The sequence below is a fragment of the Gymnogyps californianus genome, chromosome 3, assembly GCF_018139145.2.
Source record: "Gymnogyps californianus isolate 813 chromosome 3, ASM1813914v2, whole genome shotgun sequence".
NCBI classification, from domain to species: Eukaryota; Metazoa; Chordata; class Aves; order Accipitriformes; family Cathartidae; genus Gymnogyps; species Gymnogyps californianus.
The window spans coordinates 46,541,887-46,667,417 of record NC_059473.1 but is presented as its reverse complement, the minus strand read 5'-3'; the positions used below and the strand labels follow the sequence as shown (position 1 = coordinate 46,667,417).

The 125,531-nt window shown below is 39.6% G+C and overlaps 1 protein-coding gene across 1 annotated transcript; it reads right to left on the bottom strand.

Annotated features, from left to right (window-relative positions):
• Positions 1-23,259: 23,259 nt before the first annotated feature.
• On the bottom strand, positions 23,260-124,200 carry GALNT2 (polypeptide N-acetylgalactosaminyltransferase 2). The gene is made up of 16 exons (XM_050893655.1): positions 124,069-124,200; positions 67,399-67,489; positions 61,244-61,397; positions 56,080-56,178; positions 55,439-55,506; positions 54,458-54,523; positions 51,006-51,127; positions 44,172-44,259; positions 40,245-40,332; positions 39,583-39,686; positions 35,265-35,391; positions 31,087-31,179; positions 30,808-30,891; positions 28,859-28,985; positions 25,081-25,200; positions 23,260-23,753 (listed from the first exon to the last, which is right to left on the bottom strand). Exons 1-16 carry the CDS (start codon positions 124,198-124,200, stop codon positions 23,598-23,600), a joined length of 1,719 nt encoding a protein of 572 aa, XP_050749612.1. The 3' UTR covers positions 23,260-23,597.
• Positions 124,201-125,531: the final 1,331 nt, after the last annotated feature.

Genomic DNA, 125,531 nt, shown 5'->3' with positions numbered 1-125,531 from the left:
CTCAGCAGTCCTAGGCGGGCATTACAGAAAACTCTATACCTGACTTGGAGTTACTCAATTCTGGGACAAGCAACGTAAGTCTCAACCATGGGCTGTGGCTGAGAGTGCCTGCCATCCTGTAAGGCATTGCTGCTGTCCTCCCAGTGTGCTAAACAAAGCAGTTCAGACACACGAACACTGAAGCAAGCGTATTGACAAACAAAACCTTCACAGGCAGGCAGCCAGGAACTGAGGACCAGTTAAGACTCTTTCTTTCTGTCTTTTTTTTTTTTTCCCTTTGTTTTTATTAGTGTAATGTAAGGCAATTTGATCCCAGTTAGAACGCAGCAAAATTGGGAGAAACAAAATACATTAGTGAATTTCAAATGGAAATACATTACATTGATTTTCTTTTTTAACCAGGATGAAACATTTTATATACAAACAAACAGTGAATAATACTGTAAGTATTAACAGTGAGTAAACCAGTAAATAATACTGCCTCACATCTTAACTGCCACGGTTAGTGTACAGGTGAGAAATCAGAGTATAACAATTATTTTTTTTTCTTGATTTCAACTGTATCTTAAAACTTGCTTAAAAATCTAATGTAATGGACTGTTAAGTTTTTAGGAACAACAATTTCTTTCTTTTCCTTTTGTAACTGTCAAGACTTTTTTGGTCCATTTTAGAACTTCATTTGGCACACAGTTGGCAGGAAAAAAATAAGTCACTGGTAGCAGTGTGTTTCCCATTATCACTGCAGGGTGTTCTGTAGTAATTCTTCTTGTTAGAATTCAGGGCTTGTCACAGTAGTTGTAATTAAGCAGTTTACATGTTTAGCAAAATAACATAGCATTGTGTTTTACAAAAAGAAAGAAGTCCAGTTGCAACCAGACTTTAAACCTCACTAAAACAGAGCAAGCCCAAAGAGTTCTCCTGTTCTTAGTAACACTGTAGAGGACAAGCATCGTCATGAGCTGGTGCCCAAGGCTGAAACGCCACGTTTTGATGCTGGTGGAATCTGAAGGCCGCTGAAGCTTTGGAAAACAACGCCAAGAGAGAGAGGTATGATTGAAGCAGGGGAGAATTGATACTGAGGTGAAATACTACCCTGCCCTCTACACATTATTGATTTCAGTCCACAACTCAATCAGCAAAAAACCTCTGTATTCTAAAGGTTAGCAGTGATGGACACAAACAGAATTGCATTAACTTACAGGGCAGAAACCATGTTGCTTAGAGGATGAACTGGTTTTAGGTCCCAAAGCCTGAAAAGTTTTACCGAAGAATGACTTGGGTTGATTCAACAGGAATGGAGTGATTGATTGATTGATTGATCAGTGTACACCTCACCAGGTTATATGTATCTATCTGGCAAGAAGCAATAGAGGGTAACCAACATGAATTTGAGAACTCCCCAGATTTCATCATTATGTGATGTGCAAATGCACAGCATGTAAATTGTAACAGAGGAAGAATCCAGCAGGGGTTAGTAAATTACTGACTAGCCCAAAGAGCATCCTTGCACTGACATCTTTCTATTATTTCCACCAAAGTCTTGGTTTTCTGGAGTAGACTTAGAGACAGATCTCGCCTGGCTGCAGGGAGAGTCAGTCCACGGTGGTTCTGCTTGCAGTACAGCCTGGAGACTGTCCCACACGTCCTGCTCTGCCTGCCAGCTGCACGATGTACAGCAGTGGGTTTCCTAAGCATCCCTTTTCACTTCTCCACAAGGTCTCCACAGTCCACAAGGTCTCCACCCAGGAAACGTGGGAGAAAGGACAAAACCTTGTGCACTGGGGCCTCCTAGCCTCAAAAGGAAGGAGAGGGTTTGTACCACTCTAGTCCTTGGCAATGCCAAGCTGCATAGGAGCCCAAGGATGAGTTCAAAACTTCTTGGCCCTGGAGAGAACTGAGACCACCCCTCTTCAGACTGAGTGTGTGTGGTAGCTGGTTCTTGTCAGTCTTGTAAGTATTCAAATGGGGAGAGGAGCTGGCATGAGGCATGAAAAACAAATGTTCAGCAATATAAGCCCACAGTTTTCTTTTTTTAGGGAATTCCACACAGGTACCTAAATGCAAATGTTCTTAATGCTCCCTGCTTCAGACAATGCCAGCCTATATTGCAACAGGAAGAGTAGCTACAAGTTTATTATGTCCTGTAAATTTCTACAGTAGTCAAAATTGGGGCAGTAAGGAAAGGTCTGGCTGGAACTTTGCTGATGGGACAGCTTGAATGAACAGTCGCTGCTGGGAGCCCAGCAGCTTCCTTGCGTTCCCCTGCAGTGCCAGAGCATTTGCAAGGCGCACGTGCCCCTAGCAGAGATGGGGAGGTTTGCAGGACCTCCTCGGAGCCACTTGGCACTTCTGAGGAGTAAGCACAGCACTCTCCAGCTATGTCATAGCCCCTTGAGATGATAGATCTGGAGCCCTTGGCCAATTGTTACATTACTATGTATGCTTAAAGGCTTGGATCTTAGGCCATCCCATACAGAAAATGCCTTTTCTTTTTCAGGTGACAGTAGGTCCAAGGCCTTGGAATGTTTAATTTTCCACTAATGTATGCTGTTAATTGTGTGGATTACTTGAGCTAAAATTGTGAGGTCCTAGCTTTTTGCCTCAGGGACTGGGTCCTGAGTAGTTTTCCCTAGAATAGGTGTTGACGGGGGATTACACAGTGGCTGACTATTACAGGGAAGATGCTTTAGTCTCCTTTGTAAAGGAGAAAAATGAAGACAAAATTATAGCTTTGCAATGAATTTCATTTTCTTAGCCTTAACCATCCCTCATCATTTTGAACTGGTGCCCTAAACATGCACAAACATTCCATAAGTAAGCAAAAATATTTATATATATTTATACGTACAAAATGCCTGAATTTTGGCTCTCGATGCCAACAAGCAAAAGCCACCAAAGCATAGTCTGTATCCACAGATGACCATTCCACCTCATCTTCTCCATTTATTGACTGGGAGTGGATAGGGTTGGGGAAAGTTAAGATTTCTCCTTGTTGAAAAAGCATCTTGCACTTTCTCTATGTTACTACATTGAGGCAAAGTAATTAAGGAAGAAATTGAATCATTTTTAAAAGGGAAAAGTTTGTTAACTGCAGCTCAGCTTCTGTAGCATTTCTTTTACTGCAGACTGGCTTACTCAGATTTGGTTCCCCACCTGCTTGTAAAATTAAAGCTTCTCCCTAGTTAAAGGGGGAAAAAAAAAAGGGGGGGGGTTAGTCTCAAAGTAGTGCAAGGATGCTAGTTATAGTGTGCGTGTGTGTGTTTGTTAATTGTGCAATGGCTTGTGAAATGATAGCAAGTTTGGGTTGTTCTGGGGGGATTTTTGTAGCCTTGAGACAATCTGGGTTAGAGATCTTAAAGCTCAGCAGTAGCTAAAATGCAGTGGAAATGCCAGCCAGGTCACAGAGGAACGTCTCTAAATTCTTCTAGGCAAAAGAAAAAAAAAGTTCGAAGCTGAAGTAGACAAGGGAGCAGCAAGGCTCATTTCTCTCCTGCTGAATTGAATTTTCATTCACATGTACTTCTGAAAACTGGAAATTACTTATTTATGGTATGCAAACTTTGTTTCAAAGAACTGAGACCCTCAGTAAGACATACTGACCACCACCTATGCACAGTACTTCTTTCAAGAAATGTCTGTCATGCCACAATCCATTCTTGGAAAACATTTCTTTTCCCAATGTGTAATATAACACTCACTAGAGCTTAGAAGCCACTGTGAAATGGTTTCCACTGCTGGTGTCTCAGTTGAAAAATTCTTCAAGGGCTTGCAGCAACTTTGCCGCTTTTTACTTCAGCCCATTTGTGCACTTGACACTAGGGCACAATTTAAAGAAATCTCATCTCTGTTTTCCATTTCTATTCTCTAGTGCCTACCCTTCTGCATTTACAAGGTAGTCCGAGAATCCCAATTTATAGAAGTCTCAGTGTCCCTAATGGGTACAACTTTGTTTTCTTCAGACAATTCCTAGAGAAAAATGAATTTAGCTGTTTCCATACTGACATTAAGGACAGCAACTCAAAACAGCATTCCCATTCTTTACCTCCAGCTACACTTCTGTGGCTTTGGGTTTTTTTGGCTGAAGAGGTTTTTCTCCTTCTAAAATTTATTTAGTAGTCTGTCTTGAGCTGGTGAGTAGTGAAAGAAGCCTCCAATATCTCAGTCTTACATGTCTTAGTCCCCTAGTCCTAGAGCTGAGTTTAGTGATGAGTGGGGGATTATACTGCACTGATAATTCTGCGCATCTGTGCTGCTTTCCATGCAAGGGTTGCAAAGTGCTTTAACAACCTCAGCACTCATGAGACATCATTCGCTCCTCAAATAGGAGCTTCCCCTTCCCTCATCAGACACCAAGGCACAGCACAGGTAAGGGGGTGATGAAACTGTGGAGTTCACACTCCTGCTGATTAAGTCCACGTTCTTGCATTTTCAGTGACTTGATTCTTGTTCAAATGCATTTTTCCAAATTAGAAATGCAAGCATGCCGAACATCAGTCCACCCTGAAGTAAAGGCTGTGGGACTTTGTCAGCACAGGTTCCTTACCCCATATAGGCCGGTATGAGTCAAAACCGAGTTGCACTGAAGGTAAGAGAAAACTGGATAAAACATAGCAGCCCAGCCTGCCTAGAGGAGCTTAGAGGAGATAAATGGAGACTCTGAAGCTCTGCTAAAGTCCAGTCATCAATGTGAAATTCAGACAAATAATTACTAAGACTGACTTGAGAAAAGTCACTGAGGCTTAGATGGAATATGAAGTCTTCCATCCATCTCTGTTGTGGAGTTTGCCACGGCACTTTCTTGTTGCTAGGACTGATGTAAGATTAGTTGTTTGTAAAACAAGAGCTCATCTCAGTCTGGTTGAGAACATTCAGGTGTCAAAGGACTGTTAGCAACATTTCATGAAGGCAAGGAACTCTGAGCTCAAAACATGTATATATTTGGCCTATCATTAGCTAGGATATTTTGCACAGACAGATCACGTCATCATCTGCTCAAATGCAAGCCTATCACCAGTGCTATTTGATACATAATTCCTTCTTGTAACAGTTCTTCCCAAACCTACCTGTGTTTCCAGAAGCATTATGAACTGGAACTGGAAAAGCCCCCAGTATCATCATCTCACTGTTGGGGAACAGTTGAGAATATCTGTGCTTTGTACAAAAAGGGTCTCTTCCTCTTCTTTTGAGAGACAGCTCTGTGTCTTCAGAAATCTAGCCCTGGAGAAGTTTCTTGCCCTACATTTTTCTTTGCTTCCCTCATTCCATGGATTTAGAGCACATCTGAATCATCCTGCAGGTTCTTGGTCAGTCTGGAAGAGATGGCAACACAGAGTTGGCCTTTCAGTTTACTTTTATAGTATTACTTTGCTGATCCTTTCTGCTATTTTGCAAATCTCAGATGAAACAGGGTATTGTTTCTGAAGCCTATATTAATTGCAATCACTGTGAAGGTGTTGCCTGCTTTGCCCCATTAGTGCTGCCCGTCAGGTTCATATGGACCCAAAACCGGTATCAGCATCACCACACCCACTGCGCCCACTGGAATGGCTGTAACATTCCTCAGCTCTGGATCGCTGTCAAAGAGGGGCCTTTGACATGGTCTGGGGAGTTTTTTGGTGGTTTGGATTTTTTTAAACCCTTCCAGTCTGATGGGTCTGGTGAACAGCTGTTAGGTATCACAAAAAGGCCTTAAGTGGTAAATCCCTTTTGTATCACTCTTCTGAAGTAATAATTGCTTGTATTAGATGTCAAGGTGGTCCACACAATGTGTAGTGCAAAAATCTTATCCATGAAAACGTCACCCTGCAAAAGTGCTCATTCGATGTAACTGCAACAACCCTTGAATGCATGGGGGACCTGGATGAAGAACCTAGTGGGAAAGGACTGCAACACCATCCTGTAGGGCCACGATGTGCAGGACCTGATCAGATAAACAAAGAGGGGAGAGATGAGTGCAATTTGGGATCCAAGCTCCTTGAACAAACAGGCTGAAGTCAAGCTAGTCTCATAAGTTTTACTAGGGAAGGGAAGATGCAGGGCCCATACAGTTTGCTCCTAGCCCTGGCAACTCTCTTTCTAAAATAAAGAAGCTGGCAAATGCTTTCACTCTTCAAGTATTTACAGCGTGCTCTGGACTTCAAACGGAGCATTTTGTCCTGTTTTCACTAGTTACCAAAAAAAGCCTAGAAACCAAAAAGCAAAGCCCAGTACACTAGGTTCATCTGTCCAGAACCCCACTTGGTGTCAAAGTAACTTTGTGGTCTTGTTCTCCAATTAATCTGTGTCAAGGTGTGTGCAAAACGTGACTGCTGAACAATTCGCACCTTTCTATGAAACAGTTACTCATTTGATGGAAAACAAATTGCAGGTCTCTTGGACTTACTTTTGCAACCTGGATTTTTCTTCTAGTTGTAAGCCAAATCTTTGCCTGGCATTTCAGTACTGAAATTAAAAATAGTTTGACCCCATGGTCTGGAGTGAGATTAGAGATAGCAAAACTCAGATTTAGGCCAGAGATTAATCTGATCCTGTATAGGTGAGGCCAATCAGCACAGTCTGATACAAGGAGGAGTTTAAGGTGAACAGCGGGTTTGAGGAGGCAGAAGAAAGTTCAGAGGTTGGGCACGCAGAGGGAGGAGCCAGGTGATCCCTTCTAACTCTCATCTTTCCAGCATGTGTACCCCCCTCCCCACTGCCTTTGAATTAAAAGGAAAAGGCTGATGTTTAACACAACCAGTCTGCACAGCTGCTTTAGTGACATAAACCCTGCTTTAGCTACATCGCTGGCCTCACTCCATGCCTTTCCTTATACTATACATGTTCAGTAGTCATCAGCCTTGGAGTCAAAGCACTGCTGCATGTCAGCACAGCATGGAAGCGACAGTCTGAGGAAGCGCCACAGTAGAAACAGGAACAATGGGGATTCTGGAAAAGGAATCTCCCCCTCTACGTTTCATTCTCATTTATTTTCAATATGTGCAACTTAGATTCCATCAAATGCAGTGACGGTACCAAATGCAAAGATGGGCCTTAGCTGGCCCAGTGCTTTCAAGGCAACTCCATTGGGCTGTGCTCACAACATCAGCAACTGCAGTTCTGTTGCAAAGTTCCATGTTCTATGTAATCTAAAGATTTCCATTGAAAGTGTAAATTCCAGAGGTAAAGCATACACTGCAATTGCTTCCCCCCCCACCCCCCTTTTTTTTTTAAACTTCTCAGAGCAATTTTGTAACAGCCAAGTCTTTCAGGAAATGCAGGTGTGTGACCTCCTCGTGGTAAGAGATACACAACTGTGTTTCTGCATGGGACAGGGAACTACTTTTGTGACACCGGTTTTGTTCTACACAAAGGCACGCTTGCAATAAATTTTTACAAGTTTTGTACACCATGAGCTAAATTCTGAGTTCCAAAAATGTGAAGTGTGGCAACAATAACAAAATGGATTTATAGTATCACTCTGATATCTTGTCATGTGATTTTATTTCTTCAACAAAGTTTGTTTACAATCAACAACTTTGAAATACAGTCAGATATATTACTGGTTGCTTTTCTGTCTCGTTCTTTTCTGGAATAGGTGGGGAAGGTGTTTGGTAGTCCTCTGCATGTGTAGGTGAAAGGACATGGAGAAAATACTGCTAGATAAATTACAGGTTCTCACTCTAAGACATTAGAGACAAAAGCCTGACATCTTTATCCAGCCATTGAGTACAAAGGCGTTTTCTTTAGAAAGAACTGAGTTTAAAAAGCCTTTCAATGTGGTCTGCACACAGGCATAGGAAAGGGGACTGCTGTCCCCCCCACACCCTCCCAACGCCCACAAACGATGCTTCCCAGCCACCTCACGGCAGGGAGAGGTGGACACAAGGACACAGGTGGCTGTCCCAGCCCTCAGAGATATCTGCTGAACGTCACCAGCCCTTTGTCCTTACTGCTCTGACTCTTCCTGGCAAGGTTTGTCTGTACCACCAATGGTACCCACCAAAACCATGACCCGCATGCCAAATATGTGGCATTTGCAGGCAAAACCAGACACGCGTCATCTGCGGATGACCGCTGTTTCACAGCTCCAAGTCGACAAGTTACTACGACCTGGTTTAAACCTTAATCCACAAAGGGAGCAGAAACCTGGCAGGAGGAAACCTAAGTGGGGTTACAGTGGGTCTTTGCCAACAACCACAATAAAGATGGCCCCCACGTCTTGGGCCTGCGTCCCTCGTTCCCCCGTGGCTGCAGAGCCGTCTGCCGGGGACCAGGCTGCAGAGCATCCTCCAGGTATGTGCTAGTGTGGCTCAACACTGACCTCGTGCTGTGATCTGTCAGGTGTCTGCCGTGTCTATTTCTTCATAGTAACTTGTGTTTTCCACAGGAAGAAATTTAGTTTGCATCTTAAGTTGTCGAAAGAAAAATCCAGATTTTCAGGGAAAATAAAACATTAACAGAAGCAACCAGCAGCGAGCCCCTTGACCTGTTTAATATCTCTATGGACCCAGTCTCCAAGAGGTGACTATTTATCTGAAGTTGCTCAGCTAGTATCAACAAAGAGGAGGGCAGGAGATTCTGGCATGTTCAGCACAGCCAAGCTCTCAGAAATCTTTTCAATGTATAGGCAGCTGAATTGACAACCCTTAATGTGCTGGTCTGAAAGACAGTCTGGACCCTTCACACAATCAGTTCCTCCAAGAAACAGGTTCCTTTTCTCCTTTGCCTTGTATTTTTTGCACCACAGGGGTCACTGCTGAGTAGCTGGGGAGGCACCCACAAGTTTCTACTTGGAGACATCACATCCGAGATCAAGCAGCGATCAAACCACAGTGCTTGCCTGCAGCACACAGCGGAGGCTGGCTCATCCCAAACGAGTGCCGAGGCTGGAAACACGTAGGTGCAGCATCAGGGCGATGGATTGGCACAAACACACCCTGGCTGGTGGCAGGCCTCCCTGAGATGTGAACAGCCATGCGGAGCACAGCGCCTGCACTCGCAGGTGGCTCCATGCATCACTCCATAGGCAGGAGGGACCTAAGGAGATGATTACAAGCCCCTGCGGTGAGACCAGCCACACGGCAGTCGAGATGTTCAGCTGTGTCATAAACCAAAGGAGAATTTCTCCGAGTTCACTGTCATGGTTGGAGAGTCACCCCCAGCAGCACATCGCTTTGCTCCCTGGTCCCTGGATGTGCTGTGACCAGAGCTAATGCTGTGTGTAATCAGGCTACATGGTCAGAGTTGCAAGAAGCAACGTGAATCATCTTTAACACACTAATTGAATAAAACAAGGAATTTAATTTGTGAAATTATGAAATCCAGGATCTGATTAACACCGAGAGACACACACACACGCATAACCTCAGCACTGTCATTTAAAACAATGCCATCCCTTCAGATCAGGCCAGGGCCTGCAGTAACTCAATCTCCCATGAAATTACTCTCGAGAGAATTTGCAATTGGTAATTCCAACAACATAGTCTTTCTTAATTAAGCCAAACTTAACGTTCCATTTTGCAGCGTTTTCTAATATCCTCTTCCACTTGCCCCTCCATCCCCAGAGAGGAGCAGAGAGGAAAAAAGTGCCAAGTCACAGACGCTGCAGAGAAGGATACCCCAGCCATCACTAAGTCAAAGCACAGGCACTCTTAAAGCACCTTCATCTGAGACTTGAAAAAGCACTTTACACGCGGTAATGAATGCCATCTCATCAGACCCCTGCAAAGCAAAGCCATCTCAACTCTTCAGAGACTGTCCACGATCCAGTTTCCTTAGATTACAGCACAGGTCAGAGGCACAGCCAGCCACAGTTTTGTCTTTGGGAATGAGAGTTTAAGAAAACAAAAGGAAAAAGGTGATGAGAATTGAGGAGCCAGAGACCTCTCTCCTACTGTTCCCACTTCTCCAGGCTTGGATGGGATTCCCCAGGAATGCCTGCACTGACATCACCAGAGATACCAGCACAGGATTCAGGTATTTTACCAGCCTTTATTCTGCCTTTCTCTGCAGAATTGTTTTCTGTTACAAGTTTTGCCTGGGAACCTGAAATCCTTCCTTCATCCAAGACGCAAGAGCAGCAGCAAAGCAGGTTCTCAGGCTCATGAGGAATTCGTGATCCACAAACCTGGATGAGAACAACCTCCCCTGAGCAGACAGGCTCACCTGCCGCCGCACGGTCCTCGCCCCGACCTGGAGGCAGCTGGTACCAATGGCAACGCGAACACGCCGAGGTGCAACAAGCGAAAATATGCTCCTTTTCATACTTCTGTGACCTGGGGCTGGATTTCAGCCTTGAAAGAAGGGTTAGATATTCCTTCTGCCAGATTCGGAGTTCCCAAGAACAACAAGGCAGGATTTAAAATTGCAGCATTGTCTGCAATTAAAATTGCATTTCCCCTTTGGGGAAACAGCAAAGCAAACCACTTCAATCTCTTCTGGACAGACACAAAATTTAAAAAAAAAGGAGAATCTTGTCCAGCTTCCAGCAGCTAGGTACAATGATGCCAAATAATAATCTACAAAAATGGAAAGTTGTGAGGGGAAGGAGGGGAGGGAAGAGACATTTCTTTAATTTGCTGTGAATAAGATTAGCATCTGCAGCCAGCCATGCCGGAATAAATTGCAAATCACTCTCAGGAATGGGAAAGGTTCACTGCCTACTGGTCTATCTGTATCCCAAAGCCTTTTATCTCCAACAGTGTTAAAGACAAATATATGAATTAATGTACATATGTATCTCTTGAACATTTGCACTGAAAAAGCTGGTCTCCAAACATAAGCAACTGTATCTCCACCCAGGCACAGAAGAAAGTCCCCATCCAACACTCGCAAAGAAAAATGTGATTCTGTACCTGTCAGCTTTCCTCCAGTTTGTGCATGCTGTTCCTCTTCTCATTGTCTGTCTGATTCATCTGTTTTCAGTCCTCTCCATTACTGTGCCCAACGACCCCCTACCACCCGGTACAGAGCTACTTCTGAGATTGGATGGAAGAGAGGCATCCCAACAACTAGCTTAGCATAACATTTTTGTGTTCAAATAATCACCTTTTTTTGTTCCTATCCAGTGATTAATGTAGAGCAGGTAGAGCACTGCTCTGTTCAGAAAAGCAATTTCAAAAGTGCCACTGCAGAGTTCCACAGTTTCTGTCTTTTCAGACACCAGATAATGTCAAATATTTACTAAACCGAACACAGATGTCGACCCACAGTCTGCAGCCAGACTGAGCAAACAATGCTATTAAATACTGCAAGTCATATTTAATAAACTTATAAAAATAGGAGAGATACTAGCACTTTTAATGAAGAAAATTTGTTACTTCAGCCAGGAGCTTGGTGTGTGTGACTCTGGACTAGAGAAGCTCTGATGTATCTGAAAGGTACTTCAGTAGGACCCAGACCAGCTGCTAAACATCTGTATTCCTTACAGGGGTCTTGGCCAATGCAATGAACAGACATTAGATAGTTTAAACAAATCATCCACATTCAGCAGCACTGTCTTACCTGGGATGACAGCAGCCAATTTCAAGGCATTGTGCACTACAGTGATTTTTAGAAGCTGCTTTTACATTGCATAAAATATACCTGCCTTCCCCCTGGCCTGGGGCAAGTATGGACACACCAAGCATAGACACTTGAGCGGGCTCACTGGGTGCCAGCAACAGCTTTCTATTGCTCATGCAATAAGCAAAAGAGATTCCTGAACTTTTGTTCCCACAGGCCACCATGAACGATCTGTTTCTCGGGATTTGTCCAATAACATCACCACCAAATTTCAATGGAAACATCTATAGAGGCAGGGTGGTTAAGCAGACCAGTTGCAAATCACGTATCATGAACAGCTTGCAAGGCACTGGGATGAATGTTTCTCCCATTACTTCCCAAAAGAGCAGCCTGCAGGAGTGATGATGGCACCCCCTGAGCAAGGGAGACCAGGTGCCTGACAAAACTGTGCTGCAAGGGAGCTACAGCCCGAACCTCAGCAGTGCTGGAAATCCTGTCCTGCAGCTATGTAGGTGGGGACCCAACCTCATGCCTGTGCATCAGGTTTAACCACCAGATATGCCAGACCAGCCAGACCCTATTCTTCTCTCCATGTGCTCGCCCTACCTGTTGTCTCCTCGGTTTTACAGCTGCTGGTCCTGACCGGCTCTGCTTTCGTGCTGCAAATAACCAAATCACTTTGACGCTACCCTAAAGGGAGAAAACTAGAACAGAAAGAGAGAAAGAAAGAATTTCATCTTACTGTTTCTTTTCAAACAACGAGGAGTTATTTATAACATGGTTAGGTTCATTGTTGCGAGACAGCAGTGCCCTTTCCCAGCTGACAGAGCCTCTCTAGCAATGACAGCCTCGCAGTAGCCTGCAGGATTTTATTGCCTGAGGTAGCTTAACCCAGTTTCTCATGCGGTTAATGAAAATCAGCAGTGGATGAGATTTGCTGTTGCTGCTGTTCTTCGGGACCCTATGCAAAGGCTGAAGCACCCAGGAACACATGAGCAGCTCTATCTTCTTAAGACAGATTTACTTAATATGGGTGGTTGCAAAGTCATCTTCCCTCACTGAAAACGAAGTGTAACATCTTATCCGGAGTCTAGGGGATTTACAATCCGGTTCAAAAGCTGCCCTTCCCTCCTGTCGGCACCTCAGGGCTGTGTGATTGAGGCACTCAGCGGAGAGCACACCACTCCCTAGGCAGGTGACCTAAATCCTGCTTTGCACATCGATGCTGCAGGGCACTGCAAGGGGTTTGTGTGCTGCCTTCCCTCCCCTCCCCATCAGTTAGATGCTCCGGGATGCTTTCACCCCCGGCAGTCACCATGGGACAACCCAGGGGTGTCCTCTCAGTTTGGAGCAACACAACCGCTCCACAGTCCCCACGGCTGAGGAGAAGTCTCCCCCGCAGACGGACAGCCTTCAGAGGCACCGGTAACGGGGCCAGCGTCACACGTGCCAGGCCCTTATCCACACGGGTGCACGTCAGCACAGTACGGCTGAAGGGCCCAACTCTGCCCTTCCCGGCTCCCCCCGCAGCGCTCTGCAAGTGCTTGCTTTGGCACATGTCCAGCGAGAGCATCTCTGGCCAAACCCACACGAGTGTCCTAAAGAAGTGACAAGAGCGGCAGATTTGTAGGTCTCTGAGCTGCTCAGAGCACTGGGGAGAAGATGGAGCAGGAGTGTTTTAGGAAAGGGTGATAAAGGGTCACTATCGTGGGACATTCTGGACCTTTGGCACTTTCATACAGGCCTTGAGTTTCACGGGATGCTCCCTGGATGGATCCGAGCCTCCCAAGTCGAGCTATGGCCAAAAAGCTTTGCTGTAATTTTGCAGCAGCGGTTGGAAAAAGATGCAGGACTTGTGTTTGGCGTGGCTGCCAAAAGTTAATTAAAACAACAAAAACAAACTAAGGAGAGGGCTGTGCATATGACAGGGTTCATCAGTCAAATCAGGTAGAGCTTGTGCTTATTACATGCGTCAGACCAAACTCCCCGCAGCGAGCGTTCTCTACCTTTCCACCTCCTCAGGGCTAATTTAAGAGCTGTTCTTTGCAGCCCATAATAATCACAAGAAAAAAATCAAATTCTGTTCTGCCAAAAGGAGGAAACTGGAACAAGGGAACCGGCAGGAAACTTGCCTTGCTGCCATCTCTGGCTTTCCTGAGGAAACTTGTGCTCCAGGGCATCCAGTCAAAGAAAACAGAGCTGCCAGCACGACGCGTGGCTTGAGCCCTCCCCATAACAGAAGCTGGGCAAGCAGGAGCTCGTCTGCTGGGAAAGGGAAGGCCACTTCCCACAGATAAAAAAAAGCAGTGGGCTGGTATGTGCAGGTGAACACAGAAATAACCATACTGTACAGAGCAGCAGACAGACAAGCATTTTCTCTGTGGACACCTTACGCTCAGCCAGCCTCTTTTGTACGTACAGTTCCCCCAAATCTTTCCTGCGAGGGGCAAGAGTGGTAGGCAAGACTGAAAGGCAGTCCCTGATAAAACAGAAAGCATCAGCTCGCTAAGAGAGCTCTTCACACAGTACAACCCCAGCTCAACAAAATGCTTAACACACATTTGTGGCTACTCTTGCTGCAGCCTTTGCAGACGCAGGGAGTGAGGCCGACGTGAATGCCACCTCCAATGCAAATATTCAGGCAAAGCCAGGCTAAAAGGTCACGTTCAACTCACGTGGATTTGGGCCCACCCTTTGCGTCCCCCATTAAATGAGCTTTTATTTGGCCAGGTCTAAATAATATATTCCTTTTCCTCTCAATGTTAAAGTGAATACTTTTTTTTTTTTTTTTTTTTAAATCTTTCCAGAAAGTCACTCGATGGTCCGTGCATCGAGGGCATTGCTCACTCCTGCCAGGCTCAGTTCACACAGGCTGGGCATGTCTTCAGCTTCATTGCCAGAAATTGTTATCATCCATATGAAATGGATCACAAAAGTATAGTACTGGGACTAACAAAAACGGCGGGGCTGGTTCCCACCAATCCCACAGGGCAGGAGTTCCCAGGTTGCAAAAGCCGATTCCCTTTTTTGTCATCATTTCTCTAGCAATGGAGCCCAGGGTGCCCCATACTGAATCGGGACCCCCTTTGTGCCAGCTGAGGATATTCAGAAGCTCACACAAGCCTTTCTCCAAGCACTGCTAATAAAGGTCTAAATTCAGATGCAGCACAAAGATCATTGCATCCAGGCTAATGGAAAATCCCATGGCATGTTTTCAGGATTCTACAAAAACTTGTTTTCTTCAGAAGCTCTCAAAGACCGTCCTTAGGGACTGTGCAAGGAAGAGACACCAGAACGTTAAAGACGCCATCTTCTACCTAAGAGGCTATTGAGAATGCCGATTCTTAAGAGTTTATATCTGTAGCAGTTTTGGATAGGAAGGAAATTCTTAAAATGGCATGTGGAATTTGATCCCTGAAGGCACTAGATTTCTGCTATGCACAATAAAATACAAAATTAATTTCCTGATCTTTTCTAGGCTCATTTTTTCATGTTTCCTCTTTCTAGGTGAAAGTCTGAAACTTAAAAACTTTCTGCGGCCATTTGCCATTATAATATCAAAATCAACCAAAAACCTTTTCACATTTTATGCAAGAGGTTAAGGAGACCACTTTGTAAGTAAGCTGTAGCAAAGACAGGCAATTTGAAACGAGAGCTGGAGACGGGATTCTCCACCTAGCATATTTAATATCAGCTGCTTGGTAGTTACCTCCGGGTGTGCTCAGTCAGCACCACTGCCTCGCACGTCCCTGGCGATGCACTGTTGCTTACCTCGCCTGCTGTTCTCCAAGATGCTCTGTGCATCCGTGTGTTTGTCCAGCCTCAGGTATGAGCTACCCAGGGCACTTCAGCTGGAAACTGGTAGCCAACACGGACGAAAGGACGAGATAACTCAGTAACCAAATGCCTAAGGAAAGATCAAAGGAATGAGATTAACACCGAGTAATATTTCCTCCACCTGCCCTTCAAGCTCCCATCAATCTCTAACTTAGAGACTTCCTGGTGCATGTTTTACATGTTCGCATGTTTTACAGCCCTTTTTTTCACTGAAAGGGCTTTCACATCCACAGAGTAATTTTCAACAGTGTGAAGTACTTTTGTCTTAAACTTGGCACCTGAAAACATCCTTTTTTGCCTTCCCATTCAGTTTGTAAAGAACAACCAAGAGTTAATTCCCTATCCGTATTCTCCTTACTGTTCATGATCTAACCTCTTCTTGTACAGTCACCGTGTCTTTCCAGCTCAAATCAGATAGAGCAAGACAATTCCTGCTCCTTGCTGATAAAGGACTTCAAATTAACAGGGAAAGAAAGTGGGCCATGGCATCCCCTCTGTGCCACTCAGCATGTAGTTGAGCTACGTCTGTCTCCCTTATTCCATTTTCCCCATGTCTCAAGATTTACCAGCATGCTGTGTGAATACTTTGATCTATTCCAGCACATAATCCTCTTCTGAAAAATGGGAACAACCCAGGTGGACAACCAATTTTTGGATGTTCCCTGAGCAAACTGACAGACCCTCAAGAGTATCAGTTCAGATCAGCAGCCTGCAAACACGGTTTGTGGACATCTAGCAGTGTTTCATTTTTTGTTTTCATCCAAAAACCCCCCCTGTCTTATCACCTACAGGCCCAACATTGATTTACCTTGCTACGCTGGATTTGCTGGAAGCCAAGGAAGATGCACCACCCCTCAGGATCGTTGACTCAGAGCCTCTCAGAGCACTGCCTAAAAGCTGGCTGTCTTTATTACAAAGCCCAAAGTACCAACGTGAGTGGTAAGCACCAGTGGGAATCTTACACAAGTAACAGCCGTAAAGGCCTCATCCTATTTTTACCGGAGTCGAGAGGCGGACCTTCATTCCTCAGCATCCCTCCATCTGCCCTGAGGACAGCTCAGGGAACAGCTGTAGCAACGGATGGTCTGGAAAACCGGCTTCTCAGCTAGTTTAAGAGGCTCAGTCTGTAAGAGGAAAAGTTATGAGATGACAGAATCAGACTCCAGAAGCTCTGATACAAAGAGGAGTATTTTGAAGAATGAAACTTAATTAGCAGACAAAATGGCTGGAATCTGAAGCTAGACATTCAGCCTGGAACCAATTACTCATTAAAACAAACTTATATTGGAACAGCTGACAAGAAAAGAATTAGATCAGCTGAAGAATAAGATTTCCTAAGTCTCAAATTCATTGGTTTCCCATGATGTTTAACTGCCTAAATTTTATTTTTTAAAAACTGACTGTCCTAAACACTTCTGAAAATTGTATCCAGTCTTTTACATCTGAGCTAAATGCTCGTCAGAAGTCACAAGCTGAGGACTTGGCACAGATATCACTGTCAAAGATGTTACAGACAGCTATTATATGAATTTACTGACTTTGAAATACATTCTAAGCTGCAGCTCTGCAGCTGCTTCTCCACACCCTCTCCCTTTGCACCTTTCTCTTCCACTTTGGTGTTTTTTTCATCTTTTCTACCAAGACATCAAGATACCAGTGTGTCATCTTCTTTTATAGCTCCTACTATGACAAAAGTCCTGACCCTCACCAGTGACCTAAAGATGCCACCCTCTCTCAAATAACTCGTTCAATAGGAAAAGTAAAAGCAACAGCAACGTCTTCGTACAATTCTGAAACCAGCTGGCAGAGAGCCTAACACCAGTATGGTTTGCACCATACCACACAAAACACAAACTGCATGTAAAATGGAGCATTTTCTTTCTCGGGATTGTCTAAACCAAAGCGTTATGTCCCTTCCAAGTAGGAAAGTCCCTACCAAACATTAGCTTGATGTTGAAACCAAGACCTTGATGCAAATTAAAAACTTTTTCTCCCTCTTGCTCCCTCTTCCTCCTCTCTTGCCACTACAGGCGCTGCTGGCTTAAGACTCAGATATCAGCAATAAGGCTGTTTTGGTATAAGTAATAATTATTATTATTAAAGGTGTCTCAGCTGGAAAGCAAAACAGAACATCCCTCAGCTCAGGCTCTCTCATGAAAACAAGAGGTTTGATTTTACGGTCTAATTAAGCCAAGCTCAAACTGCTTTCAGCTACTGAAAGTAACAACACTCACTCCATGGCGGGTTTTTTTTTTGCCAACCTTCCTTACATCCCACGCTGGCTCACCACGAGGCATTTCTAATGCTCCTTTTAACTGCTGCTAGCTCACAGATCAGCACAGGACAGTGACAAAACTGTACCCAAAGTCTCACAGTGACGAGCAGGGAGGAGCAGTACCTTAAGCAGATGCTGGGTCCCACTGCTCCACAGGATGGGCAAGCTGCTTTTATGTTTCACTGGTGCTGGAGGGAGGGGAAGTTCAACATCTTCCCCCCTCACTTGCTTCTGGTTATGAAACCCTGCCACTTTGTGCCAACTCCAGCTCTCTAGACCCTTCGAAAGGCCAACTCAACTCTTCAAGATAGAAAAAAACCCATAAAGTTAATCTTGTCCTGCTGCTTTATTCACTTAATTGTCTCATGGAACGGGCACCAACGCAAGCACAAGGGAGGAGAGGTAGGATCAGCATCCCTCCCCCCCTCAGCAGCAACAAACAGGCTGGCTCAGCTGAGCACGGAGCTGCCGCCTAGGAATCCACCTCAGGCCCACCTCAAAAACAACTTGCTGGACAGGAAGAAAGGTGGCACAAGAGTTAAGAGAAAAGCGTTTTGCAGAAGTGGCGCTCACCACGCAACCAGAGCACAACAGACTCCTGGCAGTCATTTTCTAACCTCTTTTTACCACAGTGCCCAGATTACCAAAGGTGACGTTTAATTAATATAGGTATGGCAGACAACATAGCTATTTGCTACTTCCAGATCCTTTCTAATAATAAAAAAAAAACACCAACCAAAAAATCCTTGGATTAAAGACATCTGCTGGGTAGAAATAGGGACTTGAAATCAAACAGGTCCCTCTTCCTGCATACAGAGCAACAACATGCTGCTGTGCTGCAAGAAATCAAATCAAATCAAAAGGGTATTTTGCACCCATTCAGACAACCTCTTGAAGGGCTGTACAGAGAGAACATCTGTGGACTGACTTTATTCCCAATTTTTAAGCTTGATTACTAGCAGATCTTAAAATAGCTACTGGATGTTAAGCTGTAAATAAAATGTGCAGTCTAACAAAAGATGCAACCCTGACATTTGTGCTGATTCTGTAATCATGGCTTATTATCCCAGACTATTTTTTTCAGTGGTTTCTATTCATTTGAAATCATTCTGTACAGGAACAAGCCTCTTGCTAGAGTGTTCTATAACAAGTTATTGCTCTGAAATTATTCATTGTATTTCAGGCTGAATGAGGACACAGGTGATGTATGCATGCAACTCAGGACCACATAAATTTTATAGAGTATCTACATTTAATATACATCTAAGTAAGGCAAAGTAGACATTGGTATTTGTATACAAAAATATAACATTTTAAAATAACTAAGGTTAGGGTAGTATCACCCCAGATAGGAACTGGACAATGCTCTGTAGGACCCACTTTAAACAAGACAACAGTCCTTACCTCAAGCAGATTACAGCCTTTTAATCTCTCCCAATATTCAGCTTCCTTTCCAAACGCACGCAGGCATCTTCTTGAAAATTCAGGATTTAAAATATGTTTTTGTTAATCCACAAAGAGGAAAGATTAAACATTCCCTTATAAAAGGGGTATAAATATATCTGGTTTTATGCACAGTGACAGGTGAGCAGAGTAAACCCATGCATAGAAACTGGCTAAAAAGCATGACCTGAAATTCCAGAAAATTAGTTACACTGAATGGGAAACCTTTTTCATATATATACTTGGGTATAAGGCAAAGGAAACAATGGAGTCCTGGTCAGAAGTAATGTGAAATTTGCTCGACAGTTCATTCAGTCCTGATACTTATACTAAGAAGTTTACTGAGAACAGTACGCACAGAAAATGTATAAGACTCTAGGCAGAGACATAAGAGACAGATGTCTACATTTAACATTGGATTAGATTAAAAGCTTTTACTGCCAGAAGCCTGTTGTAATTATCTTTTAGTATTACCTGTCAGCTCACAGGTGTCAAAGGGCATTTAAGATCGAGAATCCTCATTTGAGTTCTCAGATACAATCTGCAAATGCAAGGTTGTTTCTTTTGTTTACTGCAGTTTGACAGGGCCTTTTTATTTTTGCCAACCATAAATATTAAAGATCTGTTTGCTTGATGTAATTTAGACTTTTTGAAAGGTGCCGACTAGTCACTGACTTCTGGCGCAAAGGGAGACTAAGTTTGCACCCAAGAACTCTCCTTTCCTACAGCCCGATAGCTATAAATCTTCCTGTCAGTACAATTAAAAGAGTAGAAGTGTTTAAATCTTCCCTATAAATGCTTCTGCAGGTTATGCTAGCTGATCATGTTCTTGGGGCTAACTGAAAAGCTAAGCTTCTCAGACCAGGAGCAAAGATCCTAGTCCTATATGCCACAGACTGGGAATGAAGGATGTGCCCCGAGAACTGACTTGAGGCATCTCTGAAGCTGGACAAAACATCACAGATGAGATTTTTTACCTCATTCATTCTCCTGCTTCCCATTTACCTTCCCGGAGAGCATCGTACCGTCCCCTACCTGTTTGGCTTGCAGCCCACCTCTGCCAAGGTGATGCTATAATCGAGCACCATGCCCTGGCTGCAGCCCCACTTACTCTTACAGCAGTAGCAGAATCTCACACTTTCACAGCTGTCCATCACCTACCACGGAGGATTTGCTCCCTCCCCAACTGTGCCAGTGCAAGTTCATTTGGAAGCTCTCTAAACTAGACCTGTGAAGCGTCTGCCCCCCAAAATACCTTTCTTAAAAAAAAAAGTAGTCTTTTTTTGTTTTAAATATGGAGTATTTAAGATCTAGCTTCAAGTGCACCACAGACATCTGAATTACTACCCTGCACAATAGAGAGCAGAAAGACAACACGAGCAGATGAGGACAGGCACCCCAGTCAACTACGAGAGCTGCCGCCGCAATCATCCTGCAGGCTGCAGGAGGCCCTGTCATGCCTGGCATAGCGGTTTGGGCAGCAAAGAGAGGGACAGTGGAAGTCTCGAGAAGATTAGGGCTGATGGGGCAGGAAGGGGAGGGCCTTCACAGTATATTTTCAGGTGACTACAGTCAGTGTTAACTCACTCCTCAATGTAAAGCAGCTTCTAAAATAAGACAATTTCCTCAAAGTTATCATATTAATTTAAATACAAGCAAATTCTCTTTTCATAAATACAAATATACACCCACATATACACACTTTTAGAACAGGAACTTTATGAAACAACCAAGTGAACTGAAGCATTTGAAAACTTCTTCAATCTCCAAGCTCCAGGCAGACTTCTTGGTTTTACTCAGTTATATTAACCATCACACATTTATCTATAAAGCATTCTTCTTTATTTAAGTTAAACAATTTTTCAAGGATGGTTTCCATCTATAAAATGAACAAAGTACAAGCTCTGTACAGCAGACTTTTCAAACCAACTGAAAAAACAGTTTCCAAACTATGTTTTGAAAATCTGCAAAACAAACAATATCACCATTCTTGCTCTGAAGACGGTAAGAAAAGTTCTCAGGAGACTCCATCGCAATTTGCTTCAAGGGCTCTTAATTTATCTTTCAAATGGGCGAATTTCTTCAACATTAAAGACCTCCAAAATCACAGTAAGTAACTTTGGCACACTGTCATGTAAACATAACAAAAGGATACCACTTCTTGTCTGTTCTCTCAAAGAAAAGCAACATACAGCTCCTATATTAAAACCCCTATGCACAGCATCCATGGGGAATTAGGGAAAATATTCCTACTTTATATGATAGCAGTTGACATTAAAGACTTAAGAGGTGGAATACGGATTTTTTTTACTAGCAATTCTGATTCAGAGATAAGAGGCAGGTCAATATTCAGAGTTGCCACTGCTGATTTCAGTTAGTACTACCCTTACTATGATCAAAGTTGCAAATGGAAATACGTCCATGGTAGAAGCTGAGTGGTTGGGGTTTTTTCTTTTAAATTGTTTTTCAAAACCTCAAACAACTGACTTGCTGCTGAGCCCATATTTCAGCATTTATTTTTCCAGAATATGAAGAAATCTACTGCTATGTTTATGAATCACGTTCTTCAAGTTCTCAGCTAGGTTAAAAGGCTACAGATAGGGAGAGACTAAAAGCTGAAAAATAGTTTATCCACTCTATGGCCTCTAAAACAGGCAAGTTTTTGAGAAAGTGGATTGTGAAGAAGCAAAAAAAAAGTATTAATTATTCATTAAAGAAATCAGATGATGGACGGGAGAAACTGGATTTAATGCCTCCATCCAAAAGGTATGCAGGTACTTGCAAGTCATAACTTCAGACACACAAGGTATTTATGGGCACATTGACCGGCACAGTTAAAGCCATTTTGCCCAGAAGAGTACCACCTCTACACCTAATGTACAGATGCAGCCAAAAGGAAACTGAAAAAATTGGGAACTACTCTACTTCCAGGAACAAAGAAAGAGGGGAACTGTACCAGCATACTACAGTACAGCAGAAGTTTTTCATCTCCTTATGATCAACCCTTACATTTTTCCGAGATGCATCATCTTACCAAAACAACTTCCTGGCACTGCATGTCTGCACTAATTTTTGTCAATGCTGTCTCACTTATTAGTACTTATTTACCTTTCCTTTTCATTTTAAAAGCTCATTGAAGCATTTGCTTTTAATAAAAAAGTATATAGTCTATGCAAACATAAGAAAGGACAGGTCAAAGTTGGGGTTAACTTTGACAGTATTACTTTAATATAAAAATGACATCAGCTGGACTGAAGCTGCAAAACGCACGGGTTCTATGGTTAAAAACACATAGGATTTGCTGGTAGCAAGGCTGATTCCCAGAGCCAAGCCTGAATCCATTCAAAAAGCTCCATTTAAAGAAAAAAAACGGAAGAAAATTCCCCAGTAGTAGGTCTATAAATTAAGCAAGTGCAATTCAGAGATATTACATAGCTGCTCATCCTTGCAAATTAGAATTCAGATCTTTGCTGTCAACAGTGACGTTACTATTCTATCCTATTTCTACAACTCAAAAGGGGAGTTTGAGACAAAGAAATTTTTCTCATTAGGGCCCAGAATAAAACTGTGCTGAACCCATATGGCTGCATGAAAGATCTGCACTGTTTATGTAATTTTGTAACAAAGGCAGAAGTATTTTAAAGACAAAGTACTACAGAAATGATCAACACAAATATCAAGTACAAGTTTAACATTATCCAGAGCACATGTAATGAATTTCCAAGTTGGAATAAACAATCCGAGCAATCATCTGTGCAGATGCATTGGCTTATTCTGCTATTTTCTTTCTCCTCCTGAGTTTCATAATCTCCAGTGAGGGCGAAGTGTAAGAAGTAGATCCAGTTTGCAAAGCAAAAGCATCCAGTGTTAGCACGGACATCGTACTCAGCAGCACAAAATCCGCACCTTCATAAAGTTTCACTCTCCTAGCATTCCAATCCAGTTTCTGGTTATACATGTCAATCACTTCGTTGATAATTATAGGATGATGAAAACTGATATAAATTGTTGGGAGCTGACAATATATATACTTTTATATATTTATATTTAGAGTCCATCATAGAAAAGTTCATATTCAAATTACCAAGTACACACAGGAGAAAAAAAACCCTTCAAAATGACACTTCTGTTTCTGGAAACAACAAACCATGATTTCTATGCAAATGGAGTTTTCAAATGACCTTCTCCTAGTAATTTTTCCCACCCTCCCTCCCACACCCTGTTTCCCCACAGGTGTTTCTTCAGATCCTTTTTTATCATACATCAGTTGTTCCTAGAGTTAACTATCTGCTGTGCAAGTATGTAACTGAAGACAGAAAGGAACCGTTGAAGTCTTCACACCAAGAAGGAATTGTGCTGCAGTCATGTTCAGTGACATCTTTGCAGTGCTCCAAGTCCCCTGGATCCCTGGTGTCTGCTTCAGCACTCTCCTACTTTCAGATAAAGGTGGAATACTGAGGTATATAAGTTCCGTGGAAAGTTTTAAGAAATACATCAGTAATTCAATCAAAACTTTGCCCAACGTCTATGAATCAAAACAGCATTTTGCTTGTAAGTCCTTCTACTGCTGCAGATTAAGTGTGAATTTCCACTGTTGTGACAAAGAAGGACTGCAGATCTCAACGGTGAGACCACCATTTTTGGCATTTCGGCTGTCTAGACAGAGGTTGCTGCCAACGTGCCTCAGTTTAGAATTGCTTTCAATTTGTTCCCATTTCTGGAAGAGAAAATACAGTTATTGAGCTGGAAAAGCAGCAAAAGGATGAATTCTACATCTGTCCTTTGAAGTCTTCATAAGCTTCCCTGGCTCATGCTTGGGAAAGCTGTGAAAACTGCAATAATAGTATGCAGTTTAGATGATCCTTGAATAAGAGTGTATGAGTTACGGCAAGCCTTGCCAAAACAACCGTTCATTCAGCTAACACACCGCAATAGATACAGAATACACCAAATCATTTTCCTGTACTTCAGCACTTCTTAAATATGCTGTCACACCATGTTACCCGTGTGAAACCTTTGGTATGAAAAAAAAAATAAAAATCACAAAACCCATCCACATAACACTACAATTCTGAACACCGAGATGCAAGAAGCACAGTCACTAAAGACAACTTTACAGAAATCCAGAAATCTGTCAGACACCTTTCATTATACAGAAGACAACCAGTCAATCTGTGCTGTCAGAAGCTCTTTGCCCAAGGTGAGGCCAAGGATAGAATAAATACCAAATACAGGACGTTAAAAAAAAAAGTTTTTTCTGTTGTATTGCTAACATATTGTGCCTTTAAACCTTATCAAGAAAATCTTGCTTCCTTAGTTGCCTTTTCTGAAAAGTGGCAAGAATACTCCTCCTTCACCAAGGAAAAGCATTTCAGTTATCTGTCTGCAAAAATTGAGATACAGAAGCAAGGAAGCTGGCAGACGATCAGAACTGATGACTTAGCAGAAAGAGATGAATTGTTATATGACTAGACCAAAAGATGGTATGACTCTGCAAATGTGATTTTCCTCAGGCATGGGAAATAGATGAAGTTACAATACTGCATTAATAAAAATGAACTGAAGGAGTCTAGTGCTGTTATAAACAGGTCACATCTGAAAAGAAGAAAGGAAAGCCAAACCACACTCTTCTGAGAGACAGACTCAATCTGAAGACACAATCTTCAAACTTCACTGAATAAGGCCTTTCAAAAATACATTGTGGAATATATATTCTATTTCAGAAAACAGACATGGCAGTTGAAGACTGTCACACATCAATGCTGTTGGGTGAAACCTTTACATAAGGCCACTGTTGGGATAAAACCTCTATATGTTCATAAAAAATTGTCACCGGCCTATGAAAAGAAAAGCTCGGTACACAAGCTTATTCCTGCTGCTCTGCCCAGATGTCATGCATCCTAACTTTAAACACACAGACAAAAGCGGGACACAGTGAAGAGCAGAACGGATAGAAGATATGATTACCAGTGCATGTTCTCGCATTCTCATTCACAGCCCTTGTTTTCCTCACTGTTTGCAGGGTGCATTCACAACATACTAACCTGTCTGCTGTCGTTTTCCCTACAGCCCTGAAGTTTTATTAGTGAACCAGGTGCTCTGTCCACAACAGTAAGGCACAAATCCATATGTTTCACCGACTTGTCCTTTGTTAAGGCCCATTCCTAGAAAAAGGGAGGAAAAAAGTGTACAAAATTGTGTATACTAACACATGCACAAGGTGCACATGCTATCTCTGCATATATAGCACAGGTTAAAATCTGTAAAAAGCTGTGTATGAGCATTAGAACAGTTCATTGCTTCCCATAGAGCAGGAGAGGAAAAAAAGGTCCTTTTCAAACACAGTAATTCCAATTGCTTCAGTATCCCCAAGTCAGCTCAGGGCTGGGCTGGCTGTTTGCTCCCTCTGCTGGCTTTACACAAGTACAGCGGGCAGTCACACAGGTCCTCGGGTTTAAAATATATTTGTCCAAATATTTGTCCAGCTATATTTTTATCTGTGTGTGTATTACACACCTTCCACATCTTCTATGTAGGAGAGATTTATATATATGTAAAAAAAATATATATATATAATTATATATATAAAAGCCCTAAAAGCTTGGTCTGCAGCATCACTGGCCACCCTAGCCACACACTAAACAAAGCATATGTACAAAGTGAGGAAACAGTAGTTCTTAACATGACAGAGACCACCAGAAAGCAATACACAAGAGGGCCAAACTCAAGGGTAGAGGGAGAATGTTACTTCCTATCCAAGGCGTGACGTACAGCAGAATTTCCTTTAAATGCATTTAAATATGCAACTCTTAAATAGAGAGAGCAAAGAAAAGCCATTCTGTATGTACTGTTGCCCAGCTTGTTTGATCTCAGCATCCTTCTACGCAGGGCCTGATCTTGCACTGATGTTCAAACTCTCTCTCCATGCCTTTGTCCCCAGAGTTTGGTCTCCAGGATCCAGATTGGTCTTCATTTGTCTAATTATCCTTTGAGGAAAGAAGCTGATCTATCAACTAAAGCCACACTATTTATCCAAATCATGCTCGTCGCTACTTAAAATGGCACAATTAGCTTTTCTCCAGCAACTAAAGAGGACTCAGAGTTGTATAATACAAACCCCTAGATATACAGGGCCAAGCCTGGCTACATTTAAATGTTATTTTGCAAGCAATCAGTGTTTCAGAAAGAAAATCCCATTTTTTTTTCTTATTTTCTGATACCATAACTGAATTTTTGGCTTGCATAATCACTTTTATACTTAGCAGATTTAATAATGATTAAATTCCTTTGAGAACAGATGCTCAGGAAACAATCAGCACTTCTAACCCACGCGATGACAAGTAATCGCCATCGTACAGGTAGCTAGCCATTAGATGGGTACCATATTATGTAAGTGCTAGAATAATGACAACTATGCAGAATAAAGCAAAGGCAGGAGAACTCTGTGTATCCCTTTATTTGTCTCCCAAACCCTTAAGCTGAAAACTTTTCCTTTCACTCTCAATATGTTAATCTCAGATGACAGCAAAATTACTTGCCTTCTCAGTTCTGTCCAGTTTGTAAGATGTCATCAAGAATCATTAACAGCCACTTTTAACAACTTAAGGAATTAAGCAAGTTATTTTCAGAGCTTATCAGGAATCACAAATGCCCTGGAACAGATGGCCCCATTGTAAGATTTATACTGAATAGTGACAGTTGAAAATACTACCAGGGAAGTGGTAAAACTTGTGTTTGAGAACCCTGCAGTTAGAGAAAGTTAGAGCCTTGAAAATACTGCTTTATACATCTGCACCTTTCCATCAAAAGGCTGCAAGCGCCCCAGACACAATAGAATTCACGCTAGAAATTAACACATGTAAAAGCCAAAGGTACTACTTCACAAAAGCTCCAAGCTCTGCTGCTGGAGACATCTACATGATGGCCCTTCCTGGTACAAAATGCATTGTATAGATGCTTTCCTCCAGTGATCGGGAACTATGACTAGCTATAATGGAGATAAGATTAAGCAAGTTCCACTACACCAGAAGAGAAGAAAAACTGCAAGCAGTGTACGTGCCCAGGGCACAGGCTGGAAATAGGATAGCTCTATGTAACAATTTGAAAATCAGGACATCTGAAAAAACCTGTGTCATAAACCAGAAATATAAAGTTAGTAGAACACCACTAACCTGAAACCTTCCCCTTGCACCTAAGTGCATTTGGCTTTACCTTTAGTTCCTTATCATCACCCTACAGATTTGTACATAATCGTCAAATACACCACAATTTCTTCAGCCCTTTAGAGGTGCATATCTACCTTTTTAATCACTGAATTCTACCAGCCAGGGCAGGGAAGCTGGGTGTGGGTGTGTAAATCCCATTTTGACTTAAATTTTGCATTTTAAGCTGTGTTGAGCGTAAGCCAGTGTACACTCTTCAAATTATAGGAGAAGGTCTCCACAGGCTGTAATATCCGAGTACTTTTAATCCCAACCCAGCCCAAATCCTCGTGATAAGAACAGGTGCAAAACACATAGTACAGATTTAAAGACTCTGGTTTGTTCCCTATCCCTCTTCTCCCTTCCAAGGGAGGTTCATTCCCTCCAATCCAATACGAATTCTGCTTGGACATAAAACCTGTTTTTGACCCGTTCTGCCTCTTAATCTGTCTGATTGTCCTCTCACAGGGACCTGTTCAAAGCAAGTGTATATTGGTTTGTCCAGGTCAGCTTCACAGAAGAAACTACACAGAAAAGAGGGTCAGATTCAGGGGAGGGGAGTTTGAAAGAGGAAGATAACTTTGTGTATCTATAGAGAATACACAACATCACCAGAAACTCCCAAGATTTCTTCACCAAGGCAATTCTGACACATCCACCCTTTCTCTTAAGAAACACTGTGGTGTTCTGAAAAGATGAGTGTGCTTTCATAAAGGTAATAGAAAAAGCCGCCCCAGGTACATTCTCTTTAATGACAGGGAAAAGAGGCATATCTCAGATGCAAGATGGTAATGCTTTCAAATCAACATGATATATCTTCCAGGAAATAACTTCATTTTAGGCTTAGTCTGATTTTAGGGTTTTCCCCCTTCTAATTTAAATCAGAGCGAGCACAATTCTGATACTCATTCAACACTAGATTTGTAATTGGTCAGCCTTCTATTTTAACAGATGTACTTGAAGTATTAATCTTACATTTGATTTATAGTCAGGTTGATTCTGAAAAGAATTTAGTGACAAAGCAGCACACAAAACAGTGAGCACGTATGTATATGTTTCGTGAACGATAACTAAGTCACAACTGAGTAAATAGATTCTTTGAAATAATTAATGCTCTCATTTACAGATTTGACACATTTGCAATTCGTTTAAGAGTAGGATTAGAAAGGATTCATTGAAACACTCCCTTTACTGTGAGTGAATAGGATATGACATTTAGGCACCTGTTTTCTAGAGGAGCCAAACGGGGATTTAAGACAGATTTTTTTTATACCCCGCCACCGCAAATTGGAAACAACTAATGGGGCATCACAGTAAAGCTTCCTCCTGGGAAGGAAATCACTGGCCTCTAGTGTAAAAGCAAATATTAATAGAGACAAAGGAAGGGGATAATCTGATGCACACTGAATGAATCTCTGGGCTCAGATTCTAATCCTGAAAATGCAAAATTATATTGGAGGGAGAAGTTATTTAGCCAATCTGTTATTATAACTGATCTGCTGATTTGGGTTCATCTTCCTATCACCAGTACACTGTATCTGCTTGAGTTAAAAAGTTTCACTTTTTTTTTTTTTTTTTAAAAGATTACATACTGTGGGAAAAAAATTAATGGCATACAGACCTGGTTTCCCCCGGCATTATGACATTCATAAACTCCAACAACACCATCTGCAAAATGGCCCAAAGTGTCAAGGCAATTGGTACCCTGCTGCAAAGCCCCAAAAGCTATATCCTGATGATCAGGTACCCTAAAATAAAACCAGAAATATCTGCTTAATTCAGTTTCTTTAATTTAATTTTATTTTTTTTAACTCCTTGTCTTTACTCAAAGTATTTTTAAGATGACAGGTTAAAGATGAATGATGAATACTATCTGGAAATCTCAATCATCTTCTGAGGAGGGAAGGCAATTATCTGATCATGAACTGATCAAATATGAGTAAACTTGCAAGCTTAGGACAGAATACAAAAACACTTGTACCAGAGAATGAGGATGAACATACAAACTCAGCACAAAAAGCAAATTAAAGATGACTCAACATCACCATTTAAGGTCACTCAAGCTTAATGCTATCAGTTAAGGTCATCAAGCCCTCTTGTTTTTTCAGCCAGGCTAGCTTATGGCAGAAATACGACATTCTACATTTTTCCCAGACTGTTTTTACTTAAGTATTAGAAAAGGGGTTAGGAATTAAAAAAAAAAAAAAAACAAAACAACAAAAACAAACAACCCACCCCGAACCAAAAAAACCAAATAATGTTTTGCTGATATCTATTTTCTAATGGTTGTACATAAATTGCACTCAGATAGTATGGAAATACCTAGGCAAACGCATTCAACAAAGTACAGTTGTGGGGTAGAGTCCATGAGTTCATGTCAAACAGTAAAGCAAGGCCATATTAGCTCCTTTTAAAACTTCAGACTATAATATGAGTATAATAATTCAACCCAGCAGAATGAGCACAAGAGATGACACAGAGTAAGATGACATTCCACTTAAGTAATGCTTATGGTAGCACATTTTCCAGGAGAGCTTGCAAGACATATTTCTCCTGACAAATTAAACAAAAATAAATATCCTCTGGCACTTTTAAGAGAAAATAAAGAATAACTTCCTCGGCATCATCCTGGTTTATGAGACTCTTTAGTATCTATGGTTCTGTGCATGTCTCACTAGGGCTGTAATGGCTGGTGCTTTTGCATTCCAAGCCTGTATGCCACTAGCAGTTACCTGACTCCACTGACATGAAGTGCCCCCAGGAAAAAAAACAAGTATTCTTATAAGCCACACACAGTATCTTATCATTACACTACCAATATTAGGCTGACAGCAGACAAACCAGTTTATAGACTCAGATCTGACAGACATACTTATTAATAGGTTATTGAACAAAAACCTTTTTATCCTTTCCAAAAGTGTTTCTCTTCAAGGATTTTTCATTAGTTAGAATGCATTCATGTTAAAGAAACTGTTAGCAACGTTGCCCCTCGTTTCCCTCTTCTCACCCCCACCCCCCAAAAGTTAGTGATTATCCAGTGACAGAGAACAAGAGATAGAAAGAGCAGAAGACTCAGCTTCTTAGAGTTTTAGGTATCTACCCTTGTCTGCCAAACATACGAGGCCCTCTTGTCTGCTGACTCCCGTTACTTGTACTGTACTGAGATTCAGTCTCCTTACTCAACTAGGCATGTGCTTAGGCGAAGGCAAAAGCTTTAGAGGGATGACAACAGGATACAGAACAGTGCACTTCTGAGCAAACAGCTTGTGTAGGAGACTAACTTCAGACTCAGATAAGCTAAGTCCTTTGCACGCTGTTCTCTAAAATACCTGCTGCTGCAGCTGTAGATGTGGTAAGTAGAAAAAAAAAAAAGCAGCTTACTAGGGAAAAATGGCTTTTTAGGAATAGAACTAATAAAAAACAAAAGCAAATAAGACCACACAAGGCATTGTTTTCACAAATAAATTAAAACACATCCTTTACATCCAAGGAAGGAGAAAGAGAAACTGATGATTTCTGAGGATGGAAAAAAGAGAACTCCATACTATCTCCGATTCAGCCAAAACTCACCGTAACTCAGGATAAACATTTTCAAGATACCACTTGAAGGGTTTGCAGCTAAGTCTCTTTCTGAGTTCCATTCGGCTTTGAATACTAGAGGGGAAAAAAAGGAGCAGTTTTCAAAGTCAGGCTGCTGTCTTCATATACATTAAGGAATACACAGAAAACTCAAGAACAGTAGAACTATATCTTAAAGAGATAACACATGAGAGCTAGCACTACTTTCACCTCAGAAGGTGCTGCTCATGAAGAACAAATGAATAGGGCAAAGAAGCACTGGTGACTTACTTGCCATAAGGTACATTCCTGGCTGAAGGCACTGCTGCGTAATAGAAATTTTTATACTCATCCATCCAGACTTCTGCTGCCCTGCGTGTATTTCTAGGGACAATCATATTAAACACATAGGTTATATTTTCTCTAGCTGCAATTAAACCATGTCATTTATCCTTGGGTTGATTTTAATCCTTCTTAGTACTACATAGTCAGCTGCCTCAAGCCAGGCAGAAGAGTCCCTATATTAAAGGCCGAAGTAATAGAAAACCATTAGAGAGTAACATAACTGAAATCAATGCATTTACAATGAAATTTATGTCTTTTCCGCACTCATCACTGCTTCAAGGTTTTCATCCAGAATTTAATACACATCTTGGAGTTCTTTCTGCAAACTTCATGGAAGTTGTTAGGTTGCTGTTTGTTGGTTTGTGGTTTTTTTCCTTTTTATAAGAGTAACTTGACAGAAGCCAAATTCAGTGAGTGTTCACCTGGATAAGCAAACTAATTGGAAACAAAAAATCTCAACAATTGGCAATATCTAATAATGTCTTTTACCTTTCTGAAAACAGATATGCTAACACAGGCAAGACATATTTTCAGTCTTCATCCTATTCCTACCAGCAGAGCACTCAAAGTTCCAAAAAGACATAAGCTGTCGTGACATTTAAGGCTATGAACCAAGCAAGTCTGTTATAGCTGAGGTAACAGAGGAGAACTAGTCATTAGAAAATATTTTTAATGCTTTAAAATTCAAGAGAGATCAATCATTGCAATAAATGTGAAAAACACTAACCCAAATTCTTTACTTCTAATCAAACACATCTCTAACTAAAATTCCTGTATTTATATAAATAGTGTCTTTAAATCTTTTTGGACTGCAACAGGGTAATGCCTTTTTCCATCCCCTGGCTTGCATGTAAAACTCATTTACTTCTATTGTTTGTAATTTTATGCTTAGAAAATTAAGCCTTATTTCACTTGCAACTGCCATGCTCTGAAGCTTATTTTACATTTGGCAGTAAGTTCACCCCAAGCAACTGGAGTAAACTCAGTCAGCCAATAACTTCTTTAATATGATTTTCCAATTCAGAAGACAAAAAATAGTCAGGATAAAGTGAGTTTTTCTTGCAGGTCACTGAGAAGGAAGGATGTGGGGAAGAAAAAAGTCACAGGACAGACCTCAATCATTTTTTTGATTGAGAACTGATTTTTCCTTGCAAAGATTCCTTTAAATTTTTTGTGAGCAAAATCCTATTCAATCCAGATTAGAGAGCTATTTCAGTTTACCTTCACTTGCAGTCTCTCAGGCCTGTGTGAGTGTCAGCCAGCCACTCAGAGCCTGCCCCTGTTGCTTGCTCAGCCATCAGCTTGGCTGCCCACAGGCCAAAGAGATTTTGGTGGTGGGAGAGGAACTATTCGGTTTGCCAGGGTTTAAATGACTCCAAAGGCACTTTCAAGGTCAGAATACATGCCTGCATTACGCTTCCCCGTACTCAGGGAGGAACAGTTCAGGCTTAGTGCGACACGAATACGGAAACTGTGTAGACGCTGAGAACTGCCTAAACTAATAAGATCCCAAAGAAGGCAGGGTACCGAGGAACACAGTGTAGGGTGTACTCGGCACTTAATGCTGAGCCACAGTTAATGAAACCTAGCACAGACTGATCAGAGGTAGCTTTGCATGGAGCAGACTGGGGTCTGCAAGGTTTATGAGCTCATCTGAAGTGGTGTATTAAGGCAGTGCATACTGGTCAAACAAATCCTGCCAGACACAAGCTGTATCTGCCCACACCACACAGTCAGGATGTGGTCTCCCCTCTCATGAAACAGGACTCCCAGTCTCTCATCCAGAATCACCAATTTGTTTTGGCTGCCAAAAGGCAGCACATACCGACTAGTCAGCTAAAAATAGGACACTTACCCAGAGCACTCCAGAACAAATTGCATACAGTCAAGGGACAGATGATGGTATAAGCTAACAAGTCCTGACTGCAAGACCAGCACAGATTCCACGCACCAAGTTTCTTGGCACCATGGTCCTACACATATCTGATAATACCTGTATTACAAGGGTATCCCATTACCTTAGGTTTCTCATTCTCTCATTGCTAAAATTGATTTTAAGGTATTCTGTTATATTGGTTTGACACGCAAGAAAGCTGACTGAGGAGGAAATCTTCAAATATACAGCAACTTGTCAACCCTGCTTTTAAGTGATATGCAACTTTTCTAGGTCAATTAAAAAATAATTCCAATGAAACAAAGAATTTTAATAGCATTTCAGAATTTGAGACATCTGGACAGCTAAGGACACAGGTAATAAACCACTTGCAGAGAAAGGTAGATCTGGAAAGGGATGTAAGTACCCAATACACTAGTTTGCAGGCTTCAGCTGTCCTCACCATTCAAGTACACATGGGATCTCTTTTCAAAGTCATTTTGAACACAAATGACTGGAAAACACAATGCAACTTTAAAAAAACCTGTCATAGGAATTGTCAGGACATTTGAGTGATCAAATCACAATGATGATTTGACTTCACAGCAAAATCCAAAAGCTTTAATCCCAGTACAAACGCAGAATCTTCAACCTCTGCTAACATGATGCATTTCTGATGTCTGCTGTATCCTTGCATGCATACAGCCATGCTTTTTTCCTACTTTCCAGTTGAACTATGTTTAAGTATCTATTTACATCACAAGACAAGTAGCATCTTGGCAACAGCCCAAAGATGGAAAAGCTGCAGAGGAGTGGGAAAACTGCACAATTTATATATTTATTTATTTTTATTAACCATGCTCCTTGTTATGACATTGTCATTTTAAAGCCTACCATGAAACTAAACCAGTTGCATCCTAAGCCTACATAATACAGTTTAATTGGTAGATCTTTCCACCCTCCTGATGCACACTATAAATACTGGAATAGAGATGTGATGTATTAAGAGAGGATATTTCATTGCTAGCTTTTGTCTTCCCAGAAGTACTATTATTCATTTTTCACTGTAGCATAAAATACAGATCTCAAAGAATAGGGGACCAGAAAAATCCCTACTATAACTACTGGAAGAAACAGGACAGTGACTTTATTTTAGCAGACTATTATATTCATTAGAGTCATCTTGGTGACATAACCAGCGTGGAAGAGAAGAATTACACCCTAAGGAGGTTTCTCAATCTGAGGTGAAACACAAGTCCAAATATATCGGCAGCTTAGAACATTCTTACGAATTTAAGTACATCTGCGCTCTCTGTGTTGCTTCATGTTAAAACAGAGTTTGGGCTCCATATCCCTTCAAGGACAAATAAACAATTTTATTTGCAGCTCTTAACCCACAGAACCTTTAGCTGAGACTTGTCCTTCTTCAGCCCCCTGAGCATCAAGTCCAATTCTCTAAACCAAAACCTAGTGATTCTTCAGCTACAACTGATAGAGCCTTGGTCAAAGTGTCCACCATACACTCATGCAATACCTTCATCCACGTTACTTAAACACTATGAACATGAATCAGAATTGCTATTCTCATTCCATAGAGGAGAAACTGAGGAAATAGCTCAGTATTTCAGCTACCGCTGTACACTGTATCGACAGCAAAATTAACAGCATATTAAACTAAGCCCTTAATACTGCAGTTTCTTAGGTCTATAGAAAAAGCATTTTTAAACATAGCACAGGAAAGGCAAATATGATATAGAATGAAGTTGCCAACAGACTGGCACAAATGCCAGAATCAGTCTACGTAATCATTTGCAAATCACATACTGATCATGTATTAACAAAAAGCAAGCAAAGCATATTCATAACTTAGTGTATTCTGGCTCTTAACGAATGATGAAACTGTTTCTATAAAACGAAGATTTATGAGAAAGTTCTGAAAATAAAGCCTTCTTTAAAACCAAATAAACACAAAGTTCTCAAAATTGATAGAATGCCAAGCTAAGCATTTCCTTCTTTTCCAGATTCTCAGGCTGTGTCTACTAGAAGTTTCCCTTTTTCAACTCCCAGGTTCTTCTCTCAATCTGTGTAGTTGCCTCAATGTCATTAATTTCCTTTTAATTAATATTTTTCCATGCTAGATAATATTGCAAATATTTCTAAAGAAAAGATCCTTAAAATGAAATTACTGCCACCTGCTGATCATCTGAAGAAATCCAAAACATCGCTATTTAGCTGAAGACTTAACAGTTACCTTGCAAACACGGTACCACTTCCACCAGGAAACGTGTAAGGATGCTGTTTGCGGAATACGTGACCCACTCTGCTGCAAGGGATGATTTCTAGGCTCCCACCACATTGCCAAACTCTGAATGAGATCTCTGAAATAAAGACATGAATGAAAGACCAACATCGCAAAATACTGTAATTTTGTAGTATACTATTTACAGAGAAGGCTTTCAGTGATTATTGCTGAGAAGATCAGTAAGATAGTTTTCTAAGAAATGCTAGGATAAACAAAGGCATATCTGAGTATTTATTATTCTCCAAGCTCAGGAGAAATAATCATATTAACTTGGAAGCAAAACTGTGTGTCTTCTCTTATCTGAGGTTACCAGCATTCCCCAAATTCATAAACCACGTTGCAATTTGCCAGAGTAAGTTAAGTCTATATGTACTATTACTGTGCTTTGTCTAAAGGGTAAGCAACAGTAGATACACTTAACAGATAAATTAATGATCTAGCTTATAATAAATTTTTTCAGCTAAAGATGGAATAATATAGTGGACAAAATCAAGGCATGGTAAAACAATCAATAGATTCGAGCTGCTAACTTATTACAGCAGATAACCAAACACTCCCAAACACCGGTCATGGAAGGAGTTATATCAAGTCAATCTTGATTTGAAGACAGACTGAGGACAAGAAGGTCTAGAAATATTTATACACCTTTCTCAACTTAGACCTTTGACAGCAGAAGTCACCTAGTGCTGACAGAGAACTGTTTCTCATTCATTCCAAATAAGCGCAGTAAGAAGAGTGCTTCTAGTAGCACTGTTTCAGTTTTGATGATTCCCCCTTTAGTCCAGCAGCTGCTACCAGTTACTGAGTGCTACCCTTAGTTTCAAGCCTCTTCATAATCATTCAGTGTCTTTCCACAGATTAAAAAATAATAATAATAATAATAATAAGCAGCTCTAATTTAAAGTCAGTGTCTACCTTTTATGACTTATACTAAGTGCCATTCCTTCCCCCAGAAGCCTTCCTCCCACACACAAAGTTATAAAATAGCATTACTTCAAAAATTAAATTTGGAAAAAAAAACCCAACTCCCAAAGGTTAGAGAGCATGTCTTCTCGATGGTCTGTCCAGAGAAAAAGAAGGAGGAAAAAAAAAAAAAAGAGGTGCTGTGATTTCAACTGTTGACAATGCAAGTTAACTGCCTTTCTTCTGAATGGTCTTTGCCTTTACAAGGATAATTTTCTATTTGTTTTACTTCAGTGATAAATTCTGTTGCATTGGGGCCAATTAGGCATATTCATGAATCCTAGACAGTCAACATAGTCCAATCTATAGACAGAGCATCCTCCAAAAATATTAACGACAATATTGTCTTTGCCAGTAACTTACGGTCTTGATTTTCCGGTTGAATTAACATGGGACAATAGGCAAAAGTAATTTTTAAAGCAACTGAACATGACATTCTCTCCGTACATTTTTCACAGCACTGACTTCAGTCTTACACCTCTTATTTTGAGCTTAGAATGAAAAAAAAAAAAATGAGAATCACAGTAAACGACTGGTCACTGCTTCTATTAAAGAAGTTAGTAACAAAAGCACTTCTATGTTTCTACCAGAATAAGTTACACATAGATAGAAGACTTCAGGCTTTCCCATATCTAGCTCAAATTTGGTGCCATACTGCTAAAATTGTAAAAGCAGAGGAGTAACAGTTTTCTTGTACCACTTTGAAGCATTATTTATGGAGTTTTGCTAGAAAGTTCATACAGTTGTTAGCCCAACTGAGGGGATGCTGCACTCAGTGAGGACAGCCTAGTGAATGAAGTCAGGGAGATCTGATCAAAGATAAAGCCTTTGCATTAGACAAACAAATGCAGACAAATACTTGAAATCTAGTACTAGACTTATTTAAGTACTAGGAAATACATGCCTCTGAAATGAGGTAAAGTGAGATTCTGGTTAAAAATAAAGGTCAATGCAGTATGACTAAAGCTCTTTCTTTTTTAAATGATTCATTTGAAGGTTTAATCCAAAAAGTCACTGTCATCTATTGAATGTATGTAGGCATTGAAAAAGTATTTTTGTTTTAGAAGAAATTTAGAATTATCTTGTGTCAACTTTTTTCATTATTCATAGCTTTCGCTACTGTGTACATTAGTTTGATTAATTCTCCCTCCCTAAATTCCCAGAAATGTAAACCTACATGTATACTTTCCGGCACCTTAGAGTCTGAAGAATCTCAAAAAAAGGGAAAATGATGAAAAATAGGTCTATAGGAAAGACAGCAAAGGACTAGTAAATAGGGGGAAGCAATCTAATTCTTATTTGCACCAACATGGCTTCTAAAGCCTGCATGGATTTTTAAAGAAAAAGGAATGTAAAGCAACTAAAACTTTAAAAAACCACACAAACTCCCTTAAGACATCTTTTCTGCCACATTCAAACAGTGGGAGAAGAAATGCTACTATTGTAACAATTTCAGTGGACACAGTCTTTTATTAAAAAGGCATAAACAGCATGTCAAACATTCTTCAATTGCATGAGATTATGCTACACCTCTCACTAACAGATTTGCTCCTTTTATTGTAGTGTGTCATCAATATTGACGACAGGGAGTGTCTCACTCCCTGATTTTAGCAAAATTATTAAGAAAAGCCTAGGTTTTCAAATTAGACCCAAACCTTCTAATGGTCCATCCAGTTCTCCAGCGTACTCCAATCCTCCTACGCTTATCAAAAGGCATTGTAAAGATTCTGAGAATTAGAGTTTACAAATTCAAGACTGAACAAACCTTGATCCACGTTTTGTACATCAAGCACATGTTAACAGTCACATTTAGCAACAATGTGAAAATGCACCGTATCTTCATGGTAAGAGCTGTCTCTTGGCTAATTTAGACAAAATACTGCAGGCCCATCTTGAAATTTGTAAAGTTAAGACTATACTAACATGTGAACAAAATCTCATATAACAGCTGCTCTGTACATGCTTGAAGGAAAAATGCTAAGTTTTAGAAAGCATAAATATAATGTATACAATTATTTTGCAAGTCCATCTAGCAGGTTATTTCCATGTAACATCAAGCTGCGGATCCAGAGATATGCTTAACAGTAAAGAGGCCTGACAGGTATGCATGTTGAATTTTAAACTGCACATCACAGATTTCCAGTATCTGGTGCATGTGTCATTTATTGCCAATTAAATCATACACCACGTGATTTTTTACTCGTCTTCAGTTAGTCTGGCAGCTACGAACAAATCATTAGCTGTCTGCTGTACTGACTTACTTTGCCTTTTCAGGGAGCAGAGAAAAGGCACGCCAAAAAGTCTTCATCTCCTCCTTCCCATGGAGGAGGGGGAACAGAATGCAGCAGGAGCAACATAAACAGCTTTTTGCATGCAGTCTTCTCACCTTGAGTGAGGAGCTGTTGCTTGTGCCCTTTCCTGCTATCAAGGCCTCAATTATCAAAGCATAAAAGCAGCTGCTAAATTTTCAGAAAAAACTTGGTCGCTCAAGTACATGCTTGCAGCTAATCAAATATTTAAGTGCTCTAGTGGCAACAGAGGTTTTCAGAGTGAATGCGAGTATTGCTGTAGTAAGTTTATCCAATGACTTTCCAGGACTTTCAAAAAATGAAAAATTATTATATTCATATTAATACAATTTAGCAATATACAGCCAAAATAGTGAGAAAACAGAAACACAGAAAGTAATTGTTCAAAATAGGTAAGAGGTTTCTTGGAGTATTGCATAGGAAGGTCAGAGACCTGACTGTAAGGATGCCTCTTCTAGCCTTTAAGTTACTTACAGGAGTGTTAAACATTTGGTTACCATGTCTCCATATTTAGTGTGCTGTATACAGCAGACATTTCCTTGTAGGCCAAGCATGTGCTCAATGCATACGCATATTTCAGTAACTCAAAATACTCATGGGTTTTTACAAGTTCAAGGTATTTTAGGATTTTGCAGCTAGCACGTGCAGTAGAGAAGTTTCTATCCTTGGGACTGGTCCTAAAACACACTGCTTAGAAAGTCTGAGATGCATCTCTACCCTAAAAAACTAAATTAATGACAGACTGGAAGCCTTGAGAAGTTGTAGAGTTCTACTTCTCCCAAATCTTTTTTGTTTTAATACAAGTATACGGGACTTAACTGGAGAAAAACTTTGTACAATACTGTAATGCAAAGAGCCAAAAAAACCTACTGGTTTTAACTCTGGTTTTAACCCTCTTTGCACAAAATCAGGAAGACTGTGACTCTGTGACAGTAAAGCCAATAACAAAGTGCGCTTTCTTTCCAGACTAATCCAAAGGCAAATAATATACATACCTAAGTTTTCTCCACCCCAAACATCCATCATCATGTCATACTTCCCTAGTTCTTCAAAATAGGATTTATCCATCACAAATAATCCACCAGCTATCATGGGTGTCCTAAACAGACAAGAAAAATTAAATTAAATACTTACAGAACCACGAACTGGAAGGTAACTATTATTTGCACCTCAAGGTGCAAAGATTAATGCCTCCTTGAAAAAATTTGCAATGCTTTCGAATGCAACTAATTTTGCATCTATCACTTCAAATGTTGTCTGCACACATTTCTATGGCATATATAGTGCTATTACCATCTTCTGAGGCAGTTTCCAAATCTCCATTTGGCTCACAAGTTCCTTATGTAAAGGGTGGCAATTTGTGCCAGCAATAAAACATTAAAACTGATGCTGTATTTTTAGCCCTCAAAACATACCAACTTTAAGCCAAGTGACATCTACTTTTTGTTAAGGGTAAATAATCTACTAGTGTGCTTTAAAGTATTTTTTTAAATACAATTTATGAGAGTCTCATAATGCTACATAAATACGAATGAAATTCCAATATCAATGAAAGCTATAGTAAAGATCCCCTTTCAGACTCAGAGAAGATGATTTCTAACTTTGTTTAGCTGCAAACTACAATCTATTAAAGGAAGAAGTGGTGGTACAGACATACTTTATGGGAGCAACTGGATTTCCTTGCCGTGCTCTTCTTTGCTCTGGTGTCATGTAATCCCACTTGAACACCAGGTTCCAATCAAAGCCTTCAAGAAGAAAATATTAGAGTAGGATGTTAAAAAGACTGTGGTCATCATTCAACTTGTAGTAACATAATGTTGACTGAAAACACTGGAAACTGTAATTTAAATGAAAAATTTAAACTTACACAAACTTCTGGGTAGAAAACAAACAAGTAGGAGTCCACATGAAAGGTAAAGAAGTTAACAGGACAATTAAAAAAAAAGTAATCTCAAATACAAAGTAACTTTGATGTCTCTTGTTGCCATCTATTACACAAAGTGAGAAACCCAGTCAACAAGTGACAAAGCAAAAGCCTTACATATTAATCCAACGTCTCATATCCTTACATCAAACAGAACATCATATGAAGATCTTCCGGCCATTGCAAATGCTCCCAACAGTCTTTACTGTACAATTGCATTTCAACTCTTATCAAACGGTCACGTATTTATGTTTACACAGGCTTTATGCAGTACTCTTGGTACTCCTCTATCAGCAAGAGCTCTCTATCATGAAGGTCACAACAGGTTATGTAGGTCCCACTTATTAATGTTCACTTAACTTCCTGCTTTCCCACTGCATGCTTCTAAGTGCATCATTTTTTTAAACCTGAGGCAAGCACTAGAGCACCAAAATGTAACTTCTCTTATGTATATACACACAGCAACAGCTGGTCTGGTCCTTTCTTGAGTTAAGCACAGAAGCACATAAAGATCACTAGAATAGACAAGACCAATAGGTCACCTGCAGCAGCTTTCTCCCTGACAACCATTTGAATTACCACCTTTAGGCAACAATACACAGCTGGTATAAGACAAACGTCCTATACGAAACACTTTCATAACAGTTTTTGAGCTGGGTTATGCCCATAAGCATGAACATCTATTAAAAAAACTACACAAGGTCTGTAGCCCTCTCCCAGTACACCTAGCAAATCAGCCTTATACAGACTGCCTGCTGCCAAACACATTTAGATCCTATGAGGTCATGTAATGAATGATTTCCAGATTTCTGGTGCACAGATGACAAAAGTTTTCTTTCTCCAGCATAAAGATAAAGCAATTACTTTGTGGGGAAGTGGGGAAAAAGCTAAGGTAAACAGACAACAATTACAGTCCTACAAACTGTCTGTCTGCATCCATAAACGTGCGTAGTAATGATCAAGGTGGAGAGTTGAAAACTAAACAGTTTTCATTTTAACTCACAAGATACTTATCACACACACAATACAGAAATTATCCTAAACAGTCTTTACAGCATGCATGCCAACTCTTTCTCTCCATGTTTGAGTATTTCATGAAGTGCTGCACTGTAAAAATGAAAGACTGTCTAACTACTCCAAAACTCCAAGTAGCAAAACAGTAAAATGGCTACAATCGATAGTACTGCAAAGCAGCCAGAATGAAAAGTAAAATAAGCTCCAATATTTCCATGTAGTTAAAAAGTTGCATTTCATCATACATACCCAGCAAAACTACTTGCATCTGGGAGAACTTGAAAAAAACCTACTGTTCTCCGGCAGAAGTGGTAGAGATAGAGTTACATATACTCCAGTGAACACAAGGGGTCTCTTTTGGAACACAGCACTCTGTTACAAACTCGGAACAAGTGCATAAATTGTCTACCCATAAAAACTGGTTTTCCGTCTCCATTTTCACTGACTCTGGGAAAAATCTGCACTCAATGAGATAATATCAGTAACTCTGTAAAAGGAGTATTTTTAAACACAAGTGCATATCCAATATGAAATTCTATCCAGCGTAAACTGCATCACAGGCATACTCTAAATTACTAGATCTCAGTTAACCACAGTTTATTCCAGTAATTAAAGCGTTTCTCAGGGCAGCATAAACACTTTTGCAAATCCCCTCTCAAAAAAAAATTTGTAACATGAAGTGCATGGATTTAGTATTGGCCAGACCTGGGAATTATTTCAGCCCTGTCTGCTTTAAAAAGTTTGTAGCATTTGCTAGGTTGCTTGTCTTGGGTGATTAAGTCCTTTCAAAACAGACCAGGCACAAATGCTGTCCCAGCTGTCTCAAGTCTCCATGCTTCAGCCACACAGATACTGTATCTAAGGTTGAAAGCATAGTTTGGTTTCCATGTTTAGATTTGGCCCCAGTGAAAGTGTCCCGTGATGCCAAATGCTGTAGTGCCTCTAACACGGTAATCTGTCCTCTGGGAACTGAAAAGAAATATATTATTCACATTTCAACAGACCCCCAAATAGCTTTAAACACTGGTATGTGCAAAATTTCTATTGTTAACATTAAAAAAGGACAGCTTCTCCCTCCTCAGTCCAGAAGTACGGAGGTTCCATGGACTTTAAAAAAAAAAAAAAAAACAACCTATTTCTATTGTGTATGAGGGGAGAAAATGAGCACTAAAAAGTAAAAAAAAATTAAAAAATTGGGAAACGTAGTTCCAAAGATGAAGCATGAAAAGCAGTAACAAGTGAAATGATCTCTCAATCTTCTCCCACTTCACTTGGGAAGAATTAAAGAGCATGAACCCCGCAGGAACCAATCGAAGGTTTCAATGAAAGAATTCCTCCTCCTACTGCAGACAACAATAAAAGCCACATAATGGTATAGAGATTTCCATACTCGAGGTATAATGAATAGATTGGGTAAAAGCCTTAAGGTTTTAATAAAGCTGGCACACAGATAATAGCACAGAACTATACATTAGCATACTGTGAATATATGCACTGTACATTTTATTTCAAAGTGTTAATTAAAAGGATACAGAACCTCTCACCTCCAGATTAGTGACGAACTTGAAGCATATGCAACATTATGCAAATACTGCTTTTATTTTAGTTTACTGGAACAATGCTTGGTGGCCAGTTAGAGACTAGTAACTGAAAGAACAGGCTCGAAATTGTTTTTTCCTTCCTCACTCAAGAAAGTCCATTCAGAAAGAGCTGAAACACTGTGGGAACAGCACTGTGTAATTTCTATATCGTGGCTCTTCTTATATCTTTATGCAGACAGTTCAGTTTCCAGGGTTGTGGGAACAATTATTTAAAAAAAAAAAAAAGGGGGGGGGGGAGGGGGGCAGAGAACAGCTATTTTAAATGCTAGATTCTTGCTAACAGTGAAAAAAGTTTTAAAAACTTGTAATGAGTAAGGATTTTAGTGTGTGGTTGCCCTCCCCCTCTTTGGAAAAGGAGAGGGGAGGATTTTTTTTTAAATTTATTTTTACAGAGGGCTTCATAAAGTCTTTTACTATTTGCTGTCAACAGTTTACACTAGCTAGACATAGTGAAACTGTAGTACTTCTAAACTCAGTTTAACAAGGAATTTTGTAACGGTAAAGGTATAAACACTACAAATTTTCATGGTCACATGTTACTCTCTTCACAATTACGGATCATGGCTAACAAAACATTTATTTTTTTAAACACATTCCAAAGCTTTCTGCTTATTCAGAAGAGTTTAATTTTTTAAGCAAACCAGCATCTTGAAAAAACTCATAGGCACTGCATTGCTGATGGGGTTCTAAGCCACTGAGCAATTAAAGTCGGTCTTATCTAAGAGTGAATCATAAGCTCTGGCCATAAGCTGCTTCTGAGACATTTACACAATCTTACAAACATTGGAGCGAGTCTTGCACATTGATAAAACGCAGCATAAACTTATATGAATTAGTATAATAAAGATGAACTGTTTTAAAGCAGAGGACAATAAGGCCAATTAAAATCCAAGTCTAGAAACAAGTGACCTACAGAACTTAAAACTAGATATATGGAAGGGAAGAACAGTACGTTAACTGCTCATTCCACAACTGCAGTGATTATGAGCTTTGATTCTTGATGCCTTTTTTTTTTTTAAATCTATGTTCCAGTACAGTTACATACCGCCTTTTAAATCAGCTGACGCCCCCACGTACTGGAAGTTGTCCATATTAATTACATCAATAATAGGAGACACAACTCTGGTCTTGTCCTAAAATAAATATTAGAAAGTAATATTGAAATAATGAAATCAATATATGAAGATTCAGGCAGGATGAGATGTTGAACAGTTCAGCAGGATTTCATTAGCATGTCTCCCCCTACTTCAACTTATGGCTCTGAATAGCCAGTGCTGTGAATAGCATTGCTCAGCACTGCTTCAGAAAGCAGAAACCACACTATATAGCTGGGAATCCTCTTTCTATTCTAGGCTACTTATATTCAAGTAATCCCCTTCTTCTGACCTGCTCTTGAAGAAGGCAGCAAACTTGTAGTTCTAAAGGCAATTGAGCAAACAGCACTTTCATTCTTACTTTTAAAACCAGCTCAAAGAAAAGAAGAATCCAGGCAATTCGTATTTTCCACAGCAAATCTCTAGCCACGCAGCGTACTACAATCTTACTATTTCAACCTTTAAAGAACACTTAGGCCTTTCTGCAATCAGAAAAGTCTTAGGTTAATGCTAACCATTTCACACTAGAAGAATCACACTTCACAATCAGATACTTAGATAGAAAAGAGAACCTAAAAACACCTCAGACTAATGAATGCTATTAATCTCCAGCAGCCAAGATTCCAGTGGTACAGATACCACATTCCTCTGTCCAACCATGATCTTGTATACTGCTCTGAGCAATGTTAATTACCTTAGCTGACGTTTTTGTCAAAATAGTTTAAGAAAAAAAAAAAAAAAAAAAATCTTTCCAACAACTCCACATGCATCATCCAGTAGGATCACAAGACATCAGTACTCTAAAAAAACCACTCATCTAATATTAGAAATGCAGTATCATGGTTAAGCCAGTTTGTCTCCACGACTTTTTTTGGGAAAAAAAGAAGTTACATTTATACACTGAAGCATAACTTCTATGGTAGTTTGATGGAACATTTTGCTCGAGTTCAAAATAAAAGTTTGAGCTCCACAATTTAACATCACTCAGAGAGCACAGATAACTTCAGAACAGTGTATCACCAAATCTGTGAATGTAAAAAAAAAAAAATGTTTTGAACAAACAGGAGATATTTTGGTAACTCTGTTACAGAGAAATGGTTCTCATGGTTAAAAAAACATACCAACCTAAACATCTCCATTTCAAGAATTTATTTCATAAGTATGTCTTCAAACAACAATACATATATTCTAAATAGTGGTTCAGCAATGCATCCCCCTTGTTAATCAGTATTATACAGAACAGATTGGAACCAAACTAGTATGAGAATAGCTTGAGCTCATAACAAGAGACTTAAAAGCAACTCCTAGTCAAATGCTTTGCTTGGTCCAATAAGGACATTAAACACTTGTTTTCATTTATTGAATCTTAACTATTCAATCTGTGCTGATTTTAACAAGCCCTAATTACATGGTTGGCATTTACTAGGTCATTCTGCCTGAGTGAGCAAAAGGTCACTAACTTCTCTATCAGCCAAAAGGAGAATCCAAGTGAACCCAAGAGAATCCAAGCTGAAGACTAAGCTAAAAGCTGAAGACTCATTATTGATTTCTACATTCCTTTTAAGTATCACTGCAGCTATACCACTCGGGCCAAATATCTGCTTTTATGAGGGATGTAATATAACAACTAATCAGATCTGCTAATAAATATTAATTAGCTTGGTCTAAAGCAAACTAGGAACACAGACAAAAAAGACCAATCTGTCTTATTCCCCCATCGATCACACCTTTAGCTCCTGTTTCTGTTAGCTGTAGCCCCAAGTTCATGTTTGTAATAGCAAGCATACAGTTTTGCTAACTGTGTTGTACTTGGGAGGCAATTATGACTTACTGCACCTTAACTGCAAAATACTAACTGTGTTTGTCTGCCCTCCTACACTACTAAAGCATTTCAGGTGCACCCATGACCTTATTTTAGGCATTCTATATACAGTGACAGAATTAGAAAACTCCTTTAAAGGCTGATGAGACAGAAGATATCCAGCTGTCCTGGTTTCGGCTGCGATAGAGTTAATTTTCTTCTTAGTAGCTGGTACAGTGCTGTGGTTTGGATTTAGTGTGAGAATACTGCTGATAACACGCTGATGTTTTAGTTGTTGCTAAGTAGCGCTTATCTTAAGCCAAGGATTTTTCAGCTTCCCATGCTCTGCCAGCAAGCAGGTGTGCAAGAAGCTGGGAGGGAGCACAGCCGGGGCAGCTGACCTGAACTAGCCAAAGGGATATTCCATACCATGGAACGTCATGCTGAGTATATAAACTGGGGGGAGTTGGCCGGGAGGGGCAGACCACTGCTTTGGCATCGGTCAGCAGGTGGTGAGCAATTGCATTGTGCATCACTGGTTTGGTTTGTTGGTTTGGGTTTTTTTCCCCTTTTTTTCCCCTTTTTTCCTCTCTTCTTTTTTTATATTCCTTTTCATTACAATTATTATTATATTTCATTATTATTATTATCGTTAGTGTTATATTTTACTTTAGTTATTAAACTGTTCTTATCTCAACCCACGAGTTTTACCTTCTTTCCCGATTCTCCCCCCCATCCCACTGGGAGCAGGGGGTGGAGGGGGGAACGAGGGAGCGGCTGCATGCTGCTTAGCTGCTGGCTGGGGTTAAACCATGACACCAGCCTATCCAGTTATTCACAATACACCCATCAGCATGAAATACAAAAATGAAACCACCCTTCCTTTCTTCCTCCTCCTTTCCTTAGCTGAAACTGAGACAGCTCATACATCTATGCCCATCTCTAAAAACCTTTTCTGACAAAAATTTGCATTTTCTCAAATGGTTCTACTTGGCACAGTTGAACCTGGTGGTAGAAGTTGCCCAAGCTATCAGGCGTCACGTTAGGTAGAGCTTCAGTTAGGCTTCCAACTTATCTCCACTGTGCTGAGTAAGCAGGTAGCATGCTGTCTCTACACATTTGGGATTTCCTCAGGCTTTTACTGCTGGTCTGATTAGTTCTATCAATATCAGTGCGACACCACACTAACACCACTTGCTACACCTAATGTATTTTTTAAACAACTTGCAGTTTTTTTTCCTGACAGACAAATACCCAGGTTGTGAGCATTCAGTTCGATGTACAACCCTCACTGTTGGCTTGGAAACACGCTGTTCCTTCCATGATTTGAAATTATGGATTTGCTCAGCAGCAAAGCAGACAAAAGACTTGCACATTCTTAAGGTGATGCTTTGCAGGGCAAAACAAAGTTGTTAATGCAGAGACTACTAAAAAGAGCTTGTGGGTCTCCAAAGTACAGGGAGTTCATTCACTTAAAATACTAAAAAGCAGATGCTCTCTTTAAATTATTCTAAAGCAAGATACTTATTTATCCATAGTGTGATTAAAGTAGAAATCTGATGTGCATTTTCAAAACAAAAACACAAGCAAAAAGGAACTCTTCTTTTGTAATCTCCTGTTTCGTTCTGAAGGGCTGACACCATAACTTATAATGGAACACACAACTGGAAAACCATGTGCTTCTTGGTGAGGGTAATGGAAAGAAAAAGCCTGTGAATACTGCAAGTCTCTAGTGCCTGGAAATTTGTAGCAGACTATTTAATTTTAGTATTTCATAAGGAGGTTATGTATGCTTTAGAGAGTTAGACTATTATATATCGTTCTCATAAACCATCAGAAATTATCCTCAAGGTCCTGTATACATTGCTTTCCCCCTCCAAAAAAATCTCAAGACACTTCAAAGATTAGGCTTCACAACACTCTTAAGAGGAAAATATAAATATTTTCCTTTCAGCATTGTGCTGGTTAAAAGTTGATTCATTCAAGGTCACAAAATCTGAGACAGATATGAAAAAGAAATCCACATCTCATTTCTTAATCTTAGTTCTTTCTTCCTTTTAAGACCTTCTTTGTTTAAAAATACCTTCCTAAAAGTGATATAGTGTTTATGGCTATGCTATGAAAACAGATTAGTTCAGTTCTGCACCAGAATCTTCCAATTTTTATTTTTCTCATATAACTGATGTATTATAAGACTAGAACATCAAAGTGATTAGAAATTGGAAATGGAAAAAGCCAAGTAGACAAGTGTTCATGAAATAGCTAGTAGTTCCAAACGTTTTCAAGGTTGTGTACACTTATTACTATGTTGACATTTTGGGGCAATCAAAGGGTTAAACTGGCTCCTCGTTTAATCTCCCCTAACACACACACAAAACATCTAGAGGACATAAAAGGTAGCCTTAGAGAATCAGGCAGAAAATCATTCTCCAGGAGGGAGCAAAGAGGGAGAAGATATACCAGCTCCAGATTACACAGGTATTTGTACACGTTCTGAACTCTAAAATGTTCACCTTGTATGTATGTTGCTTCTGCTTTAAACCTTTGCTCAAATTGCTGAAGAAAAATCCCTAGCAGTGTCAGACCCCTCTAGGAATGCTAAGCAAGCCTGGTCAATAGACAAAGATACTCTAACCAGGAAATCATCTCAAAGAAGAAAACTGTGGGATGGATCATCCTTCAACTGAAGAGGAGAGCTTGATGCCTCAGGTGCTACTAACACAAGCAAGATGTCAAAGACATAGCTTTCTAAAGTGGTTACAGCACATCAGATAAAGTGTTGTAGAACTGATTCAATTCAGACTGTTTCTTGGAAGCTGTACATTTTTATATTGTAGCATACACAACTAATCACCCAAAACTCCGACAGAATTAAATGCCAAGTGGGCAATTCTGGAAAAAAGGAAAAAAGAAAAACCCCACACTTTCCACCACACATAGAATAGATGCAGCAGCGCATCAGAAAATACTGTATTAATGCTTAGTAGCCCTGACCTGAAAAAGTTACCTTTGAGGCCAGAGCAGATATGAGTTCACGTCTATTCAGCTTCTTGTCACTGAGACTATCAAGAAAATGCTGCCGATTAACATCAATTAACATACCATCTGCACTGTGAGCAAAATCAATCCATTTAAAATAACAAAGAATTATCATATCCTATACATAAACACTATCCATGCCTTAATTATTTGAACAAGCAGAAAGCTTAGAAGCTGTTTTATCAAACCCCACACCTGTTGGTTGGGAATCTTCCCAGATGAAAGTAAACTGGAATTCCACATCAATTATTTATTTAACAGTACACCAAGCTTTTAAGAATGGAAAACTGTATTCATACAGCTGAAAACTATTCAATGGTACACATGATTAGTGTGTATCATGGTGACAATTGAGGAGCAAGTTTTGAAGGATCTAATAATTCATATGCTGCTAAGAAGTAGCTGCTGCACAAAGCAAAATATGCAACCAGTTTCTCCCACCAAGTATACCACATGTAATGCTGGATCTTCACAAGATTGTCAGCAATTTAATAAAAGGTTTTACATTCTGTTATGATGAAAAGTTAACACTTTTTCATATCTCATATCAGTTTCAGAAAGCTAAATAAGTATGCCCTGAAAAAAGTCACAGACAAGAAAAAGGGTAAATGGCAAAATAGCTGTCTTACTAAAAGCAGGGTTTTGTTGACCAAAATGACCATTTCTCTTCTGATTTCTTGAACAGGTAGATGCTTCAAATAATTTACACAAAAAGACTTGAAAACAATTCCCACATCCTAGAATCCACTAGTGCATTAGCTGCAAGCATTCTCCACTTCCTTCTGAGATATATTTAATGCCTTCAAGTTTATTTTCCTAGTTAATAATTACAGAGAAATTCCCCAGTCCTTCTGAGGCTGCAACACTTTACATGGGCACAAAAATAGAAGGAAGTACTATGTTACTCACGCTCAAGGGCTTTGTAGGCTCTGGGTACTTTGATAGTGTCCAGGTTTGAGCTGATTAAAGTTATTTCTACTCCAAAATAGGATTTTAACTGCTGATATGTCTTAGGCAACTTACAGTATTTCTGGAATACACAGTAAACCATCATAGAACCAAACAGAATATGGAAAATCAGTCACCAATTGATAGCTTCTCCATTGGCATACTGAGTATATTGGGCTTACTTCCTTCCCCCCCCCTTTTTGGGGGACATGCAAAGGGAAGTGTAGGGAGGATAAGCAAAGAACTGGGCATTAACAAGAGAGGGTAGCTTAGCAAAACCATTTTGACCAGGAGCATTTTGAAAGAAAGCCTTTCCAAGAAGGACAGTTTACCAGAAAGGGAATGAAATTAAGAAACAAGAAACACCCTGTCATCTTGAGTGTTCCCCAGTGCTTTTTGGGATCACACTTGATTCACTTTCCACTTCAACTGAGTTCCTCCAGCGCAAGTTAACAAGTATAACCAACCCCTGGAGAAAACAGTATACTTTCACTCTCAATCCTCTCAATTGCTTTTCCAGTACACAGACTAAGCATCATTTTCATAGAAGCTGAGCGCCCACAGTCCCTGCTAATTTCCATGAGAATTTTGGTTTCACAGCTCAACCTCTCTCTGATTTCACACTGAATCTTAATGAGGCATAAATACTCAGGTAAACTGAATTACATTGAGATGATATTGGTTGAGGAGAACTATACTATGCTCCAAAGATTTTCCACACTTACTGAGGAGGTCCCTAAAGAACCAAAGAAGTATATATTTGAATTGCTTGTAACGATAAAAATAAATATTCACATTTTATGTTCCTGTGTTCACACATTAAATGAACAAAAAGTGGGTTTTTAATCACTGAACACTCCAATCATTTCCATCATCTCACTTCAGAGAAAAAGCTTCCTTAGAAAAAAGCATAAAATTAATGTAGTATAAACCAGATGACTTTAAAATTTAAAAGCTACTCCTTCAGGAAATTACTTTAGAAGAACTCTTTACTAACCTCAGCTACTCTTTCCAAAAGCGGTTCCAGCCAGTGTTCATTGCATTCACAGTGACTATCCAGGAAGGTCAGCACTTTTGCTTGTGCTGCATCTGCCCCTCTGACACGGGAGCGCATCAAGCCTGAGAAGTAAAGATAAAAAGTTTAAGTACTTACTGAGGAAAACAATCAACAGCAGTGAGAAACTATTACATTCCAAATTAGTCATGAATTAAATTGCTCTAACTCAGACAGGACAAACACACAAGTTCCATTATCAAAATGAGATGCTAGTTAACAATTCAGTGAAATGACTTCATACCAAACAGCCTGCAAGCTTCCAACCTACTGCACCCTAGTCTACAGGTTTCAATCTGATTTAAGTAGAAGAATTAAAGTACCTTTTCAAAAAAGTGATACACAAGTACAGCTGGGTCTGCATTACAGTAAATGGTAATTATACTGATAAACGTTACTCAAGATCGCTCCTGAAAACAAACACCTTTCATACAGTTCTATGATAGAACTGAGGAAAGCACCAGCATTAACTTACCCTTCTCAGCTTTTTGCTGCCCCCTCCCCATCCTAGTTCTCACCACAGTCTGTCCATTATTCTACCAACTTCTTCCAGAAATAACCATGCATCATTAATTGATGTCTGAGAGCCTTCCCCCCGCCCCTTTCAACTGTCTTTCCCCTATGTTTCTTGCAACTCTCTTGTTTTGTGATTTGGTGGGGTTTTTTTGGTTTTGTTTTGTGGTTTTTTAAAAAAATCTTATCTTGAAAAGATTTCTTTAGGAAGAAATTTCTGGTAAAGCCAAAAGGTTATTTTCTTCTCTACGCCTCAATTACATAGATCCCCTTACTGATTTACCCTGTTCCTTTCCTTCCTTACCTTTTAATATTTGTTCATTGGATGACCTCACCACTCCTTAAAATCCCTTGCTATATTTACACATATACCTCAGAACATCCCATCATTTACTCCAATGCAGAAAACAGCAAGCTTCCTCTCATTCCTTTGCAAATTTCATCCCTACTTTTCTCTATTACTATTCAAAATTCATTGATTTCATTATCACTCAAGACCAAAGCCAAGTAATTACTACTTTTTTTTCCTTTTTCTTTCTACATTGTTCCCCACCAAGTCTGTTCTCTTTTGGGGGTTTTTTTTCTCCCCTAACTGGAACATTGTAAACAAGTCAACCCCATTTCCTTCCATTCCCTTTACAAAATAAACCTGCAAAATATGACTCTACCAAACAGAATACAAGATGCTTAAGAGGAAAAGCTTGTTTGGTCTGTCCAACATTCAGCAATAAACAGCCTCATCAAGATCCTCGTACTATCTCTTACCACAAATGTGAGCACTTCACTGCTGTAGATATGTGCTGTGCTGATGCTCTCCAACACTACTTTCTACACCTTATCTGTTGCACATTGGCAGCTAACTATACCTCATCGTTTTTATACTGTCTCCCTCATTCCAACCTTTGAACCTGTTCTGTTCAGTTTTTCCACATCAAACCATTCCTCAAGCACTCTGGCTATGTTTGTCTTACTGTTGCAATTCCTCCCTTCCAGAGCTTACTATTTCTAACTTACATTCTTATAGAACCTACTGCCTTGCTCTACTTCCATAGAAAACAGACAACAATGTTTCTAATTTCCATTTTTTTTGCCCTAAATCTGAGATGACTGCTTGGGTCTCTGAGTCTTCTACAATCACACACAGCCTTACAACAGAGTTGAGAAGGTTCCCCTGAACATTTATTCACAGACTACCATGGCCTCCAAAACACATCTGTTCCCATGACAAACTCTGGTCCTATAGATGAGACCAAAAGCTACTATCACATATTTCTGAAAGCAAGGCAGTCAATGTCATCCCTTCCACAGACACTATCCCTTTATTTTAATTTTTATTTTAAAACACACTGCTTTCCTCTGTTGTTCATACTAATGTGTTACTCTTAGAGTCTTACACACTGGTTGATTTTACTGATCCTCTTAAATTCTAATTTGTATGTGTCTGAGATATCAGTATCAGCCTACACTTGAAAATGAAAAGCAGAGTGAGTATCAACATAACAAGCCAGCAATCAAATGAAATCTTAAAATATTTTAATTTAAAAAATTATCACCTGGTTGCACATGCGCATACCTAGGCAAAACTTTATAAACAGTACAGTAGATCCCATAGGTAATAATTTAATCCTAATCTCACAAAAACACCAAGTAAGGCAGTACTGTGCCTTCAATTTGCGAATAGCTGTTCTTTTCTGACATAGTAAAAGATTTGTCAACTCATATTTCATTTTCAGATATACTGATGCAAATTTTTAAGTATGAATGAAAATTCAGTTCATCTGTATATGCAGGATAAAGTTAATGCTTATAATTACTAAAAAGTAAAAATCAAAAAAGTGTTACTTCATTCCATTTTTCCATTACTATTATCTCCATCTTTAAGTGCTATACTGATCAGAGGAATGATATCAACTTACTCAGAACCCTGCAACCATGGCAAGTCATAAGAGGCCTGCTTTCCTAACAAGCCTTTGTTCACAAATATATCCCAAACAAAATATTTAAACACTAAGAGGCCATCAGTTTGCAACAAGTAATTATGGTATAACACAGGTTTTATGGTGTCATTTCCAGTTTCTGACAATCTAATGATTCTAGCTGCTCCCCAGGCCAGGCTGGCAGCCTAGAAGATTCAGCGCCTATAAAAATAAACAAGCACATATCTGCTAACTCAGTCAGCTATTTCAACCATCAACTCTCAGTTATTATTTCAAACAGCTGTAAAATAACAGTTGCCTGTATCTAATTCTTTAAGCTCCACAGCCAGGAAGCTGCTGACTGAAGGGCTCAGTGATATGAGACCATAATTTACAAAGCAACAAAGAAGAAAACAAAGATATAAGACAAGTTTGTTACATGGCACACTGGCTTCAGCAAAACTGGCATACGTGGTCCCGGCCCTCCTGGCTGCTCAAACCCTCTCAAGTCTGCCAAACAAACTGTTTGCCGTGCTGTCCATCAACTGGATCCTTAAAATGATCTCTAGTAAGGCAACCAGCAAAAAAAGAGGGCTATTTTTAAGCTGGATCGTTTCCAACATTCATACAGTTTACAGTGAGACCTTACGTACAACAGGAGCAGCTTAACTGAGGAGTCAGTACAGTAACAGAAAGGAGAGGTTGAGGGCAAAAGGCAATTTCTCAAGTTGGTGAAAGGCAACAATGGGCAACTGCGCACATAACAATATTAATCAGAATTACTGTTTTTACTTGCACAAATGTGTTTGTTTTTATTCCTTCCACTAGTAAGTTGATTTATAAAGTGAAAATCCCCCCTCCAATATGGAATGTACAGCAGAACGCTCCTTTAAAAGACTTGATGATGATTAACAGATAAGGCAGCACAGTGGAATTTGTATCTTCCTTCCCCCAGATTAAGCCTACCTTCTCTGCGATCATTTCGAAGAACCCGCACTTTTTCAATTTTTCCCAAGAGAGCACCATCCTCAGCTTTAATAAAAAAAAAAAAATTAAAAAAAAAATCAAGGGATGAGAACCAGTTTGATATCCAACACTGTATACCATAAGACAGGCTGTCTTCAAAGAAAAACAAAAGCTTTGTAGTGGAAAATGTTTATGGTCATAAATAGTTAAATATAAGACATATGCTTAAAAAAAAAAACCTAGTCTCACCAGAAATAAAGAAAAGTTACCAGGCTAAGAAATTACTACCCTCATTACGTTATTTAAAGCTAATTTAATTTTACACTCTTAAAATATTTTTATTTAATGATATTCTCTTTGCTTACTTTAGACAGTTTCTAAATTGCATAAGAAAAAACACTTTAATAGGCTTGAATAAACTGTTTTCTTTGCATATAAGAAAGTTCACTTTTTAACCAACATTAAGGCTTAAACCTATCCTAAACTAGCTGTAAACTAACAATGCAAATATAGACATTAACTTCCTTTAAGAAATGTTACTCAGAGGTCCATTTCAATTGTTCAAGTTTGTATTGTGATACCCTAGTACTTATAAAACCTTGACTTATTTTAGATTCAGTAAGAATTTTTCCAAGAGACTGATGGAGACCAGCATTCATTTAAAGCAGTGCTACAAAAATATTTGGTGCAAGCACCATGGGTTTTATTTTTACGTCAGATAACATACTATGTAAAGGCTGTTTTCAATTATACACTCTGCTCCTTCAGCTAGCAGGAAGTAATAAAATATACCTGAAGTATTTATCAGAACTATTCACATTTCCACAATGACAGAGACGAAAGAATTAAGAACTGGTTTTGGATCAGTCTCTGCAAACTCCTATTCATGTGAGCTATTCTTAACAGAGTCACCTACTAGCACCTACAGAAAGTCTTACCAGGATAAACAAAATAAAGTTAAGGCCCTGTAAAAGTACTTACAATCATTACTGTAGTCATCCACCAGTATGATTTCCTTAATAAGATGCGATGGGCTTTTTTTAAGGACACTGAAACAGACCCCCCCAAAAAAAGTATTCAATACTAAGCAGTCTTAATTTTCCATAATAATGTCATAAAAGCAGTTACTTTGTTAAGCCACAGTAGAACCTAGCCAAGGATCCCATCTTCAACAACAGCTATTGGCTTATTCTTACAGAAAGCATTTGTGAAGACAGGCACACGTAGAATCATTCCCCCTAAAATTCCAGCCTCCACAAATGAGTCGATAGACAACTTGTAACATGGAAGTCTTGCAGATAGCTTTAGGTCAAATATCCCCTGAGAATCCATCTTCCCTGAGTTTTTCTTGAAACTAGTTATACAGCCAATCTCCAAACACCTTCTAGTAATTGGTTCCACACTTTCATGCATTTCTAGTTAAGGGGAGCGATTTTGTTTGTTTAATGCTGCTATTTCAGGACGTAAGAACTGGAGGCATCAATGAAATTAAGGCCCAACTTTCCTCCTGCAAATGGTTCAGAAAAGCATAACGGGTTGTTACTTCTCTTCCTTATCATAACCCATTATCTGACACAAATGAATGGCCTTTGGTGGGGGGAATCAAGGTCTCTTAGGTATACCTGACAACAGTTCGAAGTAAAGCAGATCTTGCCTCATTATGAAACGTGATCACCACACTAGTGGCTGGCAAATCTATTCGCCATTGCTTCCGTTGACACCTGAAAGACATAATACCCTGTCATTTAAACATAATATTTACATCCCAGGCTTAGCAGACAGCCTTCATCATGAAGCAGTTATCTGTTAAACTCATGTACACACTACATCTACCTAGGAAGAATGAAATATCTTGTTTACAGGTAAGATTATAATCAACTCCTCTTCTGCCACTTTTGGTAGTTGTCTTAGTACACAACAGACTAAGAAGTCAGTGTCAGACATAGGCAGGTTCAGAGAAGTCACCGGACTATCATCATTGCAGTATGTTGTAAATACCTTTCACGCAACTGAGTATGAAACCAGAGCGCTTATTTTACATTAAAAGCCTTCCATAAATCTAAGCAAATGAGTATGTTTTCAATGAAAATGCACAGGTTCACAGGCTACCATATGTCTCTTCTTTAGAATGGCACGTGTCCACTTCTCCCTTTATTTTTAAAGCTCCTGTAGCATCCTGGTCCTGCTCATAGATAAAAACAGTTTTCTATTCTAATGAGAAGTTGTAAGGATTGTAACATTTCGAGTTTGAAAAACTAAGCTAGCTGTGATGATGTTGAGCCAACTAAACACAGAACCACATCCTTCCAAACCATAAAGATAATGACATATTCCATCTATGTCAACTCATTTTTCATCACTTCTAGTATCCTGAAATTAATATAATAAGCAAAAAGAAGCAAATACCAAAATAATTCCTGCAGGACTACATAAAGTTAAGCTGTTTAAATCCACTGACAATAAATCTAAAAAAGACACTACTCTCATTGTATTATAAACTAACAGTACTAGAAAACACTGTATATTGAGTTTATGCTGAAAGCATTACAGTCTGACAGGTCTCGATACTGATCACCATTCATGTGGTAACATACCTGAGTGATGTATTCCTTCACATATCCTTTATTTAATATTAGGGGTAGAGTTTTAACAGGCCTAGTTGTCTTCAGAGGGGATAAACCCAGCTAGCATACACGTGTAGCAAATTCAGCAAGTAATTCTGTACTCCGTGCAGTATTAATCAAACTAGCTTTTAAGGGAAGACAGATTAAGTTACATTGCTACCTAAACTTCCAAAACTAGGCCTCTGCCTATATAAAAGGCCTCTCCACACCTGATAAAACATCTGCAACATGCATCATAAACCACGCAACCTTTTGTGCCATGGTGACCTCACTTGTTCTGAAGAAAAACAAAGCCCATGCCAACCCTACAATTGCTGTGTCAGATTAGCAAGGCCTTATCTAACTTTGTTTCTCAAACGGTGGGCATACAAGGTGGCTTCGTCACTAGCGCCCAGCGTTGAAGCAATAAATCACAAACATGTATGCCTTCCTGGAAGGTAAAGAATTAAGACCTTCTCCGTTGTGAGCTTCTGGCAATTCATCCAGACAGCGACAAGACACTCAGCTATTATACACCAAAGCCTATGGTGCCAAAAAGATATTCTTTTTTTCTGCTAACTTTCAAATTGCCCACAGAGGACAAGCCTACTGTGCATGCAGTTCTCACATGAAGCACCTACATTAGAATAATTTAAAAAGTCATATTAAACTTATACTGATTTTTTTGCAGAAGAGAGCACTTGAGCCAGAGCACATCTTAGGGTGGAATTACTCAAGGCAATGAAGCCTCTCAATTTTAAGAAAACTCAAGAGAAGAGCACTATTGCATATTTCTGAGGGAGAAATTAAGATTTTTAGACTTCCAAATAAAACTGGAGGAATGTTTCACTGAGTATTTCTGCTCTCAGTTCTTCAAAAATCCCTGCTTTAACTGACTCAGTAGCAGTCCTCCTCCTATTCTACTGTGTCAATACTGCCACAGTTAAAACTCAAACCAAAGAAACAATGTTATCACTTTTGGCACAGGGATTAGACTTACTTTCCTCAAGTTACAGCACTTAAGTTTACATGCAGAGTGAGAAAATACACTTGGATAAAATATAACTTGAACTGAAAATGTCAATCTAGACCTTCAATGTTTAGCATAGGTCATTAAAATCAATTAGAACATGAAAAGTACATTCTTTCCCCCAGAAATTTGAGTCACTGGACTAGTTCACATCATTAACAAATTTTCTGAAATCTCTGTGGTTTGTTGGAACCATTTTTTGACAGAAATGTCCACTTTAACCAGTGCAAGGAGAACATTCACCTTAACAGATATCTGGGTACCAAAGAGACAGGAAAGTTTGTTTGTTCTCTACTTAAGAATAAAACTTGAGTTTGAGGTCAGAAGCTTCTAATAGTTGCCGAATGAGAAAGAAAACACTGTTTAGTCCAGCTAAAGTACTTACCAGTAATACTCAAGAATCATGCCAACACATCAGGTAAGAGACATGATCAGAAACCACTGGTCCAAAGTAAGCATGGTGGACATTAGTCCACAAAAACCATGGAGTATTCCACCCTTCATCCCACTTGGGAGACTGTTTTACACTGACAGGAGGACAGCTCTGGAAGTTTCCTGTTACGACTGTGACACTCACTTTCTGGATCTCCAAAATTTATCATGACAGGGATAGCTCTCAGTTACACGTCGTAAACAGACTGCAACAGAAGGAAACCCAGAGGTTTCTCAAAGCTGTTGGAAGTGGCAGTTGTGGGCATCAGCTGGAATGAGAATCCGCATTCCTGCTCAGACCTCCTCTCTGCTTCCTTTCTTATGTTGTATCTGCCTGTTTCTCACTTCTCCCTTTTGCTTAAAATAAAGGCAAGCAGCTTAAACAGGTGAACCAAAGTGTTTTCTAGTACCACTGGCAGGCTTTCACAAAAAGCAAGTAGAAAACTTTGGTCTTAACCTGATGCTAGCAAAAGTTTGTCTGATGCAGAAAAGACTAAACAATGTAGTATAAAAAGAGATGCATAATTACGAACACATTTACACATCTAATGTAGAATCCTGATAAACTGCTTCTAAACAGCCTAGACAATTTCAGCAATTAAACAGTATTATTATGTAGTTATTTTGAAGTCAAACAGCCTCTTAGACACATCAATACAATTAAGAAAAAGTTGTTGAAGCAGAAACAAGCATTTCCTCATCCAGGTTTCTTTTCTTAAAGAAAAAGATTGTAGCAGCTCCCTAAGAGATCTTAATCTTAACCCAGTTGCCTCCAAGTTTATTGGAAATATCATGCTTCCAAGTGTCACGTGCTCAAATCTGTAACATATTCTTCCTATGGCTATTGCTCTTTCCATTGGACAGTTCTCAAACAAATATTTCATATGACTTCTTCAGCTTCTGCAGTGAATGTCCTTGCCAAAATGAAGGAAGATTAATTGCAACATGGCAGGGAAAGCATCATGGACAATTTGCAGGAACGATTGCTTCAGTTTGGTTTGGGGTTTTTTTGGTTGGTTGGTTTTTTCCTTTAAAAAGATGACCATTTACAGACTGATGGGCACTTAAATCTGCTCCATGGCAAAGTCTAAGTAATAATCACAGCACAGATACAGCCTTTCCCCAGAATCATTTCTCTCTCTCTCTCTCCATTGCAGGGTTCTTTTCCAGCTCCATTTAGTGAAAAAACCCAGGCAGGTCAGCATATAATCACAACACTGACAGTTAAAACAAACATAGCCACTGTAATATAATTTGTCTCCTGTCATCTCTCTTATTTAAGTTCTTCTCAAAGGAGAGCATTTGACTATTAGACCCCTCCCTCAGAGGTTATTAAATATCTAGAAAAATTCCAAATTCAGCATATCTAAATCATAGAAGCTTCTAGAAGTTGGTGGCTGAGCTTGGCTCTTGTGGGAAAAGAATACCTGGTCTAAAAAGTTAGAACTCATTTCTTGTGGAAAAAAAAAGTATATGTGATGAAGCAAATTCAAAAGTCATGTTAAACTCCTCAGTATACCATGGGCTTCGTGCTTTTCACTGCTTTCATGGCAACAAGTGAAACACCAGATTCTTCCTACTTTCCCGTTCAATTAATGGCAAATTGTACAAGACTTGCTTTACTCTAGCTACAAATCATCTGCTTAAAGGAACCTAAACCCATGCTATTATACAAGGGATTTAAAAATGACACAGTAAGTGTCTGAGTTTTTATACAAATTTCCTTTGCTATGCCATTCCTGATTAAAGACCTTTATGGAGAAAAAACAGGCTCCTTCCTCTTCTCTCTCCCTCTGCTGTCTCCTCTAGCTTCTTCTACCTACAAAGCTGTGAATGTACTTTCATCCTAACTGCAGAATTCATTAGGCAAATTAACTATACACAGTTGGCTAATTTTATGCTTTAACGCCATGCTTGCCTAGTTTTTAAAACCAAGTTCAACCCGCTTTTTAAATTTTTCTTTAAGTTATGGAAGTCCTAATGAGCAACTGTTGTTTTAATATTAATCAATTCTGTTTAAACAAGATTAGTGCAAGTCATTTTTTAAATGAAAGTCTTCTCTACCCACAAGAAAGTAGTATTTTTCCTTACCCTGAAGTTTACTATTACCTGAATCTGCACAAGCAGCCTGACATAGCAAAAGTTTTTAAGCATCTCTAGTGTAACTCTGTCCTATGTTCACCAAGGTGTGCATAAATGGATTTCCTTAGGTCTGGAACTGACAATCGTCACATATTTAGAAGAACAGAAGCACAGAGCAACTGAGATGGGAAGGGGCCCCTGGAAATCTTTTAGTCCAAACTCTCTGCTCAAAGCAGGGCCACCTACCGCAGGCTGTGCATTGGGCTTTGAATACCCCTAAGCCTGGGGACTTCACACCCTCTCTGGGCAACCTGCTCCACTGTTTGATCATCCTCACAGCAAAAGAGACTTACAAATGTAGAAACCAAGAAAAGCCATCAGATAAACAGGAACAAAAAGAGACTGAAATACAGCACCAGTTTGGATATAGAATACACACTGATGGAAGTCATGGAAACAGAAAAACTTGAGTAAGATTCATTGTTCTTTAACTCACTGTTTAAGTATCGCACCACAGTTTACTGTTCCTGTCATTTTGAAAGCTGGAGAGCTCCTGCTTTAGAAAAACCACCTGCTGCTCAAAAGCCATAAATACAAACAAGTTAATCCCAGTCAAACATGGCTCAGTTTGGCACTTACTGATCATGCCTAGTGTCAGGAATGCTTCGGTCCATTCGCAGTTTGTCACTTTCTACCTGATTGAACTTATTGCGGGCATATGGGTCCTGACCAGATCGCACCACGGTAGCGCCAACATAAGCATCTTGATCAAAGTCTTGCCACCGAACTTTTCCTACAATAGAAAAACAGGAAAATACCCAATTTAATCTTCACAATTTAAAGAACAGCATTCAGCTATCCAAACATAACTGATGAAATAGCCCAGTTTTTAATTTTGCAAGAAAGTAATTAAACCTCAACAGTATTGTTAACAGTGTAACATGTCACTTTTGCATATTAAACTCCTCTAGAACACTCTGCGAATTAATATAAAATTCAACAATTTTACAGATCTCAGTTTATGCAAGTAATCACCAGACCATGCTTCATCTTGTCCATTTTGTTTGTTGTTTTTTTTAACCCCAACTACCACAATTTCCATTTAAAAAAAAAAAAAACTCCACATATCAACAGGCACTAATATGGCAGATGATCCGGCTATAAAGTTATTCAAGTAACATTTATTTTTTAAGATCTAGTCCAGACTTCAAAGACATTCTAATTTAATTTATTGTCTCATTACCTAAGTAAAAACACAGTCAGTTACAATCAAACCATTTGAGGAACAGGCCTTTTAGAAGTACAAGACAAGATTATTCTCAAAAAACAGCATTTCATGTAGGCAGAGCACTAGATCACTCTCCAATATGACATAACTGCAACCTCCTTTACAATCAGACCTGATTCACAGATTAATTCCTGTTTAACAAGGACTGTGTTATTATGTGACTGGTTGTGGCACTAACACAGAAAGGCAGATTAGCATCCAGCCACCAGGAACGAAGTTTCAGGACTTTCATCATCTTCAGGTGTGAAACAACGGTATGATATTTACCAAATGTCTTGAAACTATCAGTTCTTACCTCTGGTTGAACATTTACTTTTTTGCCTATTGACAGCCAAACCTATGCTACCTACAGCAAATTTATAGCACCTTTAACTCAAAATCAGAGCTCAAGTTCTAGTGCAATACAGACATTCTTGTTTTAACATGGATGTGTACGAGAATCTCCTGCAAGCGTGTTGTGGTGAACACAGCATGCCGTTGGCATAAAAAAAAGATACAAAGCAAAAGCTGTCTTTTGGGGCCACTGTTTATTACAGATGAGACGAGTTAATATTAGTTGTTTTCATAATTAACATACAAAGTTTTTGAGGTATTTTCAATTAAGTTCAGTAAGTAGCAGGTTGCAGAGATGTCACTCCATTCAAGCTCAGCTTTTAGACAAATATTATAGCTCAGGCATATCCTAAACTAAGCTGATATGCATAGAGGGACTACTACTCTTAACAGCTATTAACAAGAGTCAGAGGTTGCCCAGTGTTTCAAAGTTTGCCTTTGCTCTGTCTCTCAACATGCACAGCATGCAAACTAAGGCACGCCTCATTTACAGCTTTCTATCCATAAGGCATGCCTAACTATGGTGCGTTAACTTCTGCTAGAAGATTCTGATATTGAAAGAACACTTTCCATCATTAAACAAAATAATTGTCTGTTTAACCCGACAAATACCACCAACTTGATTAAAAATTCTCTATTCTCAGGATCATCTCAGGAGCTCATCTACAAAAGAAAGGAACTTCAAGAAACTTCCAACATCCAAGTGAAGTCACAGAGTAGGAGAAAAGTGCCCATACTTTTGGACTACTAGTTTAAGAGCTAGCCAGTTAATACTAAGCAACTATTTTTACATCTGAGTTACCATCCTAAAGAAGTTAAAACATGTACATACACACAAAGAAGCCAGAACTAGAGAGTTAAAAAAAAAAACAGACTGCAGAACATTTAATAGACACTTGGTGAAGCAGATCAGAGGGTAAACTATAGGAAAATAACTGGAGGGAAAAATACAGATTTTCAAATTCCAATTACTAAAAGAACTCTAAAAAGGAAACTTTCCGGTTGCTATTGGTAGCCCACAGACTGCCAAGAGTTTTTCTTAGTCTTTCAAGTTCGTTCTTCAAAATATTTCTAGGAACTTACTTTGAAAATAAGTTTACACCTCAGCCAGCTACCACACTACAAATAACCCAATACATAGTTATTTACAAAGGTTACACCAAACCTCACTTGCAACAAAACTATACAAGACGCAAGAGCGGCTTGACTCAGGAAACTGGAAGAAAGAACAGAGATCACAAGATCATCTCCCAGTATAACTCTCTTCCTTAGCATTTCCCAAAGCTTTTGCAACCTCCTTGGTAACTAAACTATATTATCACCCTTGCTTCTAATTTATAATATAGCTTCAATCTGGAACATATGTTGAATATTTTCTGAAATACAGGACATGTCACGTCACTGCTTTTCCAGTCTAAAAATAAAGATTTTAGTGCGTTTTACAAAATATAATCTACACTTAAAATGCACTTATATAGGACTTTCAACTTTCAAAGACTCCAACTTCCAATGGATTTTAATGCTATGCCTCCTTCAGGACTGCCACTCCCATCCACTCCTCCAGTTGCCTTCCATCCAGTGGAAAGAGTAGCTAAAACACAGAGGTCATGAGGGCATCACATCAGTGGTACAGGTGATGCTGTTGCAAGCATTCTTCTTAAACAGGTTGTGTTCTTCATGAACTACAACATGTAACATGGGCTGCCCACATGGTTACAAGTGCTAATGGCTCCAGTTAATTGCTGGAAGATGAAAGGCTGATCCAAAGCTAAGTATGCTGTCCAGCCTTACTGCTGCTGAAAGGCTTGCCTTTCTGACAATTTATCAAGTAAATTTTGAAGTTCGAAGTGGTTTAACAAAACCTTTTCCAGTAATAGGTACTGTTTCTGTTGTATGCTTCCCTGGGGTACACAAATAGGAGGATGTTTGATTTAATTTCTTCTGGGGAGTTAGCTGGCTCTGTAGTTTCCTGAGTTTCAATGACTTTACCAGGTGGAACGAGTATAAGAAAACACAACTACATTATTTCAAACTTAAATTAAGCAAGTTTGCAACTTCAAATTCAAGCAAGTGTGTGTTTACTTGTACTGAGATCTAACACGACAATAAATTAATCTTTTAAACTCAACAGTAAATGAACTGCAGAGTTTGCTACCAGAGGCAAATAGAGCCCACCCCCCCCCCAAAAAAAAAAAAAAAAAAAAAATCACTGAATCAGCTAAGAATCTGGAACCAGGGTATGCTGCAGTGCTAAACTTGGTTTTGACAAGAAGTGCTTATTTTACAGGCTGCTCTGAGCCTGAGAAGCTGAGTAGAAACAAGAAAAAGGCAAAATCCAGTGAAGCTGCTTCTTTTTGGCCCAGGTATTTCCCAACTCTGAAGTCTTGGAGAAGACAATCAACAAAAACAGTGCAATTCATTGCTATTATTTTTAATAAGAAGCTCCTTGATTTTAAATAGCAAGCACATTTTGATTTTTTTTTTTTTGCTCTATAATAAGTAGCTGTATTTAAAAAATAGTGCTAGCTTGGTACATTTTATTCCATTCCAGTTTCCATCCAAGTAGAGCTTGATATAAATAATTTAAAATGTATCATTTACCATTTTCCAAGACTTTAAAACCAGCAAATCCAACACTAGTCCAGAAAGCATAGAGTAAATTTGAGAAGAAAGAAAGGAGACCACTTCATAGGGCTAAATTTACTGAAAAGCAGCGACAGCCCACAGAATATAAGAACAAGTGAATTTGGCTTCAGGAGCCAGGAAGGAGGCAAAGCCTGGCTCTGGCTCCAGCAGAAGGCCCTGTCAACCGTGTGCAATATGAATCAGATCTATTAGGGAAGAGTCAGATAACAGTAAGAGCAGCTCGAAGTGAGACACAAGAGAAAAAAAGCATAGCAGACAAATCTGCACGCAACCAAGCGGCAGGCAACAAAGACTAGGAATAGAGGGATACAAAATCCCCGAAATAGCTTGCACTCGCTCTTACTGACTCAATACAGCTTAAACGCAGTAGGATACTTGATATAAATATGATTATTTTGACTTACAGGCATTAAGAGATTCCAGATCTGCATTAACTAACAAAAAGAGCTGTTTGAGTAACTGCTGAAACTCCTATCATTACAGAGAACTGGTTATACAGTTTTACTTTAGTTATCCATGCAGACAGTTCAGGGTCAGTCTTTCTAACTACAAGAGCTAACATCACTATTTTCACAAAACAATAAATAGACTTTTGCAGCATATAAAAAGTCACCAAATGACAAAGAATAGACGTACAGAAGGTAAAAAACCCAACAGTTTAATCTTTATATAAAGCCATTTTAAAGATAAAGATAATAAACAATTCCTTAATTCCCAGAAGTTCTGAGAGATACCACGCTGCATAACGCTGAAACCTAAACTACAGGTCTCCTAACCTCAGTGGAAAAGCAAGGAAGTTTTGAACCAAAGCCCTCCTAAAATCTGATCACTTTGCTTTAAAACAGTGCAAAGAATCTGCAGAAATATGAATTCCAAGCTTCTTTGCTATAAGGATTCAAAAGTTTGCCTACACGAATTGAAAATAATCAAAATAGTGATTTAAGAGTGCATAATTCTGTCTGTGTAGTCTTCGATGTTTGATTCGAGACTCTTGTACTACTATGCAGTAACGATTTTCCTGCCTGTTAAATCAAGCCATAAGAGACTACTAATCAACAGATGAAATGAAAAAAGCCCTGACCTGCTCCACTTTACACTTAATCTTACTTCTAGCTTCAACCCTTCCAGCTTCTGGTATCTCTCCCTTTCAACCTGTGACACTTCCCTTAATACTCAAATAGCTACTTAGGGCCACTGGGAAAGGAAGGTCTTAGAGGAAATGTATAGGGTTTGGCCCAGAATACATAAACATTCAAAAACAGGAAATCAGAATAGTAGTTGGAAGGTGCAAAATTGGCTGACCTATAATCCCAGTAACAATATTTGCTGAGAGTTCTGTTAAGGGGAAAAAAAAATACTTGGAAAGATCTGCCAGAAACCAAGTTAAATAAGCCAGGCTCTTCAGCTTCAACTTTTTAGGATTTATTTCCCAATTCATACACAAAGTAAAGGTTTTGCCAAAAAAGCATACATACATAACCAGAGTCTTGTTTCCCCTCTCCAGAGAACAGCTAAGACAAGGTAGGCCAAAGGCTACAGGAAAAAAGCCATGAATGTCAAACAGCTTATACTGTACCAGGAGTCTAAGACTGTAAAACAAAAATCATACCTCACACATTATTGGGGATGGAAGTTTCCAGATGCTTAAAGGAAAGCTTACCTTGGTTAGTTCTTTCTTCAAGACCTCACAGTATTTCAAATGTTTGGTTAAGACAAATTTGTAAGCCAGACATTAGGATTAATAGAAGAAGAGTAAAACGTGTTGTGAAACTATCTGATCAGAAGTTGTCCTCCTTGTATGGTAAACTTTTTCAATACAGTGTAAAATATTCAAATCCATTTTACTATTTCTGTATTCCTTAGTACATCAATTCTAGCTACATATTAAGTCTCATTGATGTGAAACAGTTAAGCAGCAAAAGAAGTTTATGGAAGCAGTCACATGAAATGAAGATTCCCTAACACTTAATTTTCCTAGCTTATCCTCCAGGCATAAGACCATTTCACTCAAAACAAAAATCATGTTGCTCTGTTATTTGCCAGCATGTGACGAATACTGAGCAAGTATAAGAAAAATAAGGTACACCATCAGCACACTCAGGAAAAACTGCCACATCAAAAGCTAGACAAAACTAAAAAAAAAGTATGAACCTTGTTCTGAATCTTCAGTCAGAAGCACAGTCCCAAGGCGACTTGTCTGTTGCCTGCCAGCATTATCCTTCGAGAGAAATGGACTACTTTTATATCAGAGGCTTTTACAGCACCTCAAACCTATTGCAGGACAATACAAACATACTAGCAAAAAGTCACATTCTCTATGGTTTTAAACCCAAAGAAGCATTGAAGCAAGTAAGATTTAAGGAAGCTGAAGCTTTAAAAGAATAGAGAAGTACATATTGCTAAAATAATCCTAGCACTTTCAAACTACAAAGAATTATTAGAATCAGAACAACTGCTGTGTTTTATGGTTTTCAAGGATAAATTTTTTATGGCTATGGATCTTTCATAACAAACATTACTGCAATACCTGGAGGTAGCGTCTCCACACTTTGTGCTTTGTCCTCCCCATCATTGCCACGCACGTCTTTCCTTTTGGGGTCGATATCATTTGGGTCCTCCTGAAAAAAGTACATAATCTTTAAAATAATCTCCTTAATTGATTTAATTTTGTGTTTTCAAAGCAAACAGCAATAACTAAGTTTTGTGGATTTTAAACTCGTGAAGTGGTCCAAGACAGCTAACTTTGGATTTTAAGAGAAAGCATGATTATTTCCTCCATTACTTGAAAAACATAAAAAACAGAACAAAAATTTAAGACAGGCTTTTGCATTTAATTTATGCAGCAATTCTTATTTGGAAAAAAAAAAGAAATATTTAAGAAGGAAATGTATTATTAGGAAAGATGAAAATTTTTTTTTTTTTTTTAAATTGGTAATACTCAAATGAGCAATGCAGGCAAAAAGAGTAAACAAAACCTGAAGAAAGCCCTACTCTAGCAAATAGGAAAGTTATCTGAAAAAGAGAAGTCAGGTTATCTAGCAGTTATATCCAGAGTTGCAGCCTTCCTATTGGAAAAAACATTCCAAAATATCTTCAAGTTGTTATTTTCATGTGTTCATTGCAGTGGAGCTTATTCTGGGCTTCACAGGCAACTCCGTTGGATTTGCGATTCCAGTAATACCGATAATATCCATTTAGAGAGGAGGAAAAAAGTTTCATCTCCCCCCTCCTCCAATTTCCAACATTTATTCTGAATCTATAAATCTCATTTGCTTTTCAACAGGAAAAAAACCCCACACTCTTGTACGCTCATTACCACAAAAATACAAGATGTCAAGCTGGAATTATCCGATTATGCATTTGGAAGAAGCAGAGAAGAGGGTAACTTTTTTTTTAAAAAGATAATTAGCAACTGTATGCTGGTTTGCACACTACACTTAGCCACTGATTTAAGTGCCATCAGCTTCTGTTGTTCTTGCACACTTGCCAAAGGAAATTCTGTTTCCTTTTCTACATCTGCATTGAAGAAATCCCAATTAGAATACTGGTTTTATTTGCGCACAACCCTGCTAAAGACAACACCTTTACTATATCACGTAAGAAGATACAATACTATGCCTATACTAATCAATAAGGGCACCCAAAACCATTACCAGGCACCAAAGCCAAGCAGTGCAGAACAGTTCATATCTCTTCTAGAAATCTGTCGGAGTCTCCAGAATAGGGCGATGGTGTACAAACTGTCTCTGCCATCCCAGCTCCTAAGCCATAGCCGGGAATTCTTTGGGTAGAATAGTAGTAGTTGGAACAGGCCAAACTCATATTGGGGAACATTTCAACCACAAATGATAGCATTTCAGCATGTCCCTGCATGCCTGAATTTTCCAATGTAAGTTCAGAAATATGTTGAAAATAGGCATCCGATTTCTAAAATACTGAAATGTAAAACTGAATACTGATGCTTTTTTGTTATTGTTAATCATTCTCAGAGAAAAACAGCCTTATAAACACAATCGGTTTTTCATATATTTTTCATAGCATCATGCATCAAGGATACCAGAAAGTAGGAATTTGTCCAGGTTCTTATACTACATTTCACTATGTTGGTACATGCTTTGGGCCACTGGGCCTTCTGGAGGTCAATAACTTTGCTTAAAGAAAGATTTAAGACAACAACAACAAAAAACCACCACTCCCAAAAAACACACAACTCATTTCAAGAAAGTGATCATGGCTCATGCTGGTCAGGGAAATTATCTGTCACTGTGTACTGAGTCCCACTAGCATATTGAAACAGCAGCTTTCTGTGGTTCTAGAAAGTTGTATTTCACTAGTTATTTGGCTTTGTGCACCATTTTAAAGATAGCAACACTATGGAAACACTTAATAAGTGTAAGTATCAACTATAGCTGGAAGAAAAATCTTCCCAATAAGAATGTCAAGTTTTGCAAAATTTCACAAAGCTCTTCACTATCCCAAATTACTGTAATGAGTCTAAAAAAAAATACCTATGTAAGGTGGAAAATAAATGCAAAACATCTATAAGCAATGAAAAACATTGCAAGGATTTCTCCCGTAATTAAACAAAACCTATTGAGTGCTTCCTCATTCTTTTCCTCCCCTCCCCTTTACGTCTTTAGGGGAAAACTCTGCCTTCCCATTAATCCTTCTAGCTGAGGAGCACATGCCATTAAGCATAATTATTTATCAAGTTCTTTCACTTTGGGTTTTGTTGTTGTTGTTGTGTTTTCATTTTTTTAATAAACATAAACTATCAAAGGCAAAGTTAGATTTAGAGATCTCATAGCTAAATGCCATTTTGAAGTCTTACAAATCTGAGGCTTCTAGGAAACTACTTGGGTACAGCCTTCAGACGTTCTGAGGTGAGCCAAGCTGCCAGGATGAAAGTTCCTACCGCAGATTGCTGGATGTTCAGTTTGCCTCCTAGGACTCCCTATAAAACAGTATAGTGATGGGAGAGTATGGGATATTAACCTCTAACCTTTGTGCCCTAGATTAGGGCTTTGTGGTATTTTTCTTCTCCAAAAGAAGTCTATTTTAATTATTTTTAAAATAGACTACTCGGCTAAAACTGATGTTCTGTTGTAAGCACTAACTTTCACCCAATAAAGCATTTGGAAACTACATGTGAGAAACCCATGCCTTTTAGGGGCAAACAATACGTTATAACCTTTAGAGAGAACTCGAGTGCACAAAAAGGAGAAGGAAGCAGACATTAAAGCCATAGACATAAATACAACCAGTTTCTTTACAACTCTGACTGTAAATGGCTTCAGCATGTTAATTTGGTGTAATACATGAATGAATCATATGGTCAAATGGCATTCTTATGTTGTCACCATTACAGGAGAGTTGCTTTTTCAGCTTGCTTGGAGTGAAACAAATTCCCAACTTCCGATGTGATCTTAAAAAGCTGCTTGCATTTGATGAGTAATCTTCTTGGTAGAAGATAACAATGCTTGCACCAACAAAAGTAATTCATACAAAAAGCTAAGCTTAAGACAAGGTTGAAAGCAGCTGAAACCATTTAAGAGGAGGCACAGCTCTTTAATCATGAGAGCACAAGAGGGAGATTTAATGATCAAAAATTGAAAAAGCTAATGCCTTTTTCTATATTAAAATACTACTAATACTATTAGTACTTACTACTTTAAAACGCTATTTTCCTGACATACTAAAAAAGCTGACACTATCAGGCTACAACCTAAATATGTAAATGCTGTAAATACACTTGGACAAGTATTTTGAGCTTATCAAAAAATAAAAAGGTAGCTGGCCAACTAGCAGAGACACTAACCGAACATTAGAGGCATGTGGAACACCACTAGAGTAATCCATTTGTGGTTGTTATTCATGCAGTTATTTTCTCAGGCCAGGATACATATAGCAACATCAAAATAAGTAAACGCCAGCTATAATGCACGTGTTGCAGGGATTTGGCATACATTAATTTTACACATCATGTCACTGCTTCCCATTAATTCCTGATTCAGTACCAGAGGACATGCGAAGAAATAAAACTGCAACCTTTTGACTCTATTCAGTGCGAAACCTTACAACAGTATTGCAGTAATATTTTAGATGTACCAAATAAACCTAAATTAAATGTAATTTTTAAATTCAATTATCTAAATACCTTTGCTACTCCAAAAGCTCAGAAGTTAAGGTGATGTACATTTACTTACCAGTTTGTTAAAACATTCCTTGCAAACCATAACCACAATTCATTATGGTTAAATTGAATAAATTTGCGGGTTTTTTAGGCTGATTAATCACTGAAGCGCAGCAACTTTTTCTTTCAGGATATGGTAAACTCTCTACGCTTCAGAAAGCCCGCATCAGTTTACAAACCTTGCTATTACCTCTTTTCTTTTCCTGCTCAACTCACCCACTCCATTAAGACTACCCTGTAGATTCAATTTGAGACATGACAAAGACGCAATATGAAACGCTTTCCAGTTTTGAGAACTAGACTCGAAAAAAATTGTTTCATGAAATGATTAGTTACACATTTGCAGCTGCTCTGACTGGTGTGGGGAAAGGGAAGATGAGTTAGTACAAGTGCAAAGCAAGATTCAAACACATTTTTACAGCATTTCTACACATCCACAAGACATGATCATACTCAACAAGAAATTTAAGACTAGTGCCATTTGAGTTTAGAAAGCTGTAATTATATACAGACGTACATTAGTGGGTAATTTCATTACCATTACTTAGATCTTCCAGACCACTTACCCTTCTGGTTTTGGTATATTTGTTTGCATTGAATACTATATTGCTTAGAAGTGTTGCAAAGCAATTAGCGTTTTGTCAATTGTTATTTCACTTGGCACAAAAAAAAGATATTAAACTGATCCAAGTCCCTAGGTATTGCTCCTATATAAAAAGCACTTAAAACTACTACTGTTTTTCCTATTTCTGTCTTCCAATACTTTCTTTTCTTCTAATTAAGAGTTTCAAGTATCACGGATTTGACATTTAACTGCTATGTATTAGATCTCATTCTGGCAGAGATTTCTATCCTCCACTGGCTTCCTATCAACAAGAGAATAACTTACCAACATGTAACATTACTAGATATATTAAGATATCACATGCCTTACAAGTGGCAAGTCAACACAGACTTCAGCAAAGCTCTTATGGGTGAAAACATCTTAAGTGTGAGCTGAGTGTGCCTCCAATGCCAGCCATTCCTCTCACAGACAACCCAGATGCTGAACAACATGCAGCATTCAGGCACAGGAGATGGTTGGGAGCTATGACTACAACCACGTGCTACCTGGACAGCTGTTCACTGTCTCTTCCATGGAAATGGCAGCAACCCAGATGAAAACGTCTCACAGGCTAACACACAGTGCTACCCAAGGGCTGAAGCCATCCAGCTATCCTAGACACACATCAAACCAACTGCTTTGCTCATCATCATGTACCAGCACAACTTCTCAAAGAATTTCACGCAGAATACGAAGCAGGGAATTACACAGAATAAAAACAAAGTTCTACTTGCCTTGGTAGTATACACTCAGATCGAATAACTGAGAAACGTGGCTTCATGGGACAAAATACATGCTAAGGCTTAATATCTGTTTTGGTACTTGCTTTTAAGATGCTGGCCAAGGGCCAACTGCAGACAGATTTTCTTCTACTGATGATTCTCTAAGAGGAAACTGAATACTGGCAGCATCTTCAAAGAGCATCATTTGATCCAGCTGGCCTAATACAAGGCTTTGCTGCATCACGCAGTACAGAGCAGTCAAATCAGTTGATGATTTTGGAAGGGGTGCTCTTGCTGCAGACGACACTCCTCTCAGCACTTCATACACTTCCGTTCTGATCATGTACTTGGGGCCAAATACACAGAAGCACTTTGATGTTATGTAGAGCAGCACTTGGCATTGCAACAGTTCAATGCCTTCAGACCCCTAAACCAAGCACGAAGGCTCCTTACAGAGCTTAGTTACCTTAGAAAAGGACTCAAAGCCGAGCAGAGTCAGACAGCTGCCTAAGCCACAGATGCAGCCAAAGCCCCATCTTCTTTGCTACTGCTGGCACTTAATGTCTGCCTCTTCCCCCCCCCCCCCCCCCCCAATTCAGTTTACAATCTTTTGATTGGACATCACATTAGATGCTTATAGAATAGCTAAGCAGGCTCTGAAGCACCAGTTCCTCCTAACCCAGGAGGACCTTCAGCTGAGGACAGAGTCCAGCGTGTTGGCTTGCTTTCTGACCCAATGCTTACTCGCTGCCTTCCAAGAGGTCTTCAGAAACTTGACTCCAAGTCTCTCTCGCTGTAGTAAATGAATCCAGCTTTCCTACATGCCAGGCAAGCACTCTAGCAATTTAATGTAACTACCTCACGGGGCACCCATGTCTTCCCTTGTCTTCCCTTGTCAGCAAAATGTTTTGTACGAAACTGAGATAAAGCATGCTCTGAAAACGCCTGGAACACTGCTTCTTACAGGCAAGATGAGCAGGAAATATCCCATAAACAAATGCTGACTTCCTTTGATTGCCAACTTGCTTAGCACTAGTAAACCAGACATTTCCAAGTACACCAAGAGGCAAAGCATAAACAGAAAAAAACACTGAAAATATACTTTGTGATATTTGATTAACACTGTTAGACATATGTCTGAAGTTATTACAGCAAAGATTATTTAATTTTCATTCTTATTCCTTTACTCAGTTTAAAGTAAGTTGCTGCCAAAGGTACATTCCTTTCGTATGTTTGAATATTCAAAACAAAAATAGAAGCTTCCAGCAGTGGGGAACACACGCACACACACACCCGCCTCATGCCTACAAGAAGGCAATTTTAAAATCTCAAAAAAAGAGGAAAAAGTAATCAAGATTATACTTTGATGGCTCCATATATAGGAAATACGCTTAGATACACTCTCAGTGAATACACTCAAAACATTTTGAAAATGCCAATTACTATAAGCTGTAGTCTCCAGACAAAATTAAATGCCTTAGTGCCCTACCTTCTCTGTAAATTTTACCTTTACTTAGGGCAAAGTACGTATTTTAGAGCTTACAGGCACTATTTGAAGTACCAAAACAACTATAAAACCTGACATTTTATAAACCCAGAATGGATTAGACAAAAATAATGCTTTATCTGAAGTTTCTGGTATACATGTATACATAGTCTCTGAGGAAGGCCTGATCCAGCTTTGCAGCAGAAGACTTATTTGTACAGCAGATGGAATCAACTGAAAGTTCTGCTTCAACTTCATTTAAGATTTCTGGGCACAATAAACTTATTCCACAGACAAGGGCCAACGAGCAACAGAAACCCCCACGTAGGGCAGGTAGGGCTATTCTGGCATTAAGCTTTTAAGTATAGGTAAGCTGTTAAATACGAAGATTTGCATTTCAGTGTATTTCAGGGAACTAATTAAAATTTGAAGATAACCTAAAAGTAACAGCATGACTTATCCCCCAAATCCCCACATTGGTTTAATATACACTGCGTTAATTGATTAGCCCACAAATGCTATGCAGTTTTAGACTGTATTTCAGTATTTTACAAATGAAATTCTTCTGTAAGCATCTGTGTCCTGGTTTCGGCTGGGACAGAGTTAACTTTCTTTTTAGTAGCTGGTACAGTGCTGTGTTTTGGATTTAGTGTGAGAATACTGTTGATAGCAACAACTAAAACAGAGTGTTAAGTAGCGCTTATCTTAAGCCAAGGATTTTTCAGTTTCCCATGCTCTGCCAGCAAGCAGGTGTGCAAGAAGCTGGGAGGGAGCATAGCCGGGGCAGCTGACCTGAACTAGCCAAAGGGGTATTCCATACCATGGAACGTCATGCCCAGTATATAAACAGGGGGGAGCTGGCCGGGAGGCGCGGATCGCGGTTCGGGAACTAACTGAGCATCGGTCAGCGGGTGGTGAGCAATTGCATTGTGCATCACTGGTGTTTTTTTCCTTCCCCCCCTTCTTTTTGTTGCATCCCTTTTCATTACTATTATTATTATTATTATATTTCATTATTACTATTGTTAGTATTATATTTTACTTTAGTTATTAAACTGTTCTTATCTCAACCCACGAGTTTTACTTTTTTTTTTTCTTTCCTTTCCTACTCCTCACCCCACTGGGAGGGGGAGGGGGAAACAGCTGCATGGTGCTGAGTTGCTGGCTGGGGTTAAACCACAATAATCTGACATCCTATAATGTGATCCTAAAGGCATAAAAAATGCACAACACAGAGCTCCGTGAGAATTCAGGTATCCAGCTCCAGGTGACCTCTAATAAACCACGTTCCCTTTTGCCTAGAGATTTCATCCACTCTCTTAATAAGTGTCTAAACTAAGTGGTCAACCTTATCACCTACTAAGAAAGCAGAAAACTAAACGTTACTTGTCTTAGGAAAATGGGCAAGCTAGTATACCACCAGAAAGAGGAAACAAACACACCCACAAAATCCACAAACCCAAGAAACTACAACACACCCTTCGTTTTCTTCAGCTGTACAGTGAAAAAAAGCTGTTGGAGCTGAAGTGGTCTTCAGACTGAGAGGACAGTCAAGATGGTGCAATAACACACCCCCGCTCAGGTAAAGCGTGGGTGGGTAAAAATGCATCTTCTTGCCAGAGGCCACTTCTAATAACATCAGCTAACCCAAGTCTACCACGCCTAAAGAAGCCCCACCAACCAAGCAAAAATCTCTGCAGAGGCTAACACAGACAGAAGCAGGACCAGCACCTGCTGTGAAGTGCCCAAGGACCAGAAAGCAAAACAGAATCTTGCTCTGACTTGTGGGAGAGACTGTCACCTCGCCACAGAAACAGCAGAAGTGAGGGGAAAGTCTCATACACCAGAAAGAACACGAACACAATGGCAACACTGCAGAGGAGCCATTAAAAGGCTTTGCTGTTTTTTTCTAAGACTATTCAATGCTCATGATTCATGAAGCTGCGTAAATGTATAAGGGTGGATGGGGGGGCAGGGGGAGAGGAGGAAAAACATTTAAGGGTACTTGGGACTAATGGAAGGGTAAACTCTCAAGTGCACCAGTAACTTTGAAAGCAAGGAATAACCATCTCTAAGGATGGCAACAGAGTGCCAGAAACAGTATCCAGTATTTCCTGTTAAATTTATCATGTCTCAAAAAAAAACCTCACTTGTCTGCACTACCTGTCACAGACTATGGAAATAAAACATCACAAAACATTTGCAATGATTATTTAAATTCAAGATAACATCTAAGTCTATTATCACTCAATTTTAGTTCCCAAAAGAAAAGATTGATGGAGACAAAATAAGACATTTCTTTCAATAGTTAATTCATGGGTTTTTTTAGATAATGTTTAAAACAGCCTTCTATTCCAAAATTGTCAGTGCAGACACATAGTTCCACGATTTACACAGTAAGTGCACACTCAGCAGCAACGGTGTTTACATTGCTCTTTTAGTTGTGCTAGATTGGGAAAAAATCCAAGAATAAATTAATCATAAATCATCATCAATCAAAAGGAGCTGAGTGATCTGATCTGTTATACATATGCCAGGAAAAAAAAACTACAACAGCAAAAAAGAAGAGTCAGGAAGGCATCACAAAAACTTTACCATTTGCAACTTACTAAAAGCATCTTATTGGTACGTCCACCTCCAGGGAGCACTTTGTCATCATGTCTCATACGAGTTAAGTGTTTTGAGGTACATACTCAGGCGGCAGCATTAATTTTAGCGTGCCTCTCTCATACCTACTGCTTTTCCCACATTTTATAATGTCTGCAAAGAATATTTTAACCTTTTTTGTTTGATTGTTTTAATTGATCAGTTTCTGGAATGGGACAAGGTAGAAAAAGCGGCAACAGGTCCCAAAAAAGCAAGGCATGGCTTGATGCAGAAACAGTATCTGCCTACTGTGCTTCTTTCAAAGTCCATAGCTCTTGTTTGAGAATTACTGTGCGTATTCATTTTCTTGCTTGAGCGCTTTCCAAGACGTGAAATCTGAACATTCAAGTAGCTTCATACAAGTACACAGACTCCAATTCAGAGATACAGTGGGCACGTTAGTCATTCAAAAAATTAATGAGATTAGACTAAGCCCCTGTTTAACAATCCCAGCTGATTTTACTTACAGCAGATGAAAGATCCTATGGAACAACTAGTCCAGCAAGGGGAAGAAACCAGAAGGACAATATAATCTTAAACTGCTGCAATGCTTTGCAAAGCGAGCATATAGCTGGTGCTGCTTACCCTGACAAGTCAGCTGCTTCAAAGGCCACCTGCTGCTGAAAGGGGCTGTTCGCACTTCACCACATCTCCATCCTGAGCCGCTGGACTGTCCCCACTTCTCCCCTTATAGACACTGGTGTGGCAGATCAGGTGATCCGATTCATTCAGCTGACTTAACAGTGAGCTGGGGGGTATGGATGTATTATTTCACTGGTTGGGCTTTTTTTAAACCACAAGATCAACCGCTAAATTATCTGAGGTATTTGATGCAAGGGAAGCAGCAGCCAGGGTAGCAGGGAAGAAAGTGCTGAAAGGGGTGTTCCCGTTACAAGTAAAGGATTACAAATTTAGTTACAACATTAAACCACCCATCACTCAAAACCACTACATATTTTTCTGCTTGAAAGAAGGCAATTACTCCAACAAATGCTCAGGCATGATTTAATGCCATCTCTTATTAATTCTACAATATCAGAAGGGTCTGATGAATTAGCCTGCATTTCAAAGTCCTGTCCCTAATCCTCTTTGAATTCAAGTCATCACTGCTTGCTCTTCGCTCTAAGACTGACTCTCTAAGAAAAAAGAAAAAAAAAAAGCTTTTCCACAGGAGAGGAAAAGAAAAAAAAAAAGGCACAGAAAGCCAAGGGTGTGGTGCTTTGTTTTAATATTTACACACATGACAAAGTCTTATATTTTCTGGAATTCCAGGAAACTGGAGTTAAATAATCGATAGAAAAGCAAAGGATCGAATAAATAAGCAGAACTCGACTTAAAATGTATGCATCCAATAACTTAAGTATATTGAAGCATTCCAATAACCAGGTATTTCCAATTCTCCATATATATACTTCTGAAGGAAGCAGTAGGCAATCCCTCAGCTGCAATACAAGAACGAGCCAGGGCAGAAGGGAATAATGGAAGAAACACACTCCCATGCCTTTCCACACATCTTGAAGCACAGAGAGCAAAAAGGGAAAGCAATTAGAACTAAACCCTTTTCAGCTTAATTTTGTTTATAAATATTTAAACTTGCAAATGTAACTGAGATCAAAAGGATACACATTTATCAGAAATGCAAGTATATGTAAAGGCAAAACTGCTGTGGCAGTGACATCCGCAGTTTGTTAGTAAAGGGAACAAGTTGACTATTATAACAAAACAACCTAGAAATAGGATCCAAGAGAGCTATCTTGGATGAGGAAAAAGAAAAAAAAAAAACAGAAAAAAGAAAAACGAGATGCAGTTAACAGGTTGAGTGTTTTGCTGGATCAGATCTGCAGGGTTATGATACAATGAAGCAACACAACATCACACCACATTTTCTCAGCCCTAACAGAAGGTTATCGCAGGCATATAAGGAAACTGAAGATAGGTTGAGACGCGAGAATTAAAGTTGCTGTGTCTTGGATCTTTTCTGTAGCATGCAAAAGCATTGCTTTGTTCTCTAAGAAAACAATAGGAAAACAAAAAGCGAGACTGACTTAAAATCTTAACCTTTTTAAAAAGGGGAAAAGGTTAATCTTCAGATTCAGAAACTGAGCCACTGAAAAACAAGGGAACTATTTCCTTCTACCTCTTTCAAGGAAGACATCTTTGAATACAAACAGATGGAGTAAGTCCCAGAAGTCTGAAAAATTACTTAGTAACTCCTCTAATTAAATAACCTTATGACAAGCTTGCATTTGACAGATGACTTCTGCCTTCAATAACTCTCTGCATATTTTCCCCTCCATCCCAACATTAGGATTTATGGACAAGTCTCTGCAGCTCTAGGCACATGACACAGTACACATAGTATCACTATTTAGCATCAGTGTTTAACTGCAGATTCTTATTTTTAAAAAATCAAAATGAAAAATATTGTCCACAGCAAGTGTAAAGTTTTAGTACAGTCCAAAAATTCTGACAGTAAATGATATCTACTAATGCATTCAAACATTAAAGGTTCCATAGTATGAAATTGACACAGATAATTGCCAATAACATGTTTCAGTTTTGCCAGACCTAGACAGCATTGTTCATCTGAAATACTCTGGACTACTAAATCAAAGCTCAATCCCATAATGAAATGAATGCCTATCACAAACCAGACAAGAAGTGTGAAAGGCAGACCCCTGCATCAGGAGGAAGAAATACTACAGAATCACTACAGAGATAGAGGGACATCTATTCTTTCTTCAAAATCTTTCTGCCAAATTTTAATACTAAGATTTATATCTGAAGTAGGCAATGCAGATCTTTGTATCTCTGCTTAACACATAACAAAACTATACAACATTATACCTTTGAAAGACACTATTCTGAAATAAGGCACCAACTGGAAAAAAAAAAGCTTGCTTTTTTGTCTACTAAGGTTAACACCCAAACTGATGCTATTACAGGAAACCAATGTCAGAGCACTCTATTAGTAAAATTTCAACCATGCACAGACCCACAGCTTCAAGGCAGGAAATCAGGCATTTCGCCTTGCTGCTATACATTCTGCTCCTAGCACACAGTGCTGCTTTTCCTCTAAACTGCGCTTCATTAGTTTGTCTGTACTTTCTGAGAAAGTACATGCCTTCAAGTAGGATCCTGTTTGTTCAGTCCTGAGCAAAGGCAGATAGTGAGGCACAGAGCAGAGCAGCAGCTTTATGCAGCTAATTTTATACCAAGTGTATAAATGGAGCCCTTTAGATACAATTTAGGTCCTATCTGCAAAACCTTCAAGATTTCCACTGTGTATCAGATATATCTGAGACCTAGGAGAACATAACCTTCAGTTGTGAGACAAAGCCAACAATACACAAACCTGTTCACAGGAAAAAAGTTTTTCAGACTGAAAGTTTAGAAGACTGGCAATTTACTGAAGCATCCCAGGAATTCTGCACACTTGCAAGCAGCAAGCTGGAAGGTGATTTCACACTACACAGGCACACTGGAGTTAATCTTATTCTAAAAAGAGGTGGGAAACCTCCTCCTGGGTCTTAAGGCCTAGCAAGAAGAGGATGGAGGATAAAGTCTGCTCAAGTTATAGCCTATTCATCTGCAGTCCCTCAGAGGAGAGGTCACCAACTGTGCACTCTTCACAGAGATCTCACACAACCTCCACAAAGAGCCCTTATCATAGAAACTGACCTAAGAGGGGGCAAAGCCAGAACTAAAGGCTGATCCAAGCATGACGGCTAAATCAGGTGCAATGCAGAAAGCTTTTGTGCTGCTCTCAAACCTACCAATAAGGAAAAGTCTTGGAATTTAACAACTCAAAAGACTCTGACAGGAAAGATGACTCCAACTTACATTCCACTTTAAGGCTGCCTAACTCAAACTATTAGAAACTTCGCAAAGTTGAAATTTAAACCCTTCTGCAGGATTTTATGAGCTACCATCTTCTAGAATTCATTAGCTCAAACAAGGTTTTTTACTACCAACTTGGAAATGGAATATTAGCCTTAACATTGGAAAATGCCAAAAGATGAGGTAAAAGCCATCATCTGTTTTGGAAGTCATGAATGCTATATAAAAGACAAGAGCAAAATGTCACTCCTATCATCTACTGTTTCCACAATACGTACTACCCCACTATTTTCAACAGTGAGCTCTCTGCCTCCTCTCACTAGATACGCCCATATACTGACATTTAAGTCCGAAGTCATCCCAAAGTGTGAAAATAAAAAAAGGATTTGAGGAGAAAGACTTCTTAAATTCATGTGCATGCATGCATATATACATATATATGCACACACAAAAATATACACACACATGCATACACACAGAGAGAAGTACCCTTTTACATTAGTGGCCAGAAGTTAATTCAAATCATAGACTTACTTTGTGGTAGAAAAATGGGGGCAGGCACAGTGTGGGAGACCAAGTACGCTTTCAAAAGTGCAACAGAAATCCTAATAAGTAATTTGAGCTACCACTAGAAGACAGAAAAAAAAAAAATTAATTGCTCTCTGGCAAGTGAGAGAAGAGTTGAAATCCTGATCACAGCACAACAGCAAATAACAAAATTAACAGACACATTACCCCAAAGAAGAAAGAAACCTCAGGAGAAGCAACAAGATTTCACAAAAACTAAGGAAAAAACCAGTACTATCAACTGTCTTGAACCCAAGCCACAGCAGCATTCTCAAATTTAGCTGGTAGAATAAAAGGGTGTGTTCAGCTTCCTGAAAAAATACATTGTCACGTGGATTAGAAAAGTCAAAGATGAGGCAGTGAGGACTACATGATACTCAGGAAAGACAATGTATGTCTATACAATAGAAGGCACTCCAAATCACAGATTAGCTCCAGTAAGAATATGGTTATCAGTTTGATGCTTGTACTGACCAGCAGGCTTCATATTAAGAAAGATCACTGCACTGCTACAAATATTTTAATTACTCTATGTGAACATACTAACTCATTATATTGGTGGTCAACAAAGCAAGATACAGTCAGATAATGGAGTAAGTATCTAACACTACAAATCATTTAAAAAATAGCACAACTCATGACCATAAAGAGTTCATGTTTTGTTAACAGGATATTACTTCTTATTTCTCATCATTTTTCATGTCATTTTCTGTAACAGTCAAAACAGTAGCAGAAATGACAGAACAAAATAGCTGACATGGTGGGAAAGGAGTGAGGATTATTTTAGTATTGGCTATTCCACAAAATACTCAGGAAAAAAATACATTATTTGAGACAGCGACATTTTCTTTCCTTGCATCAGTCTGAAAACATGGCATTTATGCTCTCGCATACACTGCGGATGTGGTCCTCAGTTTTGCACAGCAGTAACATCACTTCACGCCTGAAATCTGACTCATCTACTCTTTTCCAATTGTTATCCGACTAGAACATAATCTCTACAGGATAGCAACCTTCTTTCTGGCTAAAAAGGTGATCACTGTCTTTAAGACAGTCTCACACTCCATTATGAAGTGCCACTGTGTTGAATAAATTTATCAGAGACATCTCACCACACACAAAAAAATTTTCAACACTGGACTGTGCAATCAGATTGCTACGGCTGTATTTTCCACTTTTACTGATTGTAGAGACTGTTTAATCTCTCTTTTATACAGAATCTCATTTTACATAGAACTTCAAGCAGGCTCATCCTTTACAAACACATAAAACAGCTGTCCAGCCCCAACAGTTCAGACAACAGGGGGATAAAGGGAACAAGTAGTAACGTGAGATACTACATGTAGATATCAAGACAGTTGCATCACTGGTTTTTTAACTACTTCCTTCATTGTTGTTCTTTCAAATCATCTGTAATTCCTCATCACAATGAGGCATTAGAAGTGTCAAGTTTCATCAGCCAGTCCTTTCACTTCAAGGCCGAATGATAATATTTCTGAGAGCAACAGGTTACAGCTGTAGAAATCCAGTATCTCAAGTCTGAAAGCTAGATCCTCTAAGGCAAAACAAAAAAAACATACCCAAAACAAAACAACTTTTCAGGATATTTCTTAAGTCCTAGAACAGTTTGTTTCACCCAAAAGATTTAGAGAAGAGAATAAGAAACAAGTTGTTCATCAAACTTGGAGGGATTCAAACTACATGAGTCAGAAGTTCTCAGACACTGTTATCTTCCTAATGACTTGTTTTGAATAGCGTGGATAAATAAACCAGGTATAGTTGACTGGCTTCAATTTTTAGACCAGTCACGCTATCCAAAAGTTAGAGCCACTAGATTTTAAAAAACCCACACATTCCTCTAACTTCCTACCCCATTTTGTTTGTATTTTGGAAAAAAGCACCAAAATGTTGAGCCACAGCATACAAGTGAAACTGAGCTTCAGAGAGGTAGTACTTAGCACAGCCATACTTCTCACTTACACAGACTAATAATTCAAAAGCTATTTCTAGACTAATGAGTAAATATGATCTGTCAAATTCCTTAAATTCTGACTCACATAGCCAGATTAATAGTTGAGTTGCAGCCTGAATGCAGCTTTACCATCATTTTCAAGACTTCAGTAAGACTAGAATAGATAACAGAACTACGCAAGCAGCAGCATTTATAAGCTAAGGCCACGAGAAATTAGGCTTTGTAATCTTAACCCACAAGGAGTTATAAATATTTCAACTCACCATACAGCTGCTCCTTCAGGGACATCATAATTTGATCTGTCCTTATCTACTACATTGCCTAGTTTCAAAGAACTTGACAAAGATGAAATATTGAAGTTTATTTTGAATTGAACAGATTCAAAAGCTGGAGGATGAAGAAGAATAAGAAAGGAAAGAAACAGGACAGTCCATCAAAAGAGTTTTCTGGGGCAGGAGGAAGACTGAAAAAATACTGCCACACACAGATGCAAAAAAAACTCCTAGAGAAAATGAAGGAAAGCTTCAGAAGCACCAAGCAACAATTCAAAGCAAGTATTTCTTTGACATTTAAATTCTCACTACTGGATATATATGTTTCAGATAACAGCAACTTTAAAAGGTTTATTATTAAAAACATAGACCTCTTGAAAACTCATTTATTTTGCACTTGCAGGAAAACACAGATAAAGACAGAGACATAGATTAGGTCACCTGCTCTTAAAGTGTGTGCTGTTCTGTTGATGGATATTATTCACATGTTGAGATTAAAGTTGAAAAAACAAAGTGCTAAAGAAAATTCTGAAAGATAACCCCCCCCTAAATTTACACAAGCACTAAAAGCAACATTCACAAATAATTTGAAAGGGAAAAGGAGGGGGAGACACGTGTTAACTTCTCTAGCTACTGAACTACTGAATGCTACTTTCCAAAAGCCAAGTATCTGCTACTTTTTGCCAGCCCCAAGCAACATTGCTTGGCGACTCCAACCTTTTCCACCTTTTTCCTTTTCACTCATGCACTCACACTTCTTTCCTTTAAGAGGATGAATCAGTCCTTAAAACCGGAGTTGAATTCTTTGATGCTCAAATTAATCAGGTGCCACTGAATCAAGCTGCAACACAAACAGGAGCAAGTTATAGCAGTGGTTTCTTACATCGTTTTTTAAAGCCGCCAGCTCTACTTCTTCAACCTAACATCAAAACTTGTTCTGATCCTGTATTTCACAAGGCTGTCCCCTTTCCCTTTCTCCAAACATTTTTGAATGCTGGCATTATAAAAAGGAGTTGCTTTCTGTCAGCATTAGCTGCACCTGAAAAACCTATGTATTATAATTTGGGATGTCCATACTTGCTTCTAAAACAGTGCCAAACACTGTTTACATATTTTCTGCTACTGCTTCAAAGCCATGCACCCAGCAACCACCATTTTTACAGCTTCTTGTGCTTTTGACCCCTTTACCATCGGCACTTAAGGCAAACCACTCAAAAATTGTCAGCTCCATACCCAATGCTGTTTGTTGCAATGGCACATATAGAAATATAGAAATAATGCTGAGATTATGTAACAGTAGTCTCTAAACTTTCTTACACAGGGAGAAATGCAACTGGTCAAGAGTTTCCCTTCATAAGCACAATAATATAATAAATTGGTTTGGAATACTAGTTGCACAAAATTATTATTGGGTTTTTTCCTCTGTCAGCTGCTTTCATTACTACCAAAGGAATTCTCTTTTTCGGCTGGAGTTACTGAAAACAACAACTGGCCCATTGCTAAAGATGAGGAGACAGGTGAATCGTCAGACATAAGCTGGAACTGAGAATTTTAAAATCATGTTTAAGTAGGTGAAAACCAATAGAATATTGAATATTTGTTAAAATTCATGACCTACAATGGGAGCAATAGGTTTTCTGTTAAGGAACACCTTTATAAAGTAAATTATTTTTTAATCAGGCTATTAGTTTAAATGCTTTTCAGATACAATAATGTCTTATTAAACACATGACTACAAACAACAACTTTGAGAAAAATCTTGGTTCATTGCTTGGTTACAGTAAGTCTGAAGCAGTGCACACAGACAGGTTTAGTGATTAGTTTTGGACACAGGAAGATCTTGTCTTTATGAAATCAACGTACTTGAGGCAAAGATAAACTTACACAGAAACTCCTACACTACAGTTTACACTTCACTTTAATAGAAGGTATTGATTCTGTCTTAAGCATCAGTTTATTCCACTGACTACAAACCACTGCTGCTAGCATCACTGAAGAAAAACAAGGCGATTCAATTTTTAGATTTTCAAATATCCTTTTGCACTGTTTTTCAGAAGTGTTTTAATTAATGGTAAAATTGTATTTATGGAATAATGAGACACCCTTGACACCACTGCAAGTAAAAAGCAGAGTAGATTTTTTTTTAAGCCTAGGATACAAAGTCTTATGACAATTATTCAAGACTTGTCTAGTGAATTTAGTATTTGGAAATAGTTCGCTGGCAACCACTCTTTAAGCCTTGTGAATAGCAAGCAGCACCTTGTATTTCTTAGTGTCCCTTTACACAGGGATGAACCTAGGCCTGTAACTTCTCACATTAAACATGTTCAACTTGAAGTAGTACATTTTTCCACTCCTGTTTAATTTAGATTTCTTAGCCCAGTTTTCCTACATGTTAATGGATTTTTACTACCATCTTGCACTCTGCTAGGTTTCTGGATTAAAAAGGTTTTTTGATTTTTTTTTTTAAATCCACTTTTCTATATGGAGTGATTTAAAATAAAAGAGAGAGACTGCCCCCATGATAGGTTTTATTTCGCATGCTTATTCTTCCTTGCCCTCCTCCCAAAAGACAAACACACAGTACCTCTCAAACAGTTCACATACCTGATGGCAATTCTCAGGGATAATTTTGGGGAACACCTACCACCACCACCAACCACCTCATATTGAAGATCTCGACCATATCAAGGAGGGTGAGCATATGGGGCAGGGGAATTGATACAAAAGGTGATCTGGAGAACATAACCTATCAGCCCTCAGATGTGATATCAAGAGGGCTCTCTTCTGAACAAAAGATAATGCTTCTCACTTTTTAACCAAGTTAGTCCTTTGAATGTACTTGGATCTGTCCAGGTTAAATTCCAGGAAACTCTGTAGTGAGAGCAGAGATAAAGGAATTTGAGGAAAAATGCAGAACCTGCAGAACTGACAGAAGCAGATTCAAGAGATTTTTCAGAAGAAAAGGGCTTGTCTGGAACTCTCTAGAGGTGGGGAAGGGGGGGGGCAGGAGGAGACTATAATATACTGTTTACTCATAAAACCTGAACACACACATCTAAGGACAAAAGAAAGAAGCCGCATACTCATGTTTAATTATGGAAAAGAAAAGCATCTTGGGATTATTTCTACCATAAACTCTTGGAAGGCAGCAGAGATCATAAGGAATGGTTCTCCCAAATGAAAAGAAACCTAGAGCTCTGCACCAGCAGGATCAAGAAAAAACAAACCTGCTCTGAAGTCCAAAATGAATCTTAATCATGAATATCTACAAACCATATAACAGTATGAATAATACATATTCCAGATGAGAGAAAGTAAATATTTGTTCTCTTAATGAAATCATTCCTTTGGAGATGAAATAAAATAGTGGTTATTTTTACTTAACTTTGAGTTCTCACATTTTCATCTCCTTAAAAGGAGAACTGCATCCCTGATGGTGACAGATTTTTCTGGAGAAGATCAGTATGAGCTGCAGGGCTCTGAACTTTCTAGAAACTATACTGAAATCTTGTAACCTGTTGAAGAAAATAGTGTCTTTATTGCCAATCATACACTAAAAGCATGAATTTCTGTAGCTAGGATAAAAAAAAATACAGTGTAGGAAGCAGGAAATACACCAAGTGTCAGGGAACCCAAACGAGAGCGCTACTGGAAGAACAATACCACCTTCCTCCCCCACACTATTGATAAACTGGACATGTCTGGCTTTCAATGAAGGACTAGATTAAAATTAGTTTTCCCTGCTCTTATACCAGACTTTTTGCAGTTCGCATTCTTAATCCGCTTTCTACATTGATTCAGCACATAGAAGGATGTGTTACACATGCACATTGGCAATATGTTTAGTTACAGCTGAAAAACAGTTCAAAACACCCTTAAAGCTTATTTTTAATGAGCTTTGGATATCTAGTTCTGAATATGTAGAAAAGCAAACCTGGTTTTGTGATACGCACAATGCCACTAAAAGATCAGCCCATGCAAATAGTGATCGACTCAACTAACAAGAACTAAGGACATACATGACAAAGGCAAAGGAGCAGAGCTGGCAGACACAGAAGAGCATGTCTGTCCAGGAGCTCTTCATCAGGGCTCTGCGGAACAGAGAAAAAAAAAGGAGAGCTCTGCTTTGACAGATAGAGCTCTTCTAGTAGTGACTCAAAACTATTAGAGAATACTTTCAAGCAGAGTTTCTCATGCTTTCTATTTAGATATCTATTAATATTTTACCGAGTGCCAACAGAGCACCACTTTTCAGCTTTCAGTTTCATCTTCCACTAAAGGCAGGCTCAGGCATCTCCAAATGACCATTACATTACACTTTGGAGTCCACGCTGCGCAGCTATGTTAGCTATGACCCAGATAAAAGATGTGAAGCTGAAGAGTGTGCAAGTACTGACACGCGAACCCAGACACTCAGCAAAAGTCTGTTCTGCTAGACCAATTACACCAGTCCTCTTCATGTGGCAGAGCTAGCAGACTCGAGCGCACACTGCAGCAAAAACATTATGGCATATATGGATAATGTATTGCGAGGACATGGTCCAGCCAAGGTAGCAGGCTTGAATCATCAAAAGGAAAATCTAGTCATGAGGACAGCCCTCTTGACTGCTCAGAGAGCTTAGAAGTAAAGGAGTTTGTGCCCTGTGAAGTTTTGCTCTCTTTCTCTCCAGCCATTGGAAGAACTACTAAATCTCATCTATTAGGCTGACCCAGAAGATGGATGTGCAAGACATTTTAAAAAGTACATAAGTAAATTCAATTTTCTGGTAGTAAATTCACTTGCATTTTAGTGATCCCTACTGACCCCAAAGAAGGGATGTATTTTCTCAACAGAATGTTATCCTCTACACAAAAATTGCCCTGAACCTAATTTTTCAAAAAACAAACCCAAAAACTTTCATACACACAGGAACAACGGAAACTGAAGGGGTGGGCAAAACCAAACCACAGTACATATTTAACACTTACAAAAGGTACAAAACTTTGAAATATGCCATTTGTCCTATTTATTTTCCAGGTGCCTACTGCTTACAGGTAAAGTTTCAAACAGGTCTTCTTCCTTGTAAGAGCAGTAAGTAGTGAACTTTTACAACAAAACAAGAATCTGTTGGAAACAAACTAGATTTCCATTATAAGATTTCTGCTTAAAAGTAAAAACAGGTTACATCTCAGAAGGCTACCTTTCCAGAAGCTAACACAGGCTATGAGAAATCTTTCTTAATTGTTCTACAGCACCTTACACAGCAACATTGACTAATATGACAAAAAAGATACTTCTCCTTTTCCATTGGTCCCTCATAGTACTTTGATAAAGCCAAATACCACAGCAGATGCATAAAAAGTCCCTGGCCAACAAAAAAATTATTAGATGAACAGATTTTTTGTTGCACAACCGGCAAACTGTACAGAAACATATTCCTTTCATAGGAAAAAGAGTTATAAGGGAGAGAACAGAAAATGAAATAGCTGTTCTGGCAGTCAATACTTCTCTTATCCTAGGAAAACACACCGCATGTCATCCATCTTGAAAAATGTATTAATAAAGAAATGAAAAGTCTAGAATCCTCAGGCTGCCAAGTTTCATTGCAGCACAAGAAAACCAAGTTTGGCTTCCTCTTACTCCTACTCATGATCTTATCAAGTTCTTGTATTAGTCTTCCATTGACTCACATCCAAACAAACGAATCTTCATCTTTTAAATGATTTTTAATGAAATTACTACTGATAAGATTTTTATAGGATGTAAACAAGAAGAAAAAGCACTTTATCAAAACAAGATAGGGAAAATGCAAGAAACATGCTAACCCTAAAGCTTCTGTGTGAATGCTTATCTGTGGGTTGACAAGATTCCCATTCTGAATAATACTCTGTTTAAATTAAAATTTATTAGAAGTACACTAGATACACTTCTTGGTCTACCAATTAAGGCATTGCTTGCTAAGACAATTCTGCTTTGCCAATTTATTGTTCAATCATCCGCAAGTGTCATGGTTTAGGCCTAGCTGGCAACTAAGCACCACGCAGCCACTCGCTCACTCCTCCCCCCTCAGTGGGATGGGGAGGAGAAATGGAAGAAAAAAAAAGTAAAAACTCGTGGGTTGAGATAAGGGCAGTTTAATAGGACAACACAAGGAGAGAAGAAAGAATAATAATTAATAATAAAAGAATATACAAAGTGAGTGATGCACAATGCAATTGCTCACCACCTGGAACCCAATGCCCAGCCCATTCCCAAGCCGTGATCCCTCCTCCTCCCCTCCTTCCCCCCTGCTGCCAGCTCCCCCAGGTTATATACTGAGCATGACATCATATGGTATCGAAATATCCCCTTGGCTAGTTCAGGTCAGCTATCCTGTCTGTGCCCCCTCCCAGCTTCTTGTGAAAATTAACTCTACCCCAGCCAAACCCAGGACAGCAAATCTGTCAGAGCTGTCGAATTTACTACACAAAAATATTACCTAGTAACATTCCTTTCCATCTTGAGAAGGTGACTGTGAAGAAAAGGATTTTCAACTTTTGTTTTTAAACCCTTGGAGGAATGCATACTATAGACATTACTCCAACTATCTAAAAGATAAAACTGATAGAATATCACAGAATTGTCAAACGTACAGCAACAGCTAGCTTTTCCGTGCAGTTAATACATTCTAGCCCATCCACTTTCTCAGCACCGCATCAAAGATTTGAGCATTTCTTTATAAAATGTTCAACATGGCAGTCTCTACACACACACTTTAATATTACATTTAGAGTTTTCCCTGTTTTTTTTTTTTTTTTAATGAAGAACAGATACTCCTGACATTATTTTTTTGCAAGAGAATTTTAAGACTTCAGAATGAAGGCACGACAGCCATGTACTGCAACATGATTCATATCTTTCTTAGGCATTAACTGAAGAGTGAGCGCTGAATTAAATTGTTAGGCCAATCTGCCAGCACAAACAAGAACTTGAGTAAATGGTAGTTTTCCTCTTAATTCAAAAGGCTGTGTTTTGGGCAGAATTCACTTCAGTGCCTCCACAATGACCCACAGAAGAACTATCCCCACAGTTCACAGCTCACTGCTTGGCCACAGGCTATCCCCTGCGCCACGCAGAAGTTGGCAATACATGCCTGCTCAGAGCTGCCAGCTCAACCACGTGCTCTGCCAGGAAGCCATTACTCCGTGGACTCATACAAGCCTATGGGAGAGAGCAACTGATAACCAATTATTCCTTAAAAACGTCTTTAAATGCAACAAGCACTGTGGACTACATTGCTCTTCTCCAGCCGTATTTTCTACCATTAATTTACTGCAGTCAGAAGGAGCATCAGCTTTTGCTCCACTGCTACACTTAGCATGCTCAAATCAATTATGTGCAGTTTTGATGACATTTAACTGTTTCAACACAGAAGTGCCTGGACATGCTTGCCCCACTTACATTTGCTGTGCACCTAGTCCCCCTCTTGTGAGGCTATTCATGACTAATACAACTTTAGCCTGATCTCTGATCAGCTCACCAGCCACATCAGCAATAAATCATAGCATCACAGAAAAATGATTTGTTAGAAAATATACTCCTTAGTTGCAATCAATGCAACTGAATTAACATGCGTCAAAACCAGGCAACCCTTCACTTCCCTAGTGATGGCCTACACTGCATGGCCTACAGACTCACCTGCTGACATACAGAAGTTAAAAATATCTAACTACATAGCATAAAAAGCAGACAACGGACTAACAGCCAGTTCTGTGATCCATCTTGCACTGTACAGTGCGCGTTCTCACACAGGGCTGTGGTCTTACCTCAAATAAGCAGTGAAGTGATAGCATCAAAAGATGAAATAATAGATTTTTTTCTTAACTTGTATTGCTATAGAGTCTAAATGACCTCTAAGGACACAATTGGGCCCTAAGCGCTACTGAATACTTAAATACAAAGCTACTTTGCTAGTTTTCCAGTTACATTCATAGGCAGCCTTATTCTCATCTTTAATGGGAAAACTAACCCAGAACGAGTGTGTGATAACAAAGGCAAGCCCATTTGTTAAACATCCAAAATGATTATTTTGGAAACAAAGACATGTGCAATTTAATTTGATTTCACTTAGCAAGTGCTAAAAGCCAAACAATGTGATACAAATTAGTTCATGTTGACAACGAAAGGAAATTCCCAATTACTCTAAGGATTACTTTTTTGAAGCCAACCTTTCCCAATAAAGGCAAAACTTCTATACTCACACAGAAATACTTGATTAAAAGATTAAAACTCTACAGAATTAAGTTTCTGCAAATTTAGAGAAAGGTACTGCAAAGATAAACTTTGCATTACCGTACTTCATTTACTACTTTAGTAGCTATACAGCACTTTCAGAAGACAAGAGTCACTGTTTCATGTGACTGTTAGTTCCCTGCAATAATTAATGATTCGGGGAGGTGGGACAGGTTAGCCTCATTTTCAGATATCTTGATTACAAGAAAAGCTGTAGCATTAAAAGACAGAGCGCTATGCTACAAATACATATGCAATACTTCCAAGGAAAGGAAGAACTTGGATAACAGTCAAGATAGCCAGCAGGTCCCCAGATAAGAGAAAGACAAAATTAAAGAGTCAGTTAAGAACCTTTTCAACATTACATAGGTGAAGACAAAAAAGTTAACCAGAAGTCAATTAAGACAGCTCCTTCTCATCTTAAAGAAGCAATCCTCCCTAAACCCCTACCTTCCTTCCCTCTCTACCAACAGTTTATCTGTACAAAACTAAGAGTCCTAATCAAACTTTTTTTGACTGAGATTCAGTAAAAAGTTCGAAGCTTGAAAAGATTAACTATTTGGCTTACTGTATCATACAAAACACGTATCAAGTTAGATGATATTCAATAAAAGAGCCTAAGGAATAAAGCTTCAGGGATTTGGGCTGGGCTCTTGATGAAGAGAGGCATGAAGGAGGCAGAAGTAAAAGGCAGAGCTGTAACAATTATTCTACTTTAGAACTATGAGCTAATACTGAGAATAATTTGGGGGAGGGTAAAGAAATCAAAGCAACTCTGGTATATAGTTACACACACACACACAAAAAAAAAAAAATCAGTGAATGATCTTCATCAGTGCCATAAAAAGATAAGCTACCCAAACCTTGATAGTTAGAGGAAGAAAAAAAAAATATATATACACACATATATATATATATATCAAGTACCCGGTATATTAGGCCTATTTGGTTTAAGTTTAAGACAAACCTTTTATATAAGAAGCATTCCAAACCCTACTCCACAAGAAGATTGGAAGTAATTTATCATGTAAAAGCAGGTCCTTCGCATAAAACTCCTTTCAGAGATGCATGTTGTTAGAAGTCTGTCATCATTAATTGGTAAAGGGATTTTAAGCACTTAAGATCCACCTAATTGCTGAAGCAATATTGAAGATTAGTACTATGACGTTTCTCATAACTTTCAGTTCTGCAGAGTTGCTTTGGGGAAAATGCAATCTCTCTGTGGTGCCTTCAGAGTAATTCAAAATCATCATGACCATGAGGAACAGAAGAAAATCAGACAATACCATGGATCCTTAGAAGGCATGGTCTCAGTATAAATACTTTGCAAATTAACCATGGAGATTTATAAGCATGCATATAAAAGTTAGACATAAGTTTCCAGTCCAGAAATGCTGAGCAGCAGTTTAATAAACTGTTTTAACTCCAGGAAGATGTTTAAAGCATCCAACACCTACAAAGATACGAAATACCTTAAATGAATAATTACCATGCTTCTACAAAGGAGCTCTTGAGAGCTACTGGAATGTTACAATCCTTGCCATAGGTTTCAGTACAGATCAAAAATAAACTCCTGAGATACAACTTCTTTTCTCCTGCAGGCACAAGTGAAGAAAGTTGCAAGTGAAAGGGTATTTCCTTCTCTACATGCATTTCAAGAAACATCTTTGCAAGAAGCTATCTAGAATTCCCAAAGAGACATTTTATACCAGCTAACCTAGCCCCCCTGAGTCTTCAAAAGTAACCACACTCCCTTCCTGCTTAAGCTAAGGAAGGAAGCTTTGTCTTAATTTATCAGTCATGCTCTGAACAAATGTTTTCATAACCAGGAATCCAAACCACTGCAGATTTCACAGCTTCAAAAAGAAACAAACTTCTAAAGATATCTTTAACACTGTTCCCAACAACTTTCAATAAAAGAACAGCAAGAAGTGAGATATCATAGTTTTTCCAAGTGAAGTCTTGCTCAATAGAACATCTTAAAAGTTGATCTAAAAAAAGGTTTGATTGCAAAATGGCCCTCTGCCCTACAAGTTTTCCTTAAGTCTTTAAAATGAGAGAACAAAGGGTAAAACATCAAGTTCTGGTGGTCTCAGATTTGTCAAAAGACATAGACTACGAATCGCACACCTTAGTAGAAGGCATAGGTGAAGTAAAGAACAAAACTCTTAAAAATAGTGCACCTTCACATTATGGAGCAGAAAACATTTTTCTTCACTGAACTGTAACGGAAGAAGTCGTTCCTCCCCTCGCTGAACTGACAGACTTTGTGCATCTTTTCTCCTAATTATCTGATAATCTGAACTATCAAGCTTTGTGTTAAATAGAGGGTCTGCTTAGCCTCGAACACTATTTACACAGACACAGTAGGAATACACTCGTGTTCTTCACACATTTAATTTGTGAAAGTTTCTTTCCATCCAAGAAATCTGACAATCATTAGAAGTCACATCTTTCATTATTCAGCTTGCCTAAATTCACTTTCAAAAACATCATTTTGCAGCTGACAGCCTTAAAAAAAAAACATAACTTCTTTAGAGCATCATGGAAGTGGCATCCACGTTAGCTCAAAAACAAGTATATTCATACAAAGTTGTGATCAGGAAGACTTGCACATAAGTTGTGGGAAAAAGTACGAAAGGGTAACAACATAAGGAACTAACACAAGGAATATTAAGCACTATGGGTGTTTGCATTTTGATGTTTAATAATCTTCAGCAGGTATATCATTTCTGTGGCAGTTCTCAAGTACTCAGACAAATTAAGAAGGACAGACAAAAGATGATGTAATAACTGAATTTTAGCCAAAGCAAGAATCACGTATAGAGATTTCAGCTTCTGCTGATTTTTCATATTAATTTGCACTGTTGACCGTTTTCCTCCTCCTATTATCATCAAAAGAACTTCAGGTAACTCTAGAAATCTATTTCCTACGGACCTTACTCTTCAAAGAAATTTAGAAGGTACAGAACAAGCCTTTAGCAACAAGCATTTAAACAGGTAAGCACACCTCTATCTATGTTAGAGTCATTTTCAGCTAGGGCTACTGTCTAGATCATACAGTATTTCCTCTAAACCTCTTTCTAAAATAGCAGCAGACCACCAGGAAGAGGAGTGTCACCTCAAATGAAGGCAAAGAGTCTTAGGGCATCTCTTGACTTCCTTTATGAGGGTCAGACATTAGATTTGTCCTTTCCTAAAGATAATCATTCAGGAGTTAAGAGAAAGCAAATTTACAGTGAAGCATCCCTGTTCAAATCCCGATATTCTTGCTCAAAACTTTCCCAAACCACTAGAGAAATATGAATTTACTTATCTGAAAGATGTTATTAGTCATCTGGGAAACTATGCGACCTACAAAAATTTGGCCACTAGCTATAGCTGCAACAGTTATACAACCCAATTACAGAGTTTCAGATTATTTTAGATTAGAGACCTCTTTCCAGTACCCTTGAAAAAAACCACTCACTTCCACTGTTCAGATGGAGTAGCAGCTCAGATGGATGCTACACCTGCTACCAGAGCCTAGAGAAACTGGGGTGTCTGGGCAGCCCTCTGGAGCCCCCACAGGCAGGAGGTGACAGTAAAACCCATTTCTTCCCAGAACGACAGCCCAGGGTCAGAACTATTAAACCTTCATTTAGTACTCCGATTACTAACAGACTCTTCAGAAACATTAAGTTCTGTGAAAGATTTATTGGAGTTGGTGGGTGCAGTATCAGGAAACTGAACACAGATGCTTTTACAGCCAATATGCTAAGCAACAACATCACCTGTCAATCAAGGGAACAGCTGACTATATGCATCTACCAGGCTTCTTTTCTGCAGTAAAAAGACAGAGAGAAAGGGATGAAGTGACTAAGGAGAAGAGTTAAGATACCATGGAAGACAAGAAAGTAGAATACAAGTGGTCAGAATATTAATGAAAAGACAAATTGCAGTACACTGCACTAACTGTAACCTTCCAGTTAAAAAAAAAAAAAAAAAAAAAAATCACTGAGTTCAGAGGTCCCAACCAAAACAAACCAAAAAGGCTCTGCTGCATTTCCACCCAGACTATCAGACCCTAACTCTTGTTTTAACTGACAGTCAAGTTTTCAAAGCTCATCACTCAAGGGAGATTAGTGCAGAGGGGAAAACACAGCATCTGACTTCAGTGACAGAAACCAAATTTTAATTGTCAAAAACATTTTGAGAAAATGGCAGATCTGTGTATGACTGGCTCTAGTGTTTGTTAGCTGAAGACAAAGAAGTGCAGTTCTGGAACTGCAGAAACAAGATACAACTTCTCATGCAAAACTAATCTGCCTAGTACAACATTAGACAAAGAAAATGTTATTGATACAATTTTACAAGCAAGCCATTAAGGAATATGGAAGCACTCACACTCGCAGCAAGATGCTTTCTATGTCTAACAGGTCATTAAAAGTTGCTTTGAAAATTAGCACTCACATGGTGCAGGGGGTTGTAGCAAAGCTTCAGAGGGCACACTCGCACTGCCCATTTTCTGGGCAACACACACACAACAATGCCGATGGCACAGTCAGGAGGCTGTTAACACAAACACTAAAGAAAAAAAAAAACATTTAGAACAGACCCACAGATGTTATATAGTCATCACGGAGGCACGCAGCAAGCTGCATCTCTAAATCAATTTCAAGAACAATCAATACTCCTCTAACACACCAGGCAGGCTAGATAAGTAAAGTTTTATTTTCACAATTGCATGTGAGTGTGCCTTATAGCAAAACAACACAAAAGCCAAACCCAAGATCTGCTTCAATACTAAGAATAATTTTTCTGTGGTCACTCTGCCATGAAATCACTGCAATCTCTCTATTTTCTGAGTCAACTAAAGAAGTATTATCGCAAGAAGTGCCAAGAATATTTTGCCTTACCTAAAATTATAACCCTATATATTCACAGTAAGTGAAGAAGCATTTTAAATCTGTAAGACTATACATGACACTTTTTTAGAAATTTTTACAGAAAAACTATGGGATATTGAGTTTGTACTTCTTAAAAAAAGACATTCTAGTATGGTAACTCACTATATTGTGCATAAGATACTGATCACTGAATTTCCATAAAACCTTCTTTTAGTTTAGGAGAACTAGAGGCATATCTTAAGCCGTTTATATCTTAACTCTTGAAAACAGGTGTGAAGTTAACAAACAGAACATCGTAGAAGTGTATTGACAAAAGTGGTATCAACTTTTATCCTCTACTCCTCTAGAGACTCACTTCAGGTATACAAGTCAGTTATGCCAGCTGGCATACCAAAAAGCAAGTCTTACACTCTAAAATGCTGAAGAGCATCAGCATAACTTCATCCTCTTCTAGATTTCTGAAAGATGTCCTCAAACACTAATCAGTTTCCTGCAGTTTCCATAAGCAGCTGCTTTCCACAATAAAGTGCAATGTTACCTTGCTAACTCACAACTAGACATCTCATTTACGGCTGCTCCATATTCCAGCTTTGTGCAGCACAAATTTGTATGCTGCTTTATGAAACGTAATCGAACTTCCCATCACTTGAAATCAGTTCGTCAGTAAGCACGTGTGGCAGGTGCACCCACCCTGATAAAGACCAAAACTTCTCAACCACTGAAAGGAAAGAACTAAAACTAGAAGCCGCAGTTTGGGGGTCAAGCTGGCCAGCCGTGTGGTGACTGGAGTCACATAAACAGAGTGCCTCAAGTCACGTACCCCAGCTACCCGAGTCCACCAGAAACACCTCAACCACTGAAATGCCTCAGTTAAGAGAGGTTTCCAGACTGCTGACTGTATATGACCATGAGCCCTGATCCGACTTAAGGTATAAATGGAGCCTGACGGAAGACCCCTTTGAGTCAGACCTCCTCGCAGCAGCGGGCCTGCAGTCAGAGACTCTCCCCTTAGATCAGGATGCCACCTAAGGAAACTCCCCGGGGTTGAGTGCCTCGCCTTATCAGTGAGTGATTGCACGTTTGGAGTCGTCATTCTAAGCTTAGATCTGGTTATAGCTCGTGTAGTGACAGTTCCCAACTGGCATCCTGAACCTGTAAATAAGTTGTTTGTTGCAGTGTTTATGACCTAATATTCCTGTCTAATCTGGCTGTTATATCTGAATACAACATAACATTCCTGTTCAATTTGACCATTACATTTTGATATCATTAAAGAAAATTGACTTTTGAAATATATCACTATCTGTCCAGTGTTCCTGCAACAGTACCTGCAGAAAATACTGATCTGTAGCAGAAAAAAGTATATCTAGAATTTCAAGAGTGGTGGTAGGAGAGGTAGGAAACATTTGCCCAGTATTTTGCGATGGCAGGGGACAGAAAAACATTGTTGAACTTCTGGAAGGAAACACCTTTACGTACCCACCCAATTCTCTACTAAGACTATGCTCTAGATCCCACTGATGGAAATTAAAATCCACTTGCTCTGGCCCAACCCTTTGCTATCCTGGATGCAAAAGAAGTGTAGAAGTGACTGGCAGGTATAAAAAGAACCGCTGTACAGAAAGATGTGCTCAATAAGTACCACCGTTTCAAGGCAGCTAATTCTACAGCTTACTGTAGTTCAGGGCAGCCAATTACACTGTGATTCAGATTGCTTTCATTTTTGCTTAGACAGTCTCCAAGTGACATTTTTATGTGTTAAAATACAGGCTGGAGGAAGACAACTGTAACTAGAACAGGAATTTGCACCTTCTAAAGCAGGTTTTTGTCAGTAAAAAACTAAAGCACTATAATTAGTCAACATTTAATTACCCCTGACATGCAAGAAACGAAGATTTAATCAAGAATGATTAGAAAAATTGCAACTTCAAGTTGCATAGCTTAATGCTAGCAGTACCTTATAGAAATCTCAGAGTTCTAATTTCATAGAAATTAGCACAACAATTTAGTGCTACGAGTTTCTGAAGACGCAAACAAACACCAAATAAAAAAGGCAATACTTGTTTCTTCATGTAAATTTGTAAGGCTTATACTCACGTATACCCTGATGGCTGATGAAAACACATACACATGCAGAAAAACCACCATAGACAAAACCACCATAGACAACATGCAAGGCCTACATTCAGGAAATTTGTTAGTCACTGAGTTTGTGTTTTAATTTCTTTCTGATTTAACCCCAGAAGCATTTTTCTTTTCAACAAACGGAGCAGTTTAGAGTTACTGAACGTACATGAGTTCAGCCCAGACTCACGTTCTCAGCTATGCTCTTTAATCCTGATCAGGAACCAAATAAAACACATTTCCTGGGACTTGAATAAATTTATGTCATTCAAATTCCTTTCTAAGACAATACCAAGTAACATGATTTCGGGAGATGCAATGACATAATAAATGCAGACAGATTTCCTGCATGGTCAATATTAAGCACTGGACTTGAATGCCTATATTGTCATAGCACAGAAGCAACTATTAAGCCCAACCGGCAACACTGTTATGGCGCCAACTTTTTGCTGACAAAGAACTCTGGCAGATCCCGACTACCTGGATCCTATTTAAACTTCAAAAGGAGACATGCCACATCTGACCCTGTCAAGTATCAATTAGCATCACAACAGTTTCTAAACTTCTGAAGTGCTCCCTGTCCTCCTGCTTTATTTATCTGGGACAACTGTGGATGTCGTCTACCTAGACTTTAGCAAAGCCTTTGACACCATTTCCCACAGCATTCTCCTGGAGAAACTGGCTTGGCTGCTCATGACTTGAACGGGCATACTCTTCGCTGGGTAAAAAACTGTCTGGCTCCCTGGGCCCCAAGAGATATGGTAAATGGAGTTAAATCCAGTTGGCGGCTGGTCACAAGTGGTATTCCCCAGGGCTCAGTATTGGGGCCAGTTCTGTTTAATATCTTTATCAATGATCTGGATGAGGGGATCGAGTGCACCTTCAGTAAGTTTGCAGATGACACCAAGTTGGCCGCAAGTGTTGATCTGCTTGAAGGAAGGAAGGTTCTGCAGAGGGATCTGGACAGGCTGGATCGATGGGCTGAGGCCAATTGTATGAGGTTCAACAAGGCTAAGTGCCAGGTTCTGCACCTGGGTCACAACAACCCCATGCAATGCTACAGGCTTGGGGAACAGTGGCTGGAAAGCTGCCCAGCAGAAAAGGACCTGTGGGTGTTCATCAACAGCTGGCTGAATATAAGCCAGCAGTGTGCTCAGGTGGCCAAGAAGGCCAATAGCATCCTGGCTTGTATCATAAATAGCATGGCCAGCAGGACTAGGGAAGTGATCGTCCCCCTGTACTTGGCACTGGTGAGGCCACACTTTGAATACTGTGCTCAGTTTTGGGCCCCTCACTACAAGAAAGACATTGAGGTGCTGGAATATGTCCAAAGAAGGGCAACAAAGCTGGTGAAGAGCACAAGCCTTATGAGGAGCAGCTGAGGGAACTGGGGTTGTTTAGCCTGGAGAAAAGACCTAATTGCTCTCTACAACTACACAAAATGAGGTTGTAGTGAGGTGGGTGTCAGTCTCTTCTCCCAAGCAACAAGTGATAGGACAAGAGGAAATGGCCTCAAGTTGCACCACGGGAGGTTTAGATTGGATGTTAAGAAAAATTTCTTCACCAAAAGGGTTATCCAGCATTGGAACAGGCTGCCCAGGGAAGTGGTTGAGTCACCATCCCTGGAAGTATTTAAAAGACATGTAGATGTGGTGCTTAGGGACATGGTTTAGTGGTGGACTTGGCAGTGTTAGGTTTACGGTTGGACTCTATGATCTTAAAGGTCTTTTCCAACCTAAATGATTCTCTGATTCTATAAATTAAGCATTCAGTAAGCAGATTAGAGCTGGTTGAAAACATTAACAGTGAAGTAATAGATGTGGCTCACACCAGCTGCATCTACAATAGTGATTTAGCATGCCAAAGGGGTACTCCTTGGTGCAAGTTTGCATTGTGTCTATATCTGGAGTTTTGCAGCATTTATTAAGGCACAGCCCAAGCATGCTCAAAGCATCCCCCCTCCTGGTGAAACCAAAGCTGAAGTTCTACCCCAGGACTCTCCCTGTAGCTCCCTACTTTTAACAAAGATGCAAGATCCTCCAACAGTTTTTCCTCTATGCAAGCACAGTGCACTCCAAGGACTGACAGCTAATGCAAACTTTCCTGACAGGAGAAATGCAAAGTGGATATGAAGTCCTAGAACCACAACGGAACATAGCAAACAGCCTCTCTTCACCACACAGATCAACAGAGATGCACCCAACCAACAGCTTATATCAGTCCTACATACATACCAATACCAAAATCAGTTAATTGGTTCCTAAGTTAACTAACTCCTAAAAACTTGTCCTATATTATAGTAGGTTGTCAGGGTTAGGGGGAGTTATTTTCACAAAGCCCTCGTTTTTCCTCAAAATACGCCATCTGTGTACAGAGCAAACACACCAGCAAATATTTTAGAAGTAAGCTAAGGTGAAGTTTTAGAAGTTAATTAACATTTAGGCTTATTTACATTTCCTAAAAAGTGATGATAAAGAACAGGTGTTTGGTCTACCCACTGCCACTTTAAAGGCACAAGATCAAAAATAACATGCTTAAATTCATTCTGTGATCTACCCTCTTTTTGCTAAGACCCATCTGCTCCTTCAGCTCTACAGTGCCCACTCCCTGTCCTCTGCCAACTCTTTTCTCCTAAAGCAGAGCAACTATTCCTACTGTGCTGTGTTGCCCTTCAGTATATGTCCTTTCATATTTTCTTCTTCTGCCCTTCTTCAACCCTAACTGGTTTTTTTGAGCTTCTTTCCTGCTCCCTTCCCCAACTCTGCTTTCCTCCCTCTTTGCTTTATGGGTTGCAGAACAGCTGGGTCTAGCAAAATCTCTTTTACTAGCCCAGTAGTACTGCCCGCTAAACTATCTGTTCTTGCTGAGTATTGATACACAGTAATTGAGATCACATAAACCTATTAACATTAATAAGCTGATTAAAAGAGGGTTCCTGCAAAAGCCCAGAGCAGTCAGCTCACACCTGAGCTACACTGTTTTTAGTTAGACTGACAGTCACAAGGTAAACAGAAAATTGTTTCCTTGTCACTATTGCTTTGCTTCCAAACAATGCATTGCCTTACCAGAATTTATAGACAAAAATAAAGGGCACTGGCTCAGAACTCTTAGAAAACTACAGAAGTGTTAGTGACACATGCTGTAAGGCAACCAAACTTTAACAGTGCGGCAAGGTAGAGACATAGCCACTTACCACATTCTCTTGCAGTTGTCTAACAGCCCAGTTATTACATGACAGGCATCACACACATGCTTACTGGACCTCTAGCAACACTAATAACTATTTTGTATCAATGGTGCTATCCTGTGCACTTTTATTTCCTCAAAAATGTAAGAGTGAACATATCTGTTTAGATTTTCCACACACTTTTTTCCACACACACACTTACTGCTCTGATTACCACTGCTGTTTCATTCAGCAATCCACATCTTTCAACGCATGTGCCAATACCATCTGCAATGAAAACGTACAAAGTTGTCAGAGATCCACGGTCATGCTATTAATGATACAGAAGCCCCTTATCCCCAGTCATAGTTCCTGTGTTCAAGACAAGCTTGCACATTTTACTACACTGTAAATGTGTATATGAACTGTGCACCGGAACTGTTGACTACTCTCTTGCCTTACTACCTTTCCACATTTTTAAATTATGTCATGAGTTTCTACTCACTTAAGAGCTGGACAAGCAGAAAATTAAAAAACAACTGAGTTTTACAGTACTCGTATATGACAAAAGAAAGGGAGGAGGTAGAAGAGTCGGGAGTGAAGTTGAGCCAGAGAAGAAGAGAGGGATAGGGGAAAGTGGTTTTAGTTTTTGTTTTAACTTCTCACTATCCTACTCTGTTATTAACTGGCAATAAATTAAATTAGTTTCCCTAAGTTGAGTCTGTTTTGCCAATGACAGTAACTGTTGAGTGATCTTCCTGTCCTTATCTCAACCCACAAGCTTTTCATCGTATTTTCTCCCCCATCCTGTCGAGGAGGGGGAGTGATAGAGCAGCTCGGTAGGCACCTCATGGCCAGCCAAGGTTAACCCACCACACTGAGCACAGCTGAATGAAGAGCTATAGTCATTTGCTTGACTTGAAAATGAATAGCCCTCAAACATCCTTGCTGCTTCCAGAATCTCCTTTCTACCCTGTGCTGCTAAGTATTTTTTCTACAATACTCTCATGCAAATGCAGTCTTTTATCATGGACTAGAGAGTCAAATCTTCCTGACAGCGTAAGCCACATCCCAAAAACCTTATTGTAATCCGCCCTAATATGGTGGAGAACAGCAAAATGTATTCCACTCACCTTAGAGAGCCCAGGCGGACAGTACTCAGTCATTCGTAAGCAGGAAGAGCAGGTCTAATCTCCATTGCAATACAGACATGCTGTTGCGTTTCCAAGGCACTAGCTATGTCTGCTGCAGCAGTCCTGTGGGCTTGCACTCTACTGTAGTCATGGATTCACTCCACAGTCCTTTTGACAATAAAATCTCGCAGAAAACACAGCCAAACTTGCAAGCAACAGCAATTATTTTGACTTATTTCCATGTACAACAGTGTTTCTCAATGGCACTCACTAGGGCATTTGCAGCTATGAGGAGAGGGAGTTCAGAGTCTATCCGTACCCCAGCATAGATATGAGAATGGAAAATTACCACATTACTAGAAGAAGGATCTTCACAGCAAGTAGGAGCTAAGAAAATAACAGAATGCTTTTTATAGGCTATGCTTATTACTGTACAATACAGCAAAACCAAAGAAGAAAGGGTATTGTATGCCTGGCTGGGAGGCTTTCTTCTTCACTACTTGCCTTTTTAGAGTCAAAGCAAAAGAGCTTCCAACATAATACAAAATCGCAGGGTTTATGAAGTTGTTCATAGGCTTGCTCTTTGGAGTCTAACCAGACAGACTAAAACATGAGGTACAAGATGCTACCGATCATGCTGCATACCCCTAAAGCAGGGAGGAAATGGAAATCTAGATTGCCCCAGAGGAAAGTCATTATACTTTTAAAGATACTGAAATAGCTTCAGTATTAGTTGACAGATTCAGCCCTTGAATTTTGAAATTCACTACTTGGATTTAAAAAAAAAAAAAAATACTATGTCATGGTTTAACCCCAGCCAACAACTAAGCACCACACAGCTGCTTCCCCCTCCCAGTGGGGCGGGGAGGAGGAAAAAAGGTAAAACTCATGGGTTGAGATAAGAACAGTTTAATAACTAAAGTAAAATAAAATACACTACTAACTAAGAATAATAATCATAATATAATATTAATAATTGTAATGAAAAGGAATATAACAAAAAAGAGAAAACCCAAGAAAAGACACATGATGCACAATGCAATTGCTCACCACCCTCTGACCAATGCCCCAGCAGCCATCCGCCCCTCCCAGCCAACTCCCCCTACTTTATATACTGGGCATGACGTTCCATGGTATGGAATATCCTTTTGGCTAGTTCGGGTCAGCTGCCCTGGCTGTGCTCCCTCCCAGCTTCTTGCACACCTGCTTGCTGGCAGAGCATGGGAAACTGAAAAATCCTTGACTTAAGATAAGGGCTACTTAGCAACAACTAAAACATCAGTGTGTTATCAACATCATTCTCACACTAAATCCAAAACACAGCACTGTACCAGCTACTAAGAAGAAAATTAACTCTATCCCAGCTGAAACCACAATACTACTATTGTGCTAATAATATCTGCAACCATGCAGCCTCTCCCACCTCCCAAAGAAGAGAATTTCATAGCTGCTTGTAAAACATACTCTGTCATGCACAGTTGTCTGAGCAAGACATACTGGGAAAGTTATCTAGAGTCCAACACCAGACTTCCCTTTGAATTCAGTAACACCCCCCTTCAGACTCTTTCTTCTCCTTATGTTCTCCCTCCTCCACAGGAAAAGCCACAGGGATTTATAGCTAAAAATCTGTTAGAGAGAAATCAGTTCAATCTACCTCAAATAAGAGAGGAAGGAGGTGTGGGGGAATAACAATACTGGCAGCTGGATAGGGACACTCAAAAGAAAAACTTCATTCAGACATATCCTGTCCTCAGAAACAGCTGTTCTCACCTACTTAAAGGACAATATTGAGTAAAGAGAAATTTAAATATAGTAAAAACTCTCAGTCTCATAACAGTTGTGAACAATTAATCAGCTCTTCCAAGCACATTCTTCAAAAACTTAACAACAGTTAAAACTATCAAAAAGAGTAGTTTATTAAACACAGGAGGACCAATACTGTGTTTAACATAAGAATTCCACTCCCCTCAGTACATGCATTTCCTGAGAAATTAAATTCTGAAATAGGGCAAGGAAAAGCTGCTTTTTTCCCTTTATAAAAAACTTCCATTAAAGTTCGTGCAGAATTAGAGAGCTTTGGTTTTAGAAACATTTTTTCCAGAATGATTGCCTTTGGAGTCTGTGGCAGCTTGACAATTAGTGTCCCATTTCCCAAGACTTCAAGACAAGGACCATTCCACCAGCAGTCTGAGGCTATCAGATGCACCTTCTGCAGAAGTGGCCAATTACTGAACTAGTCAATCAGTAATTACAGTGAATTGGGCACATTTAAAATTTGGCTCTTAACAAAATAATTATGTCAGTTTATTTGCTTTAAGCACAAATTGAGACCACTTATTCACCCATTTAACAGATAAGTGCCCATGCAGTACTTCGTAAGACTTGCTTTCTGATCAGAAAACGAGCTACTCAAGAGTATGGCAACACTACTATTATGGCAATGGGAAAGAAAGATTGCTCGAAAAATTTTACCTTCCCACTGGAAAACCACACCAGATTGACAAAAACCCTTAAGAGCAGTCATATGGGTAGAGGGAGCAAAGGCAGGCAAGAATTCCTGTGTGTTGCTGTTCAAAAAGAAAAAAGCCACTGAGCGGATTGCTTTTTTCTTGACATCAGACAAATGCTTATACTGGCTTCACTGAACAGAAGTACAACAAATGCATAGCTTACAGTCAAAGATGTTAAAATAAGATTTTAAAATCCAGAAGCCGCTCTCAACTACTTATAATAACCAAGTAATGTTTCAGCTTCTGAATCTAGCTGTTGACATAGAGCTTCAGCATCAGAGGCTGAATTTGAGGGGGTTTCTGCATTGTGGTAATTTCTACCCATACGTCTGTGTTGACAATCTGCACCAACAGAGCATATTTCTCTGCAGTTCACATACTGTACTCTTGTCGTCCGTACCTGCTATGGACAATCTCAGCTGTGAAAAGCAGAAATGGTAAGTTTTATATGCCTCTCAGCAAATACAAACTCCTGGGTTTGAAAACCAGTTCTTCAAGTCAAGCAACTGAAAATGTCACAAAGGCAAGGGAAGCTTCAAGGAAAAACACTGAGGGTTATATCTATTTTATGGAATGAATATATTAGAATGAGCAGAACAAAGATGGTTGATTTTGTATGCAACTAGAATAAAGAAATAGCTACATCACCACTCTTCAAAAACAAGTTCCCAAGCCTTTGGAGATATGCCATGCCACACAGACAGACTCCAAGACTGCTAGTAGAGCAGATTTCTTTGGAAAAAGAAAGCCCACAACGACAACAAATTCAGATCTGGCAGAAACTGTTTTTCAAAATGTCCTTGTGAAGCCATCTTTAAGTTAACCTTCATTCAAAATCTTTGACATAAATTCATACCTAAGTTCAGTTTGAAACATCAAATTGCCTGACATAGTAAACTGAAGATTTGCCATCCACCCTCCCACTACCCAACACACATACTCTCACTCTGAAGAATTGCTTTTTTTGTAAGATCATTATATTCTTCAGGCTCTGGTTACCATCAGCACAGCATTGTGTCACCCTTTCCCTCCAGCAGGAAAACCACCATGTTGTTTTTCTTTGTTTCTGAACCTCCTCCTTTCACACTAATTTGAGGAGGGGAGCAAGAGGGGAAAAAAATTATTCTTGTTTTATGACAATATTTTACATCATTTCCTCCCCAAAGGGTACTGGTCTGCACTGGTGGCCAAAAGAACTCAACAGGCAAGAACTCTATTTTCTTTTAAGTCAGTGCCTACATGTATGGCTTGCATCAGAAAAAGCACTACTGTAAAACAGATAATCCAGTATAAGCCTACTGGCAGCCAAATTCTTTAAAACCTGGAACAACAAAATAGCATAACTTTGTAGGAAGATACTCAGAAAAAACTATTTGTGAGGACAGGAACTACATGGCTACTTATTTGCAGCTGTCAAGTATCAGCTGGAAGGGAGAAAACAGAGAAAAATCAGAGGGACAATACAGTTACCAGATGCCAAGAAAGCCAGTCAGCACAGAAGGAGAACCTACTCAGTGATCTCTATAAACCAAATCAAAGCTCTCTTCCTGCAGCAGAGCTGACTATGGTCCTTGGTGGAGCAATGAACTAACCCTCTGAACACGGAACTGATTTTTTTCAGTATCATCTTGAAAATGAACATTAATTTTAACTTGTAAGTTTGGTAGCCTCTGTACTACTTTATATAATGATTCAAAAAAAGCCTACTAAACCTTACTTGAATTTCAAGCATTGGTTATGCACCAAGATTTTTTTTTTATTATGACAACTGTACGTGGAAGATGCTGTTCAGGCTCTACAGAAGAAAGACTTTGTTATAAAGAACAACACGCTTCTTCAAGGACTCCCAGGAGCTACTTGGTCTCCCAAAGGTTATCACTTTCTGTAACTCTCAAGGAGGAAAATAATTGTGTATATTACGATCTCATTCCTATTAGTTAACACTACACAATGAGGAGAGCAAGAAGGGAAAAAAGAAAGGACTGTCAAATTTTTATTTAAGTATACTTATGCATTAATCATGACCATACGGTCATACTATCATGCCATGAGACAGTTCAGTAACAGTACATTTCCTCCTATAGAGAAAAATAAAGTACAAATGACCTGTCCACATGGATTTTTACTCTACTTCATCAGTCCTTTATAGAGGAAATTATTACAATATCCTTATCTCTGTGACATTTCAGGTCAGCACTTCTCTGGTTTGGAAAACATGTTCAACTACAACTGTATAGTAACCCAAGATGTAGAAAATAAGTGTTGGTCTGCAGCCTTACGCAGAAGGCTGAAGGCTGACACCCCTGTTGCTTTAAACTGTAGTACAGACTAAACGGTGATGTGAAAGAGGGAATCAGACACATTTTGCCATCCTCAAAAAGAAACAAGCTCCAACATATTTAAGTCGTCTTAAAGATTGTAAACAGTACAATGGCAAAAATATCACAAGCAGATTAAATTAGCTTTTATTTATAAGACATAATACTTTCCACTTGCACTCAATGCAGACAGTTTATAAAGTAAAATAGCATGCTTACATCAAATGGAAAAAATATTTTGGAAAAATGGTGCTTGTTATTTCTTGTTGCAGTACTAGAAACCTCCATTCCAATTTCTTTTACAGCAACGTGATAAGACAGGTTTTAAGTAACAAAGGTGGACGGAGAGGGATGCTGAACATGCAACACATTCAGAATTAGTGCCTCTCTAAGAAGGCAGCTGCAAAACAGAGCCTTGGCAAATGAACGTTGTTGTGAAATATACAGCTTCTCTCAATGAACAGCCCAAGCCTACCATTGAAGTAGAGTTTGAAAACCACATCGTAAAATAGCAAACAAGTTAAAATTTGTAGATACCCAACCACAGGAAAAAATTAATTGGCAATTTCACCTCCCTTTCATAATTGCAGATCTCTCAAAACACCTTCTGATCAATTTTGAAATAAGCTGAAGTCGTGCAACATTAAGATAGGCATTGACATTTCTAGCGCCAGTGCCACTTACTAGCAGGAGTGACGGCCCAAGAAAGGAAGACTGAAAAACAAGTTCAAAGCCAACTGTTTTGTACCACGGAGAGGCACTGAACGCGGTGGGAGCCATGTGCATCCCATGCTCACCAGAACCTAATTCACTACCTGCCAAAAGTTACTGTGAATTCCCAAACAGCCATCAATAGAAAAAAGCAGCTTCATTTTAGCTTTCAGACATGTATTCTAGCTTTGAAGATAACCTAAACACAGAATTTCAATGGTTGGAGTCACAGTGATGGTTACACAGTAAACTGACCTTTCTCTTAGAAGATTTTCAGTACCTTAGTTTTGCCACAGTTCGAGCTGTAACTTTGCTTGCAGGTTCTCCCACCCAGCTGAATCTTTCCAGCAACTTTTTGAAGCGTGGTTTGTGGCTACACAAAACTCAGATTTTTATAGATTACTGTGACTTGAAAGTTTTTTGAAACGTACCCACCAAAAGTGGGTACAATCCAAATCACTTGGCATCCTAGGATGAAGCACCATGACTGTGTCATATCTTTTTTCTCAGTTTTGTACACCTCTACACCACATATTTAATTTCTCTCTATATACACCATACTTGATAGCTGCCAAAAGAGACACTGTAGTATCATGACGGATGTGGTTTCTGTTTCTAGAAACCTCCTTCTCTGCTAATGCAAATCTGAAGGCAGCTGACACAGTCTACGAAAAAACTCAATTGCCCCCCTCATTAAAATCCAAACATGACTGAAAAAGAAATAAATCAGTCTAGTTGTCAAGCAGCGACCAAATGGTCAAGTAGAGGGATACAACAGCCCAAACAACAAAACATAAACATGAAGAGACTAGCTTTCCACTCATATTTGCTCTTAATGGGAAATAATTGTTTTTGTCTACAAGTATACTGAACAGCTCAGTCTAAAACTGCATTGGTATTCTTAGCACAGAGACTATTTATTGTTTTGTAAACCTCAAAGCTAAGTGAATTTAATAGGATAACTAAAATTATACATTGTTGCCATTAGTACAGATGAGCATCAACCAAAACCACACCTGCAGCACGGTATTCTCCCCAGATTTCCTTCAGTTCAACTGGATTTGGCTTTCATGCAGAGACCAGGTAATACAGGCAGCTTTTTATACTAATGGTAAGATTAGTGAAAACCACATTTGTTCTCTTAGGGCTTGTGATGATTTTCTGAGATAGAGAAAAGGGAAATAAAAGGCTACACTTCTTTAGCATATCTTTCTTTGCTTTTTGACCTACAGCTTATCTTCACCCCGTTTCTTCCTTTTCTTACACAGGATGCTTTGTTGGTGACTGACGAAAATTATGTACAACAGATACTATGCCTTTTAAAACAAAGTAGCAGCCTATATCATTACCTTTCCTTTTCTGTTGCAGAACACAAGTAAAATGTTTGTTGGTGTGTGCCAGATACTATTAAAATTACTAGATTCTTGCAGCCCTTCTTCCTCTACGGAAACACTGGTTTTGGGCATCAGAAACAGAAGCAGCCAGTTCCTAATTTAAGTTACTGAAACAGAAACACTGAGCTCTTTTTTTTGTATTCTACCAGTATGCAACTATTTAATGCTTAAATCTAGGATCATAAAAGTTGTAGTTAATGGAAAATAATCAAGTGAACATCTAACTTTCTCTTTATAAGCTCCTGGTTAGATAGCAGATTTCCCAAGAAGTATTCACCATACATTCTTTATTCCATGGCAGGAATACTGTCATGTCAATATCAGCAGCTTTTTGTACTTGCAGGGAAAAGAGAACATGCAATTTATTTACACAGTACTTTTTTTCAACTAAGATATAAAGAGTACAGCCACTAGAGATTCAAATACAAACCCAAGAGCACAGCACAGAAACTGGGCAAATAGAACTAATACAACTTCTGCTGTACATCTTCAATCCTCAAAGGAGTAAGAGGGCAGTGTATGTTACAAGTCACCTCTATTATCGGAATGGGCATAAGAGCTAGAACCGCGCTTCCAGAAAAAACAGGCAGAATCAAGTTAACAGTTGAAAAACTACATGGTGCTACATGTGAGATAGATTATACTAGTATAAGTAAGCATAAAAACTGTGATTACTAATATCATGGCAGGGAATAATTACTCCCACTATAAAATGTTAAAAGGCATCTACGTTTTTACTGGACATGAGCCAGTAATTACCATTTTCTTCAACAGCAAACAAGAATACTCTTGGCTAAAGTATTTAGGGGATTAATCTCAAAGTTAATGTGGACAAATTAAGACCACATACTTAGGCATGCTAGCACTCAAAGGAACAGTAGAAATACAGCCCATACCGTGTTATCCACCTATTCAAACAGTACAATTGGGACAATTCCCATCTCAACAGTAGTTCTATCCATTCTAATATCATTGCATTAACTGGCAAGCACTGCTGGTTACTGGCAGAGCTGGGAAAAGCTTTGTTTCCTGGCAAAATCCAGAATTCAGAAAGAGAGGGAAGAAGAGAATCGACTGCTTGATCATTGAACTATGGGCAAAAAATAGCATTCAGGCATGCAATAACCACTGTAACTTCCAAAACCAGAAGGGAAGCCAGTACTAGCACTTCCTATCATTTCATTGCCATTTTCTTCACTACTTGTATAATGGCAAAAGGCCATTCAAATACAGGAAAAAAAAAAATTACTACAAAATTATTGTCTTAAACTGATAAGCCTGAAAAAGAAGACTAAACCATGTCACAAGAAAGCAAACATGCTGGCATCCCAGCTGCTACAGCCTACTGCCAGTAAGAGCATGAGAACAGTCTAAATGAAAACATCGTGCAGTTGCCAGAAGAACAGTTATACTGACATACTTCCAAAAACACTCTCCCACTGGCAACTCTTCTTCCTTCAGCTGACAAAAGAGCCAGCTAAACAAATTCAGAGCTAGAAAACTGATACCCGCAAGCACTAGCTGATCACAAAAAGCTAGAAAAAAGTCTTTTTAATTATACTGATAAGATGCTCATGTGAAAGTATGTTTTCTGGACTGATTATTTAACGCTCCCTCCCTATCAGCTCCCTCCAGGAAAAGGAGCACGTTAACCTACAGAAGACAAAAGCAGACAAATGTCTTCAACTCACTCGAAACTGCAGATTGCAAGCTGCATCACGGCAAAGTTCACACTTTTAGGCAAAAAGAAGAAAGTCAGACTTGTTCAAATATTGTACGAGAAACAGCAGCAAACAAAGTATCAGTATCTACAAAAAGGCCTTTAGTTTTTTTAAAAAAAAAAAGACACAAAACCCAAAAATCACACACACACTTTGCCAAAACCAGTTTTACATCTATCCTCACTTGTATAATAAAATAGAACCTCTACCTAAAAACCTGCCTTACCTAAGAAATTATGTTTAAAAAAAAAATCCACCATGTGCCATGATGTTCTGACAAGTTATTATGACAGGACAAGAGGAAAGTGACACAGTCATATAGCTGAGGGGAATTAGGGATAAACTCAAAATAAGATTGTATGTAACACAAACAGGTAAGTATTAATAATCGAAGCAAACTGCAGACACTTATTAGCTGTTTTGCATACATAAACAAGTGCTTAGAGTCTTGAAGAATTGCCATAATTTCAGTGCTTCAATGGATTATTTTAACAGAAATTGCCATCTTAAGTAGAGGGTTTCTCCTTAAGTTCTACTCTTCACATCTTTTAAAAAAAGAAGATAACGTCTTGGAAAACTATCAAGTACATACACCCACTAACATCCAACACCTTGCTTATTCATTATTATGAACTGGCTTTCATCACAAACTGGGTGAACTAAAACCAGTGTTTCTTAACATAGTTTTAGAAGTCTTCACAAGACTTTACCAAATCACTCGGGCAGCAGTTCCCTTAAAAAAAAAAAAAAAATCTTTGAAGTAGTTTACAGTTGAAGAGCAATCAGTTCAGGCATTGTAAAGTATTCAAAGGAAGTAACATCCAAAGTACTCCTATACTGCAAGACTCATGGACCAACATCCCTAAACTGCCTTTTTTTTTTTTTTAAATACATCTTTTGGAACACCAAGTACATTTCTGTAAGTAAAAAAAAAAAAAAAAATCATTACAGGATACATAACATTCAGCAAGTAGAAAAAAAAGAGTTTTTACATCAATTTTCTTGCGTACTTATCCAGATCTGTCACCAGAAACTTTTCCTCAGTAACTGGGATAACAACATCGTGAGATGACAGCCACAATCACAGTTAATCTAAACAAATGCCATGATATTTCCAAACTGTTGCCTGCATCTGAGCTGTAACTACTCTTCGAAATAAACATCAGAATATCACAATTCTAAACAAAACAGAACATGCGTGAACTGGAGGTTTCAGAAGTGGTCAACACCAACGACACTAAGATGAGACACTAGATGTGGTTCACTGCATAGCTCGACCACTGTATCAGATCCAGACCCACATTCTAGTAAGCTTAGCAGCATGAGGTCCCATCACACTTCAATGCTGAAGACTGAAAAGCGTGAGCTATCTTTTCCATATGATGTATAACTTGGGACATTATCATTTCTTAAAGTCCATTCAATTACTGAGTTTTAATCCATAAAAGCCAATTATCTAATATAGCTTGTTGAGATACACGTGGACAAAAAGGTTTGGTTTTGAGTGAAAGGCCACACCAAGAGATGACCACATAGGAATTTCTACTGCAAGACCACAGCTAACATTCACACATAGATATCTAAATCCTACTAGGAAGAAGCCCTTTTCTAAGTTCATGGTGTAGAAATAACCTGTTAAGACCATTCAATCTTTTGCACAATAGAACCAGGACTCCAGACAGTGCTACAATGTGTCCTGAACAAGCGGTGGTATCTTTTCAACAGACTTTCCAATACTGTCAGCCAGTGTTTACAACAGCCAAGTTTATCAAGAAAAGGATTACTTATACACAGACAACCTAGCAAATGTACTACTTGAAATTGTCAAAAATATTCTCTACATGCTTAACTTAAAAAAAAAAAAAAAAAAACAAAAAAAAAAACCCAAAAAAAAACCAAAACCCAAAACCACACACACAACTACTTTGGCATATCACAATCATGGCCAAATTTGAAACATTTGCAACCATTAAGGAACAATAATGACAAAATAAAAAAATAAAAAAAAAATTAAAAAAAGTTACATTCCAAGACCATCCACGTGTACAAAACCAGTTTTTATCTAAGTTTCTGGCTCTTGGGACTGCAAGCACACATGAGAGAGAACATTAAACGACTGCAGACTGATTTTATCATCTTGATTTTCTAGCTATTGTTCCCAGGATATAAGAAGTATTTTTCCTAGAACACCACCATGATCCGCATTAGTTATCTCAGTAGGTAACTGAAATGGATCTTTTAAGCAAATAGCTTTTGCTGTGCATAAAGCCAGGTACTTTAGGTTTAGGTTAAAGTGAACATCCAGATTAATCTCTTGCTTATTTTTGCTAGAGAATATTCAGAAAGTATTGGGAATAATTGAACAATTGCACCTTAACGAGGTGTACGGCATCCTTACCAAGTCTCTCAAACCTGACAGTCACTGCGGACAAGTCCTTCAAAAATTTTTTCTCCTCTGATAAGCATAAGTTTTGTCCTAACATATTTCTAACTCTTGTGATACCTCAGTGGTGATATCAACAATCTTCCCCTCAGTTCAATCTTCACTAAGAATCTACTAGGCTAAACAACACTTGCACTTTTTTTTCTTTATAGAAACATAAAAGAAAAAAGTTTCCTCAAAAAATGTTCAAGCACACTTTTTGCTGTACAAAGAAGCCAAGTCTCTCCCCCTTCACTTTTTGCACATTAACTTCAAGTATGAAATCTGAGGATGCAAAGAAGTGCTGCTGCTTGCTAGGCCACTGCCCACTCCTTTTAGCTGAAATACTTCTTCAGACTCCAAATGGCTTTTTATTTAACTATCAAGACCTGCAAGTTCTTAAGTTGTGCTTATTAACAGAAAGAACACAGCTTAGCAAATGGGGTGGGGGCATTGTCTTTGATAGACATTCTATCAGTTTAAGAGGTATTAAGCATGGTTCTTAAAAGTGCACCAAGTAACAGAGTCAAGCTCCAGCTCTCTCATGGGGTCCTTATGGCACTTGCTACAATTACTGTTCACCATCAGCACCTACAGACAACACCGAAAGAAAGCTAGATGCTGTGTCAGTGGAACGAAAAGGAACATTTCCTTAATTAAAACTTTAAAAAGTATTCACTAACATAGTGTACATGGGTAATAACTATTCCACATGGTAGAATAGTAGGTTCTCCACTTGTTGAGGCTAAAAGACACAGCACATTTTCATGTCAGTGGCTGCTGGCAAAGCAACACATTGTGTTGTGAGAGCACAAGTCAGAGAACTAAAGAACACCCCCTATTTGCTCCAAATAGATAACGCAGGAGAAAATGAGCAAGGTTGCTGTTGATAGATGGTCTGCTGCGGTAACCAGGAGGACTGGTGCATTCCACTGTACCAGGAGACATGCCACCACCCATAACGCTGTCTGGACAACATACACAACCGTAATTTTGCAAAACGCTCCAGCAGATATATACTGTAATTCAATCACCCCCACATTTTTGGTAGGTCCGCCTACCACAATAGTGGTTTTGTGATAGGGACGTTTCCCAATAGTTGAACAACGACCTGTAAGTATATAGGCTGGCCCACCATTAGTCAGTAGCAGTTTGCTACCACATGAAGTAACTAACGAGAAGGAAATTTTCCTTTTCCTTACCAAAGTCTTAAGAGAACCTAAGTGTATGAGTGAACAGACTTTTCCATTTCACTTAAGAGAAGCAAGAAAAAGAAAAGCCAAGCTATCTAAAAACCTTAACATTTCATCCCACTAAAGCATATATCCATATATACACTCATATATTTATTGACCATCCTTAAACCAACAGGCCAGCTAAAGCAAATTTATTTTAGTAACCAAAACTAATTTCAGCTGTGCTGATTATTTCCAGGGTGGCTAAACATTTGGAACTTCATACAAGGAGAAAACATTTTCTCCTCATCAAGTCATAGCTCTTTGAGAATTTGTACACAATAGCATTAACTCAGTGCCAATTCTTTGTCTAATCTTTCCTTGGCTAAAGTCTTTTTGTTTCAAGGAGATCTGTTACTTCGTACAGTCAGTCTATTGCACTTTGCTAATGCCTGAACTCAGCAGAATCTCTAGTTATTCTTTGCTTTCCTTAAAAAAGCGCCCAGGTTTTATGACAATTTCACAGCTTCAGAAAAGTTATTTAACAACTGAACCTGCAATGTTTTCAAATAGGCTCTTTTTTTCCATAAGAGACCATAGTTATGAAGACGACAAATCCAAATCATTGCCTTTGATGTGCACTACATAGCAGGTTTTAGGGATGTATGGAATGTTCTAAAATACAGACTTTCTGTTCTTTTACTATCTCATTCCTTTCCTATTTGAATTTTATAAGCAGAGCTCAAAACTAACATCTGCCTGGATAGTCCCTTTACACAGATGTGCTCTGTCAGGTGGTGGAGCTATTTGAACTAGCATATTTTAACTTGTTCAAATGACAATAAAGGTACCCTGGGCAATTAACAAAACCAGTGTACAAAAAAGGGATAGTGGGGAAAATAAACAGTTTAGACAGATGAGAAGGCAACTGGGGAAAAAAAAAAAGTGTTGATAGTAATTTGCACAGGCTACACTGAAAGACTATCATATAAATAAGATACTTTGTTTTCTCAGAAGAAAAACAACTTTAACATGCAAGTCGATACACACCAAGAAAAAAAAACAACAAAAGGTCTATCTTAAAGCCACAATGGAAGTTTAAAACACACTATATTCCAACAAAGGATGTATCAGTCACAGCTTATAAAAAGAAAACAGATGCTTATTTTTTCCACTTTCTTGATCATTAACAACTGCCACAGGACACAATAAATAGTCCAGGACTGCTTCATTCATGGTAAGATTACTCGGCAAATGAACACTTAGAGAATGACAGGTAAGCATGTTACTGATGCATACCGAGTACATACAGGTTCCAAAATAATTCATTCTCCAAATAATGGAGAAAAAAAAACCAAACCACTACACATTTAAGTATCTTCACTTCCACTTAGCAGGAGAGGTCTACCATATGAAGCTTTCTGTGAAAGACCCTTACAGACCCAGAGGGAACATGAAATGGTTCAGTTTCTAGTGTTATCTAGACTATCTTATGCTATGCCTTTAAATTCCGAAATGAAAAAATGAACATTTTGATGTGGACATTTAACTTTTCTTTCAATCTTCCCTCCTCAATCCATCCCTTATTCCTTCGAAAGCTTACATCAAAGGAAAAAGCAGAAGAGAAGATGAGCACCTACTAATTTCAAAACAAGCAGCATGAAAGAATGCACCCAGGTTTTAAAATTAATATAGCTTAAGATACCACCACTTTGCATTACTTGATGGCAATAAAACAACCTGCTTAGTATTTCCTTCTGTAACGCCCACGCTGATATTCTGTTTCCACACTATCCTGATATATCCGGGCAATGACATTCAGCCCCATATTCCTGAAAAAAAAAAATGCAAATGTCTCACTGCTTCCTGCAGATTCATTATTAGAATGCAAATGTATTGCCAACACATGGCATTGCCAACATATTAGCAATACACAGCTCCTCCAGTAAGTCCTAATAAAAATCAGATTTTGTAACAAGTTATCAATGGCCAGGGAGTTGAAAAACTGTTTGTACAACACCTGGTTATACATTGATTTGTACCGCTATAGCTAAACTACTATCAAGAGTAGGTTATTTAAGAAAAGATTTAAGTGGACCAAACCAACTTAAACAAAAACACAAGTTTATATTTATCATTTGCATTAACTTCATTTGAGCAGCTTACAGTCATCACCTGAGTTTCACAGGATCAGCTGTGTCCTAATGCTTTCTTTTCAAACAGATTTAACTTAACCAAAAGTACTGTATATTAAATTTATAAATTATATGTAGTTACCAAAAAGCCAACCAAAAACATTTTCTAGACTGCTGCAATCATTATTTTTAAACAGTTTCTAGGCATGCAACAAGGGTTACTGTCTTGTGACACTCAGTACCAATATAAAGGTGTCTCTTCTGTTCTGTAGTAGAGTATCATTGTGAGCAGCTTTCCAGCAGACAATACCACATCTCTCATTTGACCTACCATCATCTATATGATGATACCACATAACATTGTAAATCGAAAAGGACCAAAAGAACAGACAAGACAAAAGAGGGAAAAAAAAAAATCAGGATTTCTAAGGAAAAAAACATGGAATTATCATGTAATTTTGAAGACCGAGATTGAAGGTCTCTAACACGTGTTTAAATGGTTTATATTTTGTTTTTCTAGGTTGGTCTAAAGACCAAGTGATGACAACTTCATTTAGGTAATCACCACTGAGATGGATATTTAATATTCTTTTACTTCATATGAAGTAATATTGTGCCTTTTCTAAATTAGAAAAAAGTGCTATTATATCACTTTTCATGTTGTATTTTTGGAAGGATCTAGAACACACAGAAAGAACAACTGGCAATACAATTTGCAATACACCTCAAAACAGAAGACTGACAAGACAGAACAGGTAAGGTACATGGCAGGCTTCATTAGTGCACTAAAATTTTAAACTGTATCTGTCAAAGGACATCACTACAACTTACAAACTTTGTACACAGAGATCACAGTAAGCAGCAAACCATAGCAGCAACGGAATAACACAGAGAAGCGCAGCAAACTACTACAATACCCACATGAAACGGAAAACCTAGGGGAAAAGCTGGTTAACTACCCTGCTTCGTATGAAACTACTGAAGAAGTCATTCTTGTTTCCCCAACCCCTTCTGCCATCACTAAAGCCCTGCTCTACTTCATTTATGAAACAAAATAGCTATCAGTAATCCAAGAGCGATAGCATCTGTACCAAAGCCAGAGTCATCAGTTTCTAATCTGGCAGGTTGTGAGGGACAACACAGTCTTCTAGCGAAGAATTAATTTCTCATTGCCCCTCCATATCAACAGGAAAAAAACCCACCGAAGCATTTCAAACAGTAGAGGGGATAAAGGGAAGAGCCCAATATGACCACAGACCTAAACAGACTGCACAAAATTTGCATTTGACTGTCTTTTCATCGCACTCAAAGTTAAATTTTATGAAGTAATCCACAAAAATTACTGAATTCCCAAGACAGTCATTTTGTCAAGTGACATATGTTAGATTAAGAAAACATACGTGTATGACAAACTTCAGAGACTCATTTTTACGTTCTAGTGAGAGGAGGACAGCTTTATTATTGAAGTGTCTGGGCATTTAATTTCTTTCCCATTTATTACAGAACTGTATAGAATAAAAACATCTATTAGCAGAAACTGTTACCTGTTATACTGACGAACATCCTCTTCTATCTCCTTGCACCTTCTAGGAAGTGAATGCCACAGAAAGGACACAAGATAATTTCACTTTTTTAACCTTTGATATCTTCACTTGTCTAAAGATCAAGATATCAAAAAATCACATCCAATGTCACATCATATAAGGGACTGACGTTACATTTAAAAATGATGCGGCAAACTAAACTTAGTATTTAGCAATTAAAACAGGCAATGCCTTCCTCAGGTGAAAGAAAACAACAGAACTGGAGAGGTTACTTTTAACCCCCTTCCAAAAAGAAGCTCTATCGCCTTCACGCACCTTGAGAGAAACAGTCAAAAGGAGTTACACTCCGCAGTTTCATCCTCTGACAAAAACAGGTTAATACACCTGAAGTTAAAACACATTTCCTTTTTCCCCCTACTGAAACCTTCAAAAAGAAACTTAGGTACACTAAATCTGTAGTATATGTAGCACTCTTGCTCTCCTATGTATGTCATTATGTATAATGGCAATAAGAGCCTCAATTAACAGTAACTGAAATAGTTCAGGGGTCCCAAAAAAGGAGGAAAGAGAGGAAAAGAAAGCTTTGTGTATGCTGAAAGGAGGTATTCTAAAGTTTTATCCTTGTAGAATAAGAACTTACAAAGCTTGCTTCTTTTCCCCTGCTTTCCCCAAAGCGATCAAGTCACTTTTAATCAGTCACATACTCAAGACAAAGCATCACCTTTTACCTTTGAATTTATTTCATCTCAGCTAGCTCCATGGCACAGCCACCTATCAAAAGCCTGCTCCAAAATAAAAAAAAAGCCAACCCAAAACCAGAATATGGAAAGGAAAAATAGCACTGTGTACAGGGTAGTAACCAGTTCTGCAGGAGAAGCCTGCCTCCTTGTGGCTCAACTAACCATAAATTAGATTTCTCCAATTCGTTCCATTACACCCAGTAAATCTGGTGAGCCAAGAGAGTAACAAGCTTCTAGTTCAAGGTGGTTTGTGGGTTTGGTTTTGTTGGGGTTTGGTTTTTTGTTTGGTTTTCGGGGGTTGAGGGTTTGAGGGGGGGGCAGTTGATGAAAAAGATGTTTCTAATTTTAAGAAGCACTGGCAAAAGTTCTCTCTCTCTCATTACTGAAAGATTGCTTTTAGCCTCCTCCTCTAGATAGCAAAGATGGGGTGGGAGCTGACAGAGGTCCAACTTAAAAACAACTGACATTCTCTACACAGCAACAAAAGCAAAAGCTTGTCAGTTCTCTGGCACCTAAATCCATAAGGCTCCAAACCTTGGCTCAGCTGCGGCTTAACCTAGCAGGCCTCTCTTGATGCCTTAGCTTTCAACAGTAAATCCCCTTTCTGCCTACAGGTCTTCTTCAGGGTATGCCTAGGAGGATTTCACTCTTGGCAGCAGTGAAGCATTTGGTGCTTTCAACAAGATGCAGACATTCCTCTGTCCTGCCTGAAGGGCTCAATTACATGGGGCTACTTTCTTAATGCCTAGAAGAGTAAGTTCTTTAGAAAACAGCTGGGATTTTTGGCTGGATTTTCTGCCCCCCCCCAATCCAGTCACTCTGTTGTGCAAGAACTTAGTGGTTAAAGAACTCAAAACCTGTGTGACAGATACACAAATTCAAATTCACACCAGTCTTAGGAGGGGATCACATCATCAGGATGACTTTGGCTTGGGAGGGTATGATTAGCTTTCTAACCATCTTGCAGAAGCTGCTCCATTTTGTGCAAGTCTGAAACACAGAGCATGAACCACGAAAAGAAGGGAAGTTCCAGTCTCCACTCCAAAGGCTTTTTAATATAAAACACATCAAGTGAGCATAAAAGTAGCCCACATTTTTCTCAGTCTCACAACTGTTGGGCTTGCAACTTGCTTTCTTCTGTGTCACAGCCTCTGTTTTGGGAACTGTTTCTCTAAACTTTGAACAAGTGAATCAGACTCACTCTTTCCAATCTACAACCCAGTGACCTGGCTGGAAAAGGACTGAACTGAACCCATGGCGCTCTCATGCTTACAATCATTTTAATTGGAGATTCACTGGAGGGGGAAGAAAAAAACCCCACACATTTTGAATGAAAGGCTTCGACTTTACCCTTTTCTTCTTTTCAAGGGGAAAAAAAAAAAAAAAAAAAGAAAGAAGGTTGTCCCCACCCTAAATTCCAGACATGGAAGACGTCATTTCTTTCTACTACAGTTTTTATGCCTAGGTCCAGAATGAGAAGCATTGCACCTTTTTTGTTGTTGTTGTTGTTATTATTTACACATTTACTAATGAGACAGCTTCTACTTTGTGTGCTTTAGACCCTTTCACGCCTGCTCAGCTCCTACCAGGCCAGAGCACTGCACGCAGGGCTGTGGATTCCACCACTGTTGCCAGGGGCCAAAAACTTAGGCCAGGCTGTACTGCCCACTGCAACATCCAAATAGCTTCATAGATCTCATTAGAAAGGTTGTAAATGGAGAAACAAAATAAGTAGAAGCTTACATTAACTCTGACACTACTCTAATAAGCAAGGGGGGGGGGGGGGGGGGGGGATCACTTTTTTTCTCTTACTCATGTGCAATCCTGGCAAAGGGCAAACACCTTCAACTCTACTGAAGAGAACGGGAATTGGTGGTGTTCATCACATCACGGGACTGGCTGCTGTACCAAACAAGTCCAGTATGTCTGGATAACACACTAGGTCTGTATATGGAAAAAAAATCATCCTTATGGAAAAAAACCACTCTGTTTGTATAACCAGATCTGTAATTAACATGCAAATTACTTACACAAATGAAGAACTGTCCCTTCCCAGCTTTTGTAATTTTATAGACTGAACACGGCAGAGACTTCAATTTATTAAAAGTGATGTTCTTCTGTAAGCAACTCTGTTTCCATTATATTGAAATAGTGGGCAAGTAATAAGGACTACATGAAGTCATACACACCAAGAAATTTACTACAGCAGGGTTTCTGTTCGTGAGTTTAAGACAGTTTGTGTTTTTGCTTTACACCAGGGTCTGACACTAAGTTAATAAGCCTTTTATTGAGATTCAAAAGCTATTACATTAGGCACATCTTCCTCTACTTACATTTGCTAACCTACACTGAGGCCCAGGATTAAATTTTATGCTTCACTGACAGAAAATAGAATCCTAAATCACCAATCCACACATAATTGTTAATTTCCCCACTTGTTTCTTGTGGTCACAGTACCTACTTTCTTCCTTACCACAGCTTTACTTTAAACTTTCACGTTTAAACCTAGGACTGAGCTTCAGCTCAGGCCTATGAAATGTCTCATTTTCTTTAAATGATCTTTACTAAACTCTCCCAATTACCCAGACCAGTAAGGTTTACTAAATTTTGTGCAGAATGATAACAAATTATACTACCAAAGCAAGTAGCAGGATCATAGGCCTCTTAAAACCATAATAAAAACTCCTGCTAATATCAATAATAAACAGTAGCAGGTTCTAGTAGATTAAATACCAGACTCATACTCAGAAAAACTGGTTTCTTCTCTATTTTATTCTCATCTAGTCTTCTAGGTGACCTTGGGCAAATCACTATCCCCACACTGCAGTTTTCCCAGCAGTAAAAATGAATTGAACAGAGTTGCAAATCTGTCTGGAAACTCCAAATGAAACACACCATAAGAGTTAAAAACATATTTCCGTATCTGCAGATATATTTGCCTTGATAGCTTTTCTTTATCCCATTATACATCAGCAGCAGCGTAAGATTGCTTTTACTTTCTAAATACACTCTGGTGGTTCTTCAAGAAAGGCTTTAGGCTACTGCCTTACTTTTTTATCACATGCTTGATCTATTTCTGCTACTGTATCTACTTTGAAGGACCAAGAGCTTGTATTTAGCAATACACACTTAACACTTACTTTAATATATTACATCAAAAGTTGCTGTTGAACACATTCCTAAGCTACGGGGAGAAAATAAAACAGGACACATCAGAACCAAGAGCCAATTATCAACGAGCAGCAACTCATTCTCTAGACCCTTGCTCACATAAGTAATCATGCAAGTATTTGCTTCCACAACCTGCCATGGGAATCAGTCATCAGCAGATTTTTACCAGGAATACATGCACTGATGAACCGAAATGCATCAAAGCAACATATAAGAAGAGGAATCTTTTTATGTTGCTAGACCTAAGAAACACTACTTTTCATTTAACAGGAAACTGCCATTTATTAGCAAATAACACTACTTAACTGTGGTGCACTTCGCTCACTTGCCCTCTTCCCATTTCTGGGTTTGTTTGGGTTTTTTTGAAAAATGACACAATTATGAGATGCTTTTTCACCTTTCCTATTCCAAAATATAAAGGCTTCAACAACAGTTTCTAAAAGCTCTTGGCTTTGCTAGTCTTTGGGGGAAAAAAGCCCACAAAAAAAAAAAAGCACTTATTCATAATTAATTTTTCTAAACAGAGTTAGTGGATAAATCTGCCACTTGCCACATCACGCCACAAAAACCTGTTTTGATTGACACAAACGTGAATTATGACATCCAGCTACTTTCCTGATCAATGAAACAGCAATACAGTGATACAACACATTGAAAAATTTACTTAATAAGTTGATGGACAGAATAACGAAAAATTACTCCTGTACTGTCAACAGACAACTTCTTGAACATTAGTAACTGAGCCGTAAAAAAAAGGAAGAGACAGACCTTCCACACCACAGACATGAAATGTGACAAATCCAGCTATTTCCTGAAATATTGCAAAACCGAACAGAAAACGGTATCTTTTAGGCGTAGCGCTAAGGAGAAAGGAAATCGCTGTGCATCCAAGAGGGAAAAGAAAGGGGAAAATGCATTTGCAGCTCGGATCCTCGCGTATTCTTTAAGTGGGAACACGAGCCCAAACGACTCCGGTGCCGGCGTGGGAAGGTAGGAAGGGGCAGACGTTCACTGCCGGGAGGGGAGCGGAGCGGAGCCGAGGCGGGGCCCCCCCGCCCCGGCGCGCAGCCCCGGCTCCCCCCCCCGCCCGCCCCGCTCTCCCCTCCCACACCAACTTCCCCCGGCCCGGGACGTGGCCGGCCGCAGTTGGATAGGGAGCGACGTGACGAGACTGAAACCGGTCTGAAGTCCACAAAGAAGCCATCTGCCTCCGGGAAACGGGGTGGGGAAGGGCGGACGGGAAGAAGGACGGACGGACGGACGGACGGGGGGGGCGGAAAGGAGAAGCCCGGGGGAGTTTCACCCCGCCTGAAAGCGAGCGCCCCCCCCGCCCCGCGGGGCTGAGGAGATTCCCCCGCCGCCCCTACCCCCACCCCGAGGACCCGGCAGCGCCGCCCCCAGCCCGGCCCGAGCCGCTCCCCCGCCGGGACACAGAGCGGGCGCACCTTCCCCTCCCGCCCCGCGCAGGGCTCCGGGCTGGGCTCTCACCTTCCTCCCGCCGCCGGCGGCGCCGCCGCCGCCGCCGGCCAGCGCGGCGCTGCCGCCCGAGTACATGTAGTAGGCGATGCCCAGCACCCAGAGGAAGGCGAAGCAGAGCAGCAGCCGAGACCTGCGCCGCATCCTCCCTCCCGCGCCGCCGCCAGGCCACCACGAAACGGCCAGCAGCAGCCGCCGCCTCCGCTCCTGCCGCCGCCGCCGCCGCGCAGGGTCAGGGGGCAGAGGGCGAACGCCCGCCCCCCGACCAATCCCGCGCCGCTCGGCCCCGCGGGGGCGGGGCGGGGCGGGGCGGGACTACCGGCGTCGCCATGGTTGCAGCACGCCGGGCCGCCGGCCGGGCCGCCGCCCCCTGCCTCGCGGGCCGAGGGCTGCGCGCCCCCCGCGGCGGCAGGGCGCGCACCGGCGCGCCCCGCCCCGCCCCGACCCCGCCCGCCCGTCCCGCGGCCGGCCCCTCCGGCCCCTCCCTGCCGGCGGCCGCAGGTCTCCCCAGCGCCTGCCCCAGGGGCGCGCGCTGCGGCCGCCCCGTGAGGCGGGAGCCGCGCGCCGCGCCTCGCGGCCGACGGCCGGGCGGCGGGGGGGCAACCGCTCCCCCTCCCTGAGGCGGCGGGGCCGCCCCCCCGGCAGCGCCTTCCCCGGGCGGGCGGGGAGAGCGGCCGGCCCGCGCCCGGAGCGGCGGCCGGCGGGTGCCGCGCCGCGGCGTGGCTTCGGAGCCGCTCTGGGTGCCACCTCGCGGGCGCGGTACGCTCCGGGCCCCGGCCCGCCGCCTCCCACCCCCTGCCTGCCTCGGGCCGAAAGCGGCGAAGTGTCTGCGGCCGCGCTCCGTGGAGCCGTCTGCGGGCTGCCTGCGGAGCTGGGGCACGGGCAGCGCCGGGAGCGGGACCTCGGACATGAGGGGTGATCCCAGCTCGCGGGGTTTGCTGGTGGCTGCACCCTCGTTCGGTGCAGTCTCCGAGCCCCGTAGGACACCACTGATGCGTCGATCACTCCTCTTTTGGGCTGTCTCACTCCCACCCACGTTGGCTGATTATATGGAGACTCCCAGGTCCACAGAAATTCCAGGCTGGCCACCACAAGTCGTGTCTCTGTCTCTCTCCCTGCCGTTCCCACTGAACAGCAGGGAATGGAGAACATGCTTTATGAAGGTGTTGTCCTTGAAGTCACTTGAGGTGGGTAGTGAGGCAGGTCTTCATTAAACCTCAAAGGTAAGAAAGCAAAGCCGTGTTGGATGATGTCCAGTGTCCTCTGCGCGACAGGTATCTGCATCTCATTTGATAAGTCTCTGCCTTACATTATTTGAGAGATTCTTCCATGGCCTTATGGGAGACATCAAGGTCCTGACAACCCCACCAGCCCACTGAGGTCACACGCCTGCTCCCCTTGCACTTCTGGGGTTGCTGCATTACAGCAGTGCCCAGTCTGGAAGCATGGTCGTCCCTACGCAGGCCTAAAGGGAG

What these genes read in the sequence shown, in the direction of transcription:
- GALNT2 (XM_050893655.1), bottom strand. Translation starts at nt 124,200, where the DNA reads ATGCGGCGCAGGTCTCGGCTGCTGCTCTGCTTCGCCTTCCTCTGGGTG. An exon ending in TCGAAATGATCGCAGAGAAG is followed by an intron (nt 51,128 to 54,457) that starts GTAGGCTTAATC and finishes TTTACTTCTCAG; the next exon opens with GCTTGATGCGCTCCCGTGTC. An exon ending in AATGTTTATCCTGAGTTACG is followed by an intron (nt 28,986 to 30,807) that starts GTGAGTTTTGGC and finishes GTTTTATTTTAG; the next exon opens with GGTACCTGATCATCAGGATA.